This window comes from Pseudophryne corroboree, chromosome 1 (genome assembly GCF_028390025.1).
Source record: "Pseudophryne corroboree isolate aPseCor3 chromosome 1, aPseCor3.hap2, whole genome shotgun sequence".
Taxonomy (NCBI): Eukaryota; Metazoa; Chordata; class Amphibia; order Anura; family Myobatrachidae; genus Pseudophryne; species Pseudophryne corroboree.
Genome location: NC_086444.1, coordinates 1,152,304,323 through 1,152,448,501, shown reverse-complemented (window position 1 = coordinate 1,152,448,501; position 144,179 = coordinate 1,152,304,323). Strand labels below are relative to the sequence as shown.

At 48.0% G+C, this 144,179-nt stretch overlaps 1 protein-coding gene and 1 long non-coding RNA gene across 2 annotated transcripts; both read right to left on the bottom strand.

The window, feature by feature from the left end:
- Nucleotides 1-62,067: 62,067 nt before the first annotated feature.
- On the bottom strand, nucleotides 62,068-68,804 carry LOC135002791 (uncharacterized). Its single transcript, XM_063951697.1, has 4 exons — nucleotides 68,644-68,804; nucleotides 68,374-68,564; nucleotides 63,341-64,000; nucleotides 62,068-62,206 (listed from the first exon to the last, which is right to left on the bottom strand). The coding sequence occupies exons 1-4, from the start codon at nucleotides 68,783-68,785 to the stop codon at nucleotides 62,195-62,197; spliced, it is 1,005 nt and encodes a 334-aa protein (XP_063807767.1). The 5' UTR covers nucleotides 68,786-68,804; the 3' UTR covers nucleotides 62,068-62,194.
- A 1,305-nt stretch (nucleotides 68,805-70,109) lies between these two features.
- Nucleotides 70,110-117,288, bottom strand: LOC135002686 (uncharacterized). Its single transcript, XR_010203917.1, has 4 exons — nucleotides 117,127-117,288; nucleotides 113,453-113,600; nucleotides 70,265-70,366; nucleotides 70,110-70,182 (listed from the first exon to the last, which is right to left on the bottom strand). It is a non-coding gene; the product is annotated as an uncharacterized LOC135002686 (long non-coding RNA).
- Nucleotides 117,289-144,179: the final 26,891 nt, after the last annotated feature.

Below are 144,179 nucleotides of genomic sequence, written 5' to 3'. Positions count from 1 at the left end.
CAGTGCACACGCAATCAAACCTATCCAACACGGGAGTTCCCAGCAGTGGCGCTACTTCATGACGTCATCACGCACCTGCATGATACACGTCCACCCATCTCCATAGCAACCGGAGAGTGTACACACATGGTGTATGAACAAAAAATAAGAGCAAGTGCTCCGGATCTCAAGCAACATGAGCTAGTACAGCACAATGACCCTGATAGCACCATGGAAAAAATATACTCAAAAATTAATTACTAAAAGTATTAAAGATACATACTAAACGAGGTGTTCATGAAAATCATTAATACATAACCAAGGTACATCAAGGTCAATGTGCAAATTCAAATAGATGTGACTATAACATTGCCCCTAGCATTAATTTGTCATTACGTCCTTTTGGTGCCATAACTCCCAATCGGATAATCCACTCCGTTTCTTTCTTTATTAGCAATGCCCCTCTGTCTCCGCCGCGCTTAGACGCTGGGACATGATCTATCATTCGATACCTGAGCCCAGCCAATGTATGACGAGCTTCTAAAAAATGTCTCGCAACGAGTTGGTCACTTGTTCCACTCTCCAGGGCTAATTTAATAGAAGAGCGATGTACCGCCATGTGCTCCTTGAATTTGCGCTGTGTCTTTCCAATATAAGAGAGTCCGCAAGAACAGATTATTTGATACACCACGTAACTGCTATTACAAGTTAAATGGTCCCTGATGGTGTATTTTTTCCCACTGTTCGGATGCAAAAAACTATCCCCCGGGATGAGGTATTTACATGTTGTGCACGGGCACCGTGTACAGCCTCTGGCTACCCTGGAAAAGATACCAACAGGTTCTGGTCGTGTTGCTGATATATCATTTTTCACTAATATGTCTTTCAAATTCTTAGGTCTAGTATAACAAGACATTCATTCTGTATCAGTGAATGGAAGTTCCTTATCAGATTTAACAATTTTCCAGAGTTTCTTGGAGATCCGATTGATGTCACCTGAATGCGTATTATAACCATTAACCTAAGGTAATTTCTTAACACTTGTACATTTGTCTGTTTTATCCAATAGGTTCTTCCTGTCCAATTTCATCAATCTTTCTTTAGTTTGATATAATTTGTCCCGATCATAGCCGCGAGCCATTCATTTTTCTATCAATGAGTCCAATTGGAGAACTGCAGACATTTGATTACTGTTAATTTTCCAAATTCTTAACATCTGGGAATAGGGTAATCCTAACTTCAAGGTAACAGGATGACAGCTATTATAGTGAAGTAAAGTATTCCTATCAGTTGGTTTAGAATATACAGTGGTACCCAATACACCATTATTCGATGTGATAAGAACATCTAAGAAAGATAATGAAGTTTGACTCATGGTAATAGTGAATTTTACTACGGATTCAGAGGAAATGTGTGTCTCAATGTAATTTATCAATTCATCTTCACTCCCTGTCCATATCATCAACAGGTCATCGATGAACCGTGTATAAAAAACAATTTTAACTGCTATATTCTGATTTAAAAAAAAGATTTGATTCTCAATTTTAAACATATACAAGTTAGCGAGTGCCGGTGCCACTGAAGACCCCATGGCACACCCGCTAACCTGTAAATAATATTTATTGTCAGAAAGAAAATAATTCATACTTAATATCAATTTTAATAGTTTACAGACCACATTCCTCTGTTCAACAGTAAGCCCACTATATAATTCAAGATGTTCTCTCACAGCTATTGACCCATCACTACGTGGAATTATAGTACAGTATATAGACTAACGACGTCCAAGGATACCAACCATGAGTCGTACGGGATCTGTTTAACTGTTTCCAATTTTTTATGTAGCGTAGTTGTATCCAATAAAAAAAAATTCTGACTTTGCACAATAGGCTGGAGAATTGAATCTAAGTAGATGGCTGTAGGCTGTAACCAGAGGCGTCACAAGGGGGGTGCGGGGGGTGCGGCCCGCACCCGAGTGTCACCTCCAAGGGGGTGACACCAAAAGCCGCACTCACCCGCACCCCCTGCTGACATCATTTGCTGCAGTCGCACAGGACAGTGCTGCTGCTGCTGCCTGGTGACGGTGAGCAGTTCCCTCCCAGGAATGCCAGTGCTGGCGTGACATCATCGCAGGCGGCATTCTGGGAGCGGCTGCAGGGAGAGAAGACGGAGGAGCACAGCGGCAGCGCAGCATAACACACAGACTCCCGCCCACAAGTACCCGGCGTGCAGCAGCCGCCCTGGCTACCTCTTGTCTGCTTGAACCCCCGGCCCTAAAGAGAAAGAGTCTCATCACAGCCAGGAAGTCCTGGATGCTGGCACCAAGAGCAGCACACCCCTGTAAGTTATATGCTCCTGCTCTGTCCCACATATTGTAAGCTTGCATATTATACATTACACATTATATATATAGAGAGAGAGAGAGAGAGAGAGAGAGAGAGAGAGAGAGAGAGAGTGTATATATATAGTATATGTATATATATATATATATATATATATATATATTTCTTTATAGTCATCACACTGTGGATATAATATATGATTGGTATAATATATGATAATTATCTGATGATATAGGTGCATTCACATGTATATGTGTCGGGATGTAGTTATGTAACCAGCATGTAGTTAGTTACCACCCACAAACTGCCTCTTCCTGTAAATCACCTTGCAAGCATCCGTGCTATCGAAATTTTCGCACCATTTTCTCACTGTTTGGCGACGCATGGTCCATACGCATGCGCAGTCGTTCAATGATCGGCCGCTGTGCGAAAACGCACAGCAGCGATCAAGTCTGATTCCGGCCCTATATCATTGAACGCTATACCATTCAACAATATAGTCGTCCATCACCGGCAATCCCGAATTGCGTAGTGTGCACCTGCCTTTAGGTACTGTCAACCATTTCAGCTGCTAGCTGTACTGAGATTGTGACTTATTTTTTGGAGCAAGTAAGAGAGTCTATGTGGAAACAAATTGTGGATTGTTATATTGTAAGTTAGTAAACTACACTGTCACTTCATCAAATATATATTTTTTCCTGAAGTAAAAGAGGATTGTATTAAAATTAACATTTATTTCTAAAAAAAAACAAATGGTACATTTCAATACACTCCACTATATTTGATATTGAAAAAGTTTTTGGGGAGTAATTTAAGATGACTTCGGTGGTCATTCCGAGTTGATAGCTCGCTAGCAGTTTTTAGCAGCCGTACAAACGCTATGCCGCCTCCCACTGGGAGTGTATTTTAGCTTAGCAGAAGTGCGAACGAAAGGATCGCAGAGCGGCTACAAAGTTTTTGTGTGCAGTTTTAGAGTAGCTCAAAACCTACTCAGCGCTTACGATCACTTCAGACCATTCAGTTCCTGATTTGACGTCACAAACACGCCCTGCGTTCGCCCAGCCACGCCTGCGGTTTTTCTGGCACGCCTGCGTTTTTCCGAACACACCCTGAAAACGGTCAGTTGCCACCCAGAAACGCTCACTTCATGTCAATCACACTGCGGCCACCAGTGCGACTGAAAAGCATACGCATGCGCAGAAGTGCCGATTTTTTGCCTCATCGCTGCACAGCGAACGAATGCAGCTAGCGATCAACTCGGAATGACCACCTTCAATCGGTAATTCTCCGTGATGCATGGGACAGCTACACAAATTCAAACAACATACTTCTCCAAAATACCAAGATTTTAGTGGGTCTTAAGTTATAGGGTAAGGCATTGCTACTAAGCAATTACGTTTTCATGTACAGTAACAACAATTTCTTAACAGACCAGTTTAAAGGGATTTTTTTTTAAAGTGTGTGATGCACAGGACTTTATGATCACTTTCTGGAGAATCACCCTAATATTTTTTCAAATAATCATCAGAAGCAATTATTTTTAGGAAAACATAACTATGGATTTGTTGTGGTGTGTCGTGATACGGGAGGGGTCCATGGGGGTGACACCATGAGTTACCCCACCGGGTGACACCAACCCTAGTGACGTCTCTGGCTGTAACAAAGAGTCTCTAGCGGACACAATTGGTCGTCCCGGGGAAGATGTTAACCCCTTATGAACCTTGGGTAAGGTATACAAAAGTGGAGTCTTAGGAAACTCCGGTAACAATAACGTGAAGATCTCTTCACTAATGAGGTCGACATCAAGTGCCTTCAGCAAAACTTCTTTTAATTCCTGTTTAAATTGTGTTGTTGGATCATTATCCAAGGATCTGTAAACATTATTATCATCTAATTGTCGCAAGATTTCTCATTTGTAGTATTCACGGTCCTGTAAGACTACGCCTCCTCCCTTATCTGCAGCACGTATTATTAGATTTGGGTTTTGAGAAAGATTTCTTAATGCTGTCCTTTCTGACTGGCTCAGATTCGGATGCACTGGCTTACTATGTTTCATACATTCCGCCACTTCTTCATCCAACATTCGTGAAAAAGTTTTAATGGTAGAGCTATTTGATGTTGGTTCAAAAGTTGACGGTTTTTTCAGGACCTTTAATTTGGGAGGGATGATTTTTGCCTCTTTTTTTATCCAATGGTGACATGTTCTTCATAAAGTATTCTTTAAGTTTTAGTTGTCATATTAAACGGTGCTTTTCCATTTGCCACTGTACATTATCAAGTCCCGTTGAAGGCACAAAAAATAAACCTTTTGACAAATTTTACCATCATTTGTTCGAGGAAAGAACATCAAAGATAAGGTTGTTCACAACGATATTAGTCAACATACGGCCACGACAGCCACCCATTTTTTGAGTAGAAAGGGTGGCAATTACCGATGTCTGGGCTGTACGACCTGCAGCTATTTGGAGACGGGTAATACCTTTTCACACCCCAGGTCTGGTAAAATATTTAAGATTCACCATCCGGTCACATGCACAACGAGATTTGTCGTGTACTACATCAAATGCCCATGCAGTTTATTATATGTGGGTAAAACCACCAGACAAATGAAGGAACGCATGACCCAACATAGGTCCAGGATATGCGCAGCAATTGAGGGCAAGGACTGTGACCAGCCAGTTGCTCGTCACTTTAGAGACTTGCATCACAATTTTTCTTCTATCAAGTACCGCATCATTGATTGGGTTCCACCAAACCCTAGAGGTGGTAATACAGGTCGTATTCTCCTACAGAAAGAGGCCAGATGGATACATGTGTTACAAACTGTTCAACCACTGGGCCTTAATGAATCTCTTTCACTTTCTTGCTTTTTATGAATAGTATGCTTTCTAGCTTTGTTCTGTTCCCTAATCAGTGAGTAGGTTAATGGTAACAGCTTTATGCATGTGGCCCCACTTTTTTCAGAGAATGAAACACACTATATAGTGTGTCTCTCTCATATAGTAATTAGAGATGAGCGCCGGAAATTTTTCGGGTTTTGTGTTTTGGTTTTGGGTTCGGTTCCGCGGCCGTGTTTTGGGTTCGACCGCGTTTTGGCAAAACCTCACCGAATTTTTTTTGTCGGATTCGGGTGTGTTTTGGATTCGGGTGTTTTTTTCAAAAAAACCTAAAAAACAGCTTAAATCATAGAATTTGGCGGTCATTTTGATCCCAAAGTATTATTAACCTCAAAAACCATAATTTCCACTCATTTTCAGTCTATTCTGAATACCTCACACCTCACAATATTATTTTTAGTCCTAAAATTTGCACCGAGGTCGCTGTGTGAGTAAGATAAGCGACCCTAGTGGCCGACACAAACACCGGGCCCATCTAGGAGTGGCACTGCAGTGTCACGCAGAATGTCCCTTCCAAAAAACCCTCCCCAAACAGCACATGACGCAAAGAAAAAAAGAGGCGCAATGAGGTAGCTGTGTGAGTAAGATAAGCGACCCTAGTGGCCGACACAAACACCGGGCCCATCTAGGAGTGGCACTGCAGTGTCACGCAGGATGTCCCTTCCAAAAAACCCTCCCCAAACAGCCGTGAACTACCGCACTGTACTGTGTCTGCTGCTAATATATAGACTGGTTGATAAAGAGATAGTATACTCGTAACTAGTATGTATGTATAAAGAAAGAAAAAAAAACCACGGTTAGGTGGTATATACAATTATGGACGGGCTGCCGAGTGCCGACACAGAGGTAGCCACAGCCGTGAACTACCGCACTGTACTGTGTCTGCTGCTAATATATAGACTGGTTGATAAAGAGATAGTATACTCGTAACTAGTATGTATGTATAAAGAAAGAAAAAAAAACCACGGTTAGGTGGTATATACAATTATGGACGGGCTGCCGAGTGCCGACACAGAGGTAGCCACAGCCGTGAACTACCGCACTGTACTGTGTCTGCTGCTAATATAGACTGGTTGATAAAGAGATAGTATACTCGTAACTAGTATGTATGTATAAAGAAAGAAAAAAAAACCACGGTTAGGTGGTATATACAATTATGGACGGGCTGCCGAGTGCCGACACAGAGGTAGCCACAGCCGTGAACTACCGCACTGTACTGTGTCTGCTGCTAATATATAGACTGGTTGATAAAGAGATAGTATACTCGTAACTAGTATGTATGTATAAAGAAAGAAAAAAAAACCACGGTTAGGTGGTATATACAATTATGGACGGGCTGCCGAGTGCCGACACAGAGGTAGCCACAGCCGTGAACTACCGCACTGTACTGTGTCTGCTGCTAATATATAGACTGGTTGATAAAGAGATAGTATACTCGTAACTAGTATGTATGTATAAAGAAAGAAAAAAAACCCACGGTTAGGTGGTATATACAATTATGGACGGGCTGCCGAGTGCCGACACAGAGGTAGCCACAGCCGTGAACTACCGCACTGTACTGTGTCTGCTGCTAATATAGACTGGTTGATAAAGAGATAGTATACTCGTAACTAGTATGTATGTATAAAGAAAGAAAAAAAAACACGGTTAGGTGGTATATACAATTATGGACGGGCTGCCGAGTGCCGACACAGAGGTAGCCACAGCCGTGAACTACCGCACTGTACTGTGTCTGCTGCTAATATAGACTGGTTGATAAAGAGATAGTATACTCGTAACTAGTATGACTATAAAGAAAGAAAAAAAAACCACGGTTAGGTGGTATATACAATTATGGACGGGCTGCCGAGTGCCGACACAGAGGTAGCCACAGCCGTGAACTACCGCACTGTACTGTGTCTGCTGCTAATATAGACTGGTTGATAAAGAGATAGTATACTACTAATATTATATATACTGGTGGTCAGGTCACTGGTCACTAGTCACACTGGCAGTGGCACTCCTGCAGCAAAAGTGTGCACTGTTTAATTTTAATATAATATTATGTACTCCTGGCTCCTGCTATAACCTATAACTGGCACTGCAGTGCTCCCCAGTCTCCCCCACAATTATAAGCTGTGTGAGCTGAGCAGTCAGACAGATATATAATATATATAGATGATGCAGCACACTGGGCTGAGCCTGAGCAGTGCACACAGATATGGTATGTGACTGAGTCACTGTGTGTATCGTTTTTTTCAGGCAGAGAACGGATATATTAAATAAAACAAACAACTGCACTGTCTGGTGGTCACTGTGGTCGTCAGTCACTAAACTCTGCACTCTCTTCTACAGTATCACAGCCTCAGGTCAATCTCTCTCTCTCTCTCTCAACCCTAATCTAAATGGAGAGGACGCCAGCCACGTCCTCTCCCTATCAATCTCAATGCACGTGTGAAAATGGCGGCGACGCGCGGCTCCTTATATAGAATCCGAGTCTCGCGAGAATCCGACAGCGTCATGATGACGTTCGGGCGCGCTCGGGTTAACCGAGCAAGGCGGGAGGATCCGAGTCTGCTCGGACCCGTGAAAAAAACATGAAGTTCGTGCGGGTTCGGATTCAGAGAAACCGAACCCGCTCATCTCTAATAGTAATTAGTTTAAATGGTATATATCCAGCCCTATAGGATTGGCTATCCTTAAACAGTAGTAAGATACAACTTATGGGTAATTATAGGTCCACATGCATGTCACCATCAAACTTTATAACATTAGCAGACAGCGCACTTTTTGTGCATTTGCAGAGGCAGACCTCTGGGAGGCAACGGAGTCATCTGCCGCCGGGCTCCTGCTCTGAAGGGGGGCAACTCTCCTCCCATTCTGTGACACCATTGAATTAAGTTAATTGATAGCTGCCGCTATCTCTTCAGTGGCCAACTTCCTCACTGGTCCCTACACCTTACAAATCACACCCTTTTTATTATACTGAATATACACATTTTACAAGTATCACACCCAGGATTAGAAACCACAACCTATTACATTGTAAGCACTGTTTGCTCCTGTATAGGAAATATGAGAATTTTAACTATATGAAGTTACTTCTCTGACAATTACACATAACTTCATATAGTTAGAATTCTCATGCTACCTCTACAGGAGCAAATAACTCCATCAGTAAAGTGTCTGCTGTTAATGTAACAGGTCATGGGTTCTAATCCTGGGTATGACTGCTAAGAAATGTGTGATTTAAAATAAAAGACAATTAATTGTATAAATACAGTATATAATTTTTTTCAGAACACTCCACACACACACACACACACACACACACACACACACACACACACACACACACACACACACACACACACACACACACACACACACACACACACATATATACACGCACACATACATACATATATTTATCTTAATATAAGAAATAGAGGGGCCCCAATATTTAACTTGCCTCCGGGCAACTGTGACGAACTTACGCCACTGTGCATTTGATTACAGTAAGCATTAATTTGCCACCATTGTCTCATGTGCTGATTGATCGTACAGTTTTAATTAGTCACAGCCCTCTGTCGTTATTTGGTTATTAGTTTGACATTTAGATACATTAGCCTGTTTATTATGTTTCCTTCCGTTCACTCTGCAGCCTGTTTGTTTCTGTTGTCATGTTGACGGTTCACTCCCCCCGCCTCACGCCCCTGTGACGGGTCCTGGGCGCCGGTGGCTGCCAATGACGTCATCTGGACTCCGGAGCGGGAGGCAGCGGCGGGCTTTCTGTGCACGTTGGTGAGTACATGGTCATGTATATATAAATGTATGTTTATTGCTTTGCCTCAGGTCTTGATAAAGGAGCGTAAGCTCCGAAACGTTGATCTTACCACTGGTTTCTTGCCTTATTTATTTCCTGGAGTGCCATCCGTCACACCTCATCTATCATTGCTTTTGGAGGGGCACCCGGGGACGCTGCTTGTATTTGATTAGAGTGCCAGACGCCTGCTTTCTTCATATATATATATATATATATGTAATACCCTGAAGCTATTGCACCATGGAGATCCCCTTGTGATTTTTTTTTTTTTAGTATTTACATTGTGGAACTACAAGTCCCAGAGTAGATCGTGGGCTGAACTTTATGTGACCCTGTCAGATTGGGACAGGGATTTTGCCGCCAATTCTCTGGTCCTGTCACTTCTTACCCAGCAACATAAAAAGTCTGGGAAACAGGTCCCCAGCTGATTGGGTCCCCTGGGTTGTAGGGCAGAGTGACCAGGGGGTGGTCTGTTGCTGGGGCCCCGGGAGCCAGTCATCATAGAGGAGAGGGGAGGTGGAGGAGCACCAGTACCCTTAAAAGAAGCCTCACAGCACAGGAGAGAGAGAGCCCCTGGAGGAATGGGAATATGTACCTGGGGAAGTGGAGCCATGTAGTGTCCAGAGCCTGAAGACTGGAGTATGCAGCGCTGGGAGGATCGCTGCCAGAGGAGCCCTGGAGGAATGGGAAGATTACCTGGGGAAGGTGTCGCCATGTAGCCCCAGGAGCCGCCTGCCAGTGTGTGAGGACCGTCTGCGCAGAGAAGAAGCCGAGGGGAGAACCAGCGACCGGAGCACCAGTGCCAGAAGAATGCCGGAGACCCTGCCTGAGGAGAAGAGCTGGCCGCGTCAGTGCCAGCGGGGATGGAGTGCGGAGAAGAGCCGCCGCTGCTGAGAGACTGGAGCGCTGGGCCGGAGGAACCGCAGCCCGTCCAGCAGAGCAGTGATGACATCCGTCCCCTGGATTCCAAGGAGCGGCAGATGAGAAGCGCGCAGGCACCGCGAAGGACGACCCCGGGAAGAAGACCCCAGCGAGGACCCCTGGCGGCTGGAGTACGGCGAGGACCCGAGAAGACCCCAGCGTAGAGATGACGGCGCGGACCGGAGTCTGCTGCACAAGAGGAGTGAAGACCCGGAGACGGCGCGGCGGCAGCTGAAGAGGAGAAGACCGGACCGGAGACTGAGGAGGGAGACTCCAGACAGCCACGCTGAAGATGCGGAGGATCGGAGGTGGCAGAAGCGCCGCAGCGATGGGTGAGAATTTGCAAACAACCCTTCCGCTGCCAGAAACTCTGCCCCTGTTGAGCCCTTCCGCTGCTTGAACTCTGCAAAGAGGGGACATAGTATTAGTAAAGGGTGTAGACACCCCTAAGATCCCCTGTGTCCGGTATTTAACCCCTTCCGCTGCATAAACTCTGCAATTGGGAACATCTTATGTAATAAAAGGGGTGTGCTCCCCTCATGATAGTACCCCCACAAAGTTTAGATAATTAGGGGTTGCGCTCCCCTCATTTGTATGTGCCCGGCTTAACCCCTTCTGCTGCAAAGACTCTGTAATCTGGGGGCAATATATTGTATTCCAGGGGAAGAGGCTCCCCACTAGTGCTGTGCCCCGCATATTTGTTTTGGAATGTTGTAAAAGGGGGTAGACTGCCCTTATATATTTGTGAATGTATTTATCTGCTATTAAGGAATGCTGGTACTGATAGTTCTTTTTATGCAAGCTCCGCCCAGCAGTGTGAAAGCTAATGTTAATGCATTTGTCTGCTATTAAGGAATGCTGGTACTGATAGTTCTTTTTATGCAAGCTCCGCCCAGCAGTGTGAAAGCTAATGTTAATGCATTTATCTGCTATTAAGGATTGCTGATACTGATAGTTCTTTTTATGCAAGCTCCGCCCAGCAGTGTGAAAGTTAATGTTAATGCATTTATCCGCTATTAAGGATTGCTGATACTGATAGTTCTCTTTTTATGCAAGCTCCGCCCAGCAGTGTAAAAGCTAATGTTAATGCATTTATCTGCTATTAAGGAATGCTGGTACTGATAGTTCTTTTTATGCAAGCTCCGCCCAGCAGTGTGAAAGCTAATGTTAATGCATTTATCTGCTATTAAGGAATGCTGGTACTGATAGTTCTTTTTATGCAAGCTCCGCCCAGCAGTGTGAAAGCTAATGTTAATGCATTTATCTGCTATTAAGGAATGCTGGTACTGATAGTTCTTTTTGTGCAAGCTCCGCCCAGCAGTGTGAAAGCTAATGTTAATACATTTATCTGCTATTAAGAAATGCTGGTACTGATAGTTCTTTTATGCAAGCTCCGCCCAGCAGTGTGAAAGTTAATGTTAATGCATTTATCTGCTACTAAGGAATGCTGGTACTGATAGTTCTTTTATGCAAGCTCCGCCCAGCAGTGTGAAAGTTAATGTTAATACATTTATCTGCTATTAAGGAATGCTGGTACTGATAGTTCTTTTATGCAAGCTCCGCCCAGCAGTGTGAAAGTTAATGTTAATGCATTTATCTGCTATTAAGGAATGCTGGTACTGATAGCTCTTTTTATGCAAGCTCCGCCCAGCAGTGTGAAAGCTAATGTTAATGCATTTATCTGCTATTAAGGAATGCTGGTACTGATAGTTCTTTTTATGCAAGCTCCGCCCAGCAGTGTGAAAGTTAATGTTAAAGCATTTATCCGCTATTAAGGATTGCTGATACTGATAGTTCTTTTTATGCAAGCTCCGCCCAGCAGTGTGAAAGCTAATGTTAATGCATTTATCCGCTACTAAGGAACGCTGGTTACCTGAGACTGTTGTTAACAAGCCATAACCAGCCTGCTTTAATTGTGCACAAGTTCCTGCTTACCTCCTACCTGTATTGCTGACGCTGGTTACCTGAGACTGTTGTTTAGTAGCCATAACCAGCCTGCTTTATTTGTGCACAAGTTCCTGCTTACCTGCTACCTGTATTGCTGACGCTGGTTACCTGAGACTGTTGTTTAATAGCCATAACCAGCCTGCTTTAATTGTGCACAAGTTATCTGCTTACCTGCTACTTGTATTGATAACGCTGGTTACCTGAGACTGTCGTTTGATAGCCATAACCAGCCTGCTTTAATCGTGCACAAGTTCCTGCTTACCTGCTACCTGTATTGCTGACGCTGGTTACCTGAGACTGTCGTTTAATAGCCATAACCAGCCTGCTTTAATCGTGCACAAGTTCCTGCTTACCTGCTACCTGTATTGCTGACGCTGGTTACCTGAGACTGTTGTTTAGTAGCCATAACCAGCCTGCTTTAATCGTGCACAAGTTCCTGCTTACCTGCTACTTGTATTGCTAACGCTGGTTACCTGAGACTGTCGTTTAATAGCCATAACCAGCCTGCTTTAATCGTGCACAAGTTCCTGCTTACCTGCTACCTGTATTGCTGACGCTGGTTACCTGAGACTGTCGTTTAATAGCCATAACCAGCCTGCTTTAATCGTGCACAAGTTCCTGCTTACCTGCTACTTGTATTGCTAACGCTGGTTACCTGAGACTGTCGTTTAATAGCCATAACCAGCCTGCTTTAATCGTGCACAAGTTCCTGCTTACCTGCTACCTGTATTGCTGACGCTGGTTACCTGAGACTGTCGTTTAATAGCCATAACCAGCCTGCTTTAATCGTGCACAAGTTCCTGCTTACCTGCTACTTGTATTGCTAACGCTGGTTACCTGAGACTGTCGTTTAATAGCCATAACCAGCCTGCTTTAATCGTGCACAAGTTCCTGCTTACCTGCTACCTGTATTGCTGACGCTGGTTACCTGAGACTGTTGTTTAGTAGCCATAACCAGCCTGCTTTAATTGTGCACAAGTTACCTGCTTACCTGCTACTTGTATTGCTAACGCTGGTTACCTGAGACTGTCGTTTAATAGCCATAACCAGCCTGCTTTAATCGTGCACATGTTCCTGCTTACCTGCTACTTGTATTGCTAACGCTGGTTACCTGAGACTGTCGTTTAATAGCCATAACCAGCCTGCTTTAATCGTGCACAAGTTCCTGCTTACCTGCTACCTGTATTGCTGACGCTGGTTACCTGAGACTGTCGTTTAATAGCCATAACCAGCCTGCTTTAATCGTGCACAAGTTCCTGCTTACCTGCTACTTGTATTGCTAACGCTGGTTACCTGAGACTGTCGTTTAATAGCCATAACCAGCCTGCTTTAATCGTGCACAAGTTCCTGCTTACCTGCTACCTGTATTGCTAACACTGGTTACCTGAGACTGTCGTTTAATAGCCATAACCAGCCTGCTTTAATCGTGCACAAGTTCCTGCTTACCTGCTACCTGTATTTCTGACGCTGGTTACCTGAGACTATTATTTAGAAGCCATAACCAGCCTGCTTCAATTGTGCACCAGTTACTTGCTTACCTGCTACCTGTATTGCTAACGCTGGTTACCTGAGACTGTTATTTAGAAGCCATAACCAGCCTGCTTCAATTGTGCGCCAGTTCCCTGTTTACCTGCCTCTTGTAAATTTTGTTAGGATAATAAAATGGAGTTGGATACTATATTATGTTTGTGTTGTCATTGTGTCTGAGAGGTAAAGCAGGTCTGCCGCTCTGATCACCCGAACCTGATTTACATCAGCACCCCACAATTTAGTTTAAGTTTTCGGCACCGTAAATGTTATGTGTTTGTGGGCGTTACATCTCTTTGGCGTCACGAACAGGATCAGAGAATCGCAGGCGGGCCTGTACTCCAGACACAATGACTTGTTTGCCAACAGAGCTGTACCCAGTTCAAGGCTTATGTTAACCGATGTATAATGTTAAAGTGTATACGTGAGGACACGTATAATTTTAGGGGGGAAGAATGTAATACCCTGAAGCTATTGCACCATGGAGATCCCCTTGTGATTTTTTTTTTTTTAGTATTTACATTGTGGAACTACAAGTCCCAGAGTAGATCGTGGGCTGAACTTTATGTGACCCTGTCAGATTGGGACAGGGATTTTGCCGCCAATTCTCTGGTCCTGTCACTTCTTACCCAGCAACATAAAAAGTCTGGGAAACAGGTCCCCAGCTGATTGGGTCCCCTGGGTTGTAGGGCAGAGTGACCAGGGGGTGGTCTGTTGCTGGGGCCCCGGGAGCCAGTCATCATAGAGGAGAGGGGAGGTGGAGGAGCACCAGTACCCTTAAAAGAAGCCTCACAGCACAGGAGAGAGAGAGCCCCTGGAGGAATGGGAATATGTACCTGGGGAAGTGGAGCCATGTAGTGTCCAGAGCCTGAAGACTGGAGTATGCAGCGCTGGGAGGATCGCTGCCAGAGGAGCCCTGGAGGAATGGGAAGATTACCTGGGGAAGGTGTCGCCATGTAGCCCCAGGAGCCGCCTGCCAGTGTGTGAGGACCGTCTGCGCAGAGAAGAAGCCGAGGGGAGCACCAGCGACCGGAGCACCAGTGCCAGAAGAATGCCGGAGACCCTGCCTGAGGAGAAGAGCTGGCCGCGTCAGTGCCAGCGGGGATGGAGTGCGGAGAAGAGCCGCCGCTGCTGAGAGACTGGAGCGCTGGGCCGGAGGAACCGCAGCCCGTCCAGCAGAGCAGTGATGACATCCGTCCCCTGGATTCCAAGGAGCGGCAGATGAGAAGCGCGCAGGCACCGCGAAGGACGACCCCGGGAAGAAGACCCCAGCGAGGACCCCTGGCGGCTGGAGTACGGCGAGGACCCGAGAAGACCCCAGCGTAGAGATGACGGCGCGGACCGGAGTCTGCTGCACAAGAGGAGTGAAGACCCGGAGACGGCGCGGCGGCAGCTGAAGAGGAGAAGACCGGACCGGAGACTGAGGAGGGAGACTCCAGACAGCCACGCTGAAGATGCGGAGGATCGGAGGTGGCAGAAGCGCCGCAGCGATGGGTGAGAATTTGCAAACAACCCTTCCGCTGCCAGAAACTCTGCCCCTGTTGAGCCCTTCCGCTGCTTGAACTCTGCAAAGAGGGGACATAGTATTAGTAAAGGGTGTAGACACCCCTAAGATCCCCTGTGTCCGGTATTTAACCCCTTCCGCTGCATAAACTCTGCAATTGGGAACATCTTATGTAATAAAAGGGGTGTGCTCCCCTCATGATAGTACCCCCACAAAGTTTAGATAATTAGGGGTTGCGCTCCCCTCATTTGTATGTGCCCGGCTTAACCCCTTCTGCTGCAAAGACTCTGTAATCTGGGGGCAATATATTGTATTCCAGGGGAAGAGGCTCCCCACTAGTGCTGTGCCCCGCATATTTGTTTTGGAATGTTGTAAAAGGGGGTAGACTGCCCTTATATATTTGTGAATGTATTTATCTGCTATTAAGGAATGCTGGTACTGATAGTTCTTTTTATGCAAGCTCCGCCCAGCAGTGTGAAAGCTAATGTTAATGCATTTGTCTGCTATTAAGGAATGCTGGTACTGATAGTTCTTTTTATGCAAGCTCCGCCCAGCAGTGTGAAAGCTAATGTTAATGCATTTATCTGCTATTAAGGATTGCTGATACTGATAGTTCTTTTTATGCAAGCTCCGCCCAGCAGTGTGAAAGTTAATGTTAATGCATTTATCCGCTATTAAGGATTGCTGATACTGATAGTTCTCTTTTTATGCAAGCTCCGCCCAGCAGTGTAAAAGCTAATGTTAATGCATTTATCTGCTATTAAGGAATGCTGGTACTGATAGTTCTTTTTATGCAAGCTCCGCCCAGCAGTGTGAAAGCTAATGTTAATGCATTTATCTGCTATTAAGGAATGCTGGTACTGATAGTTCTTTTATGCAAGCTCCGCCCAGCAGTGTGAAAGTTAATGTTAATGCATTTATCTGCTATTAAGGAATGCTGGTACTGATAGCTCTTTTTATGCAAGCTCCGCCCAGCAGTGTGAAAGCTAATGTTAATGCATTTATCTGCTATTAAGGAATGCTGGTACTGATAGTTCTTTTTATGCAAGCTCCGCCCAGCAGTGTGAAAGTTAATGTTAAAGCATTTATCCGCTATTAAGGATTGCTGATACTGATAGTTCTTTTTATGCAAGCTCCGCCCAGCAGTGTGAAAGCTAATGTTAATGCATTTATCCGCTACTAAGGAACGCTGGTTACCTGAGACTGTTGTTAACAAGCCATAACCAGCCTGCTTTAATTGTGCACAAGTTCCTGCTTACCTCCTACCTGTATTGCTGACGCTGGTTACCTGAGACTGTTGTTTAGTAGCCATAACCAGCCTGCTTTATTTGTGCACAAGTTCCTGCTTACCTGCTACCTGTATTGCTGACGCTGGTTACCTGAGACTGTTGTTTAATAGCCATAACCAGCCTGCTTTAATTGTGCACAAGTTACCTGCTTACCTGCTACTTGTATTGATAACGCTGGTTACCTGAGACTGTCGTTTGATAGCCATAACCAGCCTGCTTTAATCGTGCACAAGTTCCTGCTTACCTGCTACCTGTATTGCTGACGCTGGTTACCTGAGACTGTCGTTTAATAGCCATAACCAGCCTGCTTTAATCGTGCACAAGTTCCTGCTTACCTGCTACCTGTATTGCTGACGCTGGTTACCTGAGACTGTTGTTTAGTAGCCATAACCAGCCTGCTTTAATCGTGCACAAGTTCCTGCTTACCTGCTACTTGTATTGCTAACGCTGGTTACCTGAGACTGTCGTTTAATAGCCATAACCAGCCTGCTTTAATCGTGCACAAGTTCCTGCTTACCTGCTACCTGTATTGCTGACGCTGGTTACCTGAGACTGTCGTTTAATAGCCATAACCAGCCTGCTTTAATCGTGCACAAGTTCCTGCTTACCTGCTACTTGTATTGCTAACGCTGGTTACCTGAGACTGTCGTTTAATAGCCATAACCAGCCTGCTTTAATCGTGCACAAGTTCCTGCTTACCTGCTACCTGTATTGCTGACGCTGGTTACCTGAGACTGTCGTTTAATAGCCATAACCAGCCTGCTTTAATCGTGCACAAGTTCCTGCTTACCTGCTACTTGTATTGCTAACGCTGGTTACCTGAGACTGTCGTTTAATAGCCATAACCAGCCTGCTTTAATCGTGCACAAGTTCCTGCTTACCTGCTACCTGTATTGCTGACGCTGGTTACCTGAGACTGTTGTTTAGTAGCCATAACCAGCCTGCTTTAATTGTGCACAAGTTACCTGCTTACCTGCTACTTGTATTGCTAACGCTGGTTACCTGAGACTGTCGTTTAATAGCCATAACCAGCCTGCTTTAATCGTGCACATGTTCCTGCTTACCTGCTACTTGTATTGCTAACGCTGGTTACCTGAGACTGTCGTTTAATAGCCATAACCAGCCTGCTTTAATCGTGCACAAGTTCCTGCTTACCTGCTACCTGTATTGCTGACGCTGGTTACCTGAGACTGTCGTTTAATAGCCATAACCAGCCTGCTTTAATCGTGCACAAGTTCCTGCTTACCTGCTACTTGTATTGCTAACGCTGGTTACCTGAGACTGTCGTTTAATAGCCATAACCAGCCTGCTTTAATCGTGCACAAGTTCCTGCTTACCTGCTACCTGTATTGCTAACACTGGTTACCTGAGACTGTCGTTTAATAGCCATAACCAGCCTGCTTTAATCGTGCACAAGTTCCTGCTTACCTGCTACCTGTATTTCTGACGCTGGTTACCTGAGACTATTATTTAGAAGCCATAACCAGCCTGCTTCAATTGTGCACCAGTTACTTGCTTACCTGCTACCTGTATTGCTAACGCTGGTTACCTGAGACTGTTATTTAGAAGCCATAACCAGCCTGCTTCAATTGTGCGCCAGTTCCCTGTTTACCTGCCTCTTGTAAATTTTGTTAGGATAATAAAATGGAGTTGGATACTATATTATGTTTGTGTTGTCATTGTGTCTGAGAGGTAAAGCAGGTCTGCCGCTCTGATCACCCGAACCTGATTTACATCAGCACCCCACAATTTAGTTTAAGTTTTCGGCACCGTAAATGTTATGTGTTTGTGGGCGTTACATCTCTTTGGCGTCACGAACAGGATCAGAGAATCGCAGGCGGGCCTGTACTCCAGACACAATGACTTGTTTGCCAACAGAGCTGTACCCAGTTCAAGGCTTATGTTAACCGATGTATAATGTTAAAGTGTATACGTGAGGACACGTATAATTTTAGGGGGGAAGAATGTAATACCCTGAAGCTATTGCACCATGGAGATCCCCTTGTGATTTTTTTTTTTTTAGTATTTACATTGTGGAACTACAAGTCCCAGAGTAGATCGTGGGCTGAACTTTATGTGACCCTGTCAGATTGGGACAGGGATTTTGCCGCCAATTCTCTGGTCCTGTCACTTCTTACCCAGCAACATAAAAAGTCTGGGAAACAGGTCCCCAGCTGATTGGGTCCCCTGGGTTGTAGGGCAGAGTGACCAGGGGGTGGTCTGTTGCTGGGGCCCCGGGAGCCAGTCATCATAGAGGAGAGGGGAGGTGGAGGAGCACCAGTACCCTTAAAAGAAGCCTCACAGCACAGGAGAGAGAGAGCCCCTGGAGGAATGGGAATATGTACCTGGGGAAGTGGAGCCATGTAGTGTCCAGAGCCTGAAGACTGGAGTATGCAGCGCTGGGAGGATCGCTGCCAGAGGAGCCCTGGAGGAATGGGAAGATTACCTGGGGAAGGTGTCGCCATGTAGCCCCAGGAGCCGCCTGCCAGTGTGTGAGGACCGTCTGCGCAGAGAAGAAGCCGAGGGGAGCACCAGCGACCGGAGCACCAGTGCCAGAAGAATGCCGGAGACCCTGCCTGAGGAGAAGAGCTGGCCGCGTCAGTGCCAGCGGGGATGGAGTGCGGAGAAGAGCCGCCGCTGCTGAGAGACTGGAGCGCTGGGCCGGAGGAACCGCAGCCCGTCCAGCAGAGCAGTGATGACATCCGTCCCCTGGATTCCAAGGAGCGGCAGATGAGAAGCGCGCAGGCACCGCGAAGGACGACCCCGGGAAGAAGACCCCAGCGAGGACCCCTGGCGGCTGGAGTACGGCGAGGACCCGAGAAGACCCCAGCGTAGAGATGACGGCGCGGACCGGAGTCTGCTGCACAAGAGGAGTGAAGACCCGGAGACGGCGCGGCGGCAGCTGAAGAGGAGAAGACCGGACCGGAGACTGAGGAGGGAGACTCCAGACAGCCACGCTGAAGATGCGGAGGATCGGAGGTGGCAGAAGCGCCGCAGCGATGGGTGAGAATTTGCAAACAACCCTTCCGCTGCCAGAAACTCTGCCCCTGTTGAGCCCTTCCGCTGCTTGAACTCTGCAAAGAGGGGACATAGTATTAGTAAAGGGTGTAGACACCCCTAAGATCCCCTGTGTCCGGTATTTAACCCCTTCCGCTGCATAAACTCTGCAATTGGGAACATCTTATGTAATAAAAGGGGTGTGCTCCCCTCATGATAGTACCCCCACAAAGTTTAGATAATTAGGGGTTGCGCTCCCCTCATTTGTATGTGCCCGGCTTAACCCCTTCTGCTGCAAAGACTCTGTAATCTGGGGGCAATATATTGTATTCCAGGGGAAGAGGCTCCCCACTAGTGCTGTGCCCCGCATATTTGTTTTGGAATGTTGTAAAAGGGGGTAGACTGCCCTTATATATTTGTGAATGTATTTATCTGCTATTAAGGAATGCTGGTACTGATAGTTCTTTTTATGCAAGCTCCGCCCAGCAGTGTGAAAGCTAATGTTAATGGATTTGTCTGCTATTAAGGAATGCAGGTACTGATAGTTCTTTTTATGCAAGCTCCGCCCAGCAGTGTGAAAGCTAATGTTAATGCATTTATCTGCTATAAAGGATTGCTGATACTGATAGTTCTTTTTATGCAAGCTCCGCCCAGCAGTGTGAAAGTTAATGTTAATGCATTTATCCGCTATTAAGGATTGCTGATACTGATAGTTCTCTTTTTATGCAAGCTCCGCCCAGCAGTGTAAAAGCTAATGTTAATGCATTTATCTGCTATTAAGGAATGCTGGTACTGATAGTTCTTTTTATGCAAGCTCCGCCCAGCAGTGTGAAAGCTAATGTTAATGCATTTATCTGCTATTAAGGAATGCTGGTACTGATAGTTCTTTTTATGCAAGCTCCGCCCAGCAGTGTGAAAGCTAATGTTAATGCATTTATCTGCTATTAAGGAATGCTGGTACTGATAGTTCTTTTTGTGCAAGCTCCGCCCAGCAGTGTGAAAGCTAATGTTAATACATTTATCTGCTATTAAGAAATGCTGGTACTGATAGTTCTTTTATGCAAGCTCCGCCCAGCAGTGTGAAAGTTAATGTTAATGCATTTATCTGCTACTAAGGAATGCTGGTACTGATAGTTCTTTTATGCAAGCTCCGCCCAGCAGTGTGAAAGTTAATGTTAATACATTTATCTGCTATTAAGGAATGCTGGTACTGATAGTTCTTTTATGCAAGCTCCGCCCAGCAGTGTGAAAGTTAATGTTAATGCATTTATCTGCTATTAAGGAATGCTGGTACTGATAGTTCTTTTTATGCAAGCTCCGCCCAGCAGTGTGAAAGCTAATGTTAATGCATTTATCTGCTATTAAGGAATGCTGGTACTGATAGTTCTTTTTATGCAAGCTCCGCCCAGCAGTGTGAAAGTTAATGTTAAAGCATTTATCCGCTATTAAGGATTGCTGATACTGATAGTTCTTTTTATGCAAGCTCCGCCCAGCAGTGTGAAAGCTAATGTTAATGCATTTATCCGCTACTAAGGAACGCTGGTTACCTGAGACTGTTGTTAACAAGCCATAACCAGCCTGCTTTAATTGTGCACAAGTTCCTGCTTACCTCCTACCTGTATTGCTGACGCTGGTTACCTGAGACTGTTGTTTAGTAGCCATAACCAGCCTGCTTTATTTGTGCACAAGTTCCTGCTTACCTGCTACCTGTATTGCTGACGCTGGTTACCTGAGACTGTTGTTTAATAGCCATAACCAGCCTGCTTTAATTGTGCACAAGTTACCTGCTTACCTGCTACTTGTATTGATAACGCTGGTTACCTGAGACTGTCGTTTGATAGCCATAACCAGCCTGCTTTAATCGTGCACAAGTTCCTGCTTACCTGCTACCTGTATTGCTGACGCTGGTTACCTGAGACTGTCGTTTAATAGCCATAACCAGCCTGCTTTAATCGTGCACAAGTTCCTGCTTACCTGCTACCTGTATTGCTGACGCTGGTTACCTGAGACTGTTGTTTAGTAGCCATAACCAGCCTGCTTTAATCGTGCACAAGTTCCTGCTTACCTGCTACTTGTATTGCTAACGCTGGTTACCTGAGACTGTCGTTTAATAGCCATAACCAGCCTGCTTTAATCGTGCACAAGTTCCTGCTTACCTGCTACCTGTATTGCTGACGCTGGTTACCTGAGACTGTCGTTTAATAGCCATAACCAGCCTGCTTTAATCGTGCACAAGTTCCTGCTTACCTGCTACTTGTATTGCTAACGCTGGTTACCTGAGACTGTCGTTTAATAGCCATAACCAGCCTGCTTTAATCGTGCACAAGTTCCTGCTTACCTGCTACCTGTATTGCTGACGCTGGTTACCTGAGACTGTCGTTTAATAGCCATAACCAGCCTGCTTTAATCGTGCACAAGTTCCTGCTTACCTGCTACCTGTATTGCTGACGCTGGTTACCTGAGACTGTTGTTTAGTAGCCATAACCAGCCTGCTTTAATTGTGCACAAGTTACCTGCTTACCTGCTACTTGTATTGCTAACGCTGGTTACCTGAGACTGTCGTTTAATAGCCATAACCAGCCTGCTTTAATCGTGCACATGTTCCTGCTTACCTGCTACTTGTATTGCTAACGCTGGTTACCTGAGACTGTCGTTTAATAGCCATAACCAGCCTGCTTTAATCGTGCACAAGTTCCTGCTTACCTGCTACCTGTATTGCTGACGCTGGTTACCTGAGACTGTCGTTTAATAGCCATAACCAGCCTGCTTTAATCGTGCACAAGTTCCTGCTTACCTGCTACTTGTATTGCTAACGCTGGTTACCTGAGACTGTCGTTTAATAGCCATAACCAGCCTGCTTTAATCGTGCACAAGTTCCTGCTTACCTGCTACCTGTATTGCTAACACTGGTTACCTGAGACTGTCGTTTAATAGCCATAACCAGCCTGCTTTAATCGTGCACAAGTTCCTGCTTACCTGCTACCTGTATTTCTGACGCTGGTTACCTGAGACTATTATTTAGAAGCCATAACCAGCCTGCTTCAATTGTGCACCAGTTACTTGCTTACCTGCTACCTGTATTGCTAACGCTGGTTACCTGAGACTGTTATTTAGAAGCCATAACCAGCCTGCTTCAATTGTGCGCCAGTTCCCTGTTTACCTGCCTCTTGTAAATTTTGTTAGGATAATAAAATGGAGTTGGATACTATATTATGTTTGTGTTGTCATTGTGTCTGAGAGGTAAAGCAGGTCTGCCGCTCTGATCACCCGAACCTGATTTACATCAGCACCCCACAATTTAGTTTAAGTTTTCGGCACCGTAAATGTTATGTGTTTGTGGGCGTTACATATATATTTATATATATATATATATATGGGATCCGGTCGTTAGGTCAACACAGCTTAGGTCAACAGTCATTAGGTCGACCACTGAAGGCCGACATGCATTAGGTCGACATGGTCAATAGGTTGACATGGTCATTATGTCGACATGTACTAGGTCGACAGGTCAAAAGGTCGACATGAGTTTTTAAAAAAAAATATATTTTGGGGATTTTTCCATACTTGACGATCCACGTGGACTACGATTGGAACGGTAACCTGTGCCGAGCGAAGCGAGCCATGCGAGGGGACACGGTGCACTAATTGTGGTTCCCTGTCACTTTACGAAGAAAACGACACCACAAACAGTCCAAAAACTCATGTTGACCTTTTCACCTGTCGACCTAGTACATGTCAACCTAATGCCCATGTCAACCTTCAGTGGTCGACCTAATGACTGTCGACCTAAGTTGGGTCGACCCAACGACCCATATATATATCTATATATCTATATCTATATCTATATATATATATATATATCTACTATATAAAAGCGAAAATTTGTCCTTCTGTCCTTCTCTCCTTCTGTCTTTCTATACAAATCCACAGTTTACAAGCAACGATCGTGAAATTTGACATACGAGCGTATTAAAACACCTCCGAGGCAACTAAAACAATTAGAAATCCCTAGCACCCTTAGAGGGGGAGACAACAGCACAGAGTATATCAGCAGACAGCATAACTCCGGAATTGCTGGAGTAATGTACTAAAAAATTGGTACACATACAGTATGCCTTACACTCTGGCTACAAACACTGTGGGGGGAAGACAGCCCTAGCACCCCTAGGGTTGAGGCAGCAGAACAGAGTATGTCAGCAGACAGCATAACTGTGGAAGGCCTGGAGCCATTTACACCAAACTTTGGTACACATCTGACTTACAATCTGGGAACAAACTCTGTGGGGGTTAGACACCCCTAGCACCCCTAGGGGTGGGACAGCAGCACAGAGTATTTCAGAATACATCATAACTCCTGCATGCCTGGACCAATTTACAACAAACTTGCTACACATATGACTTATAAGTTTGGAACAAACAATGTGCAGGTAACACACCCCTAGCACCCCTAGGGGTGAGACAGCAGCACAGAGTTTTTGAGCAGACAGCATAACTCTGGAATACCTGGAGCAATTTACACTAAACTTGCTACACATATGACTTACACTCTGGAAACAAACACTGTGGGGGTGACACACCACTAGCACCCCTAGGGGTGGCCAGCAGCACAGACTACATCAGGACATGCATGATATGTCAGTGATGACAGGACTGCATGTGACAGGGCCAGTGACATGATGTGAGGAGGGGAATGCAGGTAGCACAAACCCACACACTGATAGTTATATAGTGGAAGTAGCGCGGTCCCCCAGCAGCACAGAGTATATCAGGAGATACATAATGCATACTTGCCTACTCTCCCGGAATGGCCGGGAGGCTCCCGAAAATCGGGTGACCCTCCCGGCCCCCCGGAAGAGCAGGCAAGTCTCCCGATTCGCGGGGTCCCCCTGCCCGTCCGCCCACTTAGTGTGTAAAGTGGGCGGTCCGGGCAGTTGATGACGCGATTCTTGCTGAATCGCGTCATCATAGCCATGCCCCCTGCAGTGTAATGCCGGTGATCACGGCATTACAGTGCGGGGGTGTGGCTTAAAGGCAGTGTCATCGTGACTCCGCCCCCGCTCCGCCCACGTCCTGCCTCCGGCCCACCCCTTCATCCACATCACAGCCTCCCCTGCCCGCCCTCTGAGACGATCTGGCTGCTCTCTCCCGCAGAGAGCAGCCAGAATGTAGGTAAGTATGACATAATGTGCTACACTATATAAAAAACTGTAAATAAATCGATAATTTCACAGGGGCACTGACATGATGTGAGGAGGGGAATGGAGGCAGCAGGAAGCTACAGACTGAAAGTTGTATAGTGGGAAGAGCAGGTCCCTTGGGGGGACAAAAAGGGGTCCGGCCACTACACAAAGTGGGTCAGGGAAGCAAGATATGCCACTAGATCTCCAACCAACGTAAATTAACGAACTAACATTCTTATTTACCATCCTCATCCCATAGCGAAGCACAGGTATTCAGCTATCTACAATGTTATTTATACTGTGTGTTTAATATTTACATTTATTTTTGTAAACAGACATTCTTAAAATCCCGGACAACGGCGGGTACTTCAGCTAGTTTATATATATATATATATATATATATATACACTTATAAAAAATAAAAATAAATATATGTTAAAAAGAAAAAAATTCCCATGCCTCTACAGTTATGCCCCTATCACCATATTATGCCCCACACAGTAGTGCCCCAGTACCTGCTCGTAGTCAGGGGTTCTGCTCGTGCCCCCACTCCCACCGCTGCCGAAGACTGTTCGGAAGCCTGCTTCTAGTAAAAACTACTGAGAAAGTTCCTTCCAAAATGGCTGTCGCCTCAGAGGATCCACTTATTAAAGATACTAGCACCTCCTCTAGTATCTTTAATAACTGTCTCCTCTGAGGCGGCGGCCATCTTGACAGGGACATTATACGATAGAGCCTGTGGGCGCCAGGTGGACAGCGGCGGCAGGCAGGCGGTGGCATGAGCGGCCCGGGCCCCCCCTCTCTGTTAGAGAGGCTGGGACTGGGACAGCTGTGCCCGCAGTACCCCCCTGATGGCGGGCCTGCAAGCATACATATTATGGGAAGTGGCACTGTGCAGCAGTTCATACATAAAGTATATAATAAGAAGAGGCACTGGGAATGGCATCCAGCATAAAGAGCAAGAGAAGTGGCACTATGCAGCTGTACATATACATTCCGAGTTGTTCGCTCGTTATTTTTCTTCGCATCGGTGCGATTTTCCGCTAACTGCGCATGCGCAATGTTCGCACTGCGGCTGCGTCAAGTAAATTTGCTAAGAAGTTTGGTATTTTACTCACGGCATTACAAGGTTTTTTCTTCGTTCTGGTGATCGGAGTGTGATTGACAGGAAGTGGGTGTTTCTGGGCGGAAACTGGCTGTTTTATGGGTGTGTGCGAAAAAACGCTACCGTTTCTGGGAAAAACGCGGGAGTGGCTGGAGAAACGGGGGAGTGTCTGGGCGAACGCTGGGTGTGTTTGTGATGTCAAACCAGGAACGAAACTGACTGAACTGATCGCAGTGGCAGAGTAAGTGTCAAGCTACTCAGAAACTGCTAAGAAATTTCTATTTGCAATTTTGAGAATCTTTCGTTCGCAATTCTGCAAAGCTAAGATTCACTCCCAGTAGGCGGCGGCTTAGCGTGTGCAATGCTGCTAAAAGCAGCTTGCGAGCGAACAACTCGGAATGAGGGCCCATATACGAACAGACACTGAAAATGACATCCAGCATATTTGTACAACCTATACCAAGTTTATCCAGTAGATGGCGATATAACATGCTCTCACACCTTCCTCTAAATGAAATGCTCTTGTGCATACAGTAAGTATCTTCTGAGCAAAGTTTGCAAATATTTATTTACTTGTAATGAGAGCTGAAAGTGTAAGCAAGAATTGTCAGAATGAAGAAAGAAGACATGGCTAAAACAAAGGCATTTTTCTTCATTTTGTATGCAATATTGCTTACAAAGTTTAGTGACCATTACAGTTCATTTTCATTTGTCAGTTGTGAGTGTAAAGCAGAAGCTTAATGTACCAGTTACATTAGGGAACATTCATAGGGATCCCTCTTGTATAATTGTTCCCAAGACAGTCCCCATTTATTTCAACTAAAATCTCTGTCACACAATACTTATTTTCCATAATTTATATGACTGATGTTTGTCCCCCTGTTAGCACAGTCCCTGACTAATGGGTTCCCAAAAGGAAAGGTGAGCGCTACCCATACTTACCTACTTTCCTGCCTCCTCCTCCGGGAGGAGGCAGCGTTGTAGGTGAATGGGGGCGTGGCCAGCAGCAGGACGGGCGGTTCGGGGGCGTGGCCGGCAGCAGGATGGGCGGTCCGGGGGCGTTGCATACGGGTCACGTCATCGTGACTCACCCCCCGCTGTGCTGTGCCGAGAAACGAGGCGCTGCATAGCGGGGGGCGGAGCTACGATGACGAGATTCAGCGCGAATCGCGTCATCGGACCCCCTCGGTCCGCCTACTTGTTCACTGCTGAGGGCGGCCGAGGGGGAAAGCGGGAGGCTTGCCCACCTTTCTGGGGGGCCAGGAGGGTCACCCGATTTTCGGGAGCCTCCCGGCCATTCCGGGAGGGTAGGCAAGTCTGGCGCTACCATCAGTCCTGTGTCATGCCAACAGTAAAGCATCCTGAGACCATTCATGTGAGGGGTTACTTCTCAGCAGGGCAGTAACTAGGTGTGTGCGGGGGGGGGGGCACCGCACATAGCGCTGCAGGGTAAGGGGCGAAGTTGGTGGCACTTGTCAATTATCTGTTTTGATTACTTTCACTTTGAGCTTCCCCCCTTTTTGAAGCCCATTATCTCCTGACCACCACTGTCTCCTACCCTGACCCCTTCTTTCACTAATACCTATACAACATTCATGAACTCAACTTGAGATTTCTTTGTTATTCAGTCACATTATTACATTTGAAGATGCTGATATACCCGGGATTTGAGCCCATTGCCTGAGGCGTTGCAGTCAGACAATCTATTCATTGAGCTATCTGCCCTTACATAGAGAGCTAGAGAATTCTAAGCTAGACAATTCTAACTGTTTGAAGCTTACCTTGTACTTTGTGAAAAAAATTATCAGCATTGCAGCTGAGCAGATCTATTTATTGTGTGACTGCAAGAGAATGGATATGTAGCTGCACACTACATAGACCTGCTCAATTGCAATACAGATTATTTTTTTTACAAAGTACCAGTAGCTTTATATAGTGTTCATAGTATTTATGCAGGATCAAATGAGTAAGGTGTTTGGTTACAGTTCAACAGGTTATAGGTCTGAATCCCGGGTATGGCAGTATATTGTAACTGAATATTAATGACAGGGCCGTAACTAGGAGTGTGCAGAAGGTGCATTGCCCACAGCGCACTTGCCCTGTAGGCGCACCTTCTACATAAACACTGAGTGGCCCCATATCTCTCCCGCTGACGGCCGCCCGCCCGCTCCCCTGTGCCTGGCACCCGCAGCAGCCCCAAGCTCCGACCAGCTGGAACAGATGATCGCTGTGTAAAGTCAGCAGCAGCGCTGGACAGGATATCCCCCTTGTGCTGCTGCGCTCCAGCGGCCCGCCCCCTCCATGTCTGTGAAGTGTACAGACTCTGCAGAGGAGTCAGTTCTGTACAGGAGCCGGCAACAGCGCAGGAAGAACGTAAACCTCACGTAAGTGCCTACACAGACACTACACTCTACACTATATTACACTACACTTCACTACAGTACACTTCACTACAGTACACTACACTAGGAAAAAACAATGGTTCCCTAATGCACACCGAGTGAAATGTAGTAATATTTTTCACTCGGTGTGCATTAGGGAACCATTGTTTTTTCCTACACAGAATTACCCCTCCCTTTTAGCACCTGAGTGACATCACTATCTGATTGAGCAGCTCACCATTTTTTGTATAGTACACTACAATACACTACATTCCACTACACTCTAATGGCAGGGGGGATGTAAGGGGGAATCTGCCTGCCGTAATGTGTAAAATGGGGACTCTGCCTGTTGTATTGCATATAAGGGGGACTCTGTCTGCCATAATGTGTAAAAGGGGACCTATCCTGCTGTAATGTGTAAAAGGAGGAATCTGCCTGCCGTAATGTTTAAAGGGGGACTCTGGCTGCCGGAATGTGTAAAAGGGAGCCTCTGCCTGCCGTAATATGTGTAAGTGGTACTACTGTGCGGCATATAATGAATTGGTATTATTTTGTGGCCATGCTACTTCCCCATGAAGCCACACCCCTATATTTTTGGCACACGCCTACGGCACGCACTGGTTGACACACCTTAGGTCGACGCCAATTGGTCGACACACCTTAGGTAGACATGGACAAAAGGTCGACATGGACAAAAGGTCGACAGGAACAAGGTCGACATGGAAAAAGGTCGACAAGAGTGTTTTATGTTTTTTGGGTGTCGTTTTCTTCGTAGAGTGACTGGGAACCCCAATTAGTGCACCGCGTTCGCTCGCGTTCGCTCGCCATGCTTCGGGCATGGTGCCTTCGCTCCGCTTCGCTCGGCACAGATTATCGTTCCAATCGTAGTCCACGTGGATCGTTAAGTATGAAAAAGTTCCAAAAAAGAAAAAAATTGTGAAAAACGCATGTCGACCTTTGTCCATGTCGACCTTTGTCCATGTCGACATTTTGTCTATGTCGACCTAAGGTGTGTCGACCAATTGGCGTCGACCTAAGGTGTGTCGACCTTTTTGTTGTCGAACTGGAGTCCGGATACCACCAAAACATCCTCCAAGAGCAACTTTTCCCAATCATCCAAGCAGGGCCGAATTAACAATGGGGCGGATGGTGCTGCAGCTCCAGGCCCCCACTGAAAATAGGGCCGCATAATCTTCTGTAACGCAGATAGTGTTGGCAGGGGAATTTTTTTTTCCTGCCATCACAAATAGCATTCCCCAAGTCCAGTCATAACCAACTAAAGCTTTGCCCATCTCCTCCCAGGCCACTAGCAGCCTGCACATCCACCCACCCACCCTCTATGTCGCCCCAAGCTCCACCTCAGGTCTATGATAAGCCCCACCCCCGACAGTGATAAGCCCCGCCCCCTTAGTACATCTGCAGCTGTACCTGACTGACCAGTTTCTCTCACATAGCATCCAAAGCTGTGTCTCTGGCCCATTATAAGCTCTGCCACCTGGTTCTTCTACTTCTGAGTCCCCCTTCACCTGAAGCTCCACCCTCGGGCCATGCTAAGCTCTGACCCCTGGTCCCTCCGCACCTGGGCACCCCGTCACCCCAAGCTCTGCCCACTGGACAGCACGCAGTGTTGTCTCACTCTCCATGCTGCTTCAGCTGCTAGTCCTGTACTTGAAGAGAATAAATATGCTGCTAAAAAGTGGTGTGAGGTGTTCTGCAGCTGCTGCTTGTCATTGGCTGCTCTGCACTCCGCGTCTAAGGGGTATCTGGTGGCAACTTCATGGCAGCAGCGGTGTAATGATGGCGGGGCGAGCAGGGCATGAGCCCTAAGCGCCGGCCTGTGCGAGGAGCCGGAGCAAGGCTTGCTAAGGATACTGATCACCCACCCAGGGCAGGCAGAAAGCTGGGGTATGCATTGCGCCTCATGCAACGCCCGCAGACCTGTGAGCTCTGAGAGGAAGAGGCAGTCATCGGTCAGAGCAGTGGTCAGACGAGGGAGCTGCTAAAAAAACATAAGAAATGTGCAGAGATCTGGAGGAAGGGGAGCCGCTGACTGTGCTAGTGTCCTGACTCCTCAGACACGCCCCCTCCATTGGAATGGCGGAATCACGGAAGGCTTTGGAGAAAGAGAACGGGAGCTGCTACAGCCGAGTGTGAGGTAAGCAGAGCAGGTGTTTGTATACAAGGGGCCAGCACCAGCTCCACATCTCTTGCTCTCTCTCTGCTCCACATTTCTCTCTGCTCCAGGTGTCTCTTGCTCTCTCTCTCTCTGCTCCACAGCTCTCTCTGCTCCACGTCTCTTGCGCTCTCTCTCTGCTCCAGATGTCTCTTGCTCTCTCTCTGCTCCATGTCTCTTTCTGTTCCAGGTGTCTCTTGCTCTCTCTCTCTCTGCTCCAGGTGTCTCTCTCTCTCGGCTCCAGGTGTGCCTCGTTCTCTCTGCCCAGGTGTCCGAAGTTCTCTCTCTGCTCCACGTCTCTCTGTTCTAGGTGTCTCTCGCTCTCTCTCTCTCTCTCTCCATTCCAGGTGTCTCTTGCTCTCTCTTTGCTCCAGACGTCTCTTGCGCTCTCTCTGCTCCATGTCTCTCTCTTTCTCCCTGCTCTGCATCTCTCTCTGCTCTCTCTCTCTCTCTCTCTCTCTCTCTCTCTCTCTCCACGTCTATCTTTCTGCTCCACATCTTTCTTTCTTTCTCTGCTCCAAGTTTCGTTCTCTCTCTGCTCCACATCTCTCTCTCTCTCTACTCCACGTCTCTCTCTCTCTGTTCCACGTCTCTCTATCTATTTCTCTGCTCCATGTCTCTCTCTGCTCTGTCTCTCACCCTCTCTGCTCTAGGTGTCTCTCACTCTCTCTCTTCTCCACATCTCTCTCTCTGCTCCATGTGTCTCTCTCTCTCTGCTCGAGGTGTCTCGCACTTTCTCTCCTCTCCACGTCTCTCTGCTCCATGTCTCTCTCTCTCTTTCCCATGTGACTCTGTCTCTCTCTGTCCAGTGTCTCTGGCTCTCTCTCTACCACAGGTGTCTCTTGTGCTCTCTCTCTGTCTCTGCCCCAGGTGTCTCTCTCTCTTTCTCTCTGCCTCAGGTGTATCTCACTTTCTGTCCCAGGTATCTCTTGCGCTCTCTCTCTCTCTCTGTCCCAGGTGTCTTAGCTTCAAGGTGCATGATGGGAGAGTTGGAGGAAACCTCTAAACCCATGGGGGCCTTGCCCTTAGGCCACCGAACGTCTTCATTTAAAAAGAAAAATACATGCGATTGGCCGGTGGATGATGGCAGGCACTGGGGACCCTCAAGAAATAACGTATCCCTTGCCCCCCTTCCCCCCTCCTTAATCCAGTTTAGCAGCAACACACAATAGGCCCTTCATGAATTTCAGCTCCAGGCCCATGTGGACATTAATCTGGCACTGCATCCAAGAACAGTTTGGTGATGAACAATGCCTTTTCCAGCATGATGGAGCACCTTTCCATAAGGCAGAAGTGATAACTAAGTGGCTTGAGGAACAACAATTTTGGGTCCATGGCCAGGAAAATCCCCAGATCTTAATCCCATTGAGAATTTGTGGTCAATCCTCAAGAGGATGGTGGATAAAACAAAAACCAACAAATTCTGACAAACTCCAGGCACTGATTAAGCAAGAATGGGTCATCATCAGTCAGTATGTGGCCCAGAAGGGATTGTGGTAATGGATACAGATATGTATCTGACTGAGGCCAATAGACAGTTAAACAATGATCTACTGTATTCAAATATTGCCCACAATCCCACCGCCCTATTTCAGAAAAAATTAAAGGATCTACTGCGGAAGGCGGTAGAATTGGGTGCTATATCCAGAGAGACACAGTGTTTTTTGTTTTGTGATAATCCTGTGGTTCCCACATATTATTGCCTACCTAAGGTGCACAAAACATTAATAAACCCGCCGGGGAGACCCATAATTGCGGGTATAGACTCACTGACAAGTAACCTATCATTTTTTGTTGATAGTTTTTTACAGGGATATGTTAAAGAGTTAAAATCACATATAAAAGACACCACACATTTTCTTAATTTGATTAGAACGATTAAATGGCAGCCGAATTATTGTTTCATCACATGTGATGTAGAATCATTGTATTCAAATATTGAACATCATTTGGGAATTGAGGCAGTGGATTTCTACCTCCTCAATGATCACAACTTAAAGAAGGAGTTGAGATGGTTAATCATAGAGGGGATTAGATTTATACTGAAACACAATTATTTTGTTTTTGATAAACGATACTATTTACAAATTAGGGGGACGGCCATGGGGACCAGGTTCGCTCCAAGTTTCGCCAACCTATTTATGGGTAGGTTTGAGGAGCAGCATATTTGGGGTGGTGATCTCGGGGCGAGCCTGGTCCTCTATGGTCGTTTCATAAATGACCTATTTTTTGTTTGGGAAGGGAGCACTGAATCAGCTGAATTATTCATTAGTAGTTTGAATCACAATCAATTTGGTTTAAAATTTACGGGGTATTGTCACCCTACACAGGTGACATTTCTGGATATAGCACTGAAGATAGAAGATGATAAAATAGTTACAAAAACATTTGTTAAGGAAGTAGATCAAAATTGGTATTTACACTATAAGAGCAGACATCTTCAACGATGGAAAGATAATATTCCTAAAGGCCAGTTTCTTCGTATCAAAAGGAACTGTTCCACTAATGAAATGGCTAGTGAGCAGATAGAATCATTACATGGGGCATTTATGAGGCAGGGTTATCCAAAAGCAGTACTAGATCGAGCTTTGAGGGAAGTAGAAAATATTGAGAGAGAGAACTTATTGGACAACACCAGTATTAGTTTACAAAGGAATAAAGAAATGATTACAGACAGGACAACTATGTTTGTAACCTAGTTTAATACGAATGCCTATGAGATTAAGAGGATAATAAAGAAGAATCTCCCTATTTTGAAGTTAGATGAAACCTTAAATTCCAACATTAAATTGAGTGAACAGGTGATATTTAGAAAATCAGACAATTTGAAGTCTGTATTGGCACCCAGTTTTTTCAACAGATCATGTAAGAATTCTATAACTGGTAAGGCTCCAAATGAGCAACTAAGCACATGGTTACCCAAACCACTAGTAGGGTTCCATAAATGTGGGAAAATTACCTGTGTAACGTGTAAACACACGAATAGGAAAACTACACAGTTTGTTTCAGCAGTTTCAAAGGAGAAATATAGTATAAAACGATTTTTAAATTGTAGATCTTCATATGTTATATATGTTTTGCGGATTACAATACGTGGGACGCACTACAAGGGCGCTCCACGTTAGGTTCATGGAACATAAACGACAAATAGATAGGAAGGTGGGGAATACCTACCTATATCGTCACATTTTAGGATGTGGGGAGGGAAAAAGTGAAAATCTAATTATTTTTGCAATTGAACAGGTACCAGTAACTGGAAGGGGAGGGGATAGATATAGACGGTTATGTAAGAAAGAAGCCTACTGGATATTTAATTTGAAGACCCTGATTCCGCATGGTATAAATGACTCAGTAGAGTTAAACAATATTTAGGGAATGTCCGAACTCTGATTAAAGTGTAAAGGGAAATTTAGTAACATAGTATTATGGTTCTTTGTGTAAATAGGGGATGGAGATGGAGACACTATGCACATGTATGTGGGTAATAGAAATCTCCGTATATATGTGTATTTACATATAACTAAGACAATAATCATATTTATTTTTATTTATATGTGTATATATATATTTTTTATTATATATGTTTTTTGAATACTGGTATGTTATATATATGATATGACATATCATGTATTTTTTAGAAGCATAATATATATATATGTATGCAAAAAGAATTGAATATATATGGTATAAGAATGCTATTAAAGATAGCTGCTGGTACTGAGATTGAAGCTTGGAAATACAAAGTGCAAGTTCCCTATTATGATGGTGATTAGAACATAAAAATTAGGCTTGGATCCATAATAATTGTTTCCCTGTATGAGAATGAGGCTTGATACACAGGGGCAAAATGGCCACCGGAATCTATAGGAGGATTGTATTGGAAATGAGGCTTGGAACGCACGATCGAGTGCGCATGCGCAAACCGGCGCGGGAATTACAAATCGCCGAGAGCTATATAAACGGAGCCCACTATGCTCAGTCATTTGAACTGAGGAAGCCGCCGAGTCGCTAAACAGGCGGAGAAACGCATTTTCATGGTGACTGAGCCGGGGACGACCACCTCTGAATCATTTACGGTATTGCAGCCTTTACCTGTTACAGCATAACCATACTGGTGGTTATACAACAAAACCAGCAGAGGAAGTCTGAATTCTGCAGACGTGTCCAGCATATGATCCAACTCCAGATAGTCTGCAACAATGGATTAGCACCAGCAGAGGGAGCTGAATTATTGGATCAGTGGAAACATATATTTAGAGGTGACGTAATAATGAAATTTGCCTGATAAATATTCATCTAGTTTTAAAAATGTGTGCACACATCCATAAATAAGAATATCTCTACATGTGGGACTTATGAACACATCCAGTGTTTGAAGATAATTAACAGCTACTTCATATTGAAACTAGTGGACATTTATTTTAGTCCAGTGGACAATATATGAAATAGCTATACTCATTGGATCCAAATAATAACAGCCTCACAAGTTCTCAGTACTATTCTAATTAGTCTTTTATGGACTTTTTAAAATTAATAATTATTGAATAATGATTTTCATGAATTTTTATGAAATTGTTATGTTTGATATGCATTGAAGGAGTACTTATATGCTGCAGCATTATATGAAATCATTTATTAATAAAACTATATATGTGTTTTTTATTGAGAAGAATTTGGTTTGTTTGAATGTATAGTAATTGCCTCCTTTAATTGGTGCAGACAGCGCACTATTTTTTCACAGGGGGTTTACTCCCTGGGATCATTGTGTTGGCCCAGAAGTTGATTGACAGCATGCCAGGATGAATTGCAAAGGTCTTGAAAAAGAAGGGTCAACATTGCAAATATTGGGCAGGATGTACTAATGTACATCGCCGCCCTGCACCACGATGCTGATCGCATATGTACTAACATATGCGATCAGCATTGCGGAGGACAGCTCTTCCGATAAGAGCTGTCCTCCGCGATGCACAGCGGCAGCCTGACTTCCGGGATTCGGCCCCAGGAGTCAGTCTGCGCATGCGCAGGGTGACGGGGGTGGCCGCAAGGCATGCTGGGAGGGATCCGATCGGATCCCTCACACAGCGCCGTGGAGAGAAGCCCATAGACTTCTATGGACTATCGCCAGCTAAAGCTGGCGAACCCCGCCGCGGCGCTGACCTGCCGGACGTGGGTTAGTACATCAGGAAAATGCGGTAAACAGGGGGTTTACCGCATTTTCCGCTTAGTACATCCCGCCCATTGACTCTTTGCATAAGCGTAATGTAATTGTCAATAAAAGCCTTTGACACTTATGAAATGCTTGTAATTTTGTTTCAGTATACCATAGTAACATCTGACAAAAAGGTCTAAAAACACTGAAGCAGCAAACATTGTGAGAACCAATACTTTGGTCACTCTCAAAACTTTTGGCCATGGCTGTATATTTATTAGATGTGCTGTTTTCCATGGGTGGAATTCAGTATGACGGCTATTGGGATCCCAGCGCTCCGTATAATGGCACCGTAATCACGACACCCGGCATACCGACACCTATTCTCTCTCTTGAGGGTCCACGACCCCCCTAAAAGGAGAATAAATAGCGTGGTGTGCGTATCGCGCCACCATGCCCGCAGTGTGGCAAGCGCAGCGAGCCCGCAAGGGGCTCATTTGTACTTGCCCAGCTGCGGCATCTATCATATCTGTCTATTTATTTATCTAAAACTTTTTTAATAGCTCCACCCCCAGACCCGTGTTTCCTGAACCTATTTAAAAAAAAAAAAAATAGTACTGCTCACTGGTGTGTTGTTAGTCTCAGCCAGTGGTGAGAGTAGCTGCCAGGAAAGCCGCCCCAGAATGACTCTTTATCCGGGCTTCTCAGCATTCCTCCTTGAGTCGCACAGGCCCAGTCTCCAACTGTGCGAACTCCTATGACCCTCCCATGGAGGGTAGCACTATGGCCCTGTAGCACTAAAAGTGTACTAGTCCAAGGGGCAGATGGCACCTTGCCCCCCAGCCGTGCCCGCCACTGGCCACAGGCTCAGTTGGAGTTTGCTGCAGCTTTGGTGACTCTGGTATATTTATGTTGTACATTTGATGGTTAATTCTTAACCTTCCAAGGAGCAACATACTGTCAGTTATTGAGCTGATTGGTAAAGAGAGAGGAAAGTGGGATATCCTGTGCACAAGCCTGATAACACTGATAACTAAATAGTTATACTAGTAGCCAGGGGCGTAGCTTTGACCGATGGGGGCCCCATAGCAAATTTTTCTTCACCGCCACCCTAAAAAAAAACAAAAAAAACTGCTGCATGGCATAAACAAAGGGTACTGCAACCCTATTCACCTTACGGGCACTCACCTCCTGTGCCCCGTGGCTTTTCCTCTAACAGAAGTGTGCTACTGCTGCAGGCACATCTACTATCAATGTCCCATCTGGCAGGCTCCGCGTCTCTCCATGCTCACTGATGCTGGGAGGAGCCATGCTAAGCAATGCCACGGCTCCTCCCAGCATCAGTGAGAACGGGGAGACAGCCATCCGTAACCCTGACAGCAGATGTGCCTGCAGCAGGAGCAGCACACTGCCACCGTACTGACTTGCTCCGCCTAGTGACATCTAATATAAAATTCTCTAGGTGGGCGGAGCTATGCAGTGGCCTGCTCCTTATTGGCTGTTGGTCCGTGAACTGCGATTGACTTCTGGCTGGTGCAAAATTCTGTTGCTTCAGGGCCCGCCAATCAGCAAGTTGTGATTTGATCGTGGCCAGCGCCAAGTTACAACCACCATTTCTGTGACCAAACGCTCTGTCCAAGCACTGGCCACCAATGTGTCCCCAGCGGGACACATCTTCACCTTCTGCTGCGGCACTTCCGGCGCTGGGATTCTGTGCCGGCGCCCACTGTGTACCCAGCGACTCATGGAGTTACACAGAATGCTAATAAAATACATAGGACCAACTCAAGGCTTATGGCTAGAAAATCCATCCAGAGCCACCAAATATACCACAAGCAGAATAAAGAAGCATACTCCCATCTGCTCAATTTTCCCTCAAAAATACCCAACATAGGTCCTGATTCTGAGTATGACCCATCTGCAGCTGCTTTACTGTCTTGCTATGGTGGCATGCTTGTTATCTAATGCTGATATCAGCCCATCTATGCCGAATATCCGTCTGTCTTCATGAAGACTGCCTGCTGATTTTACGTCTGCAGCTGTAACCATTATTATTGGGACTTCCATTCACGCCATGCTGGGTGCAAGAGATGTCAGAAACAGGCGCCCTATATTCGTATGCATGCCACAAACAGGCCCATGAGTAGGCCCACACGCCTGCAACAGAAATGGATCAGTTCCCTGCATCTGCATGCTCACTGCCAAGTTACCTTCCAGAAATGCCCATTCCATGGAAAGAGTGGTCCTTCAGCGGATTAATCAATCCATCCGCACTTTCAATCTCTGTCCATGTGGGAATGCATGGTGAGGCGTCTACGCAGTCAGCAATTGCTTTCTACAGAGCATGTGCAGTTTGCTGATATCTGTGGGATCCATCCGCAGTTGGACTTAGAATTAGCCCCACAATGTGCACACTTGATGGATTAATTGCTTCTCATCTGACACCCAATCCTGTTGTTCACGATATCCCTACATGAGCCCTTGGTGATTGTTATTTTATCTATAGGTACCAGTGGTGGAACCCAATGCTTCCATGGCCTCCTGGGTCCAGCTGTCAGGGGGGCACAAGGGGCACAGATAAATCTTTTTATAACCATTGACTTCCATCTGTTGATCACTTCAGTGGTGCAGGCAGAAGTTATAGATGGATCAATGTGTGGTTTCCAGGCAGTCCCTGTCTCTTGCCGGTGGCTGTCTGGTATAATGAAGATTTTATTATTTTATATTGAGACAGGCCGGTCACATGTGCTGCTCTGCTGTCTGAGGAGTCAGCTGCAGTATGAAGAGGAGCAAACAAGATACACAAGAAGGTAAGTGTCTGTGGGCAGCAAGGGGGTGGATGCGGGGCTGGAGAGACAGAATGGGGAGAGCTAGCTGTTAAGACAGAAGGGTAATGGCTGATGAGACAAAATGGGGCTGGCTCGCTGGTCAGACAGAAGAAGGCTAGCTGATGAGACAAAAGGCGGGGGGTTGGCTAGTGAGACAGAAGAGGGGGCTGGATGGAGAGTCAGAAGAGGGGGCTGAATGGAGAGTCAGATGGGAGCTGGCTTGGAAGACAGAAGGGAGTTGGCTAAAGAGATAAGGTGGTTGGCTAGTGAGGCAGAAGGGAGCTGGCTGTTGAGACAGTATAGGGCTGGCTGGTGAGACAGAAGGGAGCTTGCTGGTGAGACAGAAGTGAGCTGACTGGAGAGACAGAAGTGGGCTGGCTGGTAAGACAGAAGGGAGCTGGCTGGCGAGTCAGAAGGGGGCTGGCTGGAGAGACAAGGGAGCTGGCTGGAGAGACAGAAGGAGGCTGGCTGGAGAGACAGAAGGGGGCTGGCTGGAGAGACAGAATGATGGGCTTGCTGGAGAGACAGAAGGGGGCTGGCTGATGAGACAGAAGGAATCAGACTAGAGAGACAGAAGGGGGCTGACTGGTGAGAAATAAGGGGGCTGACTGGAGAGACTGAAATGGGTGTTGGCTAGAGAGACAGAAGGAGGCTAACTGGAGATACAGAAGGTAGCTGGATGAAGAGACAAAAGGAGGCTGGCTGGTGAGAAATAAGGGGGCTGGCTGGATAGACAGAAGTGGGCTGGCTAGAGAGACAGAAGGGAGATGGCTGGAGACACGTAAGGGGGGCTGGCTGGAGAGAAGGAAAGGGGTCTGGCCGATGAGACAGAAGGGGGGCAGGCTGGTGAGACAGATGGGGGGTTGCCGATGAGACAGAAAGGTGGCTGGCAAAAGAAACAGAAGGGGGCTGGCTAGTGAGACAGAAAGGGGGCTGGCAAGAGAAACAGAAGGGGGCTGGCTGGTGAGACAGAAGGGGAGCTGGCTGGAGATACAGAGAGGGGCTGAATGGTGATATAGAAGTGGGGCTGGCTGGAGAGACAGAAGAGAGCTGGCTGACTGGTGAGAGAGAAGAGGGGCTGGCTGGTGATGCAGAAGGGAGCTGGTTGTAAAGACAGAAGGGGGCTGGTTGGTGAGACAGAAGAGGGCTGGCTGGTGAGAAATAAGGAGGCTGGCTGGAGAGACAGAAGTGGGTTGGCTAGAGAGACAGAAGGAGGCTAGCTGGAGATCCAAAAGGGGGCTGGCTGGTGAGACAGAAGGGGGCTGGCTGGAGAGACAGAAGGGAGATGGCTGGAGAGACAGAAGGGGGCTGGGTGGTGAGACAGAAGGGGGCTGGCTGGAAAGACAGAAGGGAGATGGCTGGAGACACGTAAGGGGGGCTGGCTGGAGAGAAGGAAAGGGGTCTGGCCAATGAGACAGAAGGGGGGCTGGCTGGGGAGACAAATGGGGGGTTGCCAATGAGACAGAAAGGGGGCTGGCAAGAGAAACAGACTGGGGCTGGCTAGTGAGACAGAAAGGGGTCTGGCAAGAGAAACATAAGGGGCTGGCTAGTGAGACAGAAGGGGGCTGGCTGGTGAGATAGAAAGGGGCTGGCTGGAGAGACATAAGGGGGCTGGCTGATGAGACAGAAGGGGTCTGGAGAGACAGAATGATGGGCTTGCTGGAGAGACAGAAAGGGGTTGGCTAATAAGACAGAAGGGATCTGACTAGAGGGACAGAAGGGGGCTGACTGGTGAGAAATAAGGGGTCTGGCTGGTGAGACAGAAGGGGGCTGGCTGGAGAGACAGAAGGGAGATGGCTGGAGACACGTAAGGGGGGCTGGCTGGAGAGAAGGAAAGGGGTCTGGCCGATGAGACAGAAGGGGGGCTGGCTGGTGAGACAGATGGGGGGTTGCCGATGAGACAGAAAGGGGGCTGGCAAGAGAAACAGAAGAGGGCTGGCTAGTGAGACAGAAAGGGGGCTGGCAAGAGAAACAGAAGGGGGCTGGCTAGTGAGACAGAAGGGGAGCTGGCTGGTGAGACAGAGGGGGCTGAATGGTGATATAGAAGTGGGGGATGGCTGGTGAGACAGAAGAGAGCTGGCTGACTGGTGAGAGAGAAGAGGGGCTGGCTGGTGATGCAGAAGGGAGCTGGCTGTAAAGACAGAAGGGGGCTGGTTGGTGAGACAGAAGGGGGCTGGCTGGTGAGAAATAAGGAGGCTGGCTGGAGAGACAGAAGTGGGCTGGCTAGAGAGACAGAAGGAGGCTAGCTGGAGATCCAAAAGGGGGCTGGCTGGTGAGACAGAAGGGGGCTGGCTGGTGAGAAATAAGGAGGCTGGCTGGAGAGACAGAAGGGGGGCTGGCAAGAGAGACAGAAGGAGGCTAGCTGGAGATCCAAAAGGGGGCTGGCTGGTGAGACAGAAGGGGGCTGGCTGGAGAGACAGAAGGGAGATGGCTGGAGAGACAGAAGGGGGCTGGCTGGTGAGAAATAAGGGGGCTGGCTGGAGAGACAGAAGGAGGCTAGCTGGAGATCCAAAAGGGGGCTGGCTGGTGAGACAGAAGGGGGCTGGCTGGAGAGACAGAAGGGAGATGGCTGGAGAGACAGAAGGGGGCTGGCTGGTGAGAAATAAGGGGGCTGGCTGGAGAGACAGAAGTGGGCTGGCTAGAGAGACAGAAGGAGGCTAGCTGGAGATCCAAAAGGGGGCTGTATGGTGAGACAGAAGGGGGCTGGCTGGAGAGACAGAAGGGAGATGGCTGGAGACACATAAGGGGGGCTGACTGGAGAGAAGGAAAGGGGTCTGGCCGATGAGACAGAAGGGGGGCTGGCTGGTGAGACAGATGGGTGGTTGCAGATGAGACAGAAAGGGGGCTGGCAAGAGAAACAGAAGGGGGCTGGCTAGTGAGACAGAAAGGGATCTGACTAGAGAGACAGAAGGGGGCTGACTGGTGAGAAATAAGGGGGCTGGCTGGAGAGACAGAAATGGGTGTTGGTTAGAGAGACAGAAGGAGGCTAGCTGGAGAGACAGAAGGGAGATGGCTGGAGAGACAGAGGTGGGCTGGCTAGAGAGACAGGAGGCTAGCTGGAGATCCAAAAGGGGGCTGGCTGGTGAGACAGAAGGGGGCTGGCTGGAGAGACAGAAGGGAGATGGCTGGAGACACATAAGGGGAGCTGGCTGGAGCGAAGGAAAGGGGTCTGGCCGATGAGACAGAAGAGGTCTGGCTGGTGAGACAGATGGGGGGTTGCCGATGAGACCGAAAGGGGGCTGTCAAGAGAAACAGAAGGGGGCTGTCACAACTGAGGGCCTGAGCTGACGGGAGGCAGCCTCAGTTGTAGGGGCTGAGATGTACCGGAACCTGGGAGGTTGTATCAGACCCCTGGACATGTAAGTAACATGAATAATAACTGCCCGAAGGCGTGACCACGACAACTTGGATAAAAGTCAATGATGTTTATTATGACAACTCCGCAACACAGCAGCAGTAAAAGAAAACGTAAAAAGTCAGCAAAGAATAAATACAGTTCCTGGGTACTACAGGATGGCAGGAGCCACAGGGCACTGGTAGTGTGAGATAGTTCTTATGATCTTCTAGATGGAAAGTCCTTACCAGGCCCGACTGTAGCAATGGAGATAACCCAGGATTGTGCCAGCTGGTGTTCCAGGAAAAGCTGGGTTGCTGAAGATAAAACAGCTGCTGTGGATACTGGCTGGAACCAGACTGTTTTTAGCACGGAGTGGATACTGGCTGGAACCAGTTAAATAATAAATGAACTTGGGAGCGATGAAATATGAACTGAAATGTAGAACTTGAGAGCGGAGAAATAATAATACCGGTGGAGAGTGGTAAAGTGTAGAAAGGACACCGGCCCTTTAAGGGAAGCTGTACTCTGCTGGAAGCTGAGCTGGAAGCAGGTAATGTTGTAGCTGGAAACAGATTAATCCACAATGGATTGGAGAGTCAGGCTACACCGCAGGTGGAATGCTGGTGCGGGTCTCTATGGTGGAAGTCTTGAGACAGGAGCTGGAACCTGGAAGACAATCACAGGAGAGAGACAAACAGGAACTAGGTTTGACAACCAAAGCACTGACGCCTTCCTTGCTCAGGCACAGTGTATTTATACCTGCAGCAAGGAAGGGATTGGCTAGGCAATTATGCAGATTAACAATACTGACAACAGATTGGAGAAAATGATCAGCTGACAGAATCCAAGATGGCTGCGCCCATGCAGACACTTGGAGGGAAGTTTGGTTTGTAATCCATGTGGTAATGAAAACAGTAATGGCGGCGCCGGCCACTGGAGACAGGAGACGCCAGGCTGACAAGTGCACATCCAACCACGCGGACACAGCGGAGGCCGCGGCTGACGTAATCGCCACTCTGACACTCTGCATGCAGAAGCTCAGGGACGGCGGCGGAGGCCGCGGGAGACGCCATGCCAGATGTAATAAGGCGTTACTGTGACAGCGTCTCAGAGAGACAGGAGAGGATGCAGGAATGTGAACATTAGGATAACAGATGGGATCCGGTCCTGGAGCGCTGAGCCAGCCTTAGGAGGCATCTGATGGGTAAGAAATGGCGTCCAGATACCCGGATCGTGACAGCACCCCCCCCTTTAGGAGTGGCCCCAGGACACTTCTTTGGCTTTTGAGGAAACTTGGAATGGAATCTCCGGACCAAGGCAGGAGCATGGACATCAGAAGCATTGGTCCATGAACGTTCCTCAGGGCCGTAACCCTTCCAGTCAATAAGATACTGTAGTTGACCGTAACGGTGACGTGAGTCCAGGATCTTGGCCACTTCATACTCAACGCCTCGTTGAGTTTGGACTTTCGGAGTTGGAGGAAGTGAGGAATGAAACCGATTCAAGATCAGCGGTTTCAACAGGGAAACATGGAATGTCCTGGGTATTTTTAAGAAGGGAGGCAACTGGAGTCTGTAAGCAACAGGATTGATGACTTGTTCAATCTTGAAAGGACCGATATAGCGAGGTGCAAACTTCATACTGGGAACTCTTAACCTCAAATTCTTCGTGGATAACCATACCCGATCACCCACCTTGAGAGCAGGAACTGCTCGACGCTTCTTATCCGCAAACTTCTTGTACCTGAACGATGCCTTGAGCAGAGCTGATCGTACGCTCTTCCAGATATTGGCAAACTGATGCAAGGTGATATCCACTGCGGAAACAGAAGTTGCTGGAAGCGGTTGGAACTCAGGAACTTTAGGGTGGAATCCAAAGTTAGTGAAGAATGGTGTTGAAGCAGATGAAGAATGATACTGGTTGTTATGACAGAACTCGGCCCAGGGAAGTAATTGAAACCAGTCATCTCGAGAGGAGGACACATAGATGCGGAGGAAGGCCTCCAAGTCCTGATTCACCCTCTCGGTTTGACCATTGGTCTGAGGATGGTAAGCCGTGGAAAACTTTAGCTTGACTTGGAGGACTTGACATAAACTTCGCCAGAATTTGGCTGTGAATTGAACTCCTCGATCTGAGATAATTTCTTCAGGAAGACCGTGGAGTCGGAAGATCTCTTGTATGAATACTTGAGCCAACTTGGAAGCTGACGGAAGACCGGTGAGAGGAATGAAGTGTGCCATCTTGGTGAACCGGTCAACTACCACCCAGATGGTATTGAACTTGTTGCACATGGGTAAGTCTGTAATGAAATCCATCGACAAGTGGGTCCATGGTCGACGGGGAACGGATAGTGGAACCAGTTGCCCCGCAGGCGACTGGCGGGATACTTTATGTTGGGCACACTTTGGGCAAGATGCAATAAACTCCAAGACGTCCTTTTTCAGAGTTGGCCACCAATAGGACCTAGAGATAAACTCCAGGGTTTTTTGGATACCTGTATGTCCGGCAAAACGGGAAGCATGGGCCCAATGCATGAGCTTCTTCCTTAGCATCGGCTTCACAAAACTTTTCCCTGATGGGGGCGTAGAGTCCATCCCTACCGTGGAGAATGCCAACGGATTTATAATAGGATGCTTGTCTGAAGACTCTGACTCATTTTCTTGCTCCCATGAGCGGGAAAGGGCATCGGCCTTGCGATTCTGAGAGCCCGGACAGAACTGGAGTTTAAAGTCGAACCTGGAAAAGAAAAGTGCCCATCTGGCCTGACGAGGGTTGAGACATTGTGCGCCCTTCAGGTATAAAAGGTTCTTGTGGTCTGTAAGTATGGTGATTGAATGAGAAGCTCCCTCCAACAGATACCTCCACTCTTCTAGAGCGAGCTTGATGGCTAGCAACTCCTGGTCGCCAATGGCATAGTTGCGCTCAGCTGGGGAGAACTTCCAGGAAAAGAAACTGCAAGGTGTAAATGGCCATCTTTAGCCCTCTGAGATAACACCGCTCCTACTCCAACGGAGGAGGCATCCACCTCTAAGATGAAAGGAGAGTCGATGTCAGGCTGTTTCAGAACAGGCGCAGAGATGAACCTTTGTTTTAAAAGATGAAATGCTTGCATGGCTTCTTCAGACCACTTGGACGGGTTAGCACCCTTCTTAGTGAAAGCAGTAATAGGCGCCACAATGGTGGAAAAGTCTCGTATAAACTTTCGGTAATAGTTGGCGAACCCTAAGAACCTCTGGACCCCTTTGAGGGTTAAGGGTACCGGCCAATTTTGGATTGCTTGTAGTTTCTCAGGATCCATCTCTAGTCCGGAACCGGACACAATGTACCCTAGAAACGGAATGGACTTGACTTCAAAGACGCATTTTTCTAATTTGCAATAGAGATGATTGACACGGAGACGGGACAGAACCTCTTTAACCCAAAAACGATGTTCCTCTAAATCGTTGGCAAAAATGAGGATATCGTCTAGATAGACCACGACATGACGGTATAGAATGTCTCTGAAGATCTCATTGACAAAATGCTGGAAGACAGCTGGAGCATTGCTCAATCCGAAGGGCATGACGAGGTACTCATAATGTCCGTCACGGGTGTTAAAGGCGGTCTTCCACTCGTCACCCTCACGGATCCGGATGAGATTGTATGCACCTCGCAAGTCCAGCTTTGTAAAGATGGTAGCTCCGCTAACTCTGTCAAAGAGCTCAGTAATCAGGGGTAAAGGATAACGGTTCTTGATGGTAATGTCGTTCAAACCTCTGTAGTCGATGCACGGCCGCAGACCACCATCTTTCTTTTTTACAAAAAAGAAGCCTGCGCCGGCTGGAGAAGAAGAAGGTCGAATGAACCCCTTTGCTAGGTTCTCTTTAATATATTCCTCCATAGAATGCGTCTCAGGCAGAGACAACGGATAAGTTCGGCCTCGAGGTGGAACCTTCCCTGGAACGAGATCAATCGGACAGTCCCATTCTCTATGAGGAGGAAGGATATCAGCAGAAGCTTTACTGAACACATCCGTAAAATCTTGATATGGAGGAGGTGGAACATCAGACGACCTGGGGGAGGAAGAACAGACAGGCAATACTTTAAACAAACATGTCTCAGCACAGGAGGAACCCCATGCCAGGATTTGCGTAGTCGTCCAATCAATTGTAGGATTGTGAAGACGGAGCCATGGAAGGCCCAGGACCACAGGATGTGTGGCTCTTGGAATCACTAAAAAAGAAATAAGTTCGGAATGAAGAACTCCCACTCTCAGACGAACTGGTAGAGTCCTTAAAGAAATGACTGCATCAAAAATTTTGCTGCCATCCACGGCAGTTAAAGAAATGGACGAAGGAAGTCTCTCGGTGGGTAGGGACCACCGTTTAACATAGGCTTCGGTAATAAAGTTCCCAGCTGCTCCGGAATCAAGGAGGGCAATGACGTTCCGATAACGTTGAGCAACTTGAAGCGAGACTGGGAGATTACAATCTTGAGGAGATGGAGAGGAGATCATTACTCCTAGCCGGCCCTCTCCTTGGCGAGCTAGGATTTGGAGTTTCCCGGACGTTTGGGACAGGCATTAATGGTGTGAGACGGAGCTGCACAATAGAGACAGAGAAACTCGGAGAGACGTCTTCGGCGCTCAGCAGGAGTTAAACGGGAACGGCCAAGTTGCATGGGCTCATCTTTAGATGGTGACAGTTGACGAGGAGGAGGAGCAGAAGATTTTGGAGCAGATGATCTTCCACGCTCAGTTGCTCTCTCTCTGAAACGTAAATCAACTTTCGTGCAGAGTGAGATTAGCTCATCTAACTTAGAAGGTAAGTCTCTGGTAGCTAACTCATCTTTAATACGCTCAGATAAGCCATGCCAGAATGCAGCATACAGGGCCTCGTCGTTCCATGCCAGTTCGGATGCCAGGATCTGGAACTGTATCAGATATTGTCCTACAGTACGTGACCCCTGGCGTAAACGGAGAATCTCGGATGAAGCTGAGGTTACCCGGCCTGGCTCGTCGAAGATGCGCCTGAATGTTGACACGAAGGCAGTGTAGGAAGATAGCAGGGTGTCGGACCTCTCCCATAACGGTGATGCCCAATCAAGGGCTGAGCCACTGAGAAGAGAAATAATGTAGGCAATTTTTGTACGGTCACTGGGAAAGTTGCCAGGTTGTAGCTCAAACTGAATCTCACACTGGTTGAGAAATCCCCTGCAGAATCTTGGAGACCCGTCAAATTTTGCTGGCGTTGGAAGATGAAGACGTGGAGCAGAAATGGGTAAGGTGGGTGGGGTTATAGCTGGAGTCACTGTGGTTGACGCACCAGACGCGCCTGATCCACGGAGAGTTGTCTGAATCCCATCCAGCCGAGTAGAGAGATCCTGGAGACAGCGGATGATGTGGCCCTGTGCAGCCTCCTGATGTTCTAGTCGGGCTGCCAGTTCTTGCATCGGCCTGGCCGCTTGATCCTGGTCTCCGGCTGGATTCATTAGGTCAGTGCTTACTGTCACAACTGAGGGCCTGAGCTGACGGGAGGCAGCCTCAGTTGTAGGGGCTGAGATGTACCGGAACCTGGGAGGTTGTATCAGACCCCTGGACATGTAAGTAACATGAATAATAACTGCCCGAAGGCGTGACCACGACAACTTGGATAAAAGTCAATGATGTTTATTATGACAACTCCGCAACACAGCAGCAGTAAAAGAAAACGTAAAAAGTCAGCAAAGAATAAATACAGTTCCTGGGTACTACAGGATGGCAGGAGCCACAGGGCACTGGTAGTGTGAGATAGTTCTTATGATCTTCTAGATGGAAAGTCCTTACCAGGCCCGACTGTAGCAATGGAGATAACCCAGGATTGTGCCAGCTGGTGTTCCAGGAAAAGCTGGGTTGCTGAAGATAAAACAGCTGCTGTGGATACTGGCTGGAACCAGACTGTTGTTAGCACGGAGTGGATACTGGCTGGAACCAGTTAAATAATAAATGAACTTGGGAGCGATGAAATATGAACTGAAATGTAGAACTTGAGAGCGGAGAAATAATAATACCGGTGGAGAGTGGTAAAGTGTAGAAAGGACACCGGCCCTTTAAGGGAAGCTGTACTCTGCTGGAAGCTGAGCTGGAAGCAGGTAATGTTGTAGCTGGAAACAGATTAATCCACAATGGATTGGAGAGTCAGGCTACACCTCAGGTGGAATGCTGGTGCGGGTCTCTATGGTGGAAGTCTTGAGACAGGAGCTGGAACCTGGAAGACAATCACAGGAGAGAGACAAACAGGAACTAGGTTTGACAACCAAAGCACTGACGCCTTCCTTGCTCAGGCACAGTGTATTTATACCTGCAGCAAGGAAGGGATTGGCTAGGCAATTATGCAGATTAACAATACTGACAACAGATTGGAGGAAATGATCAGCTGACAGAATCCAAGATGGCTGCGCCCATGCAGACACTTGGAGGGAAGTTTGGTTTGTAATCCATGTGGTAATGAAAACAGTAATGGCGGCGCCGGCCACTGGAGACAGGAGACGCCAGGCTGACAAGTGCACATCCAACCACGCGGACACAGCGGAGGCCGCGGCTGACGTAATCGCCACTCTGACACTCTGCATGCAGAAGCTCAGGGATGGCGGCGGAGGCCGCGGGAGACGCCATGCCAGATGTAATAAGGCGTTACTGTGACAGCGTCTCAGAGAGACAGGAGAGGATGCAGGAATGTGAACATTAGGATAACAGATGGGATCCGGTCCTGGAGCGCTGAGCCAGCCTTAGGAGGCATCTGATGGGTAAGAAATGGCGTCCAGATACCCGGATCGTGACAGGGGCTGGCTAGTGAGACAGAAAGGGGGCTGGCAAGAGAACAGAAGGGGGCTGGCTAGTGAGACAGAAGGGGAGCTGGCTGGTGAGACAGAGGGGGGCTGAATGGTGATATAGAAGTGGGGGATGGCTGGTGAGACAGAAGAGAGCTGGCTGACTGGTGAGAGAGAAGAGGGGCTGGCTGGTGATGCAGAAGGGAGCTGGCTGTAAAGACAGAAGGGGGCTGGTTGGTGAGACAGAAGGGGGCTGGCTGGTGAGAAATAAGGAGGCTGGCTGGAGAGACAGAGGTGGGCTGGCTAGAGAGACAGGAGGTTAGCTTGAGATCCAAAAGGGTGCTGGCTGGTGAGACAGAAGGGGGCTGGCTGGAGAGACAGAAGGGAGATGGCTGGAGAGACAGAAGGGGGCTGGCTGGTGAGAAATAAGGGGGCTGGCTGGAGAGACAGAAGTGGGCTGGCTAGAGAGACAGAAGGAGGCTAGCTGGAGATTCAAAAGGGAGCTGGCTGGTGAGACAGAAGGGGGCTGGCTGGAGAGACAGAAGGGAGATGGCTGGAGAGACAGAAGGGGGCTGGCTGGTGAGAAATAAGGGGGCTTGCTGGAGAGATAGAAGTGGGTTGGCTAGAGAGACAGAAGGAGGCTAGCTGGAGATCCAAAAGGGGGCTGGCTGGTGAGACAGAAGGGGGCTGGCTGGAGAGACAGAAGGGAGATGGCTGGAGAGACAGAAGGGGGCTGGCTGGAAAGACAGAAGGGAGATGGCTGGAGACACGTAAGGGGGGCTGGCTGGAGAGAAGGAAAGGGGTCTGGCCTATAAGACAGAAGGGGGGCTGGCTGGTGAGACAGATGGGGGGTTGCCAATAAGACAGAAAGGGGGTTGGCAAGAGAAACAGAAGGGGGCTGGCTAGTGAGACAGAAAGGGGTCTGGCAAGAGAAACAGAAGGGGCTGGCTAGTGAGACCGAAGGGGGCTGGCTGGTGAGATAGAAAGGGGTTGGCTGGAGAGACAGAAGGGGGCTGGCTGGAGAGACAGAAGGGGGCTGGCTGGAGAGACATAAGGGGGTTGGCTGGAGAGACATAAGGGGGCTGGCTGATGAGACAGAAGGGGTCTGGAGAGACAGAATGATGGGCTTGCTGGAGAGACAGAAAGGGGTTGGCTGATAAGACAAAAGGGATCTGACTAGAGGGACAGAAGGGGGCTGACTGGTGAGAAATAAGGGGGCTGGCTGGAGAGACAGAAATGGGTGTTGGCTAGAGAGACAGAAGGAGGCTAGCTGGAGAGACAGAAGGGAGCTGGCTGGAGAGACAGAAGTGGGCTGGCTAGAGAGAGAGGAGGCTAGCTGGAGATCCAAAAGGGGGCTGGCTGGTGAGACAGAAGGGGGCTGGCTGGAGAGACAAAAGGGAGATGGCTGGAGACACATAAGGGGAGCTGGCTGGAGAGAAGGAAAGGGGTCTGGCCGATGAGACAGAAGGGGGGCTGGCTGGTGAGACAGATGGGGGGTTGCCGATGAGACAGAAAGGGGGCTGGCAAGAGAAACAGAAGGGGGCTGGCTAGTGAGACAGAAAGGGGGCTGGCAAGAGAAACAGAAGGGGGCTGGCTAGTGACAGAAGTGGAGCTGGCTGGTGAGACAGAGGGGGCTGAATGGTGATATAGAAGTGGGGGATGGCTGGTGAGACAGAAGAGAGCTGGCTGACTGGTGAGACAGAAGAGGGGCTGGCTGGTGATGCAGAAGGGGGCTGGCTGTAAAGACAGAAGGGGGCTGCTTGGTGAGACAGAAGGGGGCTGGCTGGTGAGAAATAAGGAGGCTGGCTGGAGAGACAGAAGTGGGCTGGCTAGAGAGACAGAAGGAGGCTAGCTGGAGATCCAAAAGGGGGCTGGCTGGTGAGACAGAAGGGGGCTGGCTGGAGAGACAGAAGGGAGATGGCTGGAGAGACAGAAGGGAGATGGCTGGTGAGAAATAAGGGGGCTGGCTGGAGAGACAGAAGTGGGCTGGCTAGAGAGACAGAAGGAGGCTAGCTGGAGATCCAAAAGGGGGCTGGCTGGTGAGACAGAAGGGGGCTGGCTGGAGAGACAGAAGGGAGATGGCTGGAGACACATAAGGGGGGCTGACTGGAGAGAAGGAAAGGGGTCTGGCCGATGAGACAGAAGGAGGGCTGGCTGGTGAGACAGATGGGTGGTTGCCGATGAGACAGAAAGGGGGCTGGCAAGAGAAACAGAAGGAGGCTGGCTAGTGAGACAGAAAGGGATCTGACTAGAGAGACAGAAGGGGGCTGACTGGTGAGAAATAAGGGGGCTGGCTGGAGAGACAGAATTGGGTGTTGGTTAGAGAGACAGAAGGAGGCTAGCTGGAGAGACAGAGGGGAGATGGCTGGAGAGACAGAAGTGGGCTGGCTAGAGAGACAGGAGGCTAGCTGGAGATCCAAAAGGGGGCTGGCTGGTGAGACAGAAGGGGGCTGGCTGGAGAGACAAAAGGGAGATGGCTGGAGACACGTAAGGGGAGCTGGCTGGAGCGAAGGAAAGGGGTCTGGCCGATGAGACAGAAGGGGGCTGGCTGGAGAGACAGAAGGGAGATGGCTGGAGAGACAGAAGGGGGCTGGCTGGTGAGACAGAAGGGGGCTGGCTGGAAAGACAGAAGGGAGATGGCTGGAGACACGTAAGAAGGGCTGGCTGGAGAGAAGGAAAGGGGTCTAGCCGATGAGACAGAAGGGGGGCTGGCTGGGGAGACAGATGGGGGGTTGCCAATGAGACAGAAATGGGGCTGGCAAGAGAAACAGACGGGGGCTGGCTAGTGAGACAGAAAGGGGTCTGGCAAGAGAAACAGAAGGGGCTGGCTAGTGAGACAGAAGGGGGCTGGCTGGTGAGATAGAAAGGGGCTGGCTGGAGAGACAGAAGGGGGCTGGCTGGAGAGACATAAGGGGGTTGGCTGGAGAGACATAAGGGGGCTGGCTGATGAGACAGAAGGGGTCTGGAGAGACAGAATGATGGGCTTGCTGGAGAGAGAAAGGGGCTGGCTGATAAGACAGAAGGGATGTGACTAGAGGGACAGAAGGGGGCTGACTGGTGAGAAATAAGGGGGCTGGCTGGAGAGACAGAAATGGGTGTTGGCTAGAGAGACAGAAGGAGGCTAGCTGGAGAGACAGAAGGGAGCTGGATGGAGAGACAGAAGTGGGCTGGCTAGAGAGACAGAAGGAGGCTAGCTGGAGATCCAAAAGGGGGCTGGCTGGTGAGACAGAAGGGGGCTGGCTGGAGAGACAGAAGGGAGATGGCTGGAGAGACAGAAGGGGGCTGGGTGGTGAGACAGAAGGGGGCTGGCTGGAAAGACAGAAGGGAGATGGCTGGAGACACGTAAGGGGGGCTGGCTGGAGAGAAGGAAAGGGGTCTGGCCAATGAGACAGAAGGGGGGCTGGCTGGGGAGACAAATGGGGGGTTGCCAATGAGACAGAAAGGGGGCTGGCAAGAGAAACAGACTGGGGCTGGCTAGTGAGACAGAAAGGGGGCTGGCAAGAGAAACATAAGGGGCTGGCTAGTGAGACAGAAGGGGGCTGGCTGGTGAGATAGAAAGGGGCTGGCTGGAGAGACATAAGGGGGCTGGCTGATGAGACAGAAGGGGTCTGGAGAGACAGAATGATGGGCTTGCTGGAGAGACAGAAAGGGGTTGGCTAATAAGACAGAAGGGATCTGACTAGAGGGACAGAAGGGGGCTGACTGGTGAGAAATAAGGGGTCTGGCTGGTGAGACAGAAGGGGGCTGGCTGGAGAGACAGAAGGGAGATGGCTGGAGACACGTAAAGGGGGCTGGCTGGAGAGAAGGAAAGGGGTCTGGCCGATGAGACAGAAGGGGGGCTGGCTGGTGAGACAGATGGGGGGTTGCCGATGAGACAGAAAGGGGGCTGGCAAGAGAAACAGAAGAGGGCTGGCTAGTGAGACAGAAAGGGGGCTGGCAAGAGAAACAGAAGGGGGCTGGCTAGTGAGACAGAAGGGGAGCTGGCTGGTGAGACAGAGGGGGCTGAATGGTGATATAGAAGTGGGGGATGGCTGGTGAGACAGAAGAGAGCTGGCTGACTGGTGAGAGAGAAGAGGGGCTGGCTGGTGATGCAGAAGGGAGCTGGCTGTAAAGACAGAAGGGGGCTGGTTTGTGAGACAGAAGGGGGCTGGCTGGTGAGAAATAAGGAGGCTGGCTGGAGAGACAGAAGTGGGCTGGCTAGAGAGACAGAAGGAGGCTAGCTGGAGATCCAAAAGGGGGCTGGCTGGTGAGACAGAAGGGGGCTGGCTGGTGAGAAATAAGGAGGCTGGCTGGAGAGACAGAAGGGGGGCTGGCAAGAGAGACAGAAGGAGGCTAGCTGGAGATCCAAAAGGGGGCTGGCTGGTGAGACAGAAGTGGGCTGGCTGGAGAGACAGAAGGGAGATGGCTGGAGAGACAGAAGGGGGCTGGCTGGTGAGAAATAAGGGGGCTGGCTGGTGAGAAATAAGGGGGCTGGCTGGAGAGACAGAAGGAGGCTAGCTGGAGATCCAAAAGGGGGCTGGCTGGTGAGACAGAAGGGGGCTGGCTGGAGAGACAGAAGGGAGATGGCTGGAGAGACAGAAGGGGGCTGGCTGGTGAGAAATAAGGGGGCTGGCTGGAGAGACAGAAGTGGGCTGGCTAGAGAGACAGAAGGAGGCTAGCTGGAGATCCAAAAGGGGGCTGTATGGTGAGACAGAAGGGGGCTGGCTGGAGAGACAGAAGGGAGATGGCTGGAGACACATAAGGGGGGCTGACTGGAGAGAAGGAAAGGGGTCTGGCCGATGAGACAGAAGGGGGGCTGGCTGGTGAGACAGATGGGTGGTTGCCGATGAGACAGAAAGGGGGCTGGCAAGAGAAACAGAAGGGGGCTGGCTAGTGAGAGAGAAAGGGATCTGACTAGAGAGACAGAAGGGGGCTGACTGGTGAGAAATAAGGTGGCTGGCTGGAGAGACAGAAATGGGTGTTGGTTAGAGAGACAGAAGGAGGCTAGCTGGAGAGACAGAAGGGAGATGGCTGGAGAGACAGAGGTGGGCTGGCTAGAGAGACAGGAGGCTAGCTGGAGATCCAAAAGGGGGCTGGCTGGTGAGACAGAAGGGGGCTGGCTGGAGAGACAGAAGGGAGATGGCTGGAGACACATAAGGGGAGCTGGCTGGAGCGAAGGAAAGGGGTCTGGCCGATGAGACAGAAGGGGTCTGGCTGGTGAGACAGATGGGGGGTTGCCGATGAGACAGAAAGGGGGCTGTCAAGAGAAACAGAAGGGGGCTGGCTAGTGAGACAGAAAGGGGGCTGGCAAGAGAACAGAAGGGGGCTGGCTAGTGAGACAGAAGGGGAGCTGGCTGGTGAGACAGAGGGGGGCTGAATGGTGATATAGAAGTGGGGGATGGCTGGTGAGACAGAAGAGAGCTGGCTGACTGGTGAGAGAGAAGAGGGGCTGGCTGGTGATGCAGAAGGGAGCTGGCTGTAAAGACAGAAGGGGGCTGGTTGGTGAGACAGAAGGGGGCTGGCTGGTGAGAAATAAGGAGGCTGGCTGGAGAGACAGAGGTGGGCTGGCTAGAGAGACAGGAGGTTAGCTGGAGATCCAAAAGGGTGCTGGCTGGTGAGACAGAAGGGGGCTGGCTGGAGAGACAGAAGGGAGATGGCTGGAGAGACAGAAGGGGGCTGGCTGGTGAGAAATAAGGGGGCTGGCTGGAGAGACAGAAGTGGGCTGGCTAGAGAGACAGAAGGAGGCTAGCTGGAGATTCAAAAGGGAGCTGGCTGGTGAGACAGAAGGGGGCTGGCTGGAGAGACAGAAGGGAGATGGCTGGAGAGACAGAAGGGGGCTGGCTGGTGAGAAATAAGGGGGCTTGCTGGAGAGATAGAAGTGGGCTGGCTAGAGAGACAGAAGGAGGCTAGCTGGAGATCCAAAAGGGGGCTGGCTGGTGAGACAGAAGGGGGCTGGCTGGAGAGACAGGAGGGAGATGGCTGGAGAGACAGAAGGGGGCTGGCTGGAAAGACAGAAGGGAGATGGCTGGAGACACGTAAGGGGGGCTGGCTGGAGAGAAGGAAAGGGGTCTGGCCTATAAGACAGAAGGGGGGCTGGCTGGTGAGACAGATGGGGGGTTGCCAATAAGACAGAAAGGGGGTTGGCAAGAGAAACAGAAGGGGGCTGGCTAGTGAGACAGAAAGGGGTCTGGCAAGAGAAACAGAAGGGGCTGGCTAGTGAGACCGAAGGGGGCTGGCTGGTGAGATAGAAAGGGGTTGGCTGGAGAGACAGAAGGGGGCTGGCTGGAGAGACAGAAGGGGGCTGGCTGGAGAGACATAAGGGGGTTGGCTGGAGAGACATAAGGGGGCTGGCTGATGAGACAGAAGGGGTCTGGAGAGACAGAATGATGGGCTTGCTGGAGAGAGAGAAAGGGGCTGGCTGATAAGACAGAAGGGATGTGACTAGAGGGACAGAAGGGGGCTGACTGGTGAGAAATAAGGGGGCTGGCTGGAGAGACAGAAATGGGTGTTGGCTAGAGAGACAGAAGGAGGCTAGCTGGAGAGACAGAAGGGACCTGGATGGAGAGACAGAAGTGGGCTGGCTAGAGAGACAGAAGGAGGCTAGCTGGAGATCCAAAAGGGGGCTGGCTGGTGAGACAGAAGGGGGCTGGCTGGAGAGACAGAAGGGAGATGGCTGGAGAGACAGAAGGGGGCTGGGTGGTGAGACAGAAGGGGGCTGGCTGGAAAGACAGAAGGGAGATGGCTGGAGACACGTAAGGGGGGCTGGCTGGAGAGAAGGAAAGGGGTCTGGCCAATGAGACAGAAGGGGGGCTGGCTGGGGAGACAAATGGGGGGTTGCCAATGAGACAGAAAGGGGGCTGGCAAGAGAAACAGACTGGGGCTGGCTAGTGAGACAGAAAGGGGGCTGGCAAGAGAAACATAAGGGGCTGGCTAGTGAGACAGAAGGGGGCTGGCTGGTGAGATAGAAAGGGGCTGGCTGGAGAGACATAAGGGGGCTGGCTGATGAGACAGAAGGGGTCTGGAGAGACAGAATGATGGGCTTGCTGGAGAGACAGAAAGGGGTTGGCTAATAAGACAGAAGGGATCTGACTAGAGGGACAGAAGGGGGCTGACTGGTGAGAAATAAGGGGTCTGGCTGGTGAGACAGAAGGGGGCTGGCTGGAGAGACAGAAGGGAGATGGCTGGAGACACGTAAAGGGGGCTGGCTGGAGAGAAGGAAAGGGGTCTGGCCGATGAGACAGAAGGGGGGCTGGCTGGTGAGACAGATGGGGGGTTGCCGATGAGACAGAAAGGGGGCTGGCAAGAGAAACAGAAGAGGGCTGGCTAGTGAGACAGAAAGGGGGCTGGCAAGAGAAACAGAAGGGGGCTGGCTAGTGAGACAGAAGGGGAGCTGGCTGGTGAGACAGAGGGGGCTGAATGGTGATATAGAAGTGGGGGATGGCTGGTGAGACAGAAGAGAGCTGGCTGACTGGTGAGAGAGAAGAGGGGCTGGCTGGTGATGCAGAAGGGAGCTGGCTGTAAAGACAGAAGGGGGCTGGTTTGTGAGACAGAAGGGGGCTGGCTGGTGAGAAATAAGGAGGCTGGCTGGAGAGACAGAAGTGGGCTGGCTAGAGAGACAGAAGGAGGCTAGCTGGAGATCCAAAAGGGGGCTGGCTGGTGAGACAGAAGGGGGCTGGCTGGTGAGAAATAAGGAGGCTGGCTGGAGAGACAGAAGGGGGGCTGGCAAGAGAGACAGAAGGAGGCTAGCTGGAGATCCAAAAGGGGGCTGGCTGGTGAGACAGAAGGGGGCTGGCTGGAGAGACAGAAGGGAGATGGCTGGAGAGACAGAAGGGGGCTGGCTGGTGAGAAATAAGGGGGCTGGCTGGTGAGAAATAAGGGGGCTGGCTGGAGAGACAGAAGGAGGCTAGCTGGAGATCCAAAAGGGGGCTGGCTGGTGAGACAGAAGGGGGCTGGCTGGAGAGACAGAAGGGAGATGGCTGGAGAGACAGAAGGGGGCTGGCTGGTGAGAAATAAGGGGGCTGGCTGGAGAGACAGAAGTGGGCTGGCTAGAGAGACAGAAGGAGGCTAGCTGGAGATCCAAAAGGGGGCTGTATGGTGAGACAGAAGGGGGCTGGCTGGAGAGACAGAAGGGAGATGGCTGGAGACACATAAGGGGGGCTGACTGGAGAGAAGGAAAGGGGTCTGGCCGATGAGACAGAAGGGGGGCTGGCTGGTGAGACAGATGGGTGGTTGCCGATGAGACAGAAAGGGGGCTGGCAAGAGAAACAGAAGGGGGCTGGCTAGTGAGAGAGAAAGGGATCTGACTAGAGAGACAGAAGGGGGCTGACTGGTGAGAAATAAGGTGGCTGGCTGGAGAGACAGAAATGGGTGTTGGTTAGAGAGACAGAAGGAGGCTAGCTGGAGAGACAGAAGGGAGATGGCTGGAGAGACAGAGGTGGGCTGGCTAGAGAGACAGGAGGCTAGCTGGAGATCCAAAAGGGGGCTGGCTGGTGAGACAGAAGGGGGCTGGCTGGAGAGACAGAAGGGAGATGGCTGGAGACACATAAGGGGAGCTGGCTGGAGCGAAGGAAAGGGGTCTGGCCGATGAGACAGAAGGGGTCTGGCTGGTGAGACAGATGGGGGGTTGCCGATGAGACAGAAAGGGGGCTGTCAAGAGAAACAGAAGGGGGCTGGCTAGTGAGACAGAAAGGGGGCTGGCAAGAGAACAGAAGGGGGCTGGCTAGTGAGACAGAAGGGGAGCTGGCTGGTGAGACAGAGGGGGGCTGAATGGTGATATAGAAGTGGGGGATGGCTGGTGAGACAGAAGAGAGCTGGCTGACTGGTGAGAGAGAAGAGGGGCTGGCTGGTGATGCAGAAGGGAGCTGGCTGTAAAGACAGAAGGGGGCTGGTTGGTGAGACAGAAGGGGGCTGGCTGGTGAGAAATAAGGAGGCTGGCTGGAGAGACAGAGGTGGGCTGGCTAGAGAGACAGGAGGTTAGCTGGAGATCCAAAAGGGTGCTGGCTGGTGAGACAGAAGGGGGCTGGCTGGAGAGACAGAAGGGAGATGGCTGGAGAGACAGAAGGGGGCTGGCTGGTGAGAAATAAGGGGGCTGGCTGGAGAGACAGAAGTGGGCTGGCTAGAGAGACAGAAGGAGGCTAGCTGGAGATTCAAAAGGGAGCTGGCTGGTGAGACAGAAGGGGGCTGGCTGGAGAGACAGAAGGGAGATGGCTGGAGAGACAGAAGGGGGCTGGCTGGTGAGAAATAAGGGGGCTTGCTGGAGAGATAGAAGTGGGCTGGCTAGAGAGACAGAAGGAGGCTAGCTGGAGATCCAAAAGGGGGCTGGCTGGTGAGACAGAAGGGGGCTGGCTGGAGAGACAGGAGGGAGATGGCTGGAGAGACAGAAGGGGGCTGGCTGGAAAGACAGAAGGGAGATGGCTGGAGACACGTAAGGGGGGCTGGCTGGAGAGAAGGAAAGGGGTCTGGCCTATAAGACAGAAGGGGGGCTGGCTGGTGAGACAGATGGGGGGTTGCCAATAAGACAGAAAGGGGGTTGGCAAGAGAAACAGAAGGGGGCTGGCTAGTGAGACAGAAAGGGGTCTGGCAAGAGAAACAGAAGGGGCTGGCTAGTGAGACCGAAGGGGGCTGGCTGGTGAGATAGAAAGGGGTTGGCTGGAGAGACAGAAGGGGGCTGGCTGGAGAGACAGAAGGGGGCTGGCTGGAGAGACATAAGGGGGTTGGCTGGAGAGACATAAGGGGGCTGGCTGATGAGACAGAAGGGGTCTGGAGAGACAGAATGATGGGCTTGCTGGAGAGACAGAAAGGGGTTGGCTGATAAGACAAAAGGGATCTGACTAGAGGGACAGAAGGGGGCTGACTGGTGAGAAATAAGGGGGCTGGCTGGAGAGACAGAAATGGGTGTTGGCTAGAGAGACAGAAGGAGGCTAGCTGGAGAGACAGAAGGGAGCTGGCTGGAGAGACAGAAGTGGGCTGGCTAGAGAGAGAGAAGGAGGCTAGCTGGAGATCCAAAAGGGGGCTGGCTGGTGAGACAGAAGGGGGCTGGCAGGAGAGACAAAAGGGAGATGGCTGGAGACACATAAGGGGAGCTGGCTGGAGAGAAGGAAAGGGGTCTGGCCGATGAGACAGAAGGGGGGCTGGCTGGTGAGACAGATGGGGGGTTGCCGATGAGACAGAAAGGGGGCTGGCAAGAGAAACAGAAGGGGGCTGGCTAGTGAGACAGAAAGGGGGCTGGCAAGAGAAACAGAAGGGGGCTGGCTAGTGACAGAAGGGGAGCTGGCTGGTTAGACAGAGGGGGCTGAATGGTGATATAGAAGTGGGGGATGGCTGGTGAGACAGAAGAGAGCTGGCTGACTGGTGAGACAGAAGAGGGGCTGGCTGGTGATGCAGAAGGGGGCTGGCTGTAAAGACAGAAGGGGGCTGCTTGGTGAGACAGAAGGGGGCTGGCTGGTGAGAAATAAGGAGGCTGGCTGGAGAGACAGAAGTGGGCTGGCTAGAGAGACAGAAGGAGGCTAGCTGGAGATCCAAAAGGGGGCTGGCTGGTGAGACAGAAGGGGGCTGGCTGGAGAGACAGAAGGGAGATGGCTGGAGAGACAGAAGGGGGCTGGCTGGTGAGAAATAAGGGGGCTGGCTGGAGAGACAGAAGTGGGCTGGCTAGAGAGACAGAAGGAGGCTAGCTGGAGATCCAAAAGGGGGCTGGCTGGAGAGACAGAAGGGAGATGGCTGGAGACACATAAGGGGGGCTGACTGGAGAGAAGGAAAGGGGTCTTGCCGATGAGACAGAAGGAGGGCTGGCTGGTGAGACAGATGGGTGGTTGCCGATGAGACAGAAAGGGGGCTGGCAAGAGAAACAGAAGGAGGCTGGCTAGTGAGACAGAAAGGGATCTGACTAGAGAGACAGAAGGGGGCTGACTGGTGAGAAATAAGGGGGCTGGCTGGAGAGACAGAATTGGGTGTTGGTTAGAGAGACAGAAGGAGGCTAGCTGGAGAGACAGAGGGGAGATGGCTGGAGAGACAGAAGTGGGCTGGCTAGAGAGACAGGAGGCTAGCTGGAGATCCAAAAGGGGGCTGGCTGGTGAGACAGAAGGGGGCTGGCTGGAGAGACAAAAGGGAGATGGCTGGAGACACGTAAGGGGAGCTGGCTGGAGAGAAGGAAAGGGGTCTGGCCGATGAGACAGAAGGGGGCTGGCTGGAGAGACAGAAGGGAGATGGCTGGAGAGACAGAAGGGGGCTGGCTGGTGAGACAGAAGGGGGCTGGCTGGAAAGACAGAAGGGAGATGGCTGGAGACACGTAAGAAGGGCTGGCTGGAGAGAAGGAAAGGGGTCTAGCCGATGAGACAGAAGGGGGGCTGGCTGGGGAGACAGATGGGGGGTTGCCAATGAGACAGAAATGGGGCTGGCAAGAGAAACAGACGGGGGCTGGCTAGTGAGACAGAAAGGGGTCTGGCAAGAGAAACAGAAGGGGCTGGCTAGTGAGACAGAAGGGGGCTGGCTGGTGAGATAGAAAGGGGCTGGCTGGAGAGACAGAAGGGGGCTGGCTGGAGAGACAGAAGGGGGTTGGCTGGAGAGACATAAGGGGGCTGGCTGATGAGACAGAAGGGATCTGGAGAGACAGAATGATGGGCTTGCTGGAGAGAGAGAAAGGGGCTGGCTGATAAGACAGAAGGGATGTGACTAGAGGGACAGAAGGGGGCTGACTGGTGAGAAATAAGGGGGCTGGCTGGAGAGACAGAAATGGGTGTTGGCTAGAGAGACAGAAGGAGGCTAGCTGGAGAGACAGAAGGGAGCTGGATGGAGAGACAGAAGTGGGCTGGCTAGAGAGACAGAAGGAGGCTAGCTGGAGATCCAAATTGGGCTGGCTGGTGAGACAGAAGGGGGCTGGCTGGAGAGACAGAAGGGAGATGGCTGGAGACACGTAAGGGGGGCTGGCTGGAGATAAGGAAAGGGGTCTGGCCGATGAGACAGAAGGGGGGCTGGCTGGTGAGACAGATGGGGGGTGCCGATGAGACAGAAAGGGGGCTGGCAAGAGAAACAGAAGGGGGCTGGCTAGTGAGACAGAAAGGGGGCTGGCAAGAGAAACAGAAGGGGGCTGGCCAGTGAGACAGAAAGGTATCTGACTAGAGAGACAGAAGGGGGCTGACTGGTGAGAAATAAGGGGGCAGGCTGAAGAGACAGAAGTGGGTGTTGGTTAGAGAGACAGAAGGAGGCTAGCTGGAGAGACAGAAGGGAGATGGCTGGAGAGACAGAAGTGGGCTGGCTAGAGAGACAGGAGGCTAGCTGGAGATCCAAAAGGGGGCTGGCTGGTGAGACAGAAGGGGCCTGGCTGGAGAGATAAAAGGGAGATGGCTGGAGACACGTAAGGGGAGCTGGCTGGAGAGAAGGAAAGGGGTCTGGCCGATGAGACAGAAGGGGTCTGGCTGGTGAGACAGATGGGGGGTTGCTGATGAGACAGAAAGGGGGCTGGCAAGAGAAACAGAAGGGGGTTGGCTAATGAGACAGAAAGGGGGCTGGCAAGAGAAACAGAAGGGGGCTGGCTAGTGAGACAGAAGGGGAGCTGGCTGGAGAGACAGAGGGGGGCTGAATGGTGATATAGAAGTGGGGGATGGCTGATGAGACAGAAGAGAGCTGGCTGACTGGTGAGAGAGAAGAGGGGCTGGCTGGTGATGCAGAAGGGAGCTGGCTGTAAAGACAGAAGGGGGCTGGTTGGTGAGACAGAAAGGAAATGGCTGGAGAGACAGTAGAGGGCTGGTTGGAGAGACAGAAGGGGGTCTGACTGGATAGACAGATGGGGGTCTGACTGGATAGACAGATGGGGGACTGGATTCAGGGCTGGGGTTTGAGAGACAGATACAGTATTTGCTCCGGATTCCTGGTATGAACTTACGCACCTGATAGGAACTCAATGGTCTTTTATTAGCAGCCAGACAGAGCTGTTTCCTTAGAGTGTGACCAAGCTGAGTCTTACGGTTACCAGCTGTGCTTGCTTTTAATCTATGGTCAGACACAGATTACAGCAAAAGCAAAGAATAGATATTTCAATAAAATGCCTGGATTTATTAATTTCCTGCCTTTTGCCTTCATTAGTCATATTGCTTTTTTATGTGCCAGTTCAATATCTATTTTAATATGACTTCAATAAATCAGCCACTATGCCTCGGAATTCAGTTTACTAGAAACACCTCATTATTCTGGTGTTGTGGATATTAAAACATGCACAATGGTGGTCATTCCGAGTTGTTCGCTATTTTTTTCGTTCGCACACAGTATGTGCAAAATTGCGAACCTGTTGCAAAATTGCGAATATCCGCCCCAACGTATTTTTGCTAATTCGTACGCAGTATTACACAAAGTGGGCGTACGCTAAATGACGTCGCAGCAATGCGAAACCATCGCATTAACACAAACCTCATCGTAAAAATACTAAGTTTTCGTAGATTTACACATTTTTCTTAAAAGTGCACACTTTTGCGGAAAAACGCACAACAATGGTTTTTTTTTTCTATTAAGTGAAATTACACCTTTCAATTTAAAGTCCACAAGCCCTCCTCAATTACGAATCCAATTAGTGTAATGAATGAGACTGTTCATGACCAATTAAGTCTACAAAAAATACCTGAAGAACATTTTGTAGGCATAATTGGCCATCAACATTTAAATGTTTAAATTATAAATATAGATGTTTTAAATGTGCCTGGTCTATTTTTGTGTGTTTTTGTTTTTTTGTGTAGATGTTTAGTTTGTGAATGAAGGTGTTTACATGTTTATTTAGACAATAACCTCCTAACTTTTTTTTTTTTTTAAATCTTACGTTAGATGTGTGAAATGTTTAAGGTAATCAATTTCTGCTAGGCAATCTGCTGTTCCTTTATTGCATTAATAAACACAACACCCGCTTAACTTGAAATATCTAGTTTTTATTTTGTTTTGTTTTTTTGTTTTTTTTTGCAAAACTGAAAAAATAAAATGTTTGAAAATAAAAATTATGACAATTTTTCCAACTGGGCCACATTAGCCAGCAAGGCTTCTAGATTTTTCCTCATGTCGGCCAGAATGGCCGCAAAAGTGGTGGGATCTCCTACTGCAACATCTGAAATTAAGAGGCAACATAAACATTACTAACTTACTCACATTACCTATTATACAAGCAAGGCACAAAGCACACTTTAATGCAGGCATGTCCAAACTGCGGACCTCCAGCTGTTGTGAAACTACATATACCAGCATGCCTTGACACAGTTTTGGGGTCAGAGAATGCAAAAGCTGTGTCAGGGCATGCTGGGATATGTAGTTTCTCAACAGCTGGAGGGCCGCAGTTTGGACAGGCCTGCTTTAATGTCAAAGTGACTACATCATGGCTGTTTTAAGGATAAAACAGTAGCAGAACAACACACAAGCCTGCTCAGCAATGTTTTGTTTTGTTTTTTTAAAGTGTACCACACCATGGGGTACATTTACTACTATGGGAGTTCTATTTAAGATGGGACGTTGACCATAGCAACCAATCAAATTCTACATATTATCTTGTAGAAGGGGTCAAAATAATTACAAGTATAATCTTATTGGTTGCTATGGGCAACATCCCATCTTAAAGAGAACTACCATCTTAGTAAATGTAACACCATGTTGGCATTCATTCACATCTGGAGTGAAGCCAACTTATCTATTTTGGGGTTGGCCCTGCATCATCACACTGCATATCAACATCTTCAGAAGGACAACATATCCTAGCATGCCCACACTCCCTGAAAGCCTGCCTTACTAAATAAGGTCAAACAGGTTTTGATAAATCAAATAAGCATTTTGTGAGTGTAACTTTCAAAGCACAAATCATTGTGTCGTTAGGCTGGCTAACAAAGTGAAGCATGCGAATTGAAAGTGCAAATATTATGAATACCCAGGCACAAGTGTAAAAGACCAACAACATACTAAACTCCACTCAGGTCTAACTGTTTCACTGACAACCTAGCACATATAAACCCTGTTGTCCTGGCAACCCTGTCGACCTAATGAGTGTCGACCTAGAGTGGACAGACCAAACATTGCACACATAGACACTGTACATCTAATGATACTCACATAAATGTTAAAGCAAAATCTAGACCATGCAGAAAAACACAAACATTTTTCCTTGGGCCAAGATTGCCCACAGTACAACACTGCATGTTTTGTAATTGTAAGTGTAAGTAGGTAACCAATACATTTTAAATGTTTTAAAACTTACTCTCATCTTCCACATGCGGACTCCCTGGAATATCCGCAGGGGCTTCTTCGGCCCATTCACTGGGTGGGGAAGGCGGCTGGATGGGGGAAGGCGGCTGGATGGGGGAAGGAAGCTGGATGAAGGAAGGGGGCTGGATTGGGGAAGGAGGAGGGATTGGGGAAGGAGGAGGGATTGGGGACCTGCTTTCAGAGGGTGGGTCTGATTGAGAGGGGGAGGGGGGCGGAGAGGGTGTTTGGGCAACAGAGGGGGAGGGGGCCAGAGAGGGGGACTGGGAAGGAGAAGGGGATTTTGCGACAGAAGGGGAGGGGGGCTGAGAAGGGGCCTGAGAAGGAGAAGGGGGCTGAGAAGGAGAGGGGGCCTGAGAAGGAGAAGGGGGCTAAGAAGGAGAGGGGGCCTGAGATGGAGAAGGGGGCTGAGAAGGAGAGGGGGCCTGAGAAGGAGAGGGGGCCTGAGGAGAAGGGGAGGTGGACTGAGAAGGGGACTGTGAAGGGGAGGGGGACTGGGAAGAGGAGGGGGACTGTGAAGGGGAGGGGGACTGGGAAGAGGAGGTGGACTGTGAAGGGGAGGGGGACTGGGAAGAGGAGGGGGACTGTGAAGGGGAGGGGTGCTGAGAAGGGGACTGGTCTGGCCTCCCTGCAGCAGCTTGCCGTTGTAGTGGTCCTAGAATGACATATGTTTTATATTTGTTTTAGCATGACAAATTTAATAAACACCATTTGTCTATTACACTGTTCTGTCCCATGTAAAAGACACAGGGCTAACATTATTTTGTTTGGCTAATTTGTAATCTGGTGATGTTCTCCATAGCAACCAATCTGATTATACATAACATTTGTGAAGCTCATTACAGAATCTATTCGATTGACTCATATTGATTGGTATAGGCAACATCACCAGATCTAAAATCAACCCACCTTATTAAATTTCCACCACTGAGCAAGTTATTTGGTACAGTTTTCAGCCTGTGTAGCAATTCTGTACAACAACATGCACTTGTTTTAAATCACTCTGCTACAGTCAGTACTGCTTGCCCTAACCATACACACTGTCATATTTATTAAACTAGTTCAGTCAGTGTGGCAATTTAGACACTATCACTTAGTGAAAATTTTCAAAGTTTATGCTAATAATATTACTTAGTGTAAATTTGCACAGTTTATGCTAATAATCTCTGTTATGTAATGTATTTTACTTACTGCGTCCACGCAGTTGCCGGATTTGCTGGCGGAGCTCCGCCAACAGTTCCGGCGTCCGCCTGCGGAGATCACTCCATCTCCTCTCTAACTGAATGATGGTCCGCCTGCTGCGGACGCGGGTCCTCAGTAGGTGGCGGACCTCCGCGTAGGCCTGGCGCTTTACCCGATTTGGGACAAAGCGCCCTACGCGGCCTACGCAACGGTCCATCACCGCCACCAACACGCGGAGCTCACTCCGGGTGAACGGTGCAGCACGCATCATGGCAATGGCGTTTTCCTTATTTGGGCATATATTTATAGTGTGTGTTGGCATGTGATTGGTGTAAAATCTATGCTGTCATCTAAATAAACTTTATTGATGTGTGCATTGACTAAACTTTATTGCTGTCTGCAGTGCTGTGTAGAGCAGAGGGGTTAGTTCGCTATAGCGGAAATTCGCAGTCGCGGAAGAGCATGATAATAAACTAACCTATTCTCACAACTCCACACACACACACACACACACACACACACACACACACACACACACACACACACACACACACTTTTACTCTAATTTTTGAGTCAATCTGTGTACTCACCACATTTTGTATGAACAATCAGCTGCACAGTCAGAAATTTTTCCACATTTAGGGGTATATGCAATTAACGGCGAATCGCTGCAAATTATCGCAGTTTTTTAATTCGACACAATTCGACAGGTGAATTCCGGCAGGTGGCTGCCGGAATTCACCATATTCAATGAAAAACGGATTCGACATTCCCGCGGGCGAAAAACGGCCGATTTGCCGGATTTTGCCGCGAATTAAAAAAACGGGTAAAAACGGGAAAAACCCGGAAAAAAATGGCGTGGGGTCCCCCCTCCAAAGCATAACCAGCCTCGGGCTCTTCGAGCTGGTCCTGGTTCTAAAAATGCGGGGACAAAATTGACAGGGGATCCCCCGTATTTTTAAAACCAGCACCGGGCTCTGCGCCTGATGCTGGTGCAAAAAATACGGGGGACAAAAAGAGTAGGGGTCCCCCCGTATTTTATACACCAGCATCGGGCTCCACTAGCTGGACAGATAATGCCACAGCCGGGGGTCACTTTTATACAGCGCCCTGCGGCCGTGGCATTAAATATCCAACTAGTCACCCCTGGCCGGGGTACCCTGGGGGAGTGGGGACCCCTTCAATCAAGGGGTCCCCCCCCCAGCCACCCAAGGGCCAGGGGTGAAGCCCGAGGCTGTCCCCCCCATCCAAAGGCTGCGGATGGGAGGCTGATAGCCTTGAGTAAAATGACAGAATATTGTTTTTTCCAGTAGTACTACAAGTCCCAGCAAGCCTCCCCCGCAAGCTGGTACTTGGAGAACCACAAGTACCAGCATGCGGGAGAAAAACGGGCCCGCTGGTACCTGTAGTACTACTGAAAAAAAAATACCCAAATAAAAACAGGAGACACACACCGTGACAAGTACAACTTTATTACACACCGCCGACACACACATACTTACCTATGTTGACACGCCGACTGGCACAGTCTCTGACGATCCGAGGGTACCTGTGAAAAAAATTATACTCACCTGCCAGTGTCCAGAGATAAATCCACGTCCAGAGATCAAATCCTCGTACTTGGCAAAATAAAAACACGCACACCCGTACCAACGGACTGAAAGGGGTCCCATGTTGACACATGAGACCCCTTTCCACGAATGCCGGGACACCACGTGACTCCTGTCACTGAGGTCCCTTCAGCCAATCAGGAAGCGCTACTACGTGGCGCTCACCTGATTGGCTGTGCGCTGTCTGTGCTGTGACAGCGCATCGCACAGCTCTCTCCATTATTTCAATGGTGGGAACTTTGCAGTCAGCGGGGGGGTTACCCGCGGTCAGCCGCTGACCGGCGGGTGACCCCACCGCTAACCGAAAGGTTCCCACCATTGAATATAATGGAGAGGCTTTGCGATGCGCTGTCTGAGCTCAGACGCGCAGAGCCAATCAGCAGAGTGCAAGGACGTTGCACTCGCTGATTGGCTGAAGAGACCTTTCAGTGACAGCTGTCACGTAGAGGTCTCTGCATTCGGGGAAAGGGGTCTCATGTGTCAACATGGGACCCCTTTCAGTCCGCTGGCACGGGTTTTTGAGTTTTGTTATTTTGCCAAGTACCTGGATTATACTCTGGACATGGATTTATCTCTGGACGCTGGAAGGTGAGTATAATTTTTTAACAGGTACCCTCGGATCGTCGGAGACTGTGGCAGTCGGCGTGTCAACATAGGTAAGTATGTGTGTGTCGGCAGTATGTAATAAAGTTGTACTTGTCACGGTGTGTGTGTCCTGTTTTTATTTGGGTATTTTTTTTCCAGTAGTACTACAGGTACCAGCGGGCCCGTTTTTCTCCCGCATGCTGGTACTTGTGGTTCTCCAAGTACCAGCTTGCGGGGGAGGCTTGCTGGGACTTGTAGTACTACTGGAAAAAACAATATTCTGACATTTTTCTCAAGGCTATCAGCCTCTTATCCGCAGCCCTTGGATGGGGGGGACAGCCTCGGGCTTCACCCCTGGCCCTTGGGTGGCTGGGGTGGGACCCCTTGATTGAAGGGGTCCCCACTCCCCAAGGGGACCCCGGCCAGGGGTGACTAGTTGGATATTTAATGCCACGGCCGCAGGGCGCTGTATAAAAGTGACCCCCGGCTGTGGCATTATCTGTCCAGCTAGTGGAGCCCGATGCTGGTGTAAAAAATACGGGGGACCCCTACTCTTTTTGTCCCCCGTATTTTTTGCACCAGGCGCAGAGCCCGGTGCTGGTTTTAAAAATACGGGGGATCCCCTGTCAAATTTTTTCCCTGCATTTTTAGAACCAGGACCAGCTCGAAGAGCCCGAGGCTGGTTATGCTTTGGAGGGGGGACCCCACGCCATTTTTTTCCTTGATTTTACCGTTCCAGCTATAAAAAAAAAATATATATATATATATTTTTAAAAATATATAAATAATACTTGTGCCTCCAAAAAAGACAAACCAAGTACCTAATCCCTTCTAATATAAATAGATATGCTATTACCAAAAAAAAAACCACCAAAAAAAAACATGTTTTAATTTTTTTTTATTGTTTTCACCCTCCAAAGTGTGGCGGATTGAAAATGACGAATTTACTGTCTAAAAGCACTGTTGTCGAATTTCCAAACTTGAATTGAATACACTTTGGTCGAATTGCAGCACTTGTATCATTGCAGAAAAGTCGAATTTGACAAAAGTCGAATTTCAAAAAGTCGAATTTTTAAAGTCCGTTTTTTTGACGGAAAGCACTGAATTGCATTGGCGATTTTTTTTTTGGTCGAAAAAGTCCAGAAATTCGACAATTTCGGGAATTCGACCGCAATTGCATATACCCCTTAGTATCATATGTATTTTTTTAGTTTTGGAAAACAGGATTTGAAAATAAAAAAAAATGTTATTACAACAATTTAGCAACGTAAAAAAAAAACCAAAGAATAAAAACATTGTAAGGTTAACATGTTAGAATATTTACAGAAACAACTAATAATATATTCACACACACAAAAACAATTACACAATGAGCTTACAATAACTACCTAAATGACACCAGAGCAAAATGAACATAAACAGACAGTGACTTTGAGTTTATTTGTAAAAATTAATTTAAAAAAAATATACCTGAAATATTCGCGCACAATGCGTGCCCTTACTTTGTTTCCCCTCGGGAAACACTCCCCCCACCGACTCTCCGCCCAACCCCTGGCTCCTCATCTGGCAATTCCTCTGTGTGAGGAAGCTCAACGCGACTCCTTACAGCGATGTTATGTAGAATAGCGCACAGGACCACAATTTTACTTACCATCTCCGGCGAATACATGATGTCGCCACCAGTGCGGTGGAGCACACTAAAGCGCCCTTTAAGAACACCAATTGTGCGCTCCACCAGCTGTCTAGTGGCAGTAAGCGCGGAGTTAAATGCCGTCTGTGGTCCTGGCCTGGGCTTACTGTAAGGAGTCATGAGCCAGGGGGTGCAAGGATATCCACGGCCTTCTGTTTGATGAGAAGAAAAAAAAAATTATAATCTAAAATTTTACAATATTATTGTAAGTTTTAAAAAAAAAACACTCACCCAATAACCACATGTCTTCACCTTCCATCGATCTTAATCTGTGCCATATCCCTGATTGTCTAATGACATGGGCATCATGGGAGTTCCCCGGGAACTTAGCATTCAGGGACAGGATCTGGAGGGATGGCCCACAAACAACCATTACATTCAGAGAATGAAACAGTTTCCTGTTTCTATAAATTTCTTCATTATGTCTTGGTGGTACAATAGCTACATGTGTGCCATCCACAACCCCAATAACATGTGGGAAGCAACTACCACCTTCCTCAAATTGCCACTTCACCACATCTAGGGCCCCAACATCCAAAGGCATAGCAATAAATTACTTAACGCGCTTAATAAAAGCCTGGCTGACATGCCGCAGGACCTTACTGAACTGGCCCTGCGACATGCCAACCAGGTCGCCAACAACATGCTGGTATGTACCAGTGGCCACAAAATGTAACACAGCAAGGAATTGTGTCAATGCTGGTATTGCTGTAGGATACCTAATGGATTGTTCTAGATCACTCTCTATTATGGAGAGAGTGTCTAGGATTAGATGAGGTGGCAGCCTGTATCTGCGCACAACCACATCATCAGGCATCCCAAAAAGGAGGACACGGGTACGGAAAATTGGTGGCCTAGCACGCCTCCGTTGCCTTGGATGATGAGGAGCCGGTTGCGGTTGGAGGGCTTGCAGCGGTTGGGGTGGGAGTGGTTCCGTGGGTTGGGGTGGGAGGGCTTCAGCTGCCACATGAACGGACATCACCAACTTAAAATGAAGGTAAGAATAATTTTAAAAAAAAATAAAAAAACAAAAACATTGTCAGCCATAATCAAAGACAAAGTGTATGGGTGTTAACTTACTGCAGGAGCATACTCCATTTCCTCAATAACAAAATACGGGTCCAAAACACAAAATTGGGAAAAAAACAAAAACAAAAATTTAGCTAATTATTACAAACATAGGTTAACATCACAAATCAAAAAGTATTTGAGATTTAAAACATACCCATATAATAACTGACACAATATATATTCAAACAACTAAGTATGAATAATGTAACTTAGTTTGTTACTTAAAAAAACCTTTTAGATAAAAAAGTGGGGCCTTTAGTAGCTAATACAGCAAAAATCCGGACGACTTTGTCCAAAGTAAAAGCTTTGTAAACCAAGAAATAACACCTACTAGATAGAGAAATGGCCAATCAAAAATAAGATACACACTTGCTACAAACACACTCCAGGACACACAGGGATAGGCTACTTACCTGGTCAATCACTGAAGTGACTAATTTAGGAGCAAACTGAATGAAAAAACCACCAACTCGGTCCAAAAGAAAATCTGGATAATAAATCCAAAAATGACACACCTACAAGAGACACAGAAGGAGTGTAAGATATCATATAGACAATTATAACAAACAGCAACACACACAGGGATAGGCTACTTACCTGGTCAATCACTGAAGTGACTAATTTAGGAGCAAACTGAACGAAAAAAACACCAACTCGGTCCAAAAGAAAATCTGGATAATAAATCCAAAAATGACACACCTACAAGAGACACAGAAGGAGTGTAAGATATCATATAGACAATTATAACAAACAGCAACACACACAGGGATAGGCTTCTTACCTGGTCAATCACTGAAGTGACTAATTTAGGAGCAAACTGAACGAAAAAACAACCAACTCGGTCCAAAAGAAAATCTGGATAATAAATCCTAAACTGACACACCTACAAGAGACACAGAAGGAGTCTAATAAATCAAACAAACTGTGTGAACAATATAACAAACACACTGTAAAGTACAGGTAAGATATAAAAAAATTATGGCATACTAAACCATTTAAATATCAAACAGATATCCTCCAAAATACATAAACCCAGTTCCATTGCACCACCATACATACTTGGCTTGATAATTGACTAATGTAGGAATACTCTCAAAAGAAACTTAGCAAAAAAAACGCACTACGCTATACAAAATGTTTAAAGAGAATAAACAGACATCTGTCTGCAAGACAATGCAAAAATTACTCACTGCAAAGTTGAAACAAAGCCGACCACCTTCAAAGATAACACAGCACTTTGTAACATCATACACCCACTCACACAGGCTGCAAACAAGGCTCTTAAATAAGCAGTACAATCAGTCACACAATTAGCATAATTTACACCTGTGTGAATTTTCGCTGCGCACGTAGCTATAAATACCTACACACCTGTGCGTACAGACATGTCATTAGCAACATGGCTACTCGTGAGTATTTGGCAGCAGAGATGGACCGCGTGCAGCGGCAGCAGGCGGCATTGGCACAAAGACAAATAGCATTGCATCGGCAAATGCTGGAATCCGCCTCTGCGGATTCTGAAGAAGCAGGACTCAGTACTAGAGACATTCCACCTTCTGAAACACAGCAGTTAGGAGGGGTTACCCTGCCAGACAGAAAGACTGAGGAAACTGAGGGAGATTCAGCATTAGCCACACAACCACAACATACACAAGCAGCTAGTGACGAGGAAGATGGTGAGGAGGAACAGTCTCAAAGCTCACAGGCTACTTCAAGGCGAAAAAAAAGGCAGCCCACATTCACTAAGAGGGAGTTGCGTGTTTTGGTCACACAGGCCATGTCAAAAATACATAGAGGGCCAAAAAACATGGGTGCTGCTACCAAAGAACGAATCTGGAGGGACATCACTCATTCTGTGAATGAAGTCGGCTCTATAGTCCGAACATCACAGGAAGTTAGACGATGGTAAGTGTATTTCTCTATCGTCCTAAGTGGATGCTGGGGTTCCTGAAAGGACCATGGGGAATAGCGGCTCCGCAGGAGACAGGGCACAAAAAAGTAAAGCTTTACTAGGTCAGGTGGTGTGCACTGGCTCCTCCCCCTATGACCCTCCTCCAGACTCCAGTTAGATTTTGTGCCCGAACGAGAAGGGTGCAATCTAGGTGGCTCTCCTAAAGAGCTGCTTAGAGAAAGTTTAGTTTAGGTTTTTTTTCTTTACAGTGAGTCCTGCTGGCAACAGGATCACTGCAACGTGGGACTTAGGGGGAAAGTAGTAAACTCACCTGCATGCAGAGTGGATTTGCTGCTTGGCTACTGGACACCATTAGCTCCAGAGGGATCGAACACAGGCCCAGCCGTGGAGTCCGGTCCCGGAGCCGCGCCGCCGACCCCCTTGCAGATGCTGAAGCGTGAAGAGGTCCGGAAACCGGCGGCTGAAGACTCCTCAGTCTTCATAAGGTAGCGCACAGCACTGCAGCTGTGCGCCATTTTCCTCTCAGCACACTTCACTGGGCAGTCACTGAGGGTGCAGAGCGCTGGGGGGGGCGCTCTGAGAGGCAAATATAAACCTTATACAAGGCTAAAAATACCTCACATATAGCCCATAGGGGCTATATGGAGATATTTAACCCCTGCCTGACTGGAAAAATAGCGGGAGAAGAACCCGCCGAAAAAGGGGCGGGGCCTATCTCCTCAGCACACGGCGCCATTTTCTGTCACAGCTCCGCTGGTCAGAACGGCTCCCAGGTCTCTCCCCTGCACTGCACTACAGAAACAGGGTAAAACAGAGAGGGGGGGCACATTAATGGCTATATATATATATATTAAAGCAGCTATAAGGGAGCACTTAATATAAGGATATCCCTTGTATATATAGCGCTTTGTGGTGTGTGCTGGCAGACTCTCCCTCTGTCTCCCCAAAAGGGCTAGTGGGTCCTGTCTTCATTAGAGCATTCCCTGTGAGTTTGCGGTGTGTGTCGGTACGTGGTGTCGACATGTATGAGGACGATATTGGTGTGGAGGCGGAGCAATTGCCAAATATGCAGATGTCACCCCCCAGGGGGTCGACACCAGAATGGATGCCTTTATTTGTGGAATTACGTGATGGTTTATCTTCCCTTAAACAGTCAGTTGAGGACATGAGGCGGCCGGACAATCAATTAATGCCTGTCCAGGCGCCTCAAACACCGTCAGGGGCTGTAAAACGCCCTTTGCCTCAGTCGGTCGACACAGACCCAGACACGGGCACTGATTCCAGTGACGACGGTAGAAATTCAAACGTATTTTCCAGTAGGGCCACACGTTATATGATTTTGGCAATGAAGGAGACGTTACATTTAGCTGATACTACAGATACCGTAAAACAGGGTATTATGTATGGTGTGAAAAAACTACAAACAGTTTTTCCTGAATCAGAAGAATTAAATGACGTGTGTGATGAAGCGTGGGTTGCTCCTGATAAAAAGTTGATAATTTCAAAAAAGTTATTGGCATTATACCCTTTCCCGCCAGAGGTTAGGGCGCGCTGGGAAACACCCCCTAAGGTGGACAAGGCGCTCACACGCTTATCCAAACAAGTGGCGTTACCCTCTCCTGAGACGGCCGCACTTAAGGATCCATCAGATAGAAAGATGGAAGTTATTCAAAAGAATATATACACACATGCAGGTGTTATACTACGACCAGCTATAGCAACTGCCTGGATGTGCAGTGCTGGAGTAGTTTGGTCAGAATCCCTGATTGAAAATATTGATACCCTAGATAGGGACAATGTTTTACTGTCGTTAGAACAAATAAAGGATGCATTTATCTATATGCGTGATGCACAGAGGGATATTTGCACACTGGCATCTCGGGTGAGTGCTATGTCCATTTCAGCCAGAAGAGCCTTATGGACACGACAGTGGACAGGCGATGCGGATTCAAAACGTCACATGGAGGTTTTGCCGTATAAAGGGGAGGAGTTATTTGGAGTTGGTCTATCAGACTTGGTGGCCACGGCTACTGCCGGGAAATCCACTTTTTTACCTCAAGTCACTCCCCAACAGAGAAAGGCACCGACCTTTCAACCGCAGCCTTTTCGCTCCTACAAAAATAAGAGAGCAAAGGGCTTGTCGTACCTGCCACGAGGCAGAGGAAGAGGGAAGAGACACCAACAGGCAGCTCCTTCCCAGGAACAGAAGCCCTCCCCGGCTCCTGCAAAAACCTCAGCATGACGCTGGGGCCTCTCAAGCGGACTCGGGGACAGTGGGGGGCCGTCTCAAAAATTACAGCGCGCAGTGGGCTCACTCGCAGGTAGACCCCTGGATCCTGCAGATAATATCTCAGGGGTACAGGTTGGAATTAGAGACGGATCCTCCTCATCGTTTCCTGAAGTCTGCCTTACCAACCGTCTCTTCCGAAAGGGAGAGGGTGTTGGAAGCCATTCACAAGCTGTACGCTCAGCAGGTGATAGTCAAAGTACCCCTATTACAACAAGGAAAGGGGTATTATTCCACTCTATTTGTGGTACCGAAGCCGGATGGCTCGGTAAGGCCTATTCTAAATCTGAAGTCCTTGAACCTCTACATAAAAAAGTTCAAGTTCAAGATGGAGTCACTCAGAGCAGTGATAGCGAACCTGGAAGAAGGGGACTTTATGGTATCCTTGGACATCAAGGATGCGTATCTACACGTTCCGATTTACCCCGCACACCAGGGGTACCTCAGGTTCATTGTTCAAAACTGTCACTATCAGTTTCAGACGCTGCCGTTCGGATTGTCCACGGCGCCTCGGGTCTTTACCAAGGTAATGGCCGAGATGATGATTCTTCTTCGAAGAAAAGGCGTATTAGTTATCCCATACTTGGACGATCTCCTAATAAGGGCAAGGTCCAGAGAACAGCTGGAGACAGCTTTAGCACTATCTCAAGAGGTGCTAAGACAACACGGGTGGATTCTGAATATTCCAAAATCCCATTTAATCCCGACAACTCGTCTGCTGTTCCTAGGAATGATTCTGGACACGGTTCAGAAAAAGGTTTTCCTTCCAGAGGAAAAAGCCAAGGAGTTATCCGATCTGGTCAGGAACCTCCTAAAACCAGGAAAAGTGTCAGTACATCAATGCACAAGAGTCCTGGGAAAAATGGTGGCTTCTTACGAAGCAATTCCATTCGGCAGATTCCATGCAAGAATATTCCAAAGGGATCTGTTGGACAAATGGTCAGGGTCGCATCTGCAGATGCACCTGCGAATAACCCTGTCACCAAAGACAAGGGTGTCACTTCTGTGGTGGTTGCAGAAGGCTCACCTATTAGAAGGCCGCAGATTCGGCATTCAGGATTGGATCCTGGTGACCACGGACGCCAGCCTGAGAGGCTGGGGAGCAGTCACACAAGGAAGAAACTTCCAGGGAGTATGGACGAGTCTGGAAAAGTCTCTTCACATAAACATTCTGGAACTAAGAGCAATCTACAATGCTCTAAGCCAGGCGGAACTTCTCCTGCAAGGAAAGCCGGTGTTGATTCAGTCGGACAACATCACGGCGGTCGCCCATGTAAACAGGCAGGGCGGCACAAGAAGCAGGAGTGCAATGGCAGAAGCTGCCAAGATTCTTCGCTGGGCGGAGAATCACGTGATAGCACTGTCAGCAGTGTTCATCCCGGGCGTGGACAACTGGGAAGCAGACTTCCTCAGCAGACACGATCTTCATCCGGGAGAGTGGGGTCTACATCCAGAAGTCTTCAACATGTTAATAGACCGTTGGGAAAGACCAATTGTAGACATGATGGCGTCTCGCCTCAACAAGAAACTGGACAAATATTGCGCCAGGTCAAGAGATCCACAGGCAATAGCTGTGGACGCACTGGTAACTCCTTGGGTGTACCAGTCAGTGTATGTGTTTCCTCCTCTGCCGCTCATACCAAAGGTATTGAAGATCATACGGCAAAGAAGAGTAAGAACAATACTAGTGGTTCCGGATTGGCCGAGAAGGACTTGGTATCCGGAACTTCAAGAGATGCTCACGGACGAACCGTGGCCTCTACCTCTGAGAAGGGACCTGCTACAGCAGGGTCCCTGTCTTTTTCAAGACTTACCGCGGCTGCGTTTGACGGCATGGCGGTTGAACGCCAGATCCTAAAAGGGAAAGGCATTCCAGAAGAAGTCATTCCTACCTTGATTAAGGCACGGAAGGAAGTCACCGTGAAACATTATCACCGCATTTGGCGAAAATATGTAGCGTGGTGCGAGGATCGGAGGGTTCCGACGGAGGAATTCCAACTGGGTCGTTTCCTACATTTCCTGCAATCAGGATTATCTATGGGTCTCAAATTGGGATCCATTAAGGTTCAAATTTCGGCCCTGTCAATATTCTTCCAAAAAGAATTGGCCTCTGTCCCTGAGGTCCAGACTTTTGTCAAGGGAGTACTGCATATACAGCCTCCTGTGGTGCCTCCGGTGGCACCGTGGGATCTAAATGTAGTTTTAGATTTCCTCAAATCCCATTGGTTTGAACCATTGAAAAAGGTGGATTTGAAATATCTCACATTGAAAGTGACTATGTTACTAGCCCTGGCCTCTGCCAGGAGAGTATCTGAATTGGCGGCTTTATCTTATAAAAGTCCTTATCTAATCTTCCATTCGGATAGGGCAGAACTGCGGACTCGTCCGCATTTTCTCCCTAAAGTGGTATCAGCATTTCATCTGAACCAACCTATTGTGGTGCCTGCGGCCACTAGCGACTTGGAGGACTCCAAGTTGTTGGACGTTGTCAGAGCCTTAAAAATATACATTGCAAGGACGGCTGGAGTCAGAAAATCTGACTCGCTGTTTATATTGTATGCACCCAACAAGTTGGGCGCACCTGCTTCTAAGCAGTCGATTGCTCGTTGGATTTGTAACACAATTCAACTTGCACATTCTGTGGCAGGCCTGCCACAGCCTAAAACTGTAAAAGCCCACTCCACAAGGAAGGTGGGCTCATCTTGGGCGGCTGCCCGAGGGGTCTCGGCATTACAACTCTGCCGAGCAGCTACGTGGTCGGGGGAGAACACGTTTGTAAAATTTTACAAATTTGATACCCTGGCAAAGGAGGACCTGGAGTTCTCTCATTCGGTGCTGCAGAGTCATCCGCACTCTCCCGCCCGTTTGGGAGCTTTGGTATAATCCCCATGGTCCTTTCAGGAACCCCAGCATCCACTTAGGACGATAGAGAAAATAAGAATTTACTTACCGATAATTCTATTTCTCGGAGTCCGTAGTGGATGCTGGGCGCCCATCCCAAGTGCGGATTATCTGCAATACTTGTACATAGTTATTGTTAACTAATTCGGGTTATTGTTAAGGAGCCATCTTTAAGAGGCCCTTTCTGTTGTCATACTGTTAACTGGGTTTAGATCACAAGTTGTACGGTGTGATTGGTGTGGCTGGTATGAGTCTTACCCGGGATTCAAAATGCCTCCCTTATTGTGTATGCTCGTCCGGGCACAGTACCTAACTGGAGTCTGGAGGAGGGTCATAGGGGGAGGAGCCAGTGCACACCACCTGACCTAGTAAAGCTTTACTTTTTTGTGCCCTGTCTCCTGCGGAGCCGCTATTCCCCATGGTCCTTTCAGGAACCCCAGCATCCACTACGGACTCCGAGAAATAGAATTATCGGTAAGTAAATTCTTATTATTGGCAGTCCATTATCTGTGCAAAGTATTCTTAAAAAGCTAGTTACATGTGATGTTGGCTATAGCAAACAAATGCAGAACATGTGTCCTATATATTAGATATGATGTCTATAGCAACCAAATGCAGAACATGTGTCCTATATATTAAAGCTGGAATTTATTGTAAAAATATACCTTGACCCTATTTTTACTAATATATGTAGTTGGGCCGACTTCAAATCCCGCCTGAAGGGCAAGAGGTCTGCGGAGTGGAATGCCTCAAGGGCTACAGGGTGCGGACCATCTGTCGCTGTGGAGTATACAGAGTTGGAGGAGATAGCGATGGACTGTGTCAGTTATGAGGAGGGGACAGGGGTGTCTTATATGGACACGGACCTGCCTGAAATACTGACGGAACATGACTTGCCAGGTAAGTTTACACACATATTTGTAATTTATAATTGTTTATTTTACAAAAGTCTCATATTGTTTTTTTGTACTCTTTTTCCACACATTCTTCTATTTGCTTTGCACATAACAGCACAGGTGGGTGAGCAGGTAGAGTCACAGGAGGGTTATGTGGCTGAGGCTGAGGTGGAGGGACCTAGTGTGTCTGGCAGTGTGGGACCCCAAATCCCACCTATCCAGGTTCCAACTGGCCCCCTCACCCAACCCTCTGCTATCCCGGAGATCCTGCTTGAAATAGCTAGGTATGGTGAGAGCCTAAACGCTTTTCAAGACAGGATGATCCGGGAGGTAAGCCACATAGCTGTCCGGCTCACTGAGCACAGAACCAGTGTGGAGCAAGGTGTTGCTCAACTCTGCCAAGGTCTGGCAGAGATCAGGCAGGGACAAGATCAACTTGCCTCCTCATTCCAAAACCTTGCAAATAACATCTTGCAAGGGCTCCAGGCCATCGCTGTCTCCCTTGCCCACAGTGGCAGAGAGCCAGCCACATCGGCTCCCTCCCCTGCCCCTGCCCAGGAAGAACATCCCACTGGGCAGGGCACACGAAGGTCGCTCCGCAGACCAAGCCAAGAAGAACAGCATCAGGCGGGGGGGAAAAAAGAAAGTGATGTCTCTCCAGATGGGCAGCACCCATGTTTTTCATGTTGTCTCTATGTTTTGTTTTAGTTGGCTTGTGTGGCCAGAATGGCTAACTCCCTCTTAGTGAAATTTATTATTTCTGTTTAGATATATTGTAGCCTGTGAGCTTTTTTTTCCTGTATACCAGAGCCATCTTCCTCTTCCTAGTGTGCTGTGTATTGTTGTGTTTGTGTGCTGGCTCCTGAATCTTTCTCAGTTCCCAAAATATATTTGTCTGGCAGGGTGTTTACACCATATTATTTATTTGCATTTAAATTATTATTTTGTCAGAAGATGGAGTTTCCCTAGTACTGAGTTCTGCTATGTCATTTGTGTCAGTGGCATCTGCTTGCTGCTTGGTCCATCTTTGCCTGTGATACTCACCTGTAGCCATGTTGTTTGGATCACTAAATTTATTACAGCAGTAATAAAAAAAAAAAAAAGTTTGTGTACTTTATTAAAGTAAATGCATTATGTTAATCTTAGTCCAGGAAAGTTTAGCAAAGCATATAGACACTTGGGGAACAAGGGAACAATCCGAAAAAATATACAAGCATTGCATCTTTAAAAATGCAACAGGTATGCCTTGCACCACACTTTAATGTCCATATTAAAAGAATAGTCACAACTCAGGTTTTGTTTTACTGTGGGCAACAGGACATAATTTAAAACATTGTCAGATATTGAAACCAAAAAAAAAATTATTATTTAACTTACAAATTAAGTGTATGCTGCATTATGTTGGTCCTGATATTTGTGATATACAAAGGTCACATTTTATGTAGTTTAGATGTTGCTGATGTAGTTTTGGAGTTTAAATAATTTCACTTGTTTGCATTTGGTAGTATTTAACACATTAAAACATGCACTTAACATGAATGTTTATCCAAAAACTTGACTCACAATTAAAACCTTATTTGGCAGCGTTACAGATTTATAGGTGCTTAGAATAAACATGTAATGTGTCCACACAATTGCTGTTTGCAGTACTTCAGCAGAGCAGTGTTTAGCAAGTAATTGGACAACAGATGAATGGCATCTCCAATTAACTGCTAATTATTGCATACACACTTGTAACACTACTTCGCAAATGCAGAGTAACTGCAGACCTACTCGGCTGCTGCGTCAAGATTGCGATGAATTGCTATGTTAAATTTAACATCGAAAACGTATTTCTGCAAAAACACGCCTACTGCTAGTTGCATACTCCCACACTAGACGCCCACTTTCACGCCCATGTCGTCAGATTGCGAAGTCGCGCCCCTGTCATGCCTTCGCCACTCCCCGTTTTCGTTTCTGTGTAACGAGCAGTTTTCTTTGTAGTATTTCTGCACAAGTGTCGTATCACTATGCGCATGCGTATTTCCGCTTTTGCGCATGCGCGTTTTGTTGATTTCTGTCCGTTTGCGATGCGATGATTCATTGCGAACAACTCGGAATGAGGGCCAATATTCGGTTTGCTGGTGAGGGGTACAGAGTAGCTTTGCAAGGAAAAGATTATTAGTGTTCCCTCTAGAAATTAAATGGGGCAGGGCGCCAGACTCCAGGGGCATATTTGCGCGTGCGCAGCGCATCCGCGTGTGCGCCCGAAATGGGGGCACGGCTATGTAAATTAGGGGGGGTGGCCATGCTTATGTCATTTTAGTTGCTGTAGGAGGCGTCCGTTGCCAGCGGCGTCACTGTTGGGGGCGTGCCCAGCACCTCCGTCGGTGCTGGGCTTCCCCCAGCTCTCTCCCATAGCGTGAATGGATGCCGTGCGCATGCGCACGCCATCTTTACACGCTGGGAGGGCAGAAAGTGGGCGGCTGCTCTAGCAGGGTGCCGCAAAAGGGGCAGGGCGGGTTTTGCCTTTTAAAAAACGGGCAGGGCGCAGCGCCCTGCTAAAACAGCCTAGAGTGAACACTAATTATTAGTAGCCCAATCTGTGGGTGGTGAACCTCAGGCTAATCGCTTAGCATTTCGGAAAACTAAGAACCTCTAATTACTGAATCTATAAAAGTAACTAATCACCATGATTTATCACAATGTTTTCCCATGGAGGCAGCGAAGTGCCACTGCACAATACGCTACCTAGGTAACTTCTTATCCCTTTACTGAGCATGTGTGGGGCTGGTCAGGGCTCCCAGTTACACTGCAATTACAAATAATAATAATAATAATAATAATAATTGAATGAAAGCTTTAAGAAAAAAAGTATCTTATACAGTATACAAAACTAAAGGTGAACATACAGCGTCTTCTGTTATATGTAAGTAAACATCTACCCATTTCTGGTGGATGGGGCAATAGTCTACTGAAAGTATGGTATAAGCCAACACCTGACCTCTGTCTCGTTAGATGATCGGAAATCAGGTTGTTCATTTGGGATCCGGTCAGAATACCGGTGTTCGGGATAGTGGCAGTTGGAATCCCGATGCTGGAATCCTGACACTGGCTGGAATCTCGATGCTGGGATCCCGACATGGATCAACACTCCAGCGCCGGAATACCAACGGTCGGCATCCTGAACGTACTTATGCCAGGGCTCCTTAGGGTCAGGCCGCGGGTGGGGGATGTTAGGTTTAGGCACCACTGAGGCGGGCTAAAATTAGGTTGCAGGGGTGGGAGGTAGAGGCTGCTGGAAAGGGGCCTTAGGTTTAGGCACAGCCGGGGAAGGTTAGGGTTAGGCTGTGAGGTGGGGGGGGGGCGAGGTGAGGTGGTTTGGGTCTGGCTGCAGGAAGGGAGAGTTGGGGGTTTTAATCCTACTTACCTTCCAGATGTCGCGATCCTGCCCGTCGGTATATTGATCGCTGGCATCCCATTCGCAGGAATCCCAATACCATCCCATTCATTTACATACTTTAAAACTAATTTAACTCTAGTAGAAAAAACAAACTCTCTCTTATTGCATGTGGGTGCAGAGCAAATTGGTTTCCTGTCCATTCAGCAGGGACCACCCTGTTCGTCCCATTGGTAAAATCAACATTTCGCTGGTCAGTTCCCATGTCACACAAAGGGCATATTTGGTGACTTTTTAGGACTCCTCTCCAGGAGATCCCAGGGGCAATTGCAAGGCCTGGTGATGGCATCGCAATGAATCACATTATCACACCCTGTCCAATTTATTTAGGATCAGGATGGAATTCCATAGGGTGGTTGAGTCTCCTGGGAGCCTGAGAAAACCTCCTGAACCTTCTAGGAGATTGGGCCACTGTGATCAAGATATGCACACTCTCTGAAAAAATGGCCCCGAATGCAGTTTCAGTGCCTGTTCGGCTTTATGTGCCTTGCACCAGCAGAGCTTACAATCTATATTCCCTATCACATGAACGCACACTTACACACTAGGGTTTTTTTTCCGTCAGTAGCCAGTTAACCTATCAGCATGTTTTGGAGTGTCTGGAGAGAGAACACATTGAGAACATACAAACTCCACACCCATGAGCCACAACCTCAGGATTGACCTCATGACCTCAGTGCTGGGAGGAGATAATGACTTGCTGCCCCAGCTCATTCCTGTATTGTCATATTTGCTTGCTATACTATAGCCTGTATTACTTATATAAAAGGCATGCTATGTTATTGCGGGAGGAAGTAACATGACCGGCGGTCTCCCGCCACCATACAGTCCCGACAATCGGCATGCCGACTAACAGGGACTATTCCCATCGCTCCTATTCCCATCTATTCAAATCTTGCCCCAGCTGGTGTAGGCTGTTTTTCAACTCCCATTGAAAATCCAATTGTAAGTATCCAGCATGAGATATGTATGTACATAGAGTACACTCAGAACCTGCCCCCTTGGTGTGACATTACGGCATCACATGTTCAGGGGCGCGGCCACCACAGATCCATGCTCCATCACTGTATGTGGATCTGCCTGTATTGAGTATTGTCCACATCTATGAAGCTGCACTTCTTCTATCCATCTGCTAGTAAAAGTAGCCATCACTATTATCAGAACATGGACACTTGTATCCCTGAACAAGACTATCAGTGTCCCATAGTGTATAGTGTCATGTACATAGGACGCCATAGGGCACATAGGAATATAGCATTGTGACTCCATCCCTGGCCTCGGGTGATTATACTGATGCTGAGAGCCTCGCCTTGAGTGCAGAAGTGATATATATATACAGTAATATCACAGAGCTGACAATTGCCCCTAATTCCCTGAAGTAGTTCAAGGTTTTCAACATTTGTTCCTGGAAATATCCCTATTTTTAAATACTGAGCAACAGCTAGTAATTCCTACTGTTCCTCTTATTCTGAGCTGAATGCAGTTCAAACTATATTTCTTGAAGAGGATTATTCAAAATGTAAAACAATTGCCTCATGACCAGTGAATGGGAATAGTGGCACAGAGAGGTCTGAATACTCAGGTGATGGGCTTCAGGGAAGCTGCCCAGCAGGAACATTTCCATGGCCGATTTGAAAACGTCATGTTGACATTCTCTATATCGTTTGTGTCAAAAGAGGAGTGCGGTACTGCGAGGCTCCATGTTACTACTCCTCAAGGGAAGCTTCATTCCCTGTACCAAGATGGCTGCATCTGCAGCCATCTTGAGACTGTGTTAGAGTGTCACAGAGGAAGTCTTCCACTTAGCTCCGGTGAGACTTGCGATTACCTGGTGATATAACCGCTGTTCCAGCATCTTGCACTGGTGCCTACATACACTCGCTGGCTGCTGAACTGTATGACACCCTGCTCCGCCCAAGCAAAGCCCCATCTACCAGTGTGTATAACAGTGAGTACAGCTGTACTTGCTTTATTTTCAATTAAACCATTCTGTTGGTTAACTAACTGGGCTGATCGTAGTTGTAAGGCAGCTGCTGGTGTGTACAGAAACTCTGTTCATCCTCAGCCTGTACACACATAGGTCGCTATTGTTGCTGAAGTCACTATTTGCCGGTGCACGCAGGCGCAAGGTCTTAACCTTGCCTTGTGCTGGGTGCCCCCCGGCATGTTAGTGTAATGAGTTGTAGCTGTGCTGAATCAGGGCCTTATTTCCAAAAGTTTAAAATTTTGCATTACCCACTGAGCCCCGTGAGCACTACCCTCCTTTCTGTGGGCTTATCAGGCCTGAACTGAGCTGTCTGCATCAATTATATATTGAGAGTTTAAATGTTAATAAACTCTGAACTTATGTTCTCAATGAGCTGATTGACGTAACATGAGAGAGCATTTCATTATACCAATATGCAGTATTATAGCTTCATAACCTTTAATGCTGCACAGAAAACAGCCTGGGTAATGGCAATGACTGTTTATAATGTCGGCACATTGCTAAGTCACTACATAAACAGGTTCCACGCCGTGACCTGTGAAACATTCCGTGAGGAATCTACTATAAATGACAGATAACAGAATGGCATATAAAGGGCTCTCTATGCCCTACACCCATGTGTGTCACTCCAGTGCTAGGGAAACTAAATGCTCATTTATATAGTAAATGTGGAGACTGGTGTGTGCATTGATGGGGTCTCAATGATGCTTTATTACACAGGCCGTCAGCTGTATATGAGAGCCAGGCGCTCTGTGAATGGCCATTTTACTCCATTCTACAGCTTCTTGTTTCTAATCAAAATACAAAGAGAATAAAGACTTTTACATGGAAAACAGCCCATAAAGCGTCACAAATCTGTGTGAGGAATACCTGTCCTGTCAGAATAAACATAAGTGTAAGGGCGGTTATCATTAAGTTGTAATCATGGTTTAGTTAGACATGAAGAACAAACTGTATCTAGAAGTAGATTTAATGAATTGCTGTATGGGTTGTGTGGTCTGTTCTTCCTTTAAAGTGGGAGGAGCTGTTCAATCAGAGACCCGTGCTGAACCCGGGAGCAGTTAATGCTCATGTCACACCGGCGTTCACTTACCGGGTACGGCAGCCAGGGCCGGCAACAGAAATATTGGGGCCCAGTACAGTGATATCTCTGGGGCCCCCAAAACCCCCCCTCCCCTTTTAAAAGCAATAGATGGATTTTAAAACAATATACATATATATATCTGGGGCACTATGGATGGTGTAATGGTTAGCGTAACTGCCTCACAGCACTGAGGTCATGGGTTCAACTACCACCATGGCCCTAACTGTGCGGAGTTTGTATATTCTCCCCGTACATGCGTGTGTTTCCTCCGGGTACTCCGGTTTCCTCCCACAAACCAAAAATATACTGGTAGGTTAATTGGCTCCTAACAAAAAATTAACCCTAGTGTGAATGTGTCTGTGCGTACATGTGGTAGGGAATATAGATTGTAATCTCCACTGGGGCAGGGACCGATGTGAACGGCCAAATATTCTATGTAAAGCGCTGCGGAATATGTGTGTGCTATATAAATAACTGGTAATAATAATATATATTCACAGTATATATTATACACACACAATGTGTATATATTATGTATATATATATATATATATATATATAAATATATATTAGTGATGAGCGGGTTCGGTTCCTCGGGATCCGAACCCCCCCGAACTTCACCCATTTTATACGGTTCCGAGGCAGCCTCGGATCTTCCCGCCTTGCTCGGTTAACCCGAGTGCGCCCGAACGTCATCATCCCGCTGTCGGATTCTCGCGAGATTCGTATTCTATATAAGGAGCCGCGCGTCGCCGCCATTTTCACTCGTGCTTTGGAGATGATAGCGAGAGGACGTGGCTGCGTTCTCTCAGTTTCTGTGTTCAGTGTGCTGCAAAAATCTGTGCTCAATGTGCTTGCAAATATCTGTGCTCAGTGTGCTGAAAATATCTACATTCTCTGCCTGAAAAACGCTCCATATATCTGTGCTGCATTGTAGTATATAGTAGGAGGACAGTGCAGAATTTTGCTGTGACCACCAGTATATATATAGCAGTATGGTACACTAGTCCACTGCTCTACCTCTGTGTTGTCAAGTATACTATCCATCCATATCTGTGCTGCATTGTAGTTGTGCGCAGTATATAGTAGGACAGTGCAGAATTTTGCTGTGACCACCAGTATATATATAGCAGTACGGTACAGTAGTCCACTGCTCTACCTCTGTGTCGTCAAGTATACTATGCATCCATACCTGTGCTGCATTTTAGTTGTGCACAGTATATAGTAGGAGGACAGTGCAGAATTTTGCTGACCACCAATATATATATATATATATATATATATATATATATAGCAGTATGGTACAGTAGTCCACTGCTCTACCTCTGTGTCGTCAAGTATACTATGCATCCATACCTGTGCGGCATTTTAGTTGTGCGCAGTATATAGTAGGAGGACAGTGCAGAATTTTGCTGAACACCAGTATATATATATATATATATATATATATATAGCAGTACGGTACAGTAGTTCACTGCTCTACCTCTGTGTCGTCAAGTATACTATGCATCCATACCTGTGCTGCATTTTAGTTGTGCGCAGTATATATTAGGAGGACAGTGCAGAATTTTGCTGAACACCAGTATATATATATAGCAGTACGGTACAGTAGTCCACTGCTCTACCTCTGTGTCGTCAAGTATACTATGCATCCATACCTGTGCTGCATTTTAGTTGTGCGCAGTATATAGTAGGAGGACAGTGCAGAATTTTGCTGACCACCAGTATATATATAGCAGTACGGTACAGTAGTCCACTGCTCTATCTCTGTGTCGTCAAGTATACTATGCATCCATACCTGTGCTGCATTTTAGTTGTGCGCAGTATATAGTAGGAGGACAGTGCAGAATTTTGCTGACCACCAGTATATATATATAGCAGTACGGTACAGTAGTCCACTGCTCTACCTCTGTGTCGTCAAGTATACTACAAAAGTTCAGTAAAATGACCCAAAAATAAAAATTAAAAGCGTCTGATGAGAAGCGTAAACTTGCCAATATGCCATTTACGACACGGAGTGGCAAGGAACGGCTGAGGCCCTGGCCTATGTTCATGGCTAGTGGTTCAGATTCACATGAGGATGGAAGCACTCATCCTCTCGCTAGAAAATTGCAGTGCCACTCCTAGATGGGCCAGGTGTTTGTGTCGGCCACTTGGGTCGCTTAGCTTAGCCATCCAGCGACCTTGGTGCACCTCTTTTTTCTTTGCATCATGTGCTGTTTGGGGACTATTTTTTAAATCTGCCATCCTGTCTGACACTGCAGTGCCACTCCTAGATGGGCCAGGTGTTTGTGTCGGCCACTTGGGTCGCTTAGCTTAGTCACACAGCTACCTCATTGCACCTCTTTTTTTCTTTGCATCATATGCTGTTTGGGGACTATTTTTTAAATCTGCCATCCTGTCTGACACTGCAGTGCCACTCCTAGATGGGCCAGGTGTTTGTGTCGGCCACTTGGGTCGCTTAGCTTAGTCACACAGCTACCTCATTGCACCTCTTTTTTTCTTTGCATCATGTGCTGTTTGGGGACTATTTTTTAAATCTGCCATCCTGTCTGATACTGCAGTGCTACTCCTAGATGGGCCAGGTGTTTGTGTCGGCCACTTGGGTCGCTTAGCTTAGTCACACAGCTACCTCATTGCACCTCTTTTTTTCTTTGCATCATGTGCTGTTTGGGGACTATTTTTTAAATCTGCCATCCTGTCTGATACTGCAGTGCTACTCCTAGATGGGCCAGGTGTTTGTGTCGGCCACTTGGGTCGCTTAGCTTAGTCACACAGCTACCTCATTGCACCTCTTTTTTTCTTTGCATCATGTGCTGTTTGGGGACTATTTTTTAAATCTGCCATCCTGTCTGACACTGCAGTGCCACTCCTAGATGGGCCAGGTGTTTGTGTCGGCCACTTGGGTCGCTTAGCTTGGCCATCCAGCGACCTCGGTGCAAATTTTAGGACTAAAAATAATATTGTGAGGTGTGAGGTGTTCAGAATAGACTGGAAATGAGTGGAAATTATGGTTATTGAGGTTAATAATACTATGGGATCAAAATGACCCCCAAATTCTATGATTTAAGCTGTTTTTGAGTAGTGATGAGCGGGTTCGGTTCCTCGGAATTCGAACCCCCCCGAACTTCACCCATTTTACATGGTTCCGAGGCAGACTCGGATCCTCCCGCCTTGCTCGGTTAACCCGAGTGCGCCCGAACGTCATCATCCCGCTGTCGGATTCTCGCGAGATTCGTATTCTATATAAGGAGCTGCGCGTCGCCGCCATTTTAACTCGTGCATTGGAGAGGAAGTGCAGCTTTCTCTCAGTTGTGTTCCGTGTGCTGCAAATATCTGTGCTGTGTGCTTGCAAATATCTGTGCTCAGTGTGCTGAAAATATCTACGTTCTCTGCCTGAAAAACGCACCATATCTGTGCTGCATTGTAGTATATAGTAGGAGGACAGTGCAGAATTTTGCTGACCAGTGACTGACCACCAGTATTATATCAGTACGGTACAGTAGTCCACTGCTCTACCTACCTCTGTGTCGTCAAGTATACTATCCATCCATACCTGTGGTGCATTTAAGTTGTGCGCAGTATATATAGTAGGAGGACAGTGCATAATTGTGCTGACCACCAGTATATAATACATAGCAGTACGGTACAGTAGTCCACTGCTCTACCTACCTTTGTGTCGTCAAGTATACTATCCATCCATACCTGTGGTGCATTTAAGTTGTGCGCAGTATATATAGTAGGAGGACAGTGCATAATTGTGCTGACCACCAGTATATAATATATAGCAGTACAGTACAGTAGTCCACTACTCTACCTACCTCTGTGTCGTCAAGTATACTATCCATCCATACCTGTGGTGCATTTAAGTTGTGCGCAGTATATATAGTAGGAGGACAGTGCATAATTTTGCTGACCACCAGTATACAATATATAGCAGTACGGTACAGTAGTCCACTGCTTTACCTAACTCTGTGTCATCAAGTATACTATCCATCCATACCTGTGGTGCATTTAAGTTGTGCGCAGTATATATAGTAGGAGGACAGTGCATAATTGTGCTGACCACCAGTATATAATATATAGCAGTACGGTACAGTAGTCCACTGCTCTACCTACCTCTGTGTCGTCAAGTATACTATCCATCCATACCTGTGGTGCATTTAAGTTGTGCGCAGTATATATAGTAGGAGGACAGTGTATAATTTTGCTGACCACCAGTATATAATATATAGCAGTACGGTACAGTAGTCCACTGCTCTACCTATCTCTGTGTCGTCAAGTATACTATCCATCCATACCTGTGGTGCATTTAAGTTGTGCGCAGTATATATAGTAGGAGGACAGTGCATAATTTTGCTGACCACCAGTATATAATATATAGCAGTACGGTACAGTAGGCCATTGCTATTGATATATTACTGGCATATAATTCCACACATTAAAAAATGGAGAACAAAAATGTGGAGGGTAAAATAGGGAAAGATCAAGATCCACTTCCACCTCGTGCTGAAGCTGCTGCCACTAGTCATGGCCGAGATGATGAAATGCCATCAACGTCGTCTGCCAAGGCCGATGCCCAATGTCATAGTAGAGAGCATGTAAAATCCAAAAAACAAAAGTTCAGTAAAATGACCCAAAAATCAAAATTAAAAGCATCTGATGAGAAGCGTAAACTTGCCAATATGCCATTTACGACACGGAGTGGCAAGGAACGGCTGAGGCCCTGGCCTATGTTCATAGCTAGTGGTTCAGGTTCACATGAGGATGGAAGCACTCATCCTCTCGCTAGAAAAATGAAAAGACTTAAGCTGGCAAAAGCACAGCAAAGAACTGTGCGTTCTTCTAAATCACAAATCCCCAAGGAGAGTCCAATAGTGTCGGTTGCGATGCCTGACCTTCCCAACACTGGACGGGAAGAGGTGGCGCCTTCCAACATTTGCACGCCCCCTGCAAGTGCTGGAAGGAGCACCCGCAGTCCAGTTCCTGATAGTCAAATTGAAGATGTCACTGTTGAAGTACACCAGGATGAGGATATAGGTGTTGCTGGCGCTGAGGAGGAAATTGACAAGGAGGATTCTGATGGTGAGGTGGTTTGTTTAAGTCAGGCACCCGGGGAGACACCTGTTGTCCGTGGGACGAATATGGCCATTGACATGCCTGGTCAAATGACAAAAAAAATCACCTCTTCGGTGTGGAATTATTTTAACAGAAATGCGGACAACAGGTGTCAGGCCGTGTGTCGCCTTTGTCAAGCTGTAATAAGTAGGGGTAAGGACGTTAACCACCTCGGAACATCCTCCCTTATACGTCACCTGGAGCGCATTCATCAGAAGTCATTGACAAGTTCAAAAACTTTGGTTAACAGCGGAAGCAGTCCACTGCCAACTAAATCCCTTCCTCTTGTAACCAAGCTCCTGCAAACCACACCACCAACTCCCTCAGTGTCAATTTCCTCCTTAGACAGGAAAGCCAATAGTCCTGCAGGCCATGTCACTGTCAAGTCTGACGAGTCTTCTCCTGCCTGGGATTCCTCCGATGCATTCTTGAGTGTAACGCCTACTGCTGCTGGCGCTGCTGTTGTTGCTGCTGGGAGTCAATTGTCATCCCAGAGGGGAAGTCGGAAGACCACTTGTACTACTTCCAGTAAGCAACTGACTGTCCAACAGTCCTTTGCGAGGAAGATGAAATATCACAGCAGTCATCCTGCTGCAAAGCGGATAACTCAGGCCTTGGCAGCCTGGGCGGTGTTAAACGTGTTTCCGGTATCCACCGTTAATTCACAGGAAACTAGAGAATTGCTTCAGGTACTGTGTCCCCGGTACCAAATACCATCTAGGTTCCATTTCTCTAGGCAGGCGATACCGAGAATGTACACAGATCTCAGAAAAAGAGTCACCAGTGTCCTAAAAAATGCAGTTGTACCCAATGTCCACTTAACCACGGACATGTGGACAAGTGGAGCAGGGCAGACTAAGGACTATATGACTGTGACAGCCCACTGGGTAGATGTATTGCCTCCCACAGCAAGAACAGCAGCGGCGGCACCAGTAGCAGCATCTCGCAAACGCCAACTCGTTCCTAGGCAGGCTATGCTTTGTATCACCGCTTTCCATAAGAGGCACACAGCTGACAACCTCTTACGGAAACTGAGGAACATCATTGCAGAATGGCTTACCCCAATTGGACTCTCCTGGGGATTTGTGACATCAGACAACGCCACCAATATTGTGCGTGCATTACATCTGGGCAAATTCCAGCACGTCCCATGTTTTGCACATACATTGAATTTGGTGGTGCAGAATTATTTAAAAAACGACAGGGGCGTGCAAGAGATGCTGTCGGTGGCCCGAAGAATTGTGGGCCACTTTCGGCATTCAGCCACCGCGTGCCAAAGACTGGAGCACCAGCAAACACTCCTGAACCTGCCCTGCCATCATCTGAAGCAAGAGGTGGTAACGAGGTGGAATTCAACCCTCTATATGCTTCAGAGGATGGAGGAGCAGCAAAAGGCCATTTAAGCCTATACAGCTACCTACGATATAGGCAAAGGAGGGGAAATGCAGCTGACTCAAGCGCAGTGGAGAATGATTTCAACGTTGTGCAAGGTTCTGCAACCCTTTGAACTTGCCACACGTGAAGTCAGTTCAGACACTGCCAGCCTGAGTCAGGTCATTCCCCTCATCAGGCTTTTGCAAAAGAAACTGGAGAGATTGAAGGAGGAGCTAAAACAGAGCGATTCCGCTAGACATGTGGGACTTGTGGATGGAGCCCTTAATTCGCTTAACCAGGTCAATCTGTTGAAATCAGAGCACTACATTTTGGCCACTGTGCTCGATCCTAGATTTAAAACCTACGTTGTATCTCTCTTTCCGGCAGACACAAGTCTGCAGAGGTTCAAAGACCTGCTGGTGAGAAAATTGTCAAGTCAAGCGGAACGTGACCCGTCAACAGCTCCTCCTTCACATTCTCCCGCAACTGGGGCTGCGAGGAAAAGGCTAAGAATTCCGAGCCCACCCGCTGGCGGTGATGCAGGGCAGTCTGGAGCGAGTGCTGACATCTGGTCCGGACTGAAGGACCTGCCAACGATTACTGACATGTCGTCTACTGTCACTGCATATGATTCTGTCACCATTGAAAGAATGGTGGAGGATTATGTGAGTGACCGCATCCAAGTAGGCACGTCAGACAATTCTATACAGACAGTAGATCACAATCAGTGCGCCTGAGCCGCCGAAAAGAAAAGTGGTTTGAAGTATCACCAATACTCCCAATAGACAGATAATATGACAGATAGTTACCACCCTTTAACTCAGGCGCTCCTCAGCTAATAAAAGAGTGTTCAATCTCTCAGATTACAGGAAACATGTGCCCTTAGAAATAGAACATAACAATACATAGTATAATATTGTAGCAACAAGAGAAATAATATGTAAGTAGATCTCTAGAGGTGCCAGACTCGTACCGCATCAGATGGTCTACTTTTAGTAGACAATTGCGCAGTGTTTGGAGCGGGTCACCGTCTTGGATATAATCTGACCCCTTCCAATGCCTCAGGAGTATCTCCTTCTTATTCCAACCAAAGATGCATGTAAATGAGAATGGTGCTCCAATAGTGCATTACCATAACAAATTTATTTCCACACACAAAGTTTAAAACTTTAAAAGGTGGGTTCTTACCAGACTGAATGACCATTCAGTCTGGTAAGAACCCACCTTTTAAAGCTTTAAACTTTGTGTGTGGAAATAAATTTGTTATGGTAATGCACTATTGGAGCACCATTCTCATTTACATGCATCTTTGGTTGGAATAAGAAGGAGATACTCCTGAGGCATTGGAAGGGGTCAGAATATATCCAAGACGGTGACCCGCTCCAAACACTGCGCAATTGTCTACTAAAAGTAGACCATCTGATGCGGTACGAGTCTGGCACCTCTAGAGATCTACTTACATATTATTTCTCTTGTTGCTACAATATTATACTATGTATTGTTATGTTCTATTTCTAAGGGCACATGTTTCCTGTAATCTGAGAGATTGAACACTCTTTTATTAGCTGAGGAGCGCCTGAGATAAAGGGTGGTAACTATCTGTCATATTAGGCACATCAGACAGTCCGTACGTATACTGGCAGGAATAAGAAGCAATTTGGAGGCCCTTGCACAAACTGGCTTTATTTTACCTAAGTTGCCCCCACTCCAGTGTGTACTCCGAAAGAGTGTGCAGCCGCTCACCTTGTCAGCAATTGGCGTACGAGGTTACTTCCAGAAAATGTGGAGAAGATGATGTTCATCAAAATGAATTATAATCAATTCCTCCGTGGAGACATTCACCAGCAATTGCCTCCAGAAAGTACACAGGGACCTGAGATGGTGGATTCCAGTGGGGACGAATTAATCATCTGTGAGGAGGGGGATGTACACAGTGAAAGCGGTGAGGAATCGGAGGATGAGGAGGAGGTGGACATCTTGCCTCTGTAGAGCCAGTTTGTGCAAGGAGAGATTGATTGCTTCTTTTTTGGTGGGGACCCAAACCAACCAGTCATTTCAGTCACAGTCGTGTGGCAGACCCTGTCGCTGAAATGATGGGTTTGTTAAAGTGTGCATGTCCTGTTTATACAACATAAGGGTGGGTGGGAGGGCCCAAGGACAATTCCATCTTGCACCTCTTTTTTCTTTCATTTTTCTTTGCATTATGTGCTTTTTGGGGACTATTTTTTGAAGTGCCATCCTGTCTGACACTGCAGTGCCACTCCTAGATGGGCCAGGTGTTTGTGTCGGCCACTTGGGTCGCTTAGCTTAGCCATCCAGCGACCTTGGTGCACCTCTTTTTTTCTTTGCATCATGTGCTGTTTGGGGACTATTTTTTGAAGTGCCATCCTGTCTGACACTGCAGTGCCACTCCTAGATGGGCCAGGTGTTTGTGTCGGCCACTTGGGTCGCTTAGCTTAGTCACACAGCTACCTCATTGCACCTCTTTTTTTCTTTGCATCATGTGCTGTTTGGGGACTATTTTTTAAATCTGCCATCCTGTCTGACACTGCAGTGCCACTCCTAGATGGGCCAGGTGTTTGTGTCGGCCACTTGGGTCGCTTAGCTTAGTCATCCAGCGACCTCGGTGCAAATTTTAGGACTAAAAATAATATTGTGAGGTGTGAAGTGTTCAGAATAGACTGGAAATGAGTGGAAATTATGGTTATTGAGGTTAATAATACTATGGGATCAAAATGACCCCCAAATTCTATGATTTATGCTGTTTATGAGGGTTTTTTGTAAAAAAACACCCGAATCCAAAACACACCCGAATCCGACAAAAAAATTTCAGGGAGGTTTTGCCAAAACGCGTCCGAATCCAAAACACGGCCACGGAACCGAATCCAAAACCAAAACACAAAACCCGAAAAATGTCCGGTGCACATCACTATTTTTGAGGGGTATTTGTAAAAAAAACACCCGAATCCGACAAAAAATTTTACGGGAGGTTTTGCCAAAACGCGTCCGAATCCAAAACACGGCCGCGGAACCAAATCTAAAACCCGAAAAATTTCCGGTGCACATCACTAATATATATATATATATACATATGCACACACGCATATGTAAATGGTCTCACCATAGAGTGTCTCTTGTCTGTAGGGAGTTGTGATAGTGGTGGGACTGTAGGCGGCTTCTGTGGGGAGTCTTTGACTTACTGTGGTCAATTCTATTCAGCGACAGTTGAATAGCGCCGGGAGTTAGCTCCCGTCGCTATTCAATTCATCAATTCAGCTCATGTTAAGTCGGCGAAGGCCCGTTCTCGCCGACTTAACAGGTTGAATTGTCGGGAGAACGGGCATTCTCCGACTTAACTCCCCGGCGCGATGCTGATTCCCGGCAGAATCAGCCTTGCGCCTTCCGCGCGGCAGCACTTTTGACGGATTTCCTCTCTCATTCCCCGGGGGTGAGAGAAGAATTCCCGACAATTGGTGTCACTTGGCGCTGTATTGAATAGTGCCGGGAGCTAACTCCCGGCGCTATTCAACTGTCGGTGAATAGAATTGACCCCACTGACTGTCAGGGAGCAGATAGTTGTCCTGCCGAGCTGCTCTTCAGCGGTGGCGGGCCACGGCAGGGACAGAGTACATAAAAGGACTGGCAGGTCGGCGCAGTGCATACGTAATGATGGAGGGACACGGGTGGGCGGTAGCACACGGCTGTGCTGCCCTTCCCCCCCCCCAGTCACCAAGCTACGGGAGGTGCGACAGGAGGTGGGAGGTAATTGTGCGGCCTGTAAATGTTTTTTTTTTACTTAATACGAGGGCAGCTGGGAGTACAGTTTACATAGCATTATTAGGCACAGTGTCCCCGTTTTTTGTGCCCTTGATCTTTGGGGGCCCCCTGAACCTCGGAGCCCTATACAGGTGTCCCCTTTGACCCCCCCCTGTTGCCAGGCCTGACGGCAGCATTGGGGTCTTGATCGGGACTATGGACGCAGAGTCATCGGAGCCCATTGTTGAGGTTTCTGCTTCCGGCTCCCCTTCTCCAGCTGCTCAGTGCAGAGACAGATGCGGTTCCAATAGGGATGCGCACCGCTCTGTTCAAAATTTAAAGGGACAGATGCACCAAATGTGACGTCACGTTCGGCACAAGATTTTAATCTCTTCCCAATAAAAGGGACTCTCTGAGCACTGAACAGAGTATAGGATCATTAACCTTCTCCAGTGTTCAGCCTTAGTGCTACCCAGTGTTTTTCCAGTGTACTTCAATCCTAGCTCCTATCTTCCCTGTAATCCATTCCCATTTCCTGCTATCCTAGTGTTTGCTCACTGATTCCGTACCTGTTCCTGACCTACCTGTACAGCTCCAACCCTGTCTGTGTCAGTCGTCTCTCTGTTTAACATCTCACGGCAAATCACTATACCAATCCCGTATTTGGGAACAGAGGTCCGCGACCAGCGTGTCAGGCATGGTGAAGTCCAAACCTCCCTCTGGGGTCCTTGGTGAACATCACCAATATGTTAGATTCCATGCCTCTGTACTGGGTATCTTCCAATACCTAAAGTACGGGTTCCCTCCTCAATCCACCTGAGAGTTTGTGACAGCTTATTTCTGCCCATATTATAATGTACACCAAAAACTCTTGTTACCAGTATAAAATTCACCACAAGGGCCTACAAGGTTCAGAAGATTGCAGTTTGAAGTGAGTGGAAAAACAGGTGGAGGAGATGGGGCCCAACCAGCTATTATCTGAGGGAAATCTGAGGGATTAGCTGTGAGGTATTTACTACTGTTAAAGCACAGGAAATGGATATCAGTCTGGAGCTTTATTGAGAGGGAGAGATAAAGATAGCCACCACTTCTGTGAGTGCTGACCAGTCCCCCTTTTTAAGCCAGACAACAGGCTGAACCCAATTGCTTTGGGGATTGGTAGACTATGACAATGCTTAAAGTGCATTGGAGTCAAGTTCCAGAGATGCACAACCAATGCCTGTGGACCCCAGAGCAACGACACTCCCTGAACACTCTTTAGCTATGCTCAGTGATGGACTGGGGCTCTTAAGCAGATAGGGTGCAAGGGTTGGGTAAGTCACTGCGTCTTTTAGGAAAAAGAAAAATACAGGTGCAAACTGTAAGTCCTAAGAATACTGATAGTCAAAATAATTTTGATAAACTCCTACAATTAACCTGGAGTATAAGTGAAGTTCTTAGCAAAAATTTGGCCAAAAATGTGGTCCCATCCACCGCGTCCAGGTCAACTTCATTAGATGGGTCCCTAACATCCCTAATACTAACACATTATATAAATGTATTCAGGTCTTACCTTTAAATAGGGCCTATTCTAATATTTAGTCAGCAATGTAGGACCAATATTAATTATAAACACCTAAGGGTAGATGGGAGGGGGGGGGGTGCCAATACCAAAATGAAGGAGCCTCACCTTCAAGTGTACAATATATACACAAGTATAAAGGAAAAAGAGGGTGACTTGGACTGCACACCCCATTTTAAACATAATAAGAGGTGCTACCAAGCTGAGGCTTCTAGTACCACACAGGAAAACAGGAATACAAATACAGGTGCATGCTCTAAGCCCTAAGAATACTGATAGTCCAAATTATTTTGATAAACTCTTACAATTAACGTGGAGTTTTTGGCCAAATCTGTGCTAATAACTATACCTATACTCCATGTTAAATGTAACTGCATCTTGTCAAGCAAGTGAGGGGAAGTCACAGGGAGTGGATTACAGATGATGTAAAGTAAGCTACATCCATTATCTTAGTATCTTAGTTCATTTTATTTTGTTAAGGAAAGATGGCACAGTACTGTATATAGTAACAGGCCCACGGTGCCTTACCCTAAATCCAAAGATGTTATTCATTCATTGGTACCAGTGACTGATGGAAAACTGATCACTCTGGACAAGTGTGTAAAACTATCTACCTCCTGTAGAGAAGCCTTCATTTCCTACCCATTGCCTGCGCCACAGTTTAGTTACCGATGTAGAACCTATCTTTATACAGTTCAGAACTTAATGTGTAATATGCAATTCTGTAGAGGTACCATATTCCGTATGACTCATAGAAAGCAGGCAGCTAATTAAATGCAGGGCTATGAAATATAAAAAATTCAGATTGTGTTCCTGCATTAATCATGGGCATGAATTAATATTATTTTAGTACTACTCACTTAGACAAAGTACTGTGGTACAGCTGCCTATGCCTGTGATTAATTACCAACAGGATATTGGCGCACAAAGGTGATGTCGTACATTAGGAGTGCATTAAACAGTGGAACTACTTTTAAAGCCAGGGCTGTTTCTTTGGTATTATTCAATGCAGTATAACAAAAAAATCATGAACAGTTGCAATGCCATTTCAGGGAGGTTCCAAGAGATGTGACATTTATTAAGTCACAAATTGACATCAATGAGGAGATGACTCCAGGTCATACAACAGCAATCTAATCAATGAATGCTGTCCAGGTCGCTGCAACAGGAATACAAGTACAATAACATGTAGAACTGTTTGAATCATTTAGTCACATAATTAATGCGTAACAAAAATGGTGCCCTGGTGAGTTATGGAGAATGCCCAGTTGTGGATTTTTAGCTCCACTAATGTGGAAATGTAATATATATATATGTATATATATATATATATATATATATATATATATAAACACTTTAGTCATAAAAAATTATTAAATCAATTTCACAACTGGACATCTCACTTTATTTTTATTCCAAGAATAAAGTTTTTTTTTCATGATTTCGTATGCTCTTGTCTGAGCTGGTGTAACGTAACGGGTACTGCTGTGATACTTCTTTAATAGGCTTCCTTATAACAGACATATGGCACACGGATATGTTGGCTCCTAGAACAACGGAACAGTGGGGGTAATTCAGACCTGATCGTAGCAGCAAATTTGTTAGCAGTTGGGCAAAACCATGTGCACTGCAGAGGGGGCAGATATAACATGTGCAGAGAGAGTTAGATTTGGGTGGGTTATATTGTTTATGTGCAGGGTAAATACTGGCTGCATTATTTTTACACTGCTATTTTGATTTCAGATTGAACAAACCACACCCAAATCTAACTCTCTCTGCACGTGTTATATCTGCCCCACCCCTGCAGTGCACACGGGGGGTCATTCCGAGTTGTTCGCTCGTTAGTTTTTTTCGCAACTGAGCGATTTTTGTTGCAAACTGCGCATGCGCAATGTTTGCAGTGCGCCTGCGCCAAGTAAAATAGCACAAAAGTTTGGTATTTTACTCACGGCTTAACGAAGATTTTTCATCGTTCTGGTGATCGTAGTGTGATTGAGAGGAAGTGGGTGTTTCTGGGCGGAAACTGGCCGTTTTATGGGAGTGTGCGGAAAAACGCTGACGTTTCTGGGAAAAACGCGGGAGTGGCTGGAGAAATGGGGGAGTGTCTGGGCGAACGCTGGGTGTGTTTGTGACGTCAAACCAGGAACGAAACTGACTGAACTGATCGCAGTGTAGGAGTAAGTCTGGAGCTACTCAGAAACTGCTAAGAAATTTCTATTCGCAGTTCTGCTAATCTTTCGTTCGCAATTCTGCTAAGCTAAGATACACTCCCAGAGGGCGGCGGCTAAGCGTGTGCAATGCTGCTAAAAGCAGCTAGCGAGCGAACAACTCGGAATGAGGGCCATGGTTTTGCCCAACTGCTAACAAATTTGCTGCTATGATCAGGTCTGAATTACCCCCAGTGTAACTTGGGATGTATCAAACATTATAAAGAGAACAAGAGAAGAATGTTGCCTTTAGCGACCAATCATCTTCAGTAGCTATCATTTAGAAAGTACAGTATTTAAAATGATAGCTACAGGAAAACCTGATTGGTTGCTATGGGCAACTTTTCTACCAGTCCTCTTCAGAAGGTTTGATACATCTACAGCTTGTACAGCTGCAGGACAATGTTGAGTGCTACTGGTGTAGAAGCCAAAGCCCTGGGGAATGGACCCCGAGCACTTGAGCTGGTTCCCATGTGCAGAGTAGAGGTAGGAGGGAAGCCATCAGGGGGTGACTGTGGGCATACCTCCCAACTTTGATGAGGGAGGAAGAGGGACCCATGTGCGGTGAAGCCACGCGCAACCTGAAAAGGGGCGTGGCTTGGTGTGGGAGGGGTGTGGCCTTGGTCGAGTGGTCGTGGCCGAGCGTCACGGACCCGTTTTTTGGCATTTTAGGGGCGTGCCCAGCGCTTCCCAAGAAACTGGGCAGCCCCCTGCTCCCCTCTTAGCATTGAATAGATGCGCACGGCATCTATTCAGTGATCACCAGCTGCTTTGCAGAGCAAAGCAGCGGGTGATATAAGCCTCCCCCAACTGTCCTTCCGCCCGCGGGACACTGCGACCCGCGGGAGGGACAGCGGTACAGTGTCCGAATAGCAGGACTGTCCCGCTGAAATCGGGACAGTTGGGAGATATGCTGTGGGGACTGGTGTCCCGGGCCCTTACAAAGAGTGGGGCCCACCCCTGGCTCCTACCACTAATATCTGGAGAGCTGCACCAGTGATACAACAGTGGGTTGATGCACAGGGATGACTTCTTAAAACAAAGCTTCCTAGCACATGAGCTCTCTGAACCGTTCCTGTAGGATCACCTATATGCAATATTACAATGTATGACGTCACATAGGCGTGGATTGGTGCAGGAGAATCTTTTTTTTTGGGGGGGGGGGGCCTGTCTCTTTTGTCAGTCCCGGGCCCCACAATTTCTGATGGCAGCCCTCAGAGGTGGTCAATGGTCCATCCAAGCTCTTGTAGGTCTACTGCTGCCCCCCTGCCGTGTCAGTAACAGTAGCTAGGAGCCATATATATAGCCTGATATATGTGTATGGCATATCATGGAAGTGTCTGCAGGCTGTACATAGAGGTCACCTATTCGTGTTACTTTTTAACGCAGTAACTTTCCACGTTACCCTGCAGCGCCTGGCTGTGAGAATAGATTTAGATTTAATGCTTTTGGCTAATGTTTAAGCCGTGGCCTAGTGTGCTTCACTATAGTGTGTGATAATTGACAGGAAACAAGGTCTTTCAGCTTTCTAGGCAAGTCAGACTCCTATGTAGATGTCTGTGGAATAAATCATCTATTATGTGTAAACAAGAGGGGTATGCAAGTAGCCCAAAAAGTCTGCTCTTCCTGCTTAGTTTAACTCTTTCAGTGCCAATGAAGCACTGAATGATCGTTCCGTTACACGGGGGAGATATGAGAGTTATTATTTGCAAAGCACATTCACTGTACAGTATAACATAGACGCAGTGGACTGGAACGATGCATTTCAGATCAATTTATTCAATGAAACAAAAAAATATGGTTGCCACATATTTTAGTATCAGGGCACCAAGGGGGTACTGTAGCAAGCGAGCCCCAATATTTGCTGCATTAGTGCATTCCCTCTGGTTAATCATTGTAAAAGCAGTCCACATAGCTGTTTATGGGTACTGTAGGCTTACCATACCATTCTTTTAAACCCGGACACTCATGGATTACACAGGTTCTGTGAAATACAGGCTTGTAAGCAGCCTCAGAACCATGGGTAAATCATAGGTGTCCCGGTTTAAAGGCATAGTATGGTAAGCCTATTTATGGGAACTGTGTAAAAATGAAAATCCCTATTTATCAAGCTCAGGATTTTGGATCTTTTCAGATTGCATTAGCATACTGTATCCTATAGACATTAAATAGCACTTACACGTGCAAGCTGATGGGAAGGTATGCAAATTAGCTCTACCAGGCCGAAACCTGGAAGTACAGTGATCGCTTTACATTTTAGGGGTCTATTTAATTATTGTCGGATCCTCTCTGATAGAGAGGATCCGACACATCAGTATTCAATTTGCGGGCATTTACGACAGGTTTTTGCCCGTTTTCGACAATGCTGATCCGACTTTTTTTAAAAAGGTCAAAAACCTGTTGGAAACGCCTGCAAATTCAACAAAATACGTGGTTCCGCGGCTAATCCGCCGTTCCACTTGTTTTCCGGCAAATCGGAAATTTCTGACAAGTCGGAAAAACGTCACTGGACTTGAATAGATCGAATCCAGAGTCGACCTAAAAAAGTCGGAAAATGACATTTTTCTGACAAGTCAGGAATTCCGACAATGATTGAATAGACCCCTTAGTCTTCACCCTGACAAACTCTCTTTCGGAACCCCTATCTGGCATTTGGGGCGTGATATAATCCCCCCAAAAAGGCATTCCAAATCCCTGCGATATGCAACCATATAGAATGTAACTTTTTGGAGCTTTCATGCAAATCTTAATGATTAGGCCCCCTAATTTTTAGAATAAGATTTGAGGTTAGGTGCCATAGACTCAAGCTTGGGGCAAAAGACTGCCACACTAGAATTCTGTGGTCTATTTTTCTTTTTCAGAGTGTAAAGGTCACACTTTAGAACCTGGGGGCTGAAGAAGGGTTGACCTTTAGGAACTGTACTCTGTACATCTGGCACTGGGCAGGAGGGAGGGGCTCTAACAGTATGCTTCTATCTGTAACCTATATGACTATATAACTGTATACGTAAAGTAATTATTGCACTACAGATTGCTCCGGGTCACTGGCCATTTTCCCTGGAGTGACTGAGCTTAGATGCTTTCCAGATGAATGTTGCATTTGGTTAGGATCTCTGACAGAAGAGCTCTGTGAGATCATCCATTGATGCTGAATCAGCAGAAGAGGCTTTAGTGGAATTACCGGTAACATTGGTAGGAGTCATATAGCTGGTATGCAAGCTGTACTGTAAGCCACCTTTATGTCTGGTCACCCAAGTGTCAGGAATAAAGTAGGAAATCCGATCTTGTAGTCACCGGGCCAGCTGTGACTTCAGTGTGGTCAGTTGGCTCAGAATTGATGGGAGATTGTCTCGTTACCTCCAGAAAACAATAACATCTGTGACTAATGCCATTGTACTGCATTATATTTACAGTAAATCGCCTATATATGCTAACCACCTCTCTTTAAAATATATATGTTGTTGCAAATACTGGGAGTAGTCTGCAGATCACGTCATGTACAAACACAGTTATAGTTTATCCTCAGTTTGACAAGCCCGACCTTTATTCACAGTTTTAGTATATGGAATACATTTCCAATTAAGGCCAGCAACTATGGTTTCAGGCAAGGTGTAGAACAATGCCTCTGGGGTCAGGGGCGCTGTAGAACAACATCTATGGGGTTATATATATGTGTAGAACAGTACCTAATTAGGTGAATGGTAGAACCTATGGGATCAGAGGATCATATAAGGTGTAGAACAGCACCTATGGGCTTAGGTAAGGAAAAGAACAGCACCTTTGGGGTCTGGTGACGTGTAGAACAGTACCTATGGTCTCACCACTACAATCCATTTTGAATGCAGTTGCGGGGCTAATCTTCCTTGCTAGACGTTCATCGTCTGCAGATCCGCTCTGTCAGTCCCTCCATTGGTTACCGGTATTCTACCGTATTAAATATAAAATACTTTTACTTACATACAAGGCTATTAACCAAACTGCACCAAAATACATCTCTTCACTCATCTCAAAATTTCTCCCTACCCGACCTCTCCACTCTGCACAAGGCCTGCGTCTCTCATCCACACACATTACTTGTTCCCACTCAAAATGACAGGACTTTATCCGGGCTTCACCCACTCTGTGGAATGCCCTCCCACGCACTCGCCTCTAGTCTCCAAACCTTTAAACATTCCCTGAAAACTCACCTCTTCAGACAAGCCTATCAAATTCAAGCCTATCAAGCTGAAATCTAAAATGCAGTGTAAAAATAAAGCAGGCAGTATTTACCATGCACAGAAACAAAATAACCCACCCAAATCTAACTTTCTCTGCAAATGTTATATCTTTCACATCTACAGTGCACATGGGGGGTCATTCCGAGTTGTTCGCTCGGTAAAAATCTTCGCATCGCAGCGATTTTTCGCTTAATGCGCATGCGCAATGTCCGCACTGCGACTGCGCCAAGTAAATTTGCTATGCACTTAGGAATTTTACTCACGGCATTTTCATCGTTCTGGCGATCGTAATGTGATTGACAGGAAATGGGTGTTACTGGGCGGAAACAGGCCGTTTTATGGGCGTGTGGGAAAAAACGCTACCGTTTCCGGAAAAAACGCAGGAGTGGCTGGAGAAACGGGGGAGTGTCTGGGCGAACGCTGGGTGTGTTTGTGACGTCAAACCAGGAACGACAAGCAGTGAAATGATCGCAGATGCCGAGTAAGTCTGAAGCAACTCAGAAACTGCTACGAGGTGTGTAATCGCAATATTGCGAATACATCGTTCGCAATTTTAAGATGCTAAGATTCACTCCCAGTAGGCGGCGGCTTAGCATGAGCAAATCTGCTAAAATTCACTTGCGAGCGAACAACTCGGAATGACCCCCATGGTTTTGCCCAACTGCTAACAAATTTGCTGCTGCGATCAACTCTGAATTACCCCCATTAACCTATAAGAAATTGTTATATTCCTGCTGATAGTTAATGTCCATCTGTGCAACACTCAGTGTGCAACACACAGAAGTGATGCTGCGCCCTTTCCACTTAGAAGTGGTGCTGCCCCATCCCCACTCTGAAGTGGTGCTGCCCCCTCCCCACTCAGAAGTGGTGCTGCCCCCTCCCCACTCAGTAGTGGTGCTGCCCCCTCCCCACTCAGTAGTGGTGATGCACCCTCCCCACTCAGAAGTGGTGATGCACCCTCCCCACTCAGAAATGGTGATGCGTCCTCCCCACTCAGAAATGGTGATGCGTCCTCCCCACTCAGAAATGGTGATGCGTCCTCCCCACTCAGAAATGGTGATGCGTCCTCCCCACTCAGAAGCATTCTTGCCTACTCTCCCAGAATGTGCGGGTGACTCATGATTTTGTGAGAAAGCTCCAGGATCCCAGGAGAGTAGGCAAGTACTACTGGTATGATGTGAATGGAGCATGATGACACAATTTGCCTTAAATCTCATCATCGTGCACAACCCTCCTCTCCCCCGCATCAGTGCCAGATTAAGGTCCTCATGGACCTGGAGCTGTAATTAATGAAGACACATACTGTACGCCGTTGCAGGGTGTGTAAATACTGATATGGGGGTGTAGTCTGTGCAGTGTGGTGTGGCTAGACCATGGAGCAGTGGCGGAACTAGCGAGCGGTGGGCCCAGGTGCGACAAAATTCTTTGGGCCCCCCATCCCATCCAAGTCCACCCCCTCACCCCTGGAGAGGACCTGGTGAGGAGGACCTGCTCAGGGCCAGAGAAATGGATACCTAGCAACAGTGCCGTAACTAGACATTTTAGCACTGTGTGCAAGAAACGGCATCGGAGCCCCACCCCTGTATGCAAAACAGGTGCAGTGCGTGCCGTAGGCGCGCGCAAAAATACATAGTGGCGTGGCTTCGTGGGGAAGGGGTGTGGCGACAAAATAATACCAATTCATAAAACCGTGCACAGTAGTCTCCCTTATTCAAATTATGCCGCACAGTAGCACCACTACACCAGGTAGAGACCCTTTTACACCTTACGGCAGACAGATTCCTCTTTTTACACATTACAACAGACAGTGTCCCCTTATTACACATAACGGCAGACAGCGTGCCCTTTTTACACATAGCGGCAGACAGCATGCACTTTTTACACATAACGGCAGACAGCGTCCCCTTTTTACACATAACGGCAGACAGCGTGCCCTTGTTACACATAGCGGCAGACAGCGTATACTTTTTACACATAACGGCAGACAGCGTGCCCTTGTTAAACATAGCGGCAGACAGCGTACACTTTTTACACATAACGGCAGACAGCGTGCCCTTTTTACACATAACGGCAGACAGCGTCCCCTTTTTATACATTACGGCAGGCAGATTCCCCCTATTTACACATTCCGGCAGGCAGTCCCCCATTTTTACACATTCCGGCAGGCAGTCCCCGTTTTTGTACATGGAAGGAAGGAAAGAAAGAAAGAAAGAAAGAAAGAAAGAAAGAAAGAAAGAAAGAAAGAAAGAAAGAAAGAAAGAAAGAAAGAAAGAAAGAAAGAAAGAAAGAATTATACTTACCCTCTCCGCTGGTTCAGGCTCCTCGGTGCAGCTTCTGGTCACGATTCCCGGGCAGGAGAGAAGGAGGAGGAGGGAGGTGGAGGAGGGAGCCGCAGCAGCGCTGTGTTATTGGTGGAGGCGCTGCTGCTGCTGCCCCTCTGCTTCACTATAGGCTGTTCTCGGAAGACAGCCTATAGTGAAGCAGAGGGACAGCAGCAGCAGCGCCTCAACCAGTAGTAAAGCGCTGCTGCGGCTCCCTCCTCCACCTCCCTCCGCCTCCTTCTCCCCCATACCGCTGCTCCTCTCCTCTCTGTCCGGGCGGCTGTGTGCTGCGAGCAGCGGTTGCCCGCAGCACACAGCGGCATGTAATGAGTCAGTTTGACTCATTACATGCTTTGGGCCCATGGACAGTGGCGGGCCCCAGTGCAACGCACTGGTTGCACTGGCGGTAGTTCCACCTCTACCATGGAGGGCATAGCTACCCTCCTACCTAACTATGGTTTCTTTTTGTGTTGCGAGCCAATTAACCTAACAGTATATATTTGGATTGTGGGAGGAAACCAGAGTACCTGGAGGAAACTCACGCAAGAACGGGGAGAATATACTAACTCCACACATCTAGGGCCGTGGTGGGAATCAAACCCATGACCTTAGTGCTGTAAGGCAGTAATGCTAACCATTACACCATCCGTAGACCTGTTAGTGGTGGCAGTCCAAGTCACATGGGAAATTTTTCCACAGAACTTTAAAGAAAACAAAACCCTACACCCGCTCCCCGCACACACTACACTACCACTAACCTTGAACCTGCTCTTCGTGCACACTACACCACTCCTAACCCTGCACCTTCTCCCAGATCACACTACCGCTAACCCTGCACCGGCTCCCCGAACACACTACCCCTAACCCTGCACCCTCTCCCTGCACACACTACCCCTAACCCTGCACCCTCTCACTGCACACACTATCCCTAACCCTGCACCCTCTACCTGCACCCTCTCCCTGCACACACTACCTCTAACCCTGCACCCTCTACCTGCACACACTACCCCTAATCCTGCACCATCTCCCTCTACACACCACCCCTAACCCTGCACCCTCTCCCTGCACAAACTACCTCTAACCCTGCACCCTCTCCCTGCACACACTACCCCTAACCTTGCACTCGCTTCCCACACACACTACCCCTAACACTGCCGGGGGCGTATTAATGAGCAATGGGGGCACGGTCATCTATGTAATCTGTGAGGGTGGGTCCTGGTTGACAAAGCCGCTAGCAGGAGGGTGGCCGTGTCACTAATATACTGAGCACAGTCAGTACCTCATTACTGCTGCCGCCGCCCCCCCCGCCGCTTGCTGTACAGTACACAGACCCACAGCAAACAGTCCCTTTGTGTGATATGGCCGACTATGCACGGCAGCTTATAGCTGTATCACAGATTGCATTGCTTTTAATTGTGGCCTACAGGGCTTCCATAGCCGTTTAGGACACACAGTAAGAGAGCTCACGTAGTATTGGCTGCCACCGACAGTCGAAGTCGGAGCGTAACCGCAGCTGCAAAAGTGCACACTGGACCACCAAGGCTCTTTTGCAATGGAGTAGGCAGCCCACAGCACTCAATGATAGTGCAGCCTGGGGGCACCTGGCACTCTGCCCCCCTGGCCAGCCGGCCACTGGACTGGACTGACTGAGGGTTTTAGGTGGGAGGGCACTGAGATGGGTGCAGTGGGCTGGTTGGGGAGGGAAGGCAGGGTGACACTGGGATGGGAGACACTGGGATGGGGATTAGTAATAGTGGAGACACTGAGCTGGAGAAGGGGCAGACACTGGGATGGGAGCACTGACCTGCTGCTGTTTTCTGCCTGCACCCATACACTGCATCATCTGCTATCCTCGATCTCCAGCTCCATTACCTCTGAGATCAGTTTCCTGGCAGTAGGTCCGGCTCACCTCACTGCCTACTCCATCATTTTTTGAATGTGACAGAACCCATCTTCAACTTTTTACTGTGAGAGGGAGCAACAACTCCCCCTCTTGTATACAAAAAAAAAAAAACAGGGGCTTTTTGCAGTGTGATGCAGTGGGGTACTTTGTAGGGAAGATCTGGACTTACATGGCAATTCCACGCACCCAACACCTCCCCCCCCCCCCATTTTCAGAACCAGGGTACGCGGGACTTCCCTCCTCCCTCCCCGCAGTACCAGCTAAAACAAATAGCTACCTCCGTATTCATGGACGCCGGGTACCTGAGTAGGTCCCAACATCATGGGCTGCAGCTGTGGATAGTATGTGGGTTGGTTCTAAATTGGAGTGGGGTAAGGGATCTCTGACATCACCAGAGGGTGGAGCCATGGCCAAACAGGGTACCCGAAATGTACCCTTGCGGGCTCGCTTTGCTCGCCACCGGGTTACTAAAGGTAATAGTTGATGGCGTGGAAGGTAGAGGAACTATCCCGCTTGGCTAGCTCCTCCCCCTTGTGTCATGACTCCTCCCCCTGACGTAAAAGGTCCCTTAGGCCACTTGAATCTAGCATCTACCATAATATGTGCCGCTAGGCCATGCCCCCTTGTCATAGTCCGCTTCCCCCTGTCGGAGCATAAACACACACACAGCACTAAGAGGTGTGGCTTAAGTACAGGGGACGGGGCTTAATCCTGGAATTTTATAGCAGTGCACTATACTTGCCTTGGTGAGCCCCCCCCCCCCCCCCGAATTCGCACTAGAAGAGTAGAAGGGTGTTGATGCTGGAGTGGACGGGTCCGGCGCTGTAGACTGAAGAAGCAAATTTGTTTTTCCTATCTACCGCAGCATGGACATTGATGCTGTGGGCCTATTTTGGAGGGTGGGCCTGGAGCTGCAGCTCCATCAGCCCCATTGTTAATCTAGCCCTGCCCGGCATAGTGCAAAACTTGTCACAATAATAGTATTTTAATACCTACCGGTAAATCCTTTTCTCTTAGTCCGTAGAGGATGCTGGGGCCTCCAAAAGGACCATGGGGTATAGACAGGATCCGCAGGAGACATGGGCACTTTAAGACTTTAAATGGGCGTGAACTGGCTCCTCCCTCCATGCCCCTCCTCCAGACCTCAGTTATAGGAACTGTGCCCAGGGAGACGGACATTTCGAGGAAAAGGATTTTTGTTAAACCAAGGGTGAGATACACACCAGCTCACACCACAACACACCGTACAACATGGGTTTTAACTAACACCAGTTAACGGCATGAACCAAAATCAGCAACAGGCTGATCTTAACCGAAACACAACTGTCGTGCAACCTAAGCAATAACTATTAACAAGTACTGCAGCCAGAGTCCGCACTGGGACGGGCGCCCAGCATCCTCTACGGACTAAGAGAAAAGGATTTTACCGGTAGGTATTAAAATCCTATTTTCTTATACGTCCTAGAGGATGCTGGGGACTCCAAAAGGACCATGGGGTTTATACCAAAGCTCCAGACTGGGCGGGAGAGTGCGGATGCCTCTGCAGCACTGATTGAGCAAACATGATGTCCTCATCAGCCAGGGTATCAAACTTGTACAACTTAGCAAAAGTGTTTGAACCCGACCAAGTAGCTGCTCGGCAAAGTTGAACCACCGAGACTCTTCGGGCAGCTGCCCAAGATGAGCCCACCTTCCTAGTAGAATGGGCCTTCACCGAATTCGGTAACGGCAATCCAGCCGTAGAATGAGCATGCCGAATCGTATCACAGATCCAGCGTGCAATAGTCTGTTTAGAAGCAGGAGCCCCAATTTTGTTGGGAGCACACAGGATGAACAGAGCCTCTGTTTTCCTAATACGAGCCGTTCTGGCTACATAAACTTTCAAAGCTCTTACTACATCGAGGGACTTTGAATCAGCCAAGGCTTCAGTAGCCACAGGCACCACAATAGGTTGGTTCATGTGAAACGAAGAAACCACCTTAGGCAGAAACTGTTGACGAGTTCTCAATTCCGCTCTATCCTCATGGAAGATCAAATAGGGGCTCTTGTGAGATAAAGCCGCTAATTCCGACACCCGCCTTGCGGACGCCAAGGCTAAAAGTATGACGACTTTCCAAGTGAGAAATTTTAACTCAACCTTTCGTAAAGGTTCAAACCAGTGTGACATAAGAAACTGCAACACCACGTTAAGATCCCATGGTGCCACCGGGGGCACAAATAGAGGTTGGATGTGCAGCACTCCCTTCACGAAAGTCTGAACCTCTGGAAGGGCGGCCAATTCTTTTTGAAAGAAAATCGATAAGGCTGAAATCTGCACTTTAATGGAGCCCAACTTTAGGGCCGCTTGCAAAAAATGGAGGAAACGACCCAGCTGAAATTCTTCCGTAGGAGCCTTCTTGGATTCACACCAAGACACATATTTTCTCCAAATACGGTGATAATGCTTCGCCGTTACTTCCTTTCTAGCTTTAAGTAGAGTGGGGATGACTTCACCGGGAATACCCTTCCGAGCTAGGATTTGGCATTCAACCGCCACGCCATCAAACGCAACCACGGTAAGTCTTGGAACACGCACGGCCCTTGCTGTAATAGGTCCTCTCTCAGAGGAAGAGGCCAGGGATCTCCTATGAGTAATTCCTGAAGATCCGGATACCAGGCCCTCCGTGGCCAATCTGGAACAATGAGTATCGCCTGAACCCTTGTTCTTCTTATGACCTTATCACCTTTGGAATGAGTGGAAGCGAAGGGAACACATATACCGACTGAAACACCCACGGTGACACCAGGGCATCCACTGCACTGGCTTGAGGGTCCCTCGACCTGGAACAATACCTCTGAAGCTTCTTGTTGAGGCGAGACGCCATCATGTCTATTTGAGGAATTCCCCAATGACTTGTCACTTCTGCAAATACCTCTTGATGCAGACCCCACTCTCCTGGATGAAGATCGTGTCTGCTGAGGAAGTCTGCTTCCCAGTTGTCCACGCCCGGAATGAAGACCGCTGACAGAGCGCTTGCATGTTTTTCCGCCCAGCGGAGAACGTTTGTGGCCTCCGCCATTGCTGCTCTGCTCTTTGTTCCACCCTGGCTGTTTATGTACGCCACTGCTGTAATGTTGTCCAACTGAATCAGGATGGGCAGACCGCGAAGAAGATGTTTCGCTTGTAGAAGGCCGTTGTAGATGGCTCTCAATTCCAGAATGTTTATGTGCAGACAAGCTTTCTGGCTTGACCATTTTCCCTGGAAATTTTCCCCCTGTGTGACTGCTCCCCAGCCTCGGAGACTTGCATCTGTGGTCACCAGGACCCAGTCCTGGATCCCGAACCTGCGCCCCTCCAGGAGGTGAGAACTGTGGAGCCACCACAGGAGAGATACTCTGGTCCTGGAGGATAGGCTTATTTTCCAGTGCATGTGCAGGTGAGACCCGGACCACTTGTTCAACAGGTCCCACTGATACACCCTGGCATGGAATCTTCCAAACGGAATGGCTTCGTATGCTGCCACCATCTTCCCCAGCACCTGCGTACATTGATAAATCGACACTCTTGCCGGTTTCAGAATCTCCGTGACCATGTTCTTGATTTCCAGAGCTTTTTCTACTGGGAGAAACACTCTCTGCAGTTTCGTGTCCAGGATCATGCCCAAGAATGACAGCCGCGTTGTCGGAACCAACTGTGACTTTGGCAAATTTAGGAGCCAACCATGTTGTTGCAGGACTGTCAGGGAGAGCGCAACGTTTCTTAGTAACTGCTCCTTTGATCTCGCCTTTATCAGAAGATCGTCCAAGTACGGGATAATTGTGACACCCTGCATGCGCAGGATCACCATCATTTCCGCCATTACTTTGGTGAAAACCCTCGGAGCCGTTGAAAGACCAAACGGCAACGTCTGAAACTGGTAATGACAATCCTGAACAGCAAACCTCAGGAAAGCTTGATGTGGAGGATATATTGGGACATGCAAGTAGGCATCTTTTATGTTGACTGACGCCATAAAATCCCCCCTTCCAGACTGGAGATTACTGCTCGGAGAGATTCCATCTTGAATTTGAACTTTTTTAGAAAGAAATTGAGGGATTTTAGGTTCAGAATCCAGCTTTGGGACCACGAACAGGCTTGAATAAAAACCTTCTCCCCGTTGTGACTGGCAAGCTGGTAAGTCCGATTTGAAAAATCGGTAAGGAGTCTTGAAACTCCAGTTTGTATCCTTGGACCATTATTTCTAGCACCCAAGGATCCAGGGCCGAACGAGCCCAGACCTGACTGAAGAGTTGAAGACGTGCCCCCACCGGTGCGGACTCCAGCAGTGGAGCCCCAGCGTCATGCGGTGGATTTGGCAGCGGCCGAGGAGGACTTCTGCTCTTGGGAGCTTGCCACAGCCGGCGACTGTTTTCCTCTTCCCCTACATCTAGCAGCAAGGAAGGAAGACCCTCGTCCTTTTTTGAATTTATTAGACCGAAAGGACTGCATCTGATAAAAAGGCATTTTCTTTTGTTGTGCAGGTGCATACGGTAGAAAAGATGACTTACCCGCGGTAGCTGTAGATACCAGGTCCGCGAGGCCCTCACCAATCAAAACACCACCTTTATACGGCAGAACCTCCATAGCCCTCTTAGAGCCCGCATCACCATTCCATTGATGAGTCCATAACGCTCTCCTAGCCGAGATTGCCATGGCATTGGCCCTTGATCCCAAGAGACCAATATCTCTCGCAGCCTCCATTAGATAGACTGCAGCGTCCCTGATATGACCCAATGTCAAAAGAATGCTATCCCTATCCAGGGTGTCCCAGTCAGATGATAAGTTATCTGCCCACTTTTCAATTGCACTACTCACCCATGCAGATGCTACGGCAGGTCAGAGCAGCGTACCCGTACTGGCGTAAATAGATTTCAAAGTAGTTTCCTGCTTACGATCCGCAGGATCCTTTAGGGCCACCGTGTCAGGGGACGGAAGCGCCACTTTCTTGGACAGCCGTGCTAGAGCCTTGTCCACATTGGGGGTTGACTCCAACGTATTCCTATCCTCAGAGGGGAACGGGTATGCCATAATAATTCTCTTGGGAATCAGCAACTTTTTGTCAGGATTTTCCCAAGCCTTTTCAAAAAGAGTGTTCAGTTCATGAGAGGGAGGAAACGTTACCGGAGGTTTCTTTCCTTTAAACATACAGACCCTTGTCTCAGGAACAGCAGGGTCTTCCGTGATATGTAACACTTCTTTTATTGCCACAATCATGTACTGAATGCTCTTAGCCAGTTTAGGATTCAACCTGGCATCACCATAGTCGACACTGGAATCCGAATCCGTGTTGGTATCTGTGTCTGCTATTTGGGTAAACGGCCGTTTCTGTGACCCTGAGGGAGACTGCGTTTGGGATAAAGCATCTTCCATGGATTGTCTCCATGTGTGGTTCTGAGCCTCAGATTTATCCAATCTTTTATTTAATAAAGCCACGTTTGCACTCAAGGCACTCAACATATTTACCCAATCAGCAGTCGGCGGTGCCGACAGATTCACTCCCCCACACTGTTCTGTCCCCACACCAGCCTCCTCCTGGGAAGAGCCTTCAGCCTCAGACATGTCAACACGGGATGCGGTCAACATCCCGCTGGACGGGATCCCGGCGGTCGAAATACAGACGCCGGAATCCCAACCGCCACAATCCCGACATATTCTCCCTCCGTGGGTGTCCACGACACCCATAGAGGGAGAATATAATAGCGAGGCACAGTGTCCGCAGCGTGGCGAGCGAAGCGAGCCCGCAAGGGGATGCATTCCGCTCGCCACCCCTGTCGGGATTGTGTAGTCGGGATTCCGGCGTCGATATTTTGACCGCCGGGATCCCGTCCAGCGGGATTACGTACTGATCCCGTCGACACTCGTACCGACACCACTATCACACCGGCTATAGGGGACAGGCCCACAATAAGGCCTTTCAGAGGAACATAGAGGGAGTTTGCCAGCTCACACCCAGCGCCCAACCCGGTCTGAAAGTATATAATAATGACGCAAATAAAATTTGCTGCGCCCCCCCGTTTAGCACCCTGTTACTTGTGACAGAAGTGTAGGAGGCCAGGACCAGCGTCTCTGCAGCTCACAGTGGAGAGTAAATGGCGCTGAGTAGAGCTGGAAGGACCAAGCCCCGCCCCTTTCATGGCGCGCTTATGTCCCGCTATTTTTTTAAATACTGGCGGGGGTCTGTATACAGTGCCTATGCACTGTATACTACTTTTGCCAGGCTGAATTTGAGGTATAATTGCTGCCCAGGGCGCCCCCCCCCCCCCTACGCCCTGCACCTATGTAGTGCCGCTTGTGTGTGGGAGCAATGGCGCGCAGCACGACCGCTGCGCGGTACCTCCGAGACGGAAGTCTTCTGCCGTCTGTAATGAAGTCTTCTTTGCTTCGGTTACTCACCCGGCTTCTTTCTTCTGGCTCTGTGAGGGGGACGACGGCGCGGCTCCGGGAACGAGCAACTAGGCTATACCAAGTGATCAGACCCTCTGACTTCTCTCCCCTCAGTCCCTCGATGCAGGGAGCCTGTTGCCAGCAGTGCTCCCTGAAAACAATAAACCTAAAAAAAAAGTATTTTTTCAGAGAAACTCAGGAGAGCTCCCCTGGTGTGTGTCCAGTCTCTCTGGGCACAGAATCTAACTGAGGTCTGGAGGAGGGGCATGGAGGGAGGAGCCAGTTCACACCCATTTAAAGTCTTAACGTGCCCATGTCTCTTGCGGATCCCGTCTATACTCCATGGTCCTTTTGGAGTCCCCAGCATCCTCTAGGACGTATGAGAAAACATAATTATCAACGCCATGCCTCTTTCCTAGTTCCCTCCTGGAGAAAAAGTGTAAGCTAGTATGCCCTGAATTAGCACCCCCTTCCCACTTGGAAGTGACAGCCCTCACCCGTACATAAGGTAACAGAATGTAGAGTAGGCTAGCAAGTCAGTTTTCATATACTGCTAAGTGTGACACCCCTAGTGGTGGGTGTTGTGTGTAGTGTAGATCGTACCTGGTCTCAGAAGGCTCTTCCTCATCTTCCTCCTATCACGGCACAGCAGGCCAGAGGAACAGAAAACCTCAAATCCCAAATACAAGACGGACACCAGAGAAGGAAGTGATGTTTGAATTTATTCGCCTGTAACACTGCGTCACTATAACTGTTTAAGGTAAAGGAGTAATTAGCCGATGTAGAATAAAACAGTCCTTTATATGTACAGACCTGTACAGGCCACCAGTACTGTAATCCTTTAGCACTATAGATCTTGGCCATTGCCACAGGCAACGCTATTGGGCCCTAGTTTAAGTAAACTATGCAATGTCACTAATGCAATGTCCAAAATACAGTAATAAAAAATAAATACACCTGATACTGCACACTATGGGGGTAACTTTGATACTGCACATTGGGGGTAATTCCAAGTTGATCGCAGCAGGAATTTTGTTAGCAGTTGGGCAAAACCATGTGCACTGCAGGGGAGGCAGATTTAACATGTGCAGAGAGTGTTAGATTTGGGTGTGGTGTGTTCAATCTGCAATCTAAATTGCAGTGTAAAAATAAAGCAGCCAGTATTTACCCTGCACAGAAACAAAATAACCCACCCAAATCTAACTCTCTCTGCACATGTTATATCTGCCTCCCCTGCAGTGCACATGGTTTTGCCCAACTGCTAACAAAATTCCTGCTGCGATCAACTCAAAATTACCCCCATTATGGGGGTAACTTTGATACTGCACACTATGGGGGTAACTTTGATACTGTACACTATGGGGGTAACTTTGATACTACACACTATGGGGGTAACTTTGATACTGCACACTATGGGGGTAACTTTGATACTGTACACTATGGGGGTAACTTTGATACTGCACACTATGGGGGTAACTTTGATACTGTACACTATGTGGGTAACTTTGATACTGCACACTATGGGGGTAACTTTGATACTGTACACTATGGGGGTAACTTTGGTACTGTACACTATGGGGGTAACTTTGATACTGCACACTATGGGGGTAACTTTGATACTGTACACTATGGGGGTAACTTTGATACTGCACACTATGGGGGTAACTTTGATACTGTACACTATGGGGGTAACTTTGATACTGCACACTATGGGGGTAACTTTGATACTGTACACTATGGGGGTAACGTTGATACTGCACACTATGGGGGTAACTTTGATACTGCAGACTATGGGGGTAACTTTGATACTGTACACTATGAAGGTAACTTTGATACTGCACACTATGGGGGTAACTTTGATACTGCAGACTATGGGGGTAACTTTGATACTGCACACTATGGGGGTAACTTTGATACTGTACACTATGGGGGTAACTTTGATACTGCACACTATGGGGGTAACTTTGATACTGCAGACTATGGGGGTAACTTTGATACTGTACACTATGAAGGTAACTTTGATACTGTACACCCAGAAAGCTTATCACATGACCCCATCAACACACACTGCGGCCGCAATTCCCTTAAAATAGAATATAAGCGAACTCAATAAAGAACTATTAATGCAATAATTCAAATGCGTTCAATAACGGCATAAATAACATTCCCTTCAAAAGATTAATGAATCACTATTAATAATCACTCTATAAGTCTAATCAGTCCTGTAATGATACCTAACTCTAGCACAATGACTCCTGGCAAAGAATGGGTAAATCTGTTAATCTTCACTATATAGGTGAGGGGTTTAAACTGTGCCCTTTGGCTGTCAGCTCAGTGTAATCTGGGGTAAAGTGGCAGTTCAGGTTGGGTACACATGTGTGATAGATACACAGACCTGTTCAATGTTACTTAATGCAGCGCTACACAGGGCCGGCGCCACCAATATGCAGCTGCCTATGGGCACCAGCCACTGGGGGGCGCCCCCGCGCGCTGCCGATGAATCCTTCCTCCCTCTGTAATTCTCCGAGTCTCCCTCGCTCCCAGCTCCCCCCCCCTTCCCCCGCAATAGCACCTGGCATATTCCTGCCTCGCACCACAACGGCATCCTTTTATATTCAGCTTTCCGCAACCGCACCTGTTACCCCCCCCAGCAATTGCATACCGCATAGTCAACCCCCCCACCATCCGATTAGATACTCTGCATATTCTCTGCCCCCCCGATCCGATCTGCAGTACAGTGCTCCATGCTCCTCACTGACATACTGACAGTTGCCGACTTCACAAAGCAGCAATGGGCTGTGGCTGTCGAGCAATAGACCAGTTTTTCGCAGCGGTGCGACGGCCGACATTGCCTAGCGATCTCCTCTGCCTGATTGACAGGCAGAGGTGGTCGCTGGACGGGAGGGGGAGGCACGGCGGCGTTTGCCCACCGTTTTTGGGGCGCGGTCCGGCCAACACAGGTGTGGCCAGACCATGCGGGGGGGCGGGCTGCAGCGTCTGCGTGATGTCACACGCAGTCGATGCGACCCTGGCAACGACAAGTAACACCCGGCCAGCCGCAGGAGCTGTGTTGGCTGGGAATTACTCTGGGGGTCATTCCGACCTGATCGCACGCTAGCTATTTTTTGCAATTTTTGCAGCACTGCGATCAGATAGTTGCCGCCTATGGGGGAGTGTATTTTCGCTTTGCAAGTGTGCGAACGCTTGTGCAGCCGAGCCGTACAAAAAAGTTTTGTGCAGTTTCTGAGTAGGTCTGAACTTACTCAGCCGCTGCGATCACTTCGGCCTGTCATTGCAGTGCATACGCATGCGCAGTTTTGCCGAGTTTTGACCTGATCGCAGCGCTGCAAAAAATAGCTAGCTTTGCGATCAGGTCGGAGTGATTCCATCTACAAGTACAAAAGCATCGGCTTTTGTACTTGTGCGGTGGGGCCGGGCCAGACATGCTGGGCGTCCCCCCGCATGTCAGTGATCGTAGCTGTGCTAAATTTTTAAATTTTTAAAATTAAAATTTTAATTAAATTAATTATAAATTAATTATTAAATTTAAAATGTAAATTAAATTTTTAAAAAAATTTCTTCTGCTACCAATTCAAATGGAATATTAGGCTCATGGTTTTATATATATCTATATATATATATATAAACTGAATATATATATATATATATATATATATATATATATTTCTCCAAGTCCGGCACTCAACACCATAGGGCTGCAGTATGTAGCTGTGCTCCGGTACCCTCCCGACAGGCTGTGTAGACTGTCTATGTAGCGAGTCTTAAAATTTGTGCAAACAGTGGTGGAGTTTAATTCAACATTTCGGGGACCCCGTCGTCAGGAGGTGGTTGTCCCGACGACGGGGTCCCTGACCCCCAAAACGTTGAATTAAACTACACCGCTGTTTGCACGAATTTTAAGACTCTGGAGTGCCGCCTTGCTAATCGCTATATATATAATATATATATATATATATATACATATAGAGAGAGAGAGAGAGAGAGAGAGAGAGAGAGAGATATTAACAAGGCTGCACTCAGGAGTCTTAAAATTTGTGCAAACAGCAGTGTAGTTTTTATATATATATATATATATATATATATATATATACACACACTATATATATATATATATATATATATATATATGAACTGAAAGCTGGAGGTGGCACTCAAGGGATTTCAATGTAGCTAACAAAGGCTCAGCACAGGAAGACGAGTATCCTCTAACATTTCGGAGTTTTATCAAAAAGTGCATAAAACATAAAACAGCTTACCTTTACAGAACAAACATCCACCCGAGATAGTGGCACACCGTGGCAAACGTCAGCGTCTGCACGGAATTGATGATGTCATCAGACAATGCCTGTGACTCGTTCCAGGTTCCCCCGTTGCCATAGAAACAGTGCATAGTAAAGAGCAGGACTGTACTAGTCCAAGAGGTACTGCGAGAGAGAAAGAACACTAATAAGAATTCACGTGGAAAAATGATTGAACCACCTGTTGCAAAAAATTATCCAGATATTGCAAAACTAAATAATATAATGAGCCCCTGGCTGCAATAATGGGGCGACCTGGCAGCTGTTTTGAGTCCTTATGAAGCTTACGTAGTGTATATTACACAGGAGTGATAGGGTGATGGGCCATTAGTGCATCAGCACACTTCTGTGATTTCCAGTTACGAAGGACTGTAAGTGTAAAGATGTTATCAATCTCCTTCTTGAAATGCTGTGTAGGTCCATCTCTAGCATTTTGTACACCTGGTTATCACTAAGCTGTCGATAGATGTCTTTTTTGTTGCAGTCCAAATCCAACACTACCACCACCCCCACCCTTGTCAGCAGGGCGAATTATAATGTCATCATATGTGCCAAGGTCTTTTAATGCAGCTGATTCTTCATGAGATAAGTTCTTATGTACTTGCTGTTGAATAATTGTGCTATCACAAATGCAAACTATTTCTACTTTACCAACACTGTTGCTTACACTTGTATACACTGTTGATTAGACTTGGCAAGTAGTTGTATACTGGGGGTCATTCCGAGTTGATCGCTAGCTGCCGTTGTTCTCAGCGCAGTGATCAGGCTAAAAATCGGCATCTCTGCGCATGCGTATGGGATGCAGTGCGCATGCGCGACGTACTTTCACAACAAACGATGCAGTTTCACACAAGGTCTAGCGACGCTTTTCAGTCGCACTGCTGACAGGAAGTGGGTGTTTCTGGGAGGTAACTGACCGTTTTCGGGGAGTGTGTGTAAAAACGCAGGTGTGTCAGATACAAACGCGGGCGTGCCTGGAGAAACGCAGGCGTGGTTGGCCGGACGCAGGGCGTGTTCGTGACATCAAAACAGGAACTAAACAGTCTGCAGTGATCGCAAGCTAGGAGTAGGTCTGGAGCTACTCAGAAACTGGTTGGAAATATTTTGCGGCAGAGCTGCGATCCTTTCGGTCGCACTTCTGCTAAGCTAAGATACACTCCCAGAGGGCGGCGGCTTAGCGTTTGCATTGCTGCTAAAAGCAGCTAGCGAGCGAACAACTCGGAATGAGGGCCACTGTCCCTTACTCAGTGAGTGACTTGTGAGAGTCAGTGAATGCACATACAAGGAGACTGCAATTCTTGGACCTCACTGTGACATGTTCACTGACTATGTAAGGTTATTACTGGATGGCTCCATAAGATACCGCATATGTATAAGGCATACTGCTTGTGCTTAAAGTGCGCACATGGGGGAGGGGGACCCTGTCATCCTGTGTGTCTCCCTTATACCTGTGTAAACCCCAGGTGTCTGCAGGGACTTGCAAAGCACGGCATACCCTGTGAGGCCACATCCTTTGTAGCGAGGACATGCCGCTTTAGTGGGTGTGAGTGCAAGCACACATCATACTTGCCTACTCTCCCGGAATGGCCGGGAGGCTCCCGAAAATCGTGTGACCCTCCCGGCCCCCCGGAAGAGCAGGCAAGTCTCCCGATTCGCGGGGGTCCCCCCTGCCCGTCCGCCCACTTAGTGTGTAAAGTGGGCGGTCCGGGCAGTCGATGACGCGATTCTTGCTGAATCGCGTCATCATAGCCACGCCCCCTGCAGTGTAATGCCGGTGATCGCGGCATTACAGAGCGGGGGCGTGGCTTAAAGGAGGTGTCATCGTGACCCCACCCTTGCTCCGCCCCCACCCGCCCTTGCTCCACCTCCGGCCCACCCCCTCCTCTTCGTCACAGCCTCCCCTGCCCGCCCTGTGAGCCGACCTGGCTGCTCTCTCCCGCAGAGAGCAGCCAGAATGTCGGTAACTATGGCACACATCCACCCTGTGAATTACCACGAGTTGCATGCCGTGATGCAGAAGCTGACCACTCCCCCTTCCCCCTGTCATGGTGCCCCCCCCCCCCCCAATCCCCTGTCATTTTCTTCTAGATCTGCCCCTGGGCAGAAGTCCTGCTTTGGGCTGGCTACCACAATCGGAGATCTCAGCAACGGGAGCTGACGTGCCAGGATCAGTCAATAAGGGCAGCTGGGAGCGTCCAACATGACTGCGGGAGGAGGGTTGCTGCACCTGACTGGCAGCAGCAGCTCCTCCTCCCATGGGCCTTTGAGGAGACACTGTCTCCCTACAGCCACAGTGCCACCCAGCAAGCCACCCCCACCTCACAAAGGATACCTCCCAACTGTCCCGAGTTTTTTGGGACTGTCCCGCTGCCCCACCCATGGGCTGCAGTGTCCTGCGGTGGGGGGAGGGGGGGGGGGGCAGATGGGAGGTTCCTGTAATCACTGCTCTGCCTAGCAGAGCAGCGGTGAATAGATGCGCACAGCATCTATTCACAGGAAACAGAGGGAGAGGAGGCATGCAGGCAGCTCATAGAGCGCTGGGCATGCCCCCTCAGTGACAGAAAATGGGGGTATGACAGGCGGCCGCGGCATTCCCATGAAGCCGCGCCCCCTTTTGCAGAGTCCACGCCCCATTTTCGGACGGACGCGTCTTCATTAATCAGAGCATCAGCCAGGAGTCCTGGGTCTGCATTCTTCAAAGTTGAGAGATATGTACAAAGCGCAATCAGAGATTCAGGGAACTGCAGGGGCGGACACAGTGACGGGTGGTCTTCAGGTTGCCGGCGGCCGGGATCCCGACGACCACCGCACCGGCGCCGGAATCCCAACCGCCGGCATACCGACATCTTTTCTCCCTCTTGGGGGTCCACGACCCCCCTGGAGTGAGAATAGATGCGCCACCGTGCCCGCAAGGGGCTCATTGCGCTCACCCAGCTGTCGGTATACCGGCAGTCGGGATTCCGGCGCCGGTATGCTGCCCGCCGGGAGCCCGGCAGTTTTCGACTTTTTAAGGTCGAATCGTGATTCGACCTATTCAGTCCCCGCGGGGAATTCGACTTGTCGAATAGTACGTGAATCGGCGGTATAGCTGCCGATTCATGTACTTTTGAGGGAAACGGGGCCAAATTCTACAGGATTTGGCTCCGTTTCCGACCATCTCAGTCTGGCATAAAAAAATGTCGAACTGAGATGAGGGACCTTAGAGGAGGAGAGGGAGGAGAATCGCGGGGAGACGAGGGAGAGCCTCGGGCAGACAGGGGAGAGCAGCGCTACAGCACAGCGCTGCAGGAGGATGTGTCACAGCCGCGCCGCTCACGGCAGCGTCCACCCAGCTCCAGCAAGTGAGGTCACGCTTGCTGGAGCCGGGTGGACACTGCCGTGAGGTCTGGCGGCTGTGAGACATCCTTCTGCAGACATCCTTCTGCAGCGCTGCTGTAGCGCTGCTCTTCTCCGTCTGCCCGCAGCTGTCCCCGCTGGTCTCCCCCCCTCTCCTCCTCTCACAGGTCTCATCTCAATTCGACTTTTTTTAAAGTTGAATTGAGATGGGATTGAATAGGGGTTGTCGAATCCATTCCGACAAATGCATGTCGGAATGGATCTGACCCTAATTGAATATACCCTTATATGTGGACTGTACAGAGAAGATATATTAGATAGGATGCACTGAAGGTTATGTGGGTTGGTCCGGAACTTATAAGATGCTGCTTTCATACTTGCACCTCAGGGACTGTGTAGTGGTGGTTGTGGGGGGTGGGGGCTGGGGGGATTAAGGCTGAAGTTTTGCTAGGTACGGAAAAACCTTGCACCGGCCCTGGCTGTACAGCTTGTCTCTGCTCTGACCAGCTCTCCTTACCGTCTCCTCCATTGTAGCCCACTCTGTCAGCATCTGGCTCCAGTTATCGCATCCCTGCAGTCACAGCAAAACAGCCCTCAGCTTCCCAGCTCTCTTACTCTGGCACTAGTGGCTCTTTCACAGCAGCTCGGCTCCACCTGGCCCTCAGGCACTGGCCCCCGACTCTCAAGGGCACCCTGGCTTCACACGTGGCCCACACTTCAGCTGCTGTGTTAGAAGAAGGCCTCTTTGCAGCATTCTTCATGGGCTCGCTCAAGCTCCGCCCCCCGACTCTGGTGTAAAAGCCCATGAGTCTGCCCAGTGGGTCCAGGTGTTAAGGTCTCCGCTGGTCCTTCCCTATATTCTTCTTCCCTGCGGCGCCGGGCGGTAACCGCAAGATCCTACAGCCCGGCACATTTTCAGGTCACTCTATTAGTCTACTGAGTAGTGACTACTGTAGTTATAATTATTAGTTACTATTCTAACCAAATAAACAAACTGTACCACATAAACATACCCATAAACATGCCGCATAAACATGCCACATAAACATGCCACATAAAAAATAATATAACACTATCTAAAAACAACAGAAAGGATGAATACAGTTATTAAGGTCATCCATAACCATAACATATACCAGCAAATATCAGGTCTTTCATATAAATCTATGTGTAATTTACATTCCCCCATGCCGCCTGCGCATGCGCACATCTGCACCACCAATAGTTTAAACCATATAATGGTTGAGTAGCAATAGTCACATACAGGGGCGTTGTAAGAGAGAAGAGGACCCGTGGGCAGACTCCGGGTGCCCCCCCCTCCACTGTGCCGTAGGATTCGGCATTATGCCGGAGCCTATTGCGCATGCGCAAGTCTCCGGAAACATGGCGCCCGCCATGGTCCAGAGACTAATTTCCTAGTGCGCATGCACGGCGGCCATTTTGGGACTGATTTTTGCCACAGCTTCTGCGGCTTCAGCGCCCGTCGCAGGACTCCGGAAAGGTAAGTGTTAGCACAGTATGGGTGCAGTGTGTGCGGTGTGGGCCCTCTGTGTCACCTACTGGATGCACAGCATGAATTCTGGGCATTAATCAGAGCATCAGCCAAACAGCTCAGTGAATCAAGTTTATATACTCAGCACATTGTGGAATAGGGGTAGTTTAAATAATTAATATCAATACATTTAAAGCAACCTCCTTTCCTTCAATACTATAATTAATGCAAGAGTAAACATATATGTATTTAACCCTTTCATAAATATCATGTCAGAAAGCAGGTGTTTTTTTTTTGTGAAAGACTGACGTATTTCACAAAGCTGCAAAAGACAAATATATTTGTTTGGTGATGTCATGCACCTATGCTGCGGTTGTACACGTTTGTACCTTGTAGTGGGAAGAACTGAGTGCTACTTGTGCCCCATATTGCTTCCACTTGAAAAAACTTGGGTTCCAGTTGGAAAATGGGATACTCTAAAGAGCTCCATGCAGTGGATACTGTACTACAAGATGGAAGGAGCAGGGGTGCCAACAGCCGTGCCAAGCTTAAGTGCTCAGAATGGGCGTGGCCAATGCAATGCAGAGAGGTGTGGCCAGCCCCCATCTTTAGTAATATAAAAAAAAATAGTTCTGTGTGGCTGCACAGGGGGCTCTGGGTGAGGACCAATGGGTGGTGGGGATAGTGGCTGGAAGGTGGGTGCGATGGCTCATCCCCCTCCCCTGCATATCATGCAGAGAGAGAGAGGAGTGACTGCTTCTGCAGCTTCCTCTCTCCCCAGCGCAGCACACAGCAGGGTGTGTGCTAGGTTGGGGAGAGAGGCTGCTGCTGCAGCAGCAGTCACGCCTCTCTCACCCTGCCCTAAGTGCCACTGTCACTGGGGCAACAGCAGCAGGACCCAGGACCCCGGGGCCCCTCCGACATGCCCGGGCCTGTATAAAGAGTACCCGCTCTCCACCTTTCCCCGCCCCGTCCTGTCTCTGCACCACTGAGGAGTAGGAGAAAGAGAGGGAGAGAAAGATGGAAGAAAATGGGGAGATGGGTAAAAGGGTAGCAAGGGAGCTGGGAGGAAGAGGGTAAGAGAGTTTATTATTATTATTATTATTATCATCATCTTTGGTACTTTGCTGTTAAAGGGACTGCGTTTTATTGATTTTTTTGGTGTGGTTTTTATTTTTTTTAATCACATTAACGTTTAAATAACATCTTTCTAACAAAACTGTAACATTTAAATTTGTATTTAACCACATATGAAGTAGCACTGCTTAGCACTGCACATCTGGATCCTAGAATTGCTGGACTGCACCAACGATGGCTTTGGAATGTTCTTTCTCCCCGATTTTCATCCACCACCATAAAGTAGGGAAGGTAGAGTTTGAGGTGGGGTCTTGCTGCACCTCTGTACTTTTTTGTTGTTGCGCCACTTGACTGACCGCCACATCCTTTCTACGCGCTATATGTGGGAGTCGCTGTGTAAGGACCGGGGCCACAAAATGGTAACTGTGATTAACCTGGAAATGCTTGAAGCCTGATTCTTCTAGTTCCTTGGTCTTGTAATCATGCCAGGAAGCTGAATAAATGATGGAGCCCTTGGCTATTTTGTCAGCGATAACAGGGGTGGGGCGTTACTGGCCCTTCTCCCAGAAGAAGAGGATGGAGCCACCAGGAAAGCAGCAGAGATCGCTATCTGTGTTAAAAGACTAAAAACAGGTTGTCCCAGGTTCCGTTAACAGTAAAGTACTGAACCTTATCTTTATTTATATGGCACCACCATAAGTCTATATCACCATATCACCATACAGGGAAAAATAAGATTTTACTCACCGGTAAATCTATTTCTCGTAGTCCGTAGTGGATGCTGGGAACTCCGAAAGGACCATGGGGAATAGCGGGCTCCGAAGGAGGCTGGGCACTCTAGAAAGATTTATGACTACCTGGTGTGCACTGGCTCCTCCCACTATGACCCTCCTCCAAGCCTCAGTTAGGACACTGTGCCCGGACGAGCTGACATAATAAGGAAGGATTTTGAATCCCGGGTAAGACTCATACCAGCCACACCAATCACACCGTACAACTCGTGATACTATATCCAGTTTGACAGTATGAAAACAACTGAGCCTCTCAACAGATGGCTCAACAATAACCCTTTAGTTAGCAATAACTATTTACAAGTATTGCAGACAATCCGCACTTGGGATGGGCGCCCAGCATCCACTACGGACTACGAGAAATAGATTTACCGGTGAGTAAAATCTTATTTTCTCTGACGTCCTAGTGGATGCTGGGAACTCCGAAAGGACCATGGGGATTATACCAAAGCTCCCAAACGGGCGGGAGAGTGCGGATGACTCTGCAGCACCGAATGAGAGAACTCAAGGTCCTCCTCAGCCAGGGTATCAAATTTGTAGAATTTTGCAAACGTGTTTGCCCCTGACCAAGTAACAGCTCGGCAAAGTTGTAAAGCCGAGACCCCTCGGGCAGCCGCCCAAGATGAGCCCACCTTCCCTGTGGAATGGGCTTTCACTGATTTAGGATGCGGCAGTCCAGCCGCAGAATGCGCCTGCTGAATCGTGTCACAGATCCAGCGAGCGATAGTCTGCTTAGAAGCAGGAGCACCAAGTTTGCTGGGTGCATACAGGATAAACAGCGAGTCAGTTCTCCTGACTCTAGCCGTCCTGGAAACATAATTTTTCAAGGCCCTGACTACGTCCAGTAACTTGGAATCCTCCAAGTCCCTAGTAGCCGCAGGCACCACAATAGGTTGGTTCAAGTGAAAAACTGATACCACCTTAGGGAGAAACTGGGGACGAGTCCTCAATTCTGCCCTCTCCATATGGAACATCAGATAAGGACTTTTATATGACAAAGCCGCCAATTCTGATACACGCCTGGCCGAAGCCAAGGTCAATAACATGACCACTTTCCGCGTGAGATATTTTAGATCCACGGTTTTCAGTGGTTCAAACCAATGTGATTTTAAGAAACTCAACACCACGTTGAGATCCCAAGGTGCCACTGGAGGCAAAACCGGGGGCTGAATATGCAGCACTCCTTTTACAATGTCTGAACTTCAGGTACTGAAGTTAATTCTTTCTGGAAGAAAATCGACAGAGCCGAGATCTGTATCTTAATGGAGCCTAATTTTAGGCCCATAGACACTCCTGCTTGTAGGAAATGCAGAAATCGACGTAGTTGAAATTCCTCTGTTGGGGCCTTTTGTGGCCTCACACCAAGCAACATATTTCCGCCATATGCGGTGATAATGTTTTGCAGTTACATCTTTCCTGGCTTGAATCAGCGTAGGAATGACTTCCTCCGGAATGCCCTTTTCCTTTAGGATCCGGCGTTCAACCGCCATGCCATCAAAACGTAGCCGCGGTAAGTCTTGGAACAGACAGGGCCCCTGCTGCAGCAGGTCCTGTCTGAGCGGCAGAGGCCATGGGTCCTCTGATATAATTTCTTGAAGTTCTGGGTACCAGGCTCTTCTTGGCCAATCCGGAACCACGAGTATCGTTCTTACTCCTCGCCTTCTTATTATTCTCAGTACCTTTGGTATGGGAGGCAGAGGGGGGAACACATAAACCGTCTGGTACACCCACGGTGTTACCAGAGCGTCCACAGCTATCGCCTGAAGGTCCCTTGACCTGGCGCAATATCTTTTATAGCTTTTTGTTGAGGCGGGACGCCTTCATGTCCACCTGTGGCCTTTCCCAATGGTGTACAATCCTTTGGAAGACTTCTGGATGAAGTCCCCACTCTCTCGGGTGGAAGTCGTGTCTGCTGAGAAGATCTGCTTCCCAGTTGTCCACTCCGGGAATGAACACTGCTGACAGTGCTAACACATGATTTTCCGCCCATCGGAGAATCCTTGTGGCTTCTGCCATCGCCATCCTGCTTCTTGTGCCGCCCTGTTGGTGTACATGGGCGACTGCCGTGATGTTGTCTGATTGGATCAGGACCGGTCTTTTGAAGCAGAGGCCTTGCCTGACTCAGGGCATTGTAAATGGCCCTCAGTTCCAGAATATTTATGTAGGGAAGTCACCTGACTTGACCAAAGTCCCTGGAAGCTTCTTCCCTGTGTGACTGCCCCCCAGCCTCAAAGGCTGGCATCCATGGTCACTAGGACCTAGTCCTGTATGTCGAACCTGCGGCCCTCTTGAAGATGGGCACTCTGCAGCCACTACAGTAGAGATACCCTGGTCCTTGGAGACAGGGTTATCAGCCGATGCATCTGAAGATGTGATCCGGACCACTTGTCTAACAGGTCCCCCTGAAAAGTTCTTGCATGGAACCTGCCGAATGGGATTGCTTCGTAGGAAGCTATCATTTTTCCCAGGACTCGCGTGCAATGATGCACCGATAACTGTTTTGGCTTCAGGAGGTCTCTGACTAGAGATGACAGCTCCTTGGCTTTCTCCTCCGGGAGAAACACTTATTTCTGGTCTGTGTCCAGAACCATCCCCAGGAACAGTAGACGTGTCGTAGGAAACAGCTGTGTCTTTGGACTGTTTAGAATCCAACCGTGCTGTTGTAGCACTTTCCAAAATAGTGCTACCCCGACTAGCAACTGCTCCTTGGACCTCGCCCTTATAAGGAGATTGTCCAAGTACGGGATCATTAAAAACTCCCCTTTTTCAAAGGAGTATCATCATTCCGGCCATTACCTTGGTAACACCCTCGGTGCCATGTACAGTCCAAACGGCAGAGTCTGGACTTGGTAATGGTAATCCTGTACCACAAATCTGAGGTACTCCTGGCGAGGATAGTAAATGGGGACATGCAGGTAAGCATCCTTGATGTCCCGGGATACCATGTAATCCCCCTCGTCCAGGCTTGCAATAACCGCCCTGAGCGATTCCATCTTGAACTTGAATTTTTTTATGTATGTGTTCAAGGATTTTAAATATAAAAAAGGGTCACACCGAACCATGCGGTTTCGGTACCCCAAACCGTGTGGAATAGTAACCCCGTCCTTGTTGAAGTAGGGGCACCTTAAGTATTACCTGATGGGAATACAGCTTATTAATTGCCTCTAGCACAGCCTCCCTGCCTGAGGGAGTTGTCGGCAAGGCATATTTGAGGAAACGGCGGGGGGAAGACATCTCGAATTCCAGCTTGTACCCTTGAAATACTACTTGAATGAAACAGGGATCCACCTGTGAGCGAGCCCACTGATCGCTGAAATTTTTGAGACGGCCCCCCACCGTACCTGGCTACACCTGTGGAGCCCCCGCGTCATGCTGTGGACTCAGAGGAAGCGAGAGAAGAATTATGATTCTGGGAACAGGCTGACTGGTGCAGCTTTTTCCCTCTTCCCTTGTCTCTGTACAGAAAGGAAGCGCCTTTGACCCGCTTGCTTTTCTGAAGCCGAAAGGACTGTACCTGATAATACAGTGCTTTCTTAGTCTGTGAGGAAAACTGAGGTAAAAATATTTCTTCCCAGCTGTTGCTGCGGATACGAGGTCCCAGAGACCATCCCCAAATAATTCCTCACCCTTATAAGGCAGAATCTCTATGCGCCTTTTAAAGTCAGCATCACCTGTCCAGTGACAGGTCTCTAATACCCTCCTGACAGAATGGACATTACATTCATTTTGGATGCCAGCCGGCAAAATATCCCTCTGTGCATCCCTCATATATAAGATGACGTCTTTAATATGTTCTCATGTTAGCAAACTAGTATGTTTGACAGGGTCACCGACCACGCTGCAGCAGCACGCTCTGCAGGTTTCAGTCTAGTATCCGAGTGTGTAAAAACAGACTTCAGGGGGGCGTGGCCAAGGCGGACATGGAGTAGCACACAGGCTCTGTGGCTCTCCAGCTTCAATATCCGACAAACAGATCCTGTGTCCCCCCGTGGGCCCGAAAATAGCCCCAATACCTGTGTAAACTCTCTGTGGGGCAGCCGTGTTGGATTGGGAGCTGTTCGTTTGATCCCCGCTGCAGCCGGACTGTTGTGTGAGCGGGGCGCCGGGACCTGTTACACCACGTGAGCTGCCGCTCTCCTTTCCCCGCGCTGGAGACTGTGCCTGGCGGCCGCCTCCTATGCTGCCCGTCTCCGCTCCTGCTGCTGCTGCTGTGCTGAGCCGAGGCGCATAGGCACTGGTGAGCACTCTGCCTGACCCCTGCTACAGCACTGCCGCGGGTCTCGCCGCCGATCTCCTGCTTACCGCTGCGGCTCCTACACTACTCCCCTGTCTGCCTCTTGGAGAAGCACTTACATTGCTGGGGGGACGGAGCTTGCCCTGGGGCAGACGTGTGGGAGCATCCTTGTATTCAGATCTCCCTACATTCTATATAAGCTACTAGTGGCTCCTTTGCTGGGCTGCCCTGTTGCCTGCTACATTACATATACTGGGACACTGTGTGAGGCATTCGGTACATTATCCTGTTGGCCCCCAGCAGATACTTCCGGGCAGCATCTAGACAGGCTGTTCCTGGACGGATTTGTTGTACTGCCCTCTCCATAAACACCCACTGGACAGTTTTGATATACTATATATCCATAGGCGGCAGCTGGGCAGTTTTGATATACTTCACAGTTACACACGTAGCACCTGGACAGTTCTGATATACTATAATTCCTTGCTCTCTGTCACCGACTTGGCTGCAATGGTCAAACCACATCAATCTACCGCGGCTGCGGCGAAGTTAGAGAAATTTGCTAGAAACCCTCCGACACGGTCCCAACAGGGGGGGAGGTACAGTCGACCTCATCGCCGCCTTCTCCGTCGGCTGGCTCCTCTTCTTCGGAGGCTACGGATGCGGCATTGCAAAAGGTGCTGGATGCGGTCACGGCCAGCGAAGCCCGCTTGGCCAACAGGATCGGTCAGGTCCAGGCGGACTTATCTATTATTCATCAGGACCTTCAGCGGGTGCGAGAGAGAGTCGGTGAAGTTGAGACACGGGTATCCACGTTGGAGGACACGGTTACGCCAATTGGCAGACGTACTTCTGCCCTGGAGTCGCAGATGTTGGAGGTAAATAAAAAGATGACCGATATGGAGGGGAGATTGAGGCGGAACAACGTCCGCTTCGTCGGCCTCCCTGAGAAAGAGGAGGGTGCCTCCCCTGAAAAATTTCTTGAGAAGTGGCTGTTGGACGCGTTTGGAGCGGAGGAGTTCACCTCACATTTTGCGGTGGAACGCGCTCACAGAGTTCCGATGCGTCCTTTACCTCCAGGGGCACCTCCCCGTACTTTCATTGCCAAGCTGCTTCATTACCGGGATAGGGATGTGATTCTGAAATTGGCCCGCACTAGGGGCCCCCTCAAGTGGAACGGTTCTCCGATCTCAGTCTTTCCGGATTTCGCTATTGATGTGCAAAAGGATAGAGCTCAGTTTGTCCCTGTGAAACGCAGGCTGCGTGAACTGAACATCCCCTATGCCATGCTCTTTCCATCTAAACTGCGTGTGGTTTCAGATGGAGACACTAAATTCTTCTTGACTCCCCGTGAGGCTTCGGTGTGGCTGGACAGACACTTTCCGGCACGGCGGGCGTTGGCCGCTGACTGAACTCAAGCATTGGGTTTCTGGGAGGGATGTGTGATCATTGTTGGCGGGGTAAATGCGGGGATATCTTTAGAATTGTTATTCTGCTTTCACTAATATGTTACGGTGCTCACTTATGTCCTTATATCTGCCTCCTGTTGCCCTGGACTAGCATCCTGTTCAGATCTATATGTTACTCTCAGGTCCGCCTGGGTATATCTCTGTCCCGATGTATGGTCCAAAATAGTTCTTTAGATGGGGCTGTTCTGACGGCCCTAGGGGGGACTTGAATTTAGCTGGAGGTTACTCCTGCCGCAAGGTCATTGAATTCTTGGCCCCCTTTTGGTTTTGTTTTTTCTTTGTTTTTTGACTTTGTAAAATGTGTAAAGGTATTTCTTGCCTTAGTCGTTAGTGTTCGCTCTTTGGGAGAGTTGTTTGTTAGGGAATCAGGTATGCTGCAAGTTTTCAGTGGTATACGGGGTGGGGGTTATGTTAAGACAGTATTGTTTTGTTTTTATTCTCTGATGTGCAATGTGCTTGTTTCAGATGTGATTCTGTTGCAGCTGCTCACGGGTATGGGTGGGTGGATGTGTGCTGGAGGTGGCTGGTTGCGGGTCATCTGTTTCATCATTGAAAGTGCTCTGTTATGGCTCTGGTTAGGTTACTGTCCTGGAATGTGAGGGGGATCAATGACAAAATCAAGCGTTCCCTGGTACTTAGACAGATCAAACAATATGCATCGGATGTAATCTGTTTGATGGAGACCCACTTGGTAGGCACTAGACTTATGTCCCTTAAAAAGCCGTGGGTGGGGTGGGCTTTCCATTCCACGCATACCGCGGCGTCCCGGGGAGTGTCGATTCTGATTAGAAAGTCTGTTCCTTTCTTGCTTGATAGTGTACAAACAGATCAATGGGGGAGATATGTGTTTCTAAAATGTAAAATCAACTCCGTTCCTTTACTGTTGCTAGCTGTATATGTGCCCCCTCCTTACTCGCCTGACGTTCTTAAAAAAGTATCTACCTTCATGGCCGCGTCCCCGGGGGTGGCTGCTATATGTATGGGTGACTTTAACAATGTCTTAAACCATGAACTGGATAGGTTCTCCATGGCACCCTCCAACACACAGCCGAAGCGGTCTCCATTTGCAGATATTGTCTCTGAGCTGGGCTTGGTCGATCCCTGGAGATTGAAATATCCTGACCTGAGGCAATATTCGTGTTTCTCCCACTCCCACACTTCCTTCTCTAGGATAGACTTGGCTCTCCTCACTCGGGAGCTCCTGCCTCTGATACATGGTGTTAAATATGAGACTAGGGGTATTTCGGATCACTCCCCTGTATCGGTACATATTGACTTAAGCTGTCAGAGGGGCCAAGCAGTATGGAAATTTAACCCCTTCTGGCTCACGCATATGGGTGAGGGATCCGAATTGGAAGCTAGCTGGCTAGAATTTTTTAATTCACATACGGACACTACCGACATCTCCTTTTCTCTATCGTCCTAAGTGGATGCTGGGGTTCCTGAAAGGACCATGGGGAATAGCGGCTCCGCAGGAGACAGGGCACAAAAAAGTAAAGCTTTTACCAGATCAGGTGGTGTGCACTGGCTCCTCCCCCTATGACCCTCCTCCAGACTCCAGTTAGATTTTGTGCCCGAACGAGAAGGGTGCAATCTAGGTGGCTCTCCTAAAGAGCTGCTTAGAGAAAGTTTAGCTTAGGTTTTTTACTTTACAGTGAGTCCTGCTGGCAACAGGATCACTGCAACGAGGGACTTAGGGGAGAAGTAGTGAACTCACCTGCGTGCAGAGTGGATTTGCTGCTTGGCTACTGGACACTAGCTCCAGAGGGACGATCACAGGTACAGCCTGGATGGTCACCGGAGCCGCGCCGCCGGCCCCCTTGCAGACGCTGAAGAGAGAAGAGGTCCAAAATCGGCGGCTGAAGACTCCTGAGTCTTCATAAAGGTAGCGCACAGCACTGCAGCTGTGCGCCATTTTCCTCTCAGCACACTTCACACAACAGTCACTGAGGGTGCAGAGCGCTGGGGGGGGCGCTCTGAGAGGCAAATAAAAACCTTATTAGAGGCAAAAAATACCTCACATATAGCCCACAGAGGCTATATGGAGATATTTAACCCCTGCCTAACTTCAAAAATAGCGGGAGACGAGCCCGCCGAAAAAGGGGCGGGGCCTATCTCCTCAGCACACAGCGCCATTTTCTCTCACAGAAAAGCTGGAGAGAAGGCTCCCAGGCTCTCCCCTGCACTGCACTACAGAAACAGGGTTAAAACAGAGAGGGGGGGCACTGATTTTGGCGATATTGTATATATATAAAAGATGCTATAAGGGAGAAACACTTATATAAGGTTGTCCCTATATAATTATAGCGTTTTTTGGTGTGTGCTGGCAGACTCTCCCTCTGTCTCCCCAAAGGGCTAGTGGGTCCTGTCCTCTGTCAGAGCATTCCCGGTGTGTGTGCTGTGTGTCGGTACGTGTGTGTCGACATGTATGAGGACGATGTTGGTGAGGAGGCGGAGAAATTGCCTGTAATGGTGATGTCACTCTCTAGGGAGTCGACACCGGAATGGATGGCTTATTTAGAGAATTACGTGAGAATGTCAACACGCTGCAAGGTCGGTTGACGACATGAGACGGCCGACAATCTATTAGGACCGGTCCAGGCGTCTCAGAAACACCGTCAGGGGTTTTTAAAAACGCCCATTTACCTCAGTCGGTCGACACAGACACAGACACGGACACTGAATACAGTGTCGACGGTGAATAAACAAACGTATTTCTCATTAGGGCCACACGTTAAGGGCAATGAAGGAGGTGTTACGTGTTTCTGATACTACAAGTACCACAAGAAAGGGTATTATGTGGGAGTGAAAAAACTACCTGTAGTTTTTCCTGAATCAGATAAAATAAAATGAAGTGTGTGATGATGCGTAGGGTTACCCCGATAGCAAATATTGGCGTTATACCCTTTCCCGCCAGAAATTAGGGTACGTTGGGAAACACCCCTTAGGGTGATAAGGCGCTCACACGCTTATCAAGTGGCGTTACCGTCTCCAGATACGGCCGCCCTCAAGGAGCCAGCTGATAGGAAGCTGGAAAAATATCCTAAAAAGTATATACACACATACGGTGGTTATACTGCGACCAGCGATCGCCATCAGCCTGGAGATGCAGTGCTGGGTTGGCTTGGTCGGATTCCCTGACTGAAAATAGGATGCATTCTATATATATGTATGTGAGATGCACAGAGGGATATTTGCTCTCTGGCATCAAGATAAGTGCGTTGTCCATATCTCCCAGAAGATGTCAGGGACACGACAGTGGTCAGGTGATACAGATCCCATACGGCAGATGGAAGTATTGCTGTATAAAGGGAAGGAGTTATTTGGGGGTCGGTCCATCGGACCTGGGGACCACAGCAACAGCTGGGAAATCCAACCTTTTTTACCCCAAGTTACATCTCAGCTAAAAAAGACACCGTCTTTTCAGCCTCAATCTTTCCTTTCCCATGAGGGCATGCAGGCAAAAGGCCAGTCATATCTGCCCAGACATAGAGGTAAGGGAAGTAGACTGCAGCAGGCAGCCCTTTCCCAGGAAAAGAAGCCCTCCACCGCGTCTGCCAAGTCCTCAGCATGACGCTGGGGCCGTGCAAGCGGACTCAAGGTGGGGGGGTAGTCTCAAGAGTCTCAGGGCGCAGTGGGATCACTCGCAAGTTGACCCCTAGATCGTACGAGTATTATCCCAGGGGTAAAGATTGGAGAGTCGAGACATCTTCTCCTCGCAGGTTCCTGAAGTCTGCTTTACCAACGGCTCCCTCCGACAGGGAGGCAGCATTGGAAACAATTCACAAGCTGTATATCCAGCAGGTGATAATCAAAGTACCCCTCCTACGACAAGGAAAAGGGTATTATTTTTCCACACTATATTGTGGTACTGAAGCCAGACGGCTTGGTGACACATAGTCTAAATCTAAAATGTTTTGAACACTTACATAAAAGGTTCAAATCGAGATAAAGTCACTCAGAGCAGTGATAGCGAACCGGAAAAAAGGGAACTATATGGTGTCCCTGGACATCAAGGATTACCTCCATGTCCAAATTTTGTCCTTCTCATCAAGGGTACCTCTGGTTCGTGGTACAGAACTGTCAATATCAGTTTCAGACGATGCCGTTTGAATTATCCACGGCACCCCGGGCCTTTTTACCAAGGTAATGGCCGAAAAGATGTTTCTTCAAAGAAAAAAGGCATCTAAATTATCCCTTACTTGCACGACCTAAAAAGGGCAAGTTCCAGAGAACAGTTGGAGGTCGGAAGAGCACTATCTAAAGTAGTTCTTCGACGGCACGACTGGATTCTAAATATTCCAAGAATCGCAGCTGTTTTTCCGACGATACGTCTGCTGTTCCTAGGGATGATTCTGGACACGGTTCAGAAAAAGGTTTTTCTTCCCGAGGAAAAAGCCAAGGAGTTATCCGACCTGTCAGGAACCTCCTAAAACCAGGAAAGGTGTCTGTACATCAATGCACAAGAGTCCTGGGAAAAATGGTGGCTTTTTACGAAGCAATTCCATTCGGCAGATTCCATGCAAGAATTTTCCAAAGGGATCTGTTGGACAAATGGTCAGGGTTGCATCCTCAGATGCACCTGCGAATAACCCTGTCGCCAAGGACAAGGGTATATCTTCTGTGGTGGTTGCAAAAGGCTCATCTATTGGAGGGCCGCAGATTCGGCATACAGGATTTGATCCTGGTGACCACGGACGCCAGCCTGAGAGGTTGGGGAGCAGTCACACAAGGAAGAAACTTCCAGGGGGTATGGACGAACCTGGAAAAGTCTCTTCACATAAACATTCTGGTACTAAGAGCAATCTAAAATGCTCTAAGCCAGGCGGAACCACTCCTGCAAGGAAAACCGGTGTTGATTCAGTCGGACAACATCACGGCGGTCGCCCATGTAAACAGACAGGGCGGCACAAGAAGCAGGAGTGCAATGGCAGAAGCTGCCAAGATTCTTCGCTGGGCGGAGAATCACGTAATAGCACTGTCAGCAGTGTTCTTCCCGGGCGTGGACAACTGGGAAGCAGACTTCCTCAGCAGACACGATATTCACCCGGGAGAGGGGGGTCTTCATCCAGAAGTCTTCCACATGCTAATAAACTGTTGGGAAAGACCAATGGTAGACATGATGGCGTCTCGCCTCAACAAGAAACTGGACAAGTATTGCGCCAGGTCAAGAGATCCACAGGCAATAGCTGTGGACGCACTGGTAACACCTTGGGTGTACAAATCAGTATATGTGTTTCCTCCTCTGCCTCTCATACCAAAGGTATTGAAGATTATACGGTGAGGAGGAGTAAGAACAATACTAGTGGCTCCGGATTGGCCAAGAAGGACTTGGTACCCGGAACTTCAAGAGTTGGTCACGGACGACCCGTGCCCTCTACTTCTGAGAAGGGACCTGCTACAACAGGGTCCCTGTCTCTTTCAAGACTTACCGCGGCTGCGTTTGACGGCATGGCGGTTGAACGCCAGATCCTAAAAGGGAAAGGCATTCCAGAAGAAGTCATTCCTACCTTGATTAAGGCAAGGAAGGAAGTCACCGCGAAACATTATCACCGCATTTGGCGAAAATATGTCGCGTGGTGCGAGGATCGGAGTGTTCCGACGGAGGAATTTCAACTGGGTCGTTTCCTACATTTCCTACAATCAGGATTGTCTATGGGTCTCAAATTGAGATTTATTAAGGTTCAAATTTCGGCCCTGTCAATATTCTTCCAAAAAGAATTGGCCTCAGTTCCTGAGGTACAGACTTTTGTTAAAGGAGTACTGCATATACAGCCTCCTGTGGTGCCTCCGGTGGCACCGTGGGATCTAAATGTAGTTTTAGATTTCCTCAAATCCCATTGGTTTGAACCATTGAAAAAGGTGGATTTTAAATATCTCACATGGAAAGTGACTATGTTACTGGCCCTGACTTCCGCCAGGAGAGTATCTGAATTGGCGGCTTTATCTTATAAAAGCCCTTATCTAATCTTCCATTCGGATAGGGCAGAACTGAGGACTCGTCCGCATTTTCTCCCTAAGGTGGTATCAGCGTTTCACCTGAACCAACCTATTGTGGTGCCTGCGGCCACTGGCGACTTGGAGGACTCCAAGTTGTTGGACGTTGTCAGAGCCTTAAAAATATACATTTCAAGGACGGCTGAAGTCAGAAAATCTGACTCGCTGTTGATACTATATGCACCCAACAAGTTGGGTGCCCCTGCTTCTAAGCAGACGATTGCTCGTTGGATTTGTAACACAATTCAACTTGCTCATTCTGTGGCAGGCCTGCCACAGCCTAAATCTGTTAAGGCCCATTCCACAAGGAAGGTGGGCTCATCTTGGGCGGCTGCCCGAGGGGTCTCGGCATTACAATTCTGCCGAGCAGCTACGTGGTCGGGGGAAAACACGTTTGTAAAATTCTACAAATTTGATACCCTGGCAAAAGAGGACTTGGAATTCTCTCATTCGGTGCTGCAGAGTCATCCGCACTCTCCCGCCCGTTTGGGAGCTTTGGTATAATCCCCATGGTCCTTTCAGGAACCCCAGCATCCACTTAGGACGATAGAGAAAATAAGAATTTACTTACCGATAATTCTATTTCTCGGAGTCCGTAGTGGATGCTGGGCGCCCATCCCAAGTGCGGATTATCTGCAATACTGTACATAGTTATTGTTAACAAATTCGGGTTATATTGTTAAGGAGCCATCTTTAAGAGGCTCTTTCTGTTATCATACTGTTAACTGGGTTTAGATCACAAGTTGTACGGTGTGATTGGTGTGGCTGGTATGAGTCTTACCCGGGATTCAAATTGCCTCCCTTATTGTGTACGCTCGTCCGGGCACAGTACCTAACTGGAGTCTGGAGGAGGGTCATAGGGGGAGGAGCCAGTGCACACCACCTGATCTGGTAAAAGCTTTACTTTTTTGTGCCCTGTCTCCTGCGGAGCCGCTATTCCCCATGGTCCTTTCAGGAACCCCAGCATCCACTACGGACTCCGAGAAATAGAATTATCGGTAAGTAAATTCTTATTATTGTGGGATACCTTTAAAGCTTTCATGAGAGGGACTTTGATCAAAAGAGTGGGTAGTCTTAAATCCTCTTTTAAGAAACACGACGCTGAGCTTGAGGCTCGGGTTACTGCTTCTGAGATGGTATACATACGGGATGGCTTGGACAACTCTAAATTAGACTGGCTCCATGTTCAGAAAGAATGGAAGGAGTATCTATGGGGGAAAACCCAGCACAGACTTCTATTCTCCTCGCATGTTCACTACGCTACAGGGGATAGACCGGGCTCTTATTTGGCTAATTTTACAAGGGGGGACCGTTCCTCTCATACGGTGCTAGAGGTTGTGAACTCGGCCGGGACAGTGTTAGACCGCACCCCCCAAATTGTCACGGAATTTGTATCATATTATCAAGCGTTATATAGCTCCACACTAACATGTTCTCCGCTAGAATTGTGTAATTACTTGGATCAAATCCAGTTGCCCTGTATCTCCAGTGAGTCTAGAGCTCTTCTTGATGCTCCTCTGTCGTTGGAGGAAGTAGAGGCAGCGATCACCGCATCTCCAGATGGTAAGGCCTCCGGCCTTGATGGTATCCCATCGGAGTTGTATAAGAAACACGCTCGATTTTTCGCCCCTCAGTTGCTTACACTATTCAATACTATATTTGAGCAAAATATGCTTCCCCCTTCTATGGCGGAGGCATTGATTATAGTGATTCCCAAGCCAGATAAAGACCCCAAGAGGGTTGAGTCATATCGTCCTATCTCTCTGCTACCCACGGATATTAAAATCCTGGCTAAGGTCCTGGCTTCCAGACTCAATCGGGTTATAACCCAAATCATTCACCCGGACCAAACAGGCTTTATACCTGGTAAGTCCACTGCTGTTAATTTAAGGTGCTTGTTCACTCATTTTCAGGTTTCTCGTGGGGAGGCCTGCTCTTCTGTTGTAGCCTCTTTAGATGCCGCAAAGGCCTTTGATTCGGTGGAGTGGGCCTTCTTATGGGAAACCATGAGTAGATTTGGCATGGGTCCCAATTTTATCAAATATGTTAGATTGCTCTATTCTCTGCCCATGGCCAGGGTCTCAGTGAATGGATACGTATCACATTCCTTCCCTTTGTCCAGGGGAACGAGACAGGGTTGCCCGCTCTCCCCCACATTGTTCGCCGTCGCTATTGAGCCACTGGCATGTTTGATTAGAGCTAGTCCCGATATTATGGGTATTAAGGTGGGCACAAGAGAAGATAGAATAGCATTATATGCTGATGATCTCTTGCTATTTGTTCAGGATTATGTCTCCTCTATGCCAATAATTCTGGATATGATCAATACCCATGGACAATTCTCCGGCCTCAAAATTAATTGGGACAAATCCAACATCACTCCACTTAAGGGTCCAATCCCGGTAGCCCCATTGATCCATATCCCGCTTAAGTGGGTAGACTCCTTTAAGTATCTGGGTATTTGGGTATCGAATGACCCTTGTACTTATGTTTCTCTTAATATTATGCCGCAGATTGTTTATCTCCGCTCAAAAATTAAGGTTTGGGGGGCTTTGCCTCTGACTATTACTGATAGGGTCAACTTAGTGAAAATGGTGTACCTCCCTAAGCTCCTCTATGTCCTTCAGCAGTCACCTATATATATCGGATTAAAAGTATTCAGGCAAATTGACAGCCTACTGTCTTCCTTGATTTGGGCTAGCAGGAGAGCACGGTTGAAGATTGACACCCTGTCTAGACCAAGACTGACGGGAGGACTGGCCCTCCCTGTTTTTAAATTTTACTATTATGCAGCGCAGTTGGCACATATCTGGGAGTGTATGTCTGACTCCGACAATCTCACCTTACACTCACAAATGTTTCTGCAGGAGTATCCTGATGGCACGCCGTTGCAGTTGTTACTCTGTGGGAATACTAAATTGTCTGAGGTCCCTATAATAAGGCAGGCCACTCTTGTGTGGAAGCGGGTACATACTATACTGCTGGGCCAGGGTATAGACCCAGACACTCCGTTACATAATGTCCTTGGTCTCCCAGAATTAGCCTCGCTCCATACCAGGGCGGTGTGGGGTAGGTGGGGGGTAACATCCCTGGGGCAATTGTATAATGGCGATATATTGAAATCTTTCCAGCAGCTCCAACAGGACTATAATTTACCCTCCTCTTATTTTTACCGTTATTTGCAACTGAGACATGCGATTAATGTACAGTTTTCTAATACCCCTCCGAAGATTCTGGCCTCCCCAGTCAAGTCACTTTTACAGAATCTGGGTAACGGGCATTTGGTATCCAGTATTTATACAAGTATGTAGAAAAAATGGGTAGTGAACTCTGGCGCAAAGAAAGTCTGCCCAATCAAACCCCTATACCTGCCCAAACAACAGGTGAAGATAAATGTAAAAAAAGGGGGGAAAGGGGTATGATCAAAGGCGCCCAAAGTTGTGGAAAGGGAAAATTGGGAAGGGATACACGATATACAAGGTGAATTAATTTGGACAAGAAAATGACATGTACAAAATAAATAAATGAAATTGGTTTCAACGATACTTGGTGTATTCTTCAAACGGGTCTCAATCAGAACGTCCGTCTATGATGAGAAGCCTCAATGGATATATAAAAACAAAGAAAATAACAGAAAAACCAATGTGTAGTAGGTTTAAAAAAGTCTGTAAGTCAATGGTGTTCAGAAGATGGAGCCCTAGTGGTTGGGGAACTTGATAGCAGAAAGGATACCATATAATGGTATCTTTCAAAAAATGGATCCAACGAATTCCATAAAATGTTTCTTTTTAATGTTTGACAAAAAGTCAATTGGAAATAAAACAAATACAAAAGCCAATACGAAAACCTTATATGAGGAAATTTTCTGCTGTACATGTGAGTGAGGTACGCTGTACCTTCTATCAATCAGAAAAAAGATAAAGATACCTTTATGTGCTTTCTCTCATTTTTCTCACTGTGAGTCTTGGTACGTCCCTACTCTTGAAAGAATTGGTGGTGAGACCCTGTCCTTTCTGCTATCAAGTTCCCCAACCACTAGGGCTCCATCTTCTGAACACCATTGACTTACAGACTTTTTTAAACCTACTACACATTGGTTTTTCTGTTATTTTCTTTGTTTTTATATATCCATTGAGGCTTCTCATCATAGACGGACGTTCTGATTGAGACCCGTTTGAAGAATACACCAAGTATCGTTGAAACCAATTTCATTTATTTATTTTGTACATGTCATTTTCTTGTCCAAATTAATTCACCTTGTATATCGTGTATCCCTTCCCAATTTTCCCTTTCCACAACTTTGGGCGCCTTTGATCATACCCCTTTCCCCCCTTTTTTTACATTTATACAAGTATGCTCCGGTCTCACTACTCTGACCCATTATCCTCTCTTAGAAATAAATGGGAATCAGACCTGGGAACAATTTCTGATGAGGTATGGGAGAGTGCTCTTTGCTCCCCACGGTTATCTACCACTACCACTAGATATCAGCAAATCCAGTTGTTTATTATACACAGAGTGTACATGACACCAGTGAGATTGGCCCACATGGGCGGTACTCATACTACCAGATGTCCTAAATGTGGCAGTCTGGATGCTGATTTTTGGCACATTATTTGGCTTTGCCCCAGGATGGCAGTGTTTTGGTCTGGTATTATTAACATTCTGGTGTCGACTGGTATTCCATTGGATGTGTGTACTCCGGTGGTATGTGTGTTGTCGGCTTTGGAGGAAGAGGCCCTGGATGCTCCTAGCAGACGATATCTGATTAATCTGTGTGCTTTAGCCAAGGTGTGTGTCGCTAGACTATGGTTGGCTAAGGATGTTCCCACAGTACAGTCATGGGTTTCGCTTGTCAATGAAACGGCGGCTCACGAAAAATATGTATACATGGCCAGAAAAGCAAGGAAAAAGTATCACGACCTATGGGGCAGATGGCTCAGCTCTCCTAGTTCAACGAACCATAGTGACTGATTACTTGCTATAGTGTGACCAATATGATGATGGGATGGAGGGATGGGCCATGTACCATGGGGAATGTGTTGAATTATGTAGGTGGGTCTGTAATGGTGGCGTTGTTTTTCCCTCTCGTGTATCGCCCATGGGGCCGCGGCCAGCCACCCATTTGCCCGTGTTTGAGGGTATATGTTGTACAACTATAGTTGGTTGGGTAGTTTTTGAGATGTGCATGCTTACTATATCTGAATAATTTGTCTCCATATATGGCACTTCTCCTGATTTATAAATGCATATGCAAGAGAGGAGCCTGCACGTTTCACATGCTGTGATTGAACTTTTTGGATGGGAATCTGCGTATTCCCTTATCTGGAATACTGTATGTTTGTTTGGTAGTTTTGTTGTATTGTTTAATTGCAAAATGAAAAACCAATAAAAAATTATTGAATTTAAAAAAAAAAACAGACTTCAGGATAGCCTCCTGCTTTTTATCAACAGGTACCTTCAAAGTGGCCGTTCCTAAAACGGCAGTGCCACCTATTTTGACAACCGTGTGAGCGCCTTATCCACCCTAGGGGATATCTCCCAGCGTAACTTATCCTCTGGCGGGAAAAGGTACGCCATCAGTAACTTTTTTGAAATTACCAGTTTCTTATCAGGGGAAACCCACGCTTCTCACACACTTCATTCATTCATCTGATGGGGGAACAAAACACTGCCTGCTTTTTCTCCCCAAACATAAAAACCCATTTTTAGAGGTTAATGTCAGAAATGTGTAACACATTTTTTATTGCCGGGATCAAGTCACGGATGTTCCTAGTGGATTGTGTATATGTCTCAACCTTGTCGACACTGGAGTCAGACTCCGTGTCGACATCTGTGTCTGCCATCTGAATGAGCGGGCGTTTTTGAGCCCCTGATGGCCTTTGAGACGCCTGGGCAGGCGCGGGCTGAGAAGCCGGCTGTCCCACAGCTGTTACGTCATCCACCCTTTTATGTAAGGAGTTGACACTGTCGGTTAATACCTTTCACCTAACCATCCACTCTGGTGTCGGCCCCACAGGGGGCGACATCACATTTATCGGCATCTGCTCCGTCACTATAGAAGCCTCCTCCTCAAACATGTCGACACAGCTGTACCGACACACCGCACACACACAGGGAATGCTCTGACTGAGGACAGGACCCCACAAAGCCCTTTGGGGAGACAGAGAGAGAGTATGCCAGCACACACCAGAGCGCTATATAATGTGGGGATTAACACTATAACTGAGTGAATTTTCCCCAATAGCTGCTTGTATATACAATATTGCGCCTAAATTTAGTGCCCCCCCTCTCTTTTTAACCCTTTGAGCCTGAAAACTACAGGGGAGAGCCTGGGGAGCTTTCTTCCAGCTGCACTGTGAAGAGAAAATGGCGCCAGTGTGTCTGAGGGAGATAGCTCCGCCCCTTTTCCGCGGCCTATTCTCCCGCTTTTTTCTGGATTCTGGCAGGGGTATTTACCACATATATAGCCTCTGGGGCTATATATTGTGGTATTTTTGCCAGCCAAGGTGTTTTTATTGCTGCTCAGGGCGCCCCCCCAAGCGCCCTGCACCCTCAGTGACCGGAGAGTGAAGTGTGCATGAGGAGCAATGGCGCACAGCTGCAGTGCTGTGCGCTACCTTGGTGAAGACTGATGTCTTCTGCCGCCGATTTTCCGGACCTCTTCTTGCTTCTGGCTCTGTAAGGGGGACGGCGGCGCGGCTCCGGGACCGAACACCAAGGACTGGGCCTGCGGTCGATCCCTCTGGAGCTAATGGTGTCCAGTAGCCTAAGAAGCCCAATCCGGCTGCAAGCAGGCGAGTTCGCTTCTTCTCCCCTTAGTCCCTCGCTGCAGTGAGCCTGTTGCCAGCAGGTCTCACTGAAAATAAAAAACCTAATTCTATACTTTCTTTCTAGAGGCTCAGGAGAGCCCCTAGTGTGCATCCAACCTCGGCCGGGCACAAGATCTAACAGAGGCTTGGAGGAGGGTCATAGTGGGAGGAGCCAGTGCACACCAGGTAGTCATAAATCTTTCTAGAGTGCCCAGCCTCCTTCGGAGCCCGCTATTCCCCATGGTCCTTTCGGAGTTCCCAGCATCCACTAGGACGTCAGAGAAATTAGGGTTGGGCATGGGTTACCAGCGGCTGGGATCCCAGTGATCAGCATCCCACCACAAGTTCTATTCCCACTCTATGGGTGTCATGGACACCCACGAGTGGTAAAAGTTCCTGCTAGTCAGCATGCCGCAGGTCACCATAACTACATCCCGAAAATGACAATGATGCACATAGAGAATACAATTTTGAAATGCATGATATAAATAAACGTTAATAATAATATTACCATGGCCTTCTCATTCACCAACAGAACTTACCCAATCAAGTATTCATAGAATATTCTGGAATGACATCTGATACATTAGTTTCCACCATTATTCAACCAAATAAGTGACGTTTTGTGTAAGAAATTAGAGTAGTCGTACAATACCAGGCACTGGTAGCCCCGTTAAGCACCAGTAATCTGGCATTTGCGTGTTGTTCGATCCTTATCTTTTTATCAGAACAGGACATTCTGAGCAGACAGGCTGTGACCGAGGCGATAACGTTTGGTGATATAAGACACCTAATGTTGTCATAATACATCCAGCAGCTACACAATGTAGCTACAGCACACAGTACCTGTCTTCGGTGAGCAAAATGGCTCAGGAGGCACTGGCTAACCCCAGAGCCAGATTTACATGCAATATATGAGCCAAAGCGTACATCTGGGCATTATCCACAGGTGCAGCAGTATAAACTCCTGGAAATCTAGTGAGTTTTGATTAAAGATGTGTGGAAAGGATACACAGGTGAGGCACTGCCTCACCTGCCATAGACTTTTTACTCCAGAGTTTGGGCTATAAAAATTATTAGAATAATGCAAAGAAGATATTTCAAACAAATTATTAGTATTTTTCATACACTTTATTCAGTCAAAACTCTGGTTTAAACGTAAGTATGACAGGAAAGGCTCTGCCTCACCCCACCGCACGTCACCTACTTTTTAAAATTGACTTAAACATCCGCAAAGCTATAATATAATAATGCTGCTATGACCTATTTACAGGGTTCTCTGCACAAGTGTCACTTTCCATGTCTGTAAGATGTTTCAGATAGAAATTAAGCATTACGTTGTTATTCCGTTTTTCCTGTAATCTGTATTAGTTTTTCAGCCATAGTAAGCAGAAACCATTATATGTTATTGGTATATCTTCTAACTAACTAACTAACTAACTAAATATAAAAATAAATACAAATTCTATCTATCTCTGTCTTTCTGTCTATCTATCAAATATATCTGTCTGTTTGTCTGTCTGTTTGCTGTCTGTCTATCTATCTCATACCGACTAACTGTACTGATTCCAATGGGACAGTCCTTCTCTTTAGACAAGTGGTAAGCAGCAAGTGATCCCTGAATAGATGCCATGCACACACGCATGGCATCTAAACAGTGCAGGGAGGTGAGCCGGGGCTGCTCAGCTGCTCAGGAGCACTGGACACACCCCCAAAATGAAAAAAACAAAGGCTCTCATTCCGAGTTGTTCGCTCGCTGCTAATTTTAGCAGAATTGCTAATAGGCTAAAATCCGGCAGTTCT

What these genes read in the sequence shown, in the direction of transcription:
- LOC135002791 (XM_063951697.1), bottom strand. Translation starts at nt 68,785, where the DNA reads ATGGTTGTTTGTGGGCCATCCCTCCAGATCCTGTCCCTGAATGCTAAG. An exon ending in TGAAGACATGTGGTTATTGG is followed by an intron (nt 68,565 to 68,643) that starts GTGAGTGTTTTT and finishes CTCATCAAACAG; the next exon opens with AAGGCCGTGGATATCCTTGC. An exon ending in TCATGTATTCGCCGGAGATG is followed by an intron (nt 64,001 to 68,373) that starts GTAAGTAAAATT and finishes ATGTCATTCTAG; the next exon opens with GACCACTACAACGGCAAGCT.